At 37.4% G+C, this 144,179-nt stretch overlaps 5 protein-coding genes and 1 pseudogene across 8 annotated transcripts; 1 reads left to right on the forward strand and 5 right to left on the reverse strand.

The window, feature by feature from the left end:
- The first annotated feature begins 6,198 nt into the window (after positions 1–6,198).
- On the forward strand, positions 6,199–14,584 carry LOC306854351 (NLR family CARD domain-containing protein 3-like; annotated as a pseudogene). Its single transcript, XR_013786058.1, has 8 exons — positions 6,199–6,324; positions 6,926–8,678; positions 8,995–9,168; positions 9,528–9,701; positions 10,589–10,762; positions 10,859–11,032; positions 13,174–13,324; positions 13,596–14,584. The product of XR_013786058.1 is annotated as an NLR family CARD domain-containing protein 3-like (transcript).
- A 1,513-nt stretch (positions 14,585–16,097) lies between these two features.
- LOC306854350 (glutamate receptor ionotropic, kainate 1-like) lies at positions 16,098–45,188 on the reverse strand. The gene is made up of 16 exons (XM_079392285.1): positions 44,729–45,188; positions 34,390–34,557; positions 32,607–32,864; positions 30,283–30,464; positions 29,659–29,712; positions 28,772–28,945; positions 27,504–27,647; positions 24,811–24,918; positions 24,675–24,713; positions 23,042–23,155; positions 22,767–22,970; positions 22,461–22,684; positions 21,414–21,532; positions 20,935–21,152; positions 19,421–19,646; positions 16,098–17,713 (listed from the first exon to the last, which is right to left on the reverse strand). Exons 1-16 carry the CDS (start codon positions 44,895–44,897, stop codon positions 17,424–17,426), a joined length of 2,691 nt encoding a protein of 896 aa, XP_079248411.1. The 5' UTR covers positions 44,898–45,188; the 3' UTR covers positions 16,098–17,423.
- Positions 45,189–48,525: 3,337 nt separating this feature from the next.
- cldn8.3 (claudin 8.3) lies at positions 48,526–49,551 on the reverse strand (the record flags this gene model as incomplete). The annotated part of the gene is made up of 1 exon (XM_079392295.1): positions 48,526–49,551. The coding sequence occupies one exon, from the start codon at positions 49,549–49,551 to the stop codon at positions 48,526–48,528; it is 1,026 nt and encodes a 341-aa protein (XP_079248421.1).
- Positions 49,552–53,728: 4,177 nt separating this feature from the next.
- On the reverse strand, positions 53,729–55,364 carry LOC306854362 (claudin-4-like). The gene has a single exon (XM_079392299.1). The coding sequence runs from the start codon at positions 55,347–55,349 to the stop codon at positions 54,537–54,539; it is 813 nt and encodes a 270-aa protein (XP_079248425.1). The 5' UTR covers positions 55,350–55,364; the 3' UTR covers positions 53,729–54,536.
- A 2,468-nt stretch (positions 55,365–57,832) lies between these two features.
- LOC306853764 (uncharacterized protein) lies at positions 57,833–61,933 on the reverse strand (the record flags this gene model as incomplete). The annotated part of the gene is made up of 2 exons (XM_079391411.1): positions 57,833–58,681; positions 61,322–61,933. The coding sequence occupies 2 exons, from the start codon at positions 61,931–61,933 to the stop codon at positions 57,833–57,835; spliced, it is 1,461 nt and encodes a 486-aa protein (XP_079247537.1).
- A 3,459-nt stretch (positions 61,934–65,392) lies between these two features.
- On the reverse strand, positions 65,393–109,545 carry LOC306854347 (rho guanine nucleotide exchange factor TIAM1-like; the record flags this gene model as incomplete). Of its 3 annotated transcripts, none has more annotated exons than XM_079392281.1 (26): positions 65,393–67,801; positions 68,198–68,370; positions 69,239–69,326; positions 69,436–69,541; positions 69,781–69,839; positions 69,957–70,065; positions 70,580–70,698; positions 71,328–71,507; positions 71,834–71,942; positions 72,188–72,313; positions 73,470–73,538; positions 76,773–76,967; positions 90,893–90,993; positions 91,329–91,541; positions 93,143–93,229; positions 94,331–94,412; positions 94,893–94,997; positions 95,376–95,546; positions 96,792–96,866; positions 97,103–97,249; positions 99,760–99,945; positions 101,577–101,801; positions 102,281–102,453; positions 103,565–103,838; positions 104,890–105,099; positions 108,685–109,545. In XM_079392281.1, the coding sequence occupies 26 exons, from the start codon at positions 109,543–109,545 to the stop codon at positions 67,284–67,286; spliced, it is 4,761 nt and encodes a 1,586-aa protein (XP_079248407.1). In that variant the 3' UTR covers positions 65,393–67,283. The 3 variants fall into 3 exon arrangements, with proteins under 3 accessions (XP_079248407.1, XP_079248406.1, XP_079248408.1); XM_079392280.1 differs by having other exon boundaries at positions 103,565–103,856; positions 104,881–105,099; XM_079392282.1 differs by lacking the exons at positions 90,893–90,993; positions 91,329–91,541; positions 93,143–93,229; ... (9 more) ...; positions 104,890–105,099; positions 108,685–109,545 and adding an exon at positions 82,692–82,895.
- Between the last annotated feature and the right edge of the window lie 34,634 nt (positions 109,546–144,179).

The raw sequence follows: 144,179 nt of genomic DNA on the forward strand, positions 1-144,179 counted from the left end.
ATCTATATTCTCTTCATCAGTGAGAGTCAAGATTCACTTGCACAATTCATGGCAAATTTACAAAAAGTCTAATAGAGATGTGTAGAAAATATACTTGACAGTTTATGACAACTAGATCAACCATTTTGCATTTAATGACTTATACGATGAACTAATGACTAGATGTTTTGAGGGTTAAGACAATAGCACAGAGATCTATATAATACATTTTGAGCAACATAACATAAGCCATTGATAATGTAGGAAACAGCAGATATTTGTACAATCATTTACATGGATGTACCAAAGCATTTGCAACTTGTTCAAAGAAATGAGAAACTGCTTTTTTGATGTGCACAAGTGGCACAATGATGTGAAGATTAACAATAAAACACAATAAAAGTTTAATGTGTCTGAATCTTTGTTTCTGTTATTGAATCTGTAGAGGAGATCAGACTAGACTCACCAGTGAGGACAGAATGAGACATATACAACAATTAAAAAATTGAGATTCCCTTCCAGGAACTTCGAGCTGCGTCGAAACGCATATGGGAACGCCTTCAGCGTGACCAGGCTCTGAATATGATGTGTAATCAGTCAAACAAGGGCGAGGCGTCACGGGCGGGGTGACGTCACGACCAGGAAGCATATAAGCACGTGCGGCGGAGCCGGCTTCAGCTTTTTGTCATTCAGCGAAGCGCTCTGTGTGTGTCAGTCTTATTTACTGTTGTTTGTCCTAGTTTTAAGTGGAAAGCATTCAGTATCATGCCAAAGCCAAGGGCAAGCTCAGGGGTGAAGCTTTCAGACCATGTTTTGAGTCGTGTGTGCATCCTTGCCCTCGCTATATCACGAGCGAGGACACACACGATTTGCGCGTGGTCTGCCTGGGTGCGGAGCACGCAAAATCGGTCTCAGCACCCGGAGGGCTCTCTTCGAGAAGGGAGCCTTCGCGAGCTCCCCACGCGGTGCCGGTCCCGCTGCTGCCGAGGCAGAGCGGCGGCTGCACTCGTGGGGCTCGCAGGCTCGCAAGCTGTCTCTTCCCCCGAGACGAGGGCTCAATGCTTCGTCTCTCTTCCTCTGAGGAGGTTGATGTGACAAGCGTTCACGAGGTTTCGCCGCCTCTGTCACCCCAATATGATATAACTACGAAAGCTTTGTAAGCTGCAGTGTTTGCACAAGCATAAAATGAATAAAGCCGGTCCCGCTTCTGCCTTTTTTTCTCTGATTTAAAGGCAGAGCGGCGGCTGCGCTCGCGGGCAGACGGGCATGTCCCTATCTCCTCCCGCGCCTGATCTGGCGCCCCGTCTCTCGGTTCGGAAGCGGTCTCTTCCCCCGAGACGAGGGCTTGACGCTGCGTCCTCCGAGGAGGTTGATGTGACGAGCGTTGACGAGGTTTCGCCGCCTCTCTCGCCCCAGAGAGCTACTTCTACACAGGAGCCTTCCGTTTTCCCCGATCTCCTCACCGAGGTGTCGAGATCGCGGGTGAAATCTTTTCGTCCCGGCCATTCGTTCCCGCGGGAACTGAATGAGCGCGGGTATGCGGCGATGCCGCGGGGTGAACAGACGCTTGCGAGCTATCTGTCTCCCTCTACGGCATCGCCTTTGAAGGCTCCTGCTCTGCTTACAACATCTTTGGTGGGCAGAGGGTATGCGCGCTCTCTAAACTCAGGTGGCTGCTGGGCGGGCGCAGCCTCCCCCGCATACCAGCTCCTCGCGCAAAAGGTCCTGACGGGCGAGCCCCAGGACCGCGGAGGGCGACCCCTACTGGAGTGGAGTGGCTTGCACCGCGGCACTCGGTGACCACTTCACCTCGGTGCCCTCCAGGGACTTGTCTGCTGACCCTGCCGCTGTTCCAGGGCACAGCCGGTCCCAGCGAGTATATTTCTCAGGTTTGTCCGCCCGGCAGCGCGGAGCCGAGAAACTCGCCTCAGCCGCCAGATTACGCGTCTCATTCCGGTGCGCCGCATCGAGACAGCGGTCTGGCCGCTTCTCTGAACCCAGAGGTCAGTCTCGAGAGACTGATTCCCTTAGAAGATCATTGGGCAGCGAGCTGCCGAATGTGTCTCTTTGGGTCCTGCCTTGCAGGGTCTGGTTCGTTCAGAGGTCCTGACGGGTGAGCCCCAGGACTACGGAGGACGACCCCTACTGGGGTGGAGCGGCTTACACCGCGGCACACGGTGACCGTCTCCCCTCGGTGCCCTCCAGGGACTTGTCTGCTGACCCTGCCGCTGTTCCAGGGCACAGCCGGTCCCAGGGAGTATATTTCTCAGGTTTGTCCGCCCGGCAGCGCGGAGCCGAAAAACTCGCCTCAGCCGCCAGATTACGCGTCTCCTGCCGGTGCGCCGCTTCAAGACAGCGGTCTGGCTGCACCAGAGGTCAGTCTCGAGAGACTGATTCCCTTAGTAGAGCATTTGACAGCCTGGCAGCGGCTGCCGAATGTGTCTCCTTGGGTCCTGCAGACCGTAGCGAAAGGCTATCGTATTCAGTTCGGCGGGCCACCCCCGCCGTTCTGCGGGGTTGTTATGACTGCGGTCCGCCCCGGGCAGGCTCTGGTTTTGGAACAGGAAGTTGGTACTCTGCTGAGGAAGGAAGCCATCGAGTTGGTTCCTCCTCACGAGACCCAGTCCGGTTTCTACAGCCGGTACTTCATTGTTCCGAAGAAGGATGGAGGGCTGAGGCCCATACTGGATCTGCGTCTACTGAACCGCTCAGTCAGAAAGCTGAAGTTCAGGATGCTTACTATCAAGCAGGTCGTGACTCAAATCAGGTCCGAGGACTGGTTTGTCACGATAGATCTCAAAGACGCATATTTCCATGTTTCCATCCTTCCTTCTCACAGGAAGTTCCTGAGGTTTGCCTTTGGGGGCAAAGCGTACCAATATCGGGTTCTTCCCTTCGGCCTAGTACTTTCACCCCGCACTTTCACCAAGTGTGTGGATGCGGCACTGGCCCCGTTGCGGCTTCAGGGCATCCGCATACTCAATTATATCGACGATTGGTTGATCCTCGCTCAATCAGAGCGGTTGGCGGTTCGGCATCGAGATGTCGTTCTCGCCCACATGAAAGAACTGGGGTTGAGACTGAACGCCAAGAAAAGTGTGCTTTCTCCGGTTCTGAGAATCACTTATCTAGGCGTGGTGTGGGATTCGACCACGATGCAGGCATGATTGTCCCCTGCTCGGATCGAGTCGATCCTTACTACAGTCAGGAGAGTGCGAGAAGGCCAGTCACTCACTGTCAAGCAGTTTCAGAGACTGCTGGGGCTCATGGCAGCTGCGTCCAGCGTGATACCTTCTGGCCTGCTGTACATGAGACCCCTACAGTGGTGGCTCAAGACCAAGGTGGTCTCCCTGAGGGGAAACTCACTCCGCGCTGTCAAAGTGTCACGCCGTTGTGTCCGTGCCTTCGACATGTGGAGGAATCCTTGGTTCTTGTCCCAGGGCCCGGTGTTGGGAGCTCCTTGTCGCCGCGTCTCGCTAGCGACGGACGCTTCCCTCACCGGTTGGGGTGCGGTCATGAGTGGCCACCCTGCCCGCGGTCTGTGGAGAGGTTGCCACCTGACGTGGCATATCAATCGGCTAGAGATGTTAGCGGTGTTCCGTGCACTCAAGCACTTCCTCCCAGACCTGAGAGATCATCACGTGCTGGTGCGCACCGACAGCACGGCAGTGGTCTCTTACATCAACCACCAAGGAGGTCTGCGGTCGCGCCCCTTGTATAAGCTGGCACACCAGATCCTTGTGTGGTCCCAGGGCAAGCTCCTATCACTGAGAGCTGTGCACATTCCTGGGCATCTTGATGTGGGAGCAGGCGTCCTGTCGAGACAGGGGCCAAGGCCCGGGATATGGATGCTTCACCCTGAGGGGTGAAGCAGATGTGGAAGGTTTTGGCCAGGCACAGGTGGACCTCTTCGCCACTCGAGAGTCAGCGCAATGTCCCCTCTGGTTCCTCCAGCTCCTCCGGGACTGGACGCTATGGTACAGACGTGGCCGAGGCTCCGTCTGTACGCCTTCCCCCCGATCGCTCTGCTCCCTGGAGTTCTGGCGAGAGTGCGCCGGGACGAGGTCAGTCTACTGTTAGTAGCACCGTTCTGGCCCGGGCCGAGTATGGTTCTCGGACCTGATATCTCTCCTCGACGGCACTCCGTGGGAAGTGCCCGTCAGGAGGGACCTCCTCTCACAGGCCGGGGGCACCGAGGTGCACCCTCGCCCCGAGTGATGGAAGCTGTTGGTGTGACCCCTGAGGGGGCACAGCTCATAGCTTCCGGTCTGTCAACCAAGGTTGTCGAGACCATCCTCCAATCCAGAGCTCCCTCTACGAGGAAACTGTACGCCTTGAAGTGGAGGCTCTTCACTTCTTGGTGCGGGGACCACCAGCTCGACCCAGTCAACTGCCCCGTTGGGGCAGTACTGGAGTTCCTGCAGGCCCGTTTCTCCGCAGGGGTAACCCATTACACTGTTAAGGTCTACGTGGCAGCTATTTCGTCATACCACGCCCTTACCGGTGGCCAGTCAGTGGGTAGACACCCCCTGGTTACACGTTTCCTCCGCGGTGCGCTGAGGCTGAGGCCTCCGGTACGATCTCGTCCCTACGTGGGATCTGGCTGTGGTTCTGGAGGCTCTGTGCAATGCACCTTTCGAGCCCATTCAGGAGATAACTGAGAGACTCCTCACTATCAAGACCGTTTTCTTATTGGCTATCACCTCTCTGAGGAGGGTGAGTGACCTTCAGGCCCTGACTACGGCCTCTATTCACTTTGCGCCCGGTTCGGCGAAAGTATTCCTCTACCCCCGCGTGGGGTATGTTCCGAAGGTCCCATCGGTCGTTCCACAGCCGGTCGTACTGCAGGCCTTCTGTCCTCCTCCCTTCGGGGAGCCAGACCAGGAGAAGCACAACCGTATGTGTCCAGTGCGAGCACTAGACGCATACATCCACAGGTCCTCCCTGTGGAGAAAGTCGGACCAGCTGCCCGTGTGCTATGGTCCGCCTAAGAGGGGTCTTCCTGCTACGAAGCCCTCCTCTTAGTAGGTGGATTGTGGGTGCCATGGCTTTGGCATACGAGGCCTCTGAGCTCCCCCCGCCGGTGGGAGTCAGAGCGCACTCAACCCGAGGTGTGGCGGCCTCCAAGGCCTTCTGGGCAGGTATTCCATGCAGGACATTTGCAACGCAGCTGGGTGGTCCACGCCCCTGACTTTCGTTAGGTTCTATGACCTCGACATCCGAGCCACTCCCGGCTCCTCTGTCCTTTCGTCCTGACACCAGGCAGGGACTTGTCAGTCTGGCGGCGTTGGTATCGCGTTCCCATATGCGTTTTGACGCAGCTCGAAGTTCCTGGAAGGGAACGTCTCAGGTTACGTATGTAACCATGGTTTCCTGAAGGGAACGAGACGCTGCGTCGCGTTGCCACACCTCCGGCATCCCTGCCAGCGCTTGCTTCATGACTTGAAGCTGAAGCCGGCTCCGCCGCACGTGCTTATATGCTTCCTGGTCGTGACGTCACCCCGCCCGTGACGCCTCGCCCTTGTTTGACTGATTACACATCATATTCAGAGCCTGGTCACGCTGAAGGCGTTCCCATATGCGTTTCGACGCAGCGTCTCGTTCCCTTCAGGGAACCATGGTTACATACGTAACCTGAGACGTTTTTCTCCATTACTCAGGTACTCTCATTAAAGACAACATGACCAAAACTGACCACTTTTACTTTAATACACTACAAAAACAACTTTTCAGTTGTCACCAAGCCCTTTTGCTTGCTGTATTACAGTTCAGTCCAGCAGGAGAGATTAGATTCAGCAGAGCCCAGCTGTGTGCCTATGAAGAGTGACTGGTCTATAGATCCTCCACCAGAAATGAAAGATGGAGAAAAGCAGAGTGTCAGGTACACAATTGCTTGTGGTATTGACCTCTTGTGGTCTCTCTCAGTTTCTTCATGTTTTGATAACATGGCAGCAACAGTAATACGAAAAAAAACACCAATATTCAAAAAAATTGTGGAATTAAGGAAATCTGCTTAAATATGTTATGTTAGAACAGAGAACTGCACTCTAATTCATAACTGAAAGTATTATAATATTAGCCACAATAAACAAACTTGCAGCGGGTGAGTATAATATGCATAACTTAAAAATGTTCCAATTCTCCAGAGGGTTCACATCACAAAGATTGAATCTACAGTAACTTTGAGAATTAAACATAGCCTCTGTTCTGTTACAGTTTAGCTCAGCAGGAGAGATCAGATTCAGCAGAGCCCAGCTGTGTGTCCATGAAAAGTGACTGGTCTATAGATCCGCCACCAGAAATGAAGGATGGAGACAGAAGTCAAAGTGTACACGATCGCTTACGGTATTTACCTCTCATGGTGCCTGGTTTTAAAAAATGGCAGCAGCAGTAATGTGAAAAGACCCACCGATACTCAATAAATACATACATTCATTAATAATAAAAATTACTATAAAAATTCCATCAAGTAATCTAGTTCATTACCCTCACTGTATAAGCGGTTTATGGCTGCCAAACTACATATCGATTGGGTTCATAGAAAGAATGGCATTTTATCACCATTTAAAACTATCCATTTCACATATATATTCTAATACAATTACTCACAGCAACTAAACTGTTTACAGAGTTATTCAGTTAGTAACACATTTCATCATCAAAGTATTGGATAATTTATTTACTTAATGCTGTTTTAAGGCGAATCCTGTGACCCAGACCAGCTGTAACAGAACCTGTCTGTAAGAAAATGAATGAATCTATGAATCAACCACAAGACTTTAATGAAAGCATGTATCCTATTGACAAGTAAAATACAAGGTTTTGATGCTGCAAAGATTCATCATATAGTTCATAATCAATAACATGATCAATAATTGTAAGGACTCCCTACATTATACTTCTAATGTTTTTATACATGTAATAATGTGGTATTTTAATATTACAGCCATTACGTCCTCAACATGTTTAAATCAAATCTAATGAAGAGGTTTGAGTGTCTGTATGTGGGAGCAGCAAAGCAGGGAAACCCAACTCTCCTGAACGAGATCTACACAGAGCTCTACATCACAGAGAGTGAGAGTGGAGAGATCAGTAATGAGCATGAGGTGAGACAGATTGAGACACAATCCAGGAGAGCAGCAACAGAGGACACACCGATCAAATGCAGTGACATCTTTAGACCTTTACCTGGACAAGACAAACCCATCAGAACTGTGCTGACAAAGGGAGTCGCTGGCATTGGAAAAACAGTCTCTGTGCAGAAGTTCATCCTGGACTGGGCTGAAGGGAAACAGAATCAGGACGTCCAGCTCATATTTCCACTTCCTTTCAGAGAGCTCAATCTGATGAAGGACAAAACACTCAGTCTTTCAGATCTTCTTCATGTCTTTTTCCCAGAAAAAAAAGAAATGGAAATATCCAGTGAAAAATATAAAGTGTAAAGTGGACGAGTTTCGTCTGTCTCTGGATTTTCAGAGTGATGTGAGGTTGTGTGATGTACGTGAATCAGCCTCAGTGGATGTGCTGCTGACGAACCTCATTGTGGGGAATCTGCTTCCCTCTGCTCTCATCTGGATCACCTCCAGACCAGCAGCAGCTGATCTCATCCCCTCTGAGTGTGTCCATCGAGTGACAGAGGTGCGAGGCTTCAGTGATCCACAGAAGGAGGAATACTTCAGGAAGAGAATCAGTGATCAGAGTCTGGCCAATAGAATCATCTCACACCTGAAGTCATCAAGGAGCCTCTACATCATGTGCCACATCCCAGTGTTCTGCTGGATCTCAGCCGCTGTTCTGGAGAAGATGTTGAGTCAAGCAGAGAGTGGAGAGATTCCCAAGACTCTCACTCAAATGTACACACACTTCCTGATCCTTCAGACCAACATCAAACATGAGAAAGACTATAAGAAGACTGTGACAGATGAGAACATGATCCTCAACCTGGGGAAACTGGCTTTTCAGCAGCTTGTGAAAGGCAACCTGATCTTCTATGAGGAAGACCTGAGAGAGTGTGGCATTGATGTGACAGAAGCATCCGTGTACTCAGGATTGTGCACTCAGATCTTCAGAGAGGAGTTTGGCTTGTATCAGGGGAAAGTCTTCTGCTTTGTTCATCTGAGCATTAAGGAACATCTAGCAGCTCTATATGTGCACCTCTCCTGTATAAACAACAATGTTAATGTGTTTGACCAAATCACCAAAAAGATAAATCTGGTAAAGGTTTCGTTATCTGATGTACATCAGAGAGCTGTGAATGAGGCTCTACAAAGTACAACTGGACATCTGGACCTTTTCCTGCGGTTTCTTCTGGGTCTGTCAGTGAAGACTAATCAGAGTCTTCTGCAAGGATTAATAAAACAGACAATAAGCAGCTCTCGCAGCAATGAGAATACATTTGAATACATCAAGAAGAGGATCAGGAACATTTGCTCTCCAGAGAAATCCATCAATCTGTTCCACTGTCTGAATGAACTGGGTGATCATTCACTAGTGGAGGAAATACAACAGTATCTGAAATCTGGAACAATAGCTGAAGCCAAACTCTCCTGTTCTCAGTGGTCAGCTTTACTGTTTGTATTGTTGACATCAGAGCAAGTAATGGATGTGTTTGAGCTGAATAAATTTATTGTAAAAGAAAATACTTCGGATAAAGCACTTCGTAAATTGCTTCCTGTGATTAAAGAATCCAGATCAGCACAGTAAGTGACACAGACATCTCTACACTATTACTAATTTTAACAGCTGGAATTCATGGATGATGAATTTCTGTTAGTACTCATCCTGTTTCCAGTGACTTGAGAGGTGAATAGTGGCATAATCTATACTATTTTCATAGTTTTTATACCATATTTTGATATTTGATAACATAAAGCTGGTTTAACATTTAAAACCAAATAAATGTTTTACTCTTAATATTACTCTTGTTCTGTTATACAGGCATTTTTAAGTTCTTTTTTTTTTAACTGTTACTGTGTTCAATTTATTTTATTTAACAAGTTTTCAATCTCTCTACAGTTTGGATGACTGTAATATCACAGATGAAGGTTGTGCTGCTCTGGCTTCAGCTCTGAGATCAAACCCCTCACACCTGAGAGAACTGGATCTGTCTGGGAATAAAATACAAAATTTGGGCATTAAGCATCTGTCTGAAGGACTTAAGGATTCTCACTGTAAACTGCAGAAACTTAAGTAAGATATTTTCTTAGATGCTTTTCATGCCTGTGTGTGATATGACTTTCACAAACAAAAAACATAACATTTTATTACTTATTATTTGTAAAAGCCTAAAGTGTTTGTTAGTCAGAACTCTTTAGTATTTCTTTCTTTTAATAATAATTTCTAATATTATGTTAAAGACTGTTTTTATTTGCTGTATAAGCACTTGTTTTATTAGACACACAAACATGGCCAAAAAAAAATCAGCATTGCATACACACTGGCACATAACCCAATTATATTTACAGATATATCCATATTATAATTCATTATAATTAAAAAAGATATCACATAAGTAATAACTACTGATTTTTGTTCCCTTCTTCTTTCAGTCTGTACCATTGTGGAATCACTGCTAACGGTTGTGCTGCTCTGGCTTCAGCTCTAAGATCAAACCCTGAACACATGAGAAAACTGAATTTCACTGAAAATAAGATAGGAGATTTGGGACTCAAACACCTTTCTGAAGTACTGAAAGAACCTCTCTGTAAACTGGAGAAACTGAGGTAAAATCATGATCACGAACTCAATCATTTTATTTTCATGTCAATAAAAAAATTAAGACAGCTTGACATCTTGATCGGACATGATGCACTATAAAAATATTCGGCTCACTAGTGATATTTACTATAATATTTCTATGTTTTCTTCACACATCACGTCATGTTTTTTTTCTCAAGCTCTTCACTGTCAGTGCTGTCTCCTTTGTAAACAAAACAAGTATAGTAACTTTTGAAAAAATTTAATTTGGGACAAAACTGTTGGAGTCAGTAATAATTTATTTTTTTCACAATTTCCACAAAAAAATAAATAAAAATTAAGCAGCACAACTGTTTTCAGCATTGACAATAATCAGAAAAGGTTCTTGAGCAGTAAATCATAATGCTAGAATGATTTCTGAAGGATCATGTGACACTGAAGACTGGATGAAAATTCAGCTTTGATCACAGAAATATATGATATTTTACATTATATTCACATAAAAACAGTGAAATAATATTTCACAATATTACTGTGTTTACTGTATTTTTATAGTTTTGCATAAGGCACTCTTTCCAAATTTTTAAAACGTAAACATTTGAATGTATGACAAATGTATGTAAATAATTTTCACACAATACATTTTGAGATGATTTATGTCATAGTTTTGTAATTTTGTAGATTATGTAATACTTCTTTTTATAATATACAGTATAACAAAAAGTAAACATGTCAAAATCTGATTTGTTTCAATAAAAATAAACTGCCAAAGAAACACACAATAATAATAGTAAATAATAATCAACTATTGACTGTAAAAATTTTAATTAATACAGATTCTGTCATAGTATCTTTGTGACAATTCTTTTGACAAAAAGTATGAGAGAGTGAAAATTGCCATTGTTCTCTGTAGGTTGTGTCAGTGTGGAATCACACCTGAAGGTTGTGTTGTTCTGGCTTCAGCTCTGAGATCAAACCTTGAACACCTGAGACATCTAGATCTGTCTCAGAATAAAATAGGAGACTCTGGAGTGACTGCTCTCTCTGCTGGACTGGAGAATCCTCACTGCAAATTAGAGAAACTGTGGTATAATGATTTGGCTGACATAATACACCAACGTTTTTTTCTGTAATGAAGATATTTGCGTGTTTGTTCATTGCAGGTAAATTGTGTTTGTTGTAGGTTGGTGTTTTGTGGTATCACAAATGAAGGTTGTGTTGCTCTGGCTTCAGCTCTGAGATCTAACCCCTCACACTTGAGAGAACTGAATCTATCTTGGAATAAACTAGGAAGTTCTGGTGTGGCGCTTCTCTCTTCTGTACTCAAGAATCCTCAATGTAAACTGGAGAAACTGTGGTAAGATCATATTCGACTCTTGACACATGAAACACAAAGTAAAGTATATTTGAAGCGTTCAGCCTCTTTCTGCTGCTGTGAGTTGAGTTGATTGAGCTGTAAATGACTGAACACATGAACTCCTCTTCACTAACATGATACTGCAGGACTGAAATTCACAATGAAATACACACTCACACAAACAATCTCTTGACTTTAAACAAACTCAAGCTCAACACAGTCACAACTGAGAACATCTCAGTTATGTATGGTAACCCTTGTCCCCTGATGGAGGGAACTGTGTCAAAGTTGCTACATTACGGATCACACTTGGGATTCCAAACGCCTGGAATCATGTGTTTCACCTTGGATATCTGGGAGAGGTCATCTCAGCAAAAAGTATTTTCTTCTGCTTAAAAATACTAATAAAAATTCAGCAGCTGGTGAACCTGGTTGTTGGGAAGTGTTCACTTCCTCAAGTGAGAAAAGAACACTATGGAGACCACATCCTACTCGAAGGGAGTTGACGTGGAGATGCATCCAATAGAATTGATACAAAAATTACTACATAGGGAAGGTTCTGTGGTGGACTCCACCTAAGGGGAGAACAGTCAATCTCAGTACCTAATGACAGAGCAACAGTCTGTCCCAGGGAAACACTGAGTCCCTTAGTCCCTAGAAACTTAGCAGTGGAAGATACACATATGGGACTGCCATAGGGAGTCACAACATATGGAGCACTAACCTAATATGAGAGTTCACTTGAGGGATACTTAATGGGTTCTGCAGTGACTTCCACCACAAAACAAGCTGCATGAGAGCGCTTGACTGATGGAGAGGGTAGTCCAGGGTTTATAAAAAGGACCTGAATCTGGACTCAAATGCACATATTATCACCTTACCAGGCATCTGAATTCAGGTGTTAGTATCCAGAACTCTGGATTAAACTGGTTCCATTCACAGATTATAGAATATGGCTAATGTATTAGGTGTAGCCCCGCCCACAGCTCTAAAAATGTCTGCTAGAGAGGCACCATTTGCCAAAGCTGGCAAAGCAACAACGCCCCTGGTTGAGTGAGTTCTCTCTCCCAAGGGGCATGGTAAGCCTCTGGCCTGATAAACCATGAGAATCGCATCCACAATCCAGTGGGAGATTCTCTGTTAGGAGACAGCCTTCTCCTTCTGCTGTCTTACAAATCAGACAAAGAGCTATTCAGACGATTTAAAACTCTGTGTGTGTTACAGATAGATGTGCTGGGCTTGCTCCGGGCACAACAAAGACAGGTCTGGGTCTCCCTCGTTAGGAGGGATAGCTTGCAGGGTCAGCACTTTGGTCCATAAAGGGAGAAGTGGGAACCTTAAAAACATATATCCTGGTCTGGTTTTAGGACAACGTAAGAGTCTGTTGGCCTAAATTCAAGGCACATTTCATTGACAGAGAGGGCTTACAGATCCCCCATCCCCTTGATAGAAATGTGCACAGTTGGGACGTCCGTCTTCATAGAGAGGTAATAAGGAAGGATAGGACTGATCCAATACCACCTCTGCCATCTCTGCAGGTTCTCCCCCGGGATGAACACCAGTTAACGAAAATGTGCCACTTCAGATCGTATAACCTTGTAGAGGGGGACCAATCCTGTGTAATAGTATTCACCACTGCGGGTGAAAGCCCTCTGAATTCCTCCTCGTCCCATCCAAGGACCAGACATGGAGGTTCTAGAGGTCTGGGTGTACGCGCCAGATTGTGCTCTGCCCCTGAGAAAGAAGGTCCCTCCTCAATAGGAATCTGTCAGGGAGGGGTTGATGCCATCAGTATGAGCTTCGAGAGCCAGGTCTTGTTGGGACAATATTACCCCTTTTCCACCAAGGCAGTCCATTGTTGATAGTTTGTTTAGGCTTGTTCTGGATGGATCGGCACTAGTAATCGACCGATATTGATTTTTATAACCGATACCAATTATTTGCCCATTGTGTTTGGCGCTGCCACGCTGACACTAGGGTTAAGTTTCACATAAGTTTCAAACAGCACCATTGAGCATAAACATGCATAAATCTCATTCTATCAGCAGCAGTATGTGGCAATCTCCTCCCTGCTCTGAGACCAGAGTCAATAACAAACTACAGACATTTCAACTGCAATTCACATGTGTCATTCTCTACAGGTTTAGAGAACGTGGTGTCACAGATGAGGGTTGTGCTGCTCTGGCTTCAGCTCTGAGGTCAAACCCCTCACATCTGAGACATCTTAGTTTGTCTGAGAATAACTAACATGTGTTTAACTGGAGAATGTAATTAAGTTCAACTTTAGTCTCTGTACTTTAAATTGTATTTAATAAGAGTTTAATTCTGTAATGTCTGAAAATGAATATGAATATTTTCGTCTCTTACATTGTGTGTAATTGATAAAGAGAAAGTTGTTGGTCATTTACCGTTATTAATCTATGAGCAGTCTTTCATTAATATCTCTGATAATATGCTGTAATATGAATATCCTAATATACAGGCTGTGTCTTTTTCTGAAATGGATCTGCTGATGTGATGTGACAGCAGTAATGTCTCATACTGTCTGTGTGTTTTATTGTAGGACTCTCAGTATTTAGACATCAGTCCAGTTTCCTCAGGATCAGCTGATGGTGAATAAGGAGCCACTTCAGAGACAGTCACACAATCAACAGAGACTGAACACAGTGAAGAACTGTGATTCTTCTGCCTTACCAGGAGAGGGCGGAAAACACTACAAATTATTTCAGCATTGATCATCACTGTCAAGTGATGATCCCAAAAAAAAAAAAAAACATTATTATTGCCATTACAGTGTATGCATTTAAAGAATTAGCAAAGCTATTCATATTTACTATTATTGACGATTTATGTAAATAGAGACGTTATAGAAGAAAGTTTGATCTCTTTTCTGGGTCAGTTTCAATGACTTTTGACATTTTATAATATTTTACATACTTTACGACTTATATTAGTAAATGAACAATGTACATTGCATTCCTCCCCACTTATGCAAAACCATCTGTTAAGGTATAATATTGTAAGTATGGTGGGTTTTGTTGTCATAGTATTTTAGGAAAACAAATACATTTAAGGGGCCTTATTGTTCCTTATTGTTCATAGAGAACCATTTAAAGCTTTTAAACGTGCAGAGAGAAGACGGGCAGACACACTGATAACATTTAAATTAAACATATACATAAAAAAAAACGTGTATCACACATGCAGAGAAAGATATGAAGAGCCTGATTATTCCAGACATTACAAGTGCTACAATACCAAGAGCTGCTCTGAGGAGGAAACAGCTGTGCTGCAGCACAAGGTCATAGATCCATAATCCTGCGCTGTGCGACGCTAGATTAAAAACTCCCAGTTTTGATTAAGAAAGCAGGGTTAGAGGATTACGGTCCAGTGAACAAAAATGAAAGCAGTTTTAAACTCAATCCCAGAGTTCATCAAAAATACAAACCTCAGACTGTCATCTCAACCGCAGATTAATGCAAAAGCTCCTTTCATGCTTCTGTGCAGCTCATACTTTCATTCAGCAAAAGAGATGCTATGTGACAGTGTCTTCAGAATCAGAATTATGAGATAAAAAGTCATTATGACATGGTCAAATTTCAACAACTTACCTCATAAATACTAATTAATTTCATAATGTCATAATTATGATTTTTTTTGTCACCATGTAGTCAATTATGACAAATTTCAAAATAAAAAAAACTACAATTGTCATAATTTCAAATTATGTCGGTTATGACTTTATCTCAATTATTTTATCATAATTTAGATTTTTAAACTAACAATTACAACAGTATGTCATAATTTAGATTTTATTTAAATTATGAGTTTTGTGTATTATCTAACAATTTTAACTGATTATATAATTATGACTTTTTTATCTCATAATTATGATTTTACAAAGCAATACTATACTATTCCCTTATTCAATAACTAGACAAAAAATGTGTGAAAATGAGCTTATAATGTTTGTGATGAAAAGGTTTCAAACGGTTACTTATAGCAAATAAAAATGTTTGAACAGTTTTGCATTAGATCAAGCATCTGTGTTTGCATGCAATTTTTCCCTCAATGTCTTTCTTCTTCTTCTTTTTTTTTGTCCCTGAGAAAAGAAATACATTTTTAAAATCAGTGTAAAAAGTGTGTACATTTTACCCAGATCTGTGGAGGTTGACATTTGTTTTCACCTTCAGTTTCATCTCATGGACAGATTCAAGGTTTATGAAGGGTGGAAGAAATGAGAGTGCAAGACATTTTCCATTTGGTCTTCTCTGACTTAAAATCCCATTTGATGGGAGGCAGAAATCACACACACTGTACATGAGACATCTGATCTGATCTTCATTTGCATGGAATCATTTCACAGGTCTCTTATGAACTCAGAAATGATTCTTTTGATGGGCCGAGCCCTGAAGCCAGCGCTCATAATCATATGGAAATTGTGAGACATGAGAAGTGAAAAACAGACAAAAACTGGCATATTCATTGCAGATATCGGAGGGTTCAAAGAGGACTTTACCAAACCTGTGGAGAGATGTCAATCCCTCAAAGAAGCTCCATAGTACCTCCACATGGTCACCTGTTCTTCAATTATTCAGAAAAAGCTTGTAAAGGTTTACAAGAATCGTCTCAGGTTACGTATGTAACCCTGGTTCCCTGAAGGGAACGAGACGCTGCGTCGAAAACGCTAGGGGAACATCTTCAGCATGACCGCGCTCTGAACTAGAGTGTAATCTGTCCAATGGAAGGGCGAGACGTCATAGGCAGGTGACGTCACCAACCGGGAAGCATAAAAGCAAGTGCGGCGGAGCCAGTGTTTGCTTCTAGGAATGAAGCAACCGCTCGCAAGGGATGCTGGAAGTATGGCCTCGAGACGCAGCATCTCGTTCCCTTCAGTGAACCAGGGTTACATACGTAACCTGAGACGTTGTAACCCTGGGGTTTAACCGGGGGTTTGTGTGCCAAAAATCATTAAAGCACTTGTCAAACTACAGGAGGCAAATCATTAAAAAGGAAATTAATCAAGAAACCAAGGAAAACAAATATATTGTGCTCATAAAGAAATAATTTCAAAGTGATAAAATATTTATATGCATTCACATAAGTGTCAATACAAAAGCAGAAATGATGAAAAAATGAACTTGCACCTAGACTTAATAAAATGTAACCAGCCTATTAATCTGAGTTTTTGTCCTAACCAGCTTCAACCACAAAAAGAGCCATGACAAACATTTAGTTGTGTTGCGCAAATTCAAAATGCACATCACACTGCATATGAAACATTACGTATGCTCTGCTCAGTTATGATTTTGTCACTTTGCTCAACATTTTCAATTTCAACGAGAACTGGTTCTGCGTGTTAAATCTGCATTGTAGACACGTTTGCTCATTCTTACTATTAAAAAAGGGTTTATATAACACAGTTTTAAGACAAATGTTACCCACAGTCGCTGAATAATATAAGTCATTTCATAAGAGAAAGGCTTAGACAGTCAGAATGAGTCTTTGAAGGTGAAGTATGTAATTCCTACATCAAATGGAAATGCAAAAATGGTTTTCAAACAGGTTTCCCATCTACCATTTCACATTTCATTCATGCTAAAACAGAGTAGCGTTGCATAAAATAACTAATTAATCATCATTACTATGCAATATTGAGAAACTGCTCTAAGCTCCATTTTTAATGCTATACTATCTGTCTCAGTTAATATGCTCTTGATAAAAGTAGCCAGAAGTAAACGTAAATTCATGTGAAGACTTTAGTGTAAAAATGCTTTTACTGAAAAATATAAAACTAACCCATTTTTCCAAATAAATATATACTTTTTTTAAACAGCTCTGACTTGATTTATTGCAATAAATTGTATTGTGAAATTATAATTCATTTCAAATAAAAATGTTATTTGCACTCTTCGGGAAAATCAACCTATGAATTAATGATGTATAATTGACTCATTTTCACATGGAAAATTACACACATCACCTATAATAAAACTCACAGACATGTCTTGTCATAAATTAAGGAGAAATATGTCTGTAAAGAATAAAACGCTCAAGTCTTTAAATCGAAACACAAACTACATGGATGTGAACTACTCTACATTATAGTAACTGGTTTAATGTGACTTACACTCCTGTTTTTATTCATATTTTACTGACAGATACTTTTCATCTTATTGTTTGTCCATCTGAAAATGAAAAATGTAAAAAAAAAAAGAATTGATGTTGAAAATGTTGCTCAGCGTCCAACGTCGCCACCAATTCTCACATGGCTGACATCATATAAGCATTGTTTAGTCAGAGTATATCTGGTTTTGAGAAGGTCGAGCATAAGTAAATTATAAAACTCCCACTGACGTCCTCTGAAGTCCTGTGATGTCCGTCAGCTCCATCAGTATTTATTGTGCCATTCACACTGTCCCACGCTCACCTCCTCGATGTCCAGGTTCTTCCTGGATTTATAGATAAACTCGCCGATGGCCACGAACACGGACAGGACGAGTCCGGCCGCTAGAACGATGAAGATTCCTCCGATGTTCTCCACTCCCAAAGCGCTGGCCTCTTTACTGTCCTCCTCGGGACAGCCGTTTCCTCGCCACCACTTCTCCTTCATCATGTGCAGTTTCCCCTCCTCCTGTAACTGCAGGATGGCGATGGTCACCTTGTCACGATACGGGGAACCTGAGAGAAACCCAGAGTTTTTATCGTTAACTAAAACTATATATATAAAAAAAAAACGCTTTACTTAAAATGAAATAAACGTTAGCTAAAATAAAACAATTTCATTTCAGCTAGTTGCTAAGGCAACATTTCTCATTTTAATTTAGTTTAACTTAATAAATTAACTAAATTTTAATAGGGGTGGTGATGGTGCAGTGGATAAGACACATGCCTTTGGTGTGAGAGACCCGGGTTCGAATCCACTGTGAGACACCAATGTGTCCCTGAGCAAGACACTTAACCCCTAGTTGCTCCAGAGACCTCTGACATATATAGCAATTGTAAGTCGCTTTGGATAAAAGCGTCAGCTAAATGAATAAATGTAAATGTAAATGTAAATTTTACTATACAGACCTAAAAAACAAATGATTAAAAATAGCAAACACAAAGACTAAAACTTAACTAAAATGAAAACAGAATAAATAAAAATAAAAACTGGATGTAAATTATTAATAAAAACTAATAAGTACACTCTTGGTTCTTGACTCGTAATTGTAGGGGAACCACTTTTGGTGCTATATAGCACCATATCTTTAAAGGTGCTGTACAGCACCTTTGTCAAATGGTGCTATGTAGAAGCATAAGAGGTGCCATATATGTATTTCTTCAAAGAAATGGTTCTAAACAGCACCAACAGTGGTTCTTTGGCTCGTAAAGAACCTTTAAAGGGGCTTAACAGGTTCTTTGTAAGGCAGTGGTGCTATATAGCACCTTAATCACCCCAAAGAACCCCTGAAGAACCATACAGGAGCTTAACAGGTTCTGTATAGGGTAGCGGTGCTATATAGCCCCTCAGTCATGCCAAAGAACCCCTGAAGAACCATTACAGGAGCTTAACAGGTTCTGTATAGGGTAGCGGTGCTATATAGCACCTCAGTCATGCCAAAGAACCGCTGAAGAACCACTGAAGCACCAAAAGTGGTTCACCTATGATTACGAGCCAGAGAACCACTTTTAGTGCTATATAGCACCATTTTCTTTTTGTAATGTCTCAAAGATATTAAAATAAAATTGGTTTAATTTAAAGTACTAAAATAATTCAACCTAAAACTGAAATAAAAATGACTTGCTGTATAAATATAAAGGTATTTAATAAACACTAATAACTGATAACAATGAGAAAAAACAGCAAAATTACTGCAACTTTAAATAAAATATCAAATAAAAAAAAAAAAAAAAAAAAAAAGTAAAATCTAGTTAAAAAAATTCATTATAACTATGATACAACGATAACACAGGTTAATGGTACAAAAATAACAAAGCTTCAAGTACATTTTTCTAGAATTTATATATTTCTAAATATTTTTATAATGCCAGTACTTTTATTTTGCATTTTATTTTTACAAAATATCACTGGTCCAAATTATTATTCCTCTAACTAAAAGATAAAAAATGTAACACTAACTAACTAAATAAATAATCTTTTAAACAAATAATACTTATAACAATTTATCGGTTACATTTTAAAATATATTTTCACTTACATTACTTTCAACATTATTTACCTACAGTACATTACTTGAACTAACAATGATAAATACTTTTTAGCATTTAATAGTCTTCGTTAATGTTAATTTAACATTTAATAATAGTTTCACAAACAAAAGCTGTATCTGTTACCATTACTTGAACATTTTTGACAAATGATGACGTTTTATTTGAGAGTACCAATAGGAGTGCCGACTCCGTAGCCCTTTGAGTCGATGAGTCCTCCGATCTGCGTGAGGTTGCAGTTTCTCTGGCTGATGTACTCGATGCTGGTGGACTCCATCAGAAGAGCGTAATCTGTGGTCATAACACGCTGGATTCCCTCTCTGTTATTCTTCACCAGCGCCGTGTTCTTCCGGCTGCTCATGAACGCCCACATCTTCTCATAGGTGGAGATCTTTGATTTCTGTGAAAGATATATGATGGTTATTATAGTAGAGTCCATGGGTTCTATTTACAAGGAATATATATACCTTGAATGCAATGTCGCTTTGGCAGCGTATATATGAAATTAATAAATGAAAATGTTTATATTAATGCAAGGAGCCACTTAAAGGTGTGTGATGGTCTTTACTGAAGTTAAAAATAAAATAAAATAATAAAATAACATACAATATATAAAATAATACAATACAACATTACACAACATTTAATATTTTTTTAAAATTAAAATAAATTAATAAAGTAATACAATATAAGATTAAATAAAATTTAAATTAAACAAATTAAATAATAAAATAACAAAATAATACTAAAAATAAAATTAAACAAAATAAATAATAAAATTATTACTAAATATAAAATAACACAATATAATAAAATAAATTCATTAAAAAAATAAAATTCAGTAATAAAAATCTTAAGTGGTTTATTGTTTTTATAAAATTTCAGTAACACTAATATGATGAAAGACAACAATTACAGTATTAATCATTAAAATAGTATTTATCCGCAAATGAGTCTATTTCATTAACCGTCTCTGTTTTTAATGTGTATTCCTTTTTTTAAGTTTTCAATGCTGATAATCTAATTAAGAAATAAGATAAGGCTGTATTAAATAAATATTTTTATTTATTATTAATCAAATGCATAAAGGTTCATAAGTAGATCTACTGACGACATGTAAACTAAGCGGTTTCTATCATAATCAGAATTAAGAGCCAAAACTATTGTTTTCTGTAAGAGAATATTCACAATATCCACTCCCAAAAACCATATGAAATTATTTACAGCCATAGTGCAAACTTCAATGGTTTTTAGTTGGATGAACAGTGTCTCTTCTGCCAAAATTGATGTTATAGCTGTGAATAAATTTATAGTACACTGATCTAACCACTGGATTTCCTGTGCTTATGTATTATTTCTGCCATGAAATCCTTCTTTGCTGTGCTGGTTTAGATCAGTATTGTGACAGATGTCCTAATAACGCTCTCTTTCTCTATAAGCTTCTTTAATTCGCTCTGTACATGTATTTCCCACTGGCTGAGGTCCGTATCCTGCCAATCTGTGCGTGTAAAATCACAGGTTTTGTGTTTGGAGGTGTAACTGCTGTTTGCCCATCAAACCTCAAACCACCTGTCTCAATTCAGCGCCAAATGAATGTATCACAAACCACCCACATATGCATGACAAGTTAAGCAGGCTGATTTTTTGCTTGTAGAGTCTAATAATAACACAATATCAAAGAGCCTAACCTTAAAGAAAGTCATAGTGGACCCGTCTCTCACGGCGCCGTATTCAATCTTGGTCTGTTTGGCCAGATCATCGGCCGAGTCTATGGGCGAATCCATTCGCTCCACGGTGAGGAAGGCAGCCAGGTTAGCCGTGTAGGACGAGATGATGATGAGGGTGAAGAACCACCAGATACCTCCAACAATCCTGGTGGACAAAGCCTTGGGCATCAACTCCGATCCTGACCATGAGAAATGTTCAACCAGTTAACACATGAATGGTTAAAAATGCTGTAAAATCCAGAATTTTAGTTTTTCCATTCGTTTTACAATATTTAATATAATATGATATAATATAATAAAAATAAAATGCGTGAAGAGAACATAATGGAATTGAAAGCACACATTGACACTATTTTCAGAGTTTAATTGAGACAATTTTGTAGATTTCAACACATTTGGCCACCCTAAAGTAGGAAACCATGTTTTGTTAAATCTCATACCTTGCTGCATAAGAGCTCCAACACCAAACCAAACGCTGTTGATTAAGGTGAAGTTGTTCTCAACAACGTCTGAATCAGGGTTGCAGGGATGAGGGTTGTACCATTCATACGGGGTGAACCTGCAGAACAGCACCAACACACCAACATACTGTACATTCACTGTAAATGGACACAAGTCAGCATTTTAAAAATAAATTCAGGGCATCTGTTAAAACAAGCTAAATAAATACATGGTTGCAAGTTGAAAATTCTAAATTATAAAGTTGAAAATTTTAAAATTCTTATTGATTCATTTAAATCTTTTAAGTTGCCAATATTATTTGATGAGTTCTAACTGACATAATAATGTTGATCTTTACATCAACTTACATTGTGTGCAGTTTAAACTAAATTGTCTGCATTCATTTAATTTTTAAAATAACAATTAAATTGTCCTGATAACCTGAAAATTGGGCATTAGGTTTCTAGTCCTCAGCATGATTTGCATAAGACATAGATGTTATACTGAATGGTCATCTAAATTATTTAACCTAAATATACAAATTTATGCAAACAAATCAGGTAGAAATAACTATTTATATAGCTATACATAATACCTATTTATGTTGGAATGGTAATCAACTAAAACAATTGTGTTCATGCTACAAATTAAGCTTTACTAATTTACTAATTTATAGGTTGAACAAAATTTCACGTTAAAAAGATTGATGTAAATGTTGTTGTTAATATTACTATTTTATTTATTTAAATTTTTTAGACAAAACATGTCTTTAGAGTGTCAGCCAAAAAAGATAACTTCACTAAAAATTATATTTTAACAGCAAATATTCATGAGTATGAGTATGAGTTAAAAAAGTATATAATGAAGACACATTTGCATTTGTATTAAAAATGAGCTTGCCAAGACTGTGTTTCTGAGCTATTACTTCTTGGCAGTAAAACGAGCTAATTAACCACAATCCAACAAGACATAACAAGCATGAAACTGGTCCAATCTGAAGAATTTAATCCTATCTAAAGGTTAAAATGGGTTGATATGGATTTTACCTGGCAATGACGAACAGCACACAGCTGACCCCGAGGCAGGCCAGCAGCACGTACATCCAGATGTCCGGAGAGAGCGGGTTCAGGAAAGAGAAGACGCCTGGATTGGTACCATTGGGTTTGTGGTAGAGGATAGAGATTCCCAGAGTCATGAAGGGCTTGGAAAAATCAATGACTTTCTCTCGCACGTAAGTGATGGTGAGCGGTGCCACGGCCAAATCTGCCACCTGAATCCAGTAAAAATTAATTCATGGAAACTCGCTTGACTCTATACAGATGACCCACAAAACTCTTAATTATTAGACTTACATGATCGATCAGCTCTCTGACCATGCCGTTCCACTCTCCTTTGTCATTCTGAGCTCCGTATTTCCCATCAGACACCAGTTTGACTTCATAGGAAAAGCCCAGGATGTTGGACAACTCCTTCAGGAGATCCAAACAGTAACCTTCAAACCGATCATTCCCATACAGAGGCTTATCTGACTTCTTGTGCATCACGTATGGGTTTTCCTGCAGGGGCAAAAGTACTATTAGTTGCAGATGGATGGTCTTGTTGATGTTCTGCATTGGTTGATTCCTACCAGAATTGTGGTGACGATGAGCGTGCGGTTGGCCATGGAGTCAGTGATGTTGGCGTTTTTGTCTTTGTTGCTGTCTGTCAGGTTAAGGCCCGTGTTTGAGTTCCACACACCGATCTAAACAGATGCAGAACCACATGAGCAAATAGTTGAATTGTTCTGATGCCAAATACTATTTATTCTACAGGACAGATTAAGGGAATAATGCACCCAAAAATTAAAAAAATCTGTCATTTATTCATCCTCTTGTTGTCATGAGTTAAATGGGTGATATGAGAATGAGTAAAAGATGACGCACTATTTCTGTAAATATTTACCAGAGAGAAATGTGTGTACAATTTTAACAGTGTTATTGTTAACTAAAACTAAAATCATTATACACCAGTTCAAATAAAATTGATATAAAAATAGATAAGATGATAGACAGGCAGACAGAGACAAATAGACAGATATATAGACAGATAAATCTTATTTGTTACACTGTTTAAGTTTATATTGTTATGTTTTTATTCTATTATTTTGATATTTTCATTGCTATTATATTTCAAGCTTTGGCAATATTGTATTTTTTACAGTCATGCCAATAAAGCAATATTGAATTGAATTGAATTGAATTGAATTGAATTTATACAGACAGACAGACAGACAGACAGACAGACAGATAGAGAGATAGACAGATAGATAGATAGATAGATAGATAGATAGATAGATAGATAGATAGATAGATAGATAGATAGATAGATAGATAGATAGATAGATAGATAGATAGATAGATAGATAGATAGATAGATAGATAGATAGATAGATAGATAGATAGATAGATAGACACTTCAGCATTTTAGGGCTAATAGGGCCAATAAAAAAGACAATAAAGGGATTAAGGGCAAAATGGGAATAAATGCGTACAGTACACCTGCATTACTTAGTGGAGCAAAGGAAAAGTACTTTATCTAAGAGAAAACCTATCTAGAAAGCCTTAAACCTGCTGAGAACTGACTGCAAGTGCTCTATCACTGCTTTCTTTTACATGAGCAATTAATGTAAATCCACTGAAAGACGACGCAAGCAGTAACTCCTCTGAGATGGTCTGTGTGTTTCTGTGCAGCGCAGTAGCTTCATTCGCTATGCTACGTCACCTCTGTCTGATAGCTGTTGTCACGGGGAGCGTTGTAAAATATGCATTAAGAGAGAGTCCTTAAATTGAGTGCTTAGCGTGCGATTAGTGCTCATAAACAGATGTTTTATAAAATGAGCTCTCTGCATTGTTGACTCTATGAGTGATGCGATATTTCATAAATGGATGTAGAGCTCGTAGCTGCTTTATGTAGCGTTTGGTTTAGAGCCACCCGCTGAGAGTTTGACAGCGTTACAAAAGGAAATAAATTAAGTTTATTTAATGCAATCATAAATAAGTGGTAAAACTAAGTATAATCCATAACTGAGCCGTGAACTTGCCAACCTGAGAGTATATAAGACATCTAGACACCAGCACAAGAGCTATTAGCAGGTTGAGGGTCATAAATGGAAAAAGTACCATGGTAATACTATGTTTTTTAGGAAATAACATAGTACCATGATACGTTTTGTAAGGAGAAAAGGGACTCAAATATCACATTTTGTGACGTTCAATACAAACCTTCTTCCATACTTTGTTAAAACGACCACTTTCCATAAACTGCTTGTGAAAAGAAAACAAAAATTTGACATGTATGAAAGATATTATAGTTCAGACAGATGCTGATCATGCAAACGGGATTATTTTCTGGCTTTACCTTTTCCATCCCGTCCTCTTTCAGACTGATGATGTCGAGGTCGAAGTCTTTCCTCAGGCCGTCCGTCTTGTTTATGATGATCTGTCCGGTCAGTCCGTTCCACTGAGCCTACAAGAAGAGAACAAATCTGATTTAATTCCAGAACAGGCGTTTAGATTAAAAATGAGGGTAATAAAGACAGAAATGATAAAACTCTGATTGCTCATTTGTTTTTATTTTATGTCTCACTTTAGAGGCCAGATGCAGCATTATCATCATCATCATTAGTTGAGAATGTGTTTTTGGCTCATGCTCAGCCCAGTGTTTCCAGCTTTTCCTTGATGCATTAGCTTACACACACATTGTTATGTGTTTTGGCTTTCTGCCATTATTTTAGTAGTGCTGTGAGGTGCAGACAGGAAAGTAAGAATGAGAGGGAATGAGACTGTGACATAAACCAGATCAGACTCAAACCTGGGAACCCATGAACCAACATGGGTTCCCAAATTATACAATTATTATGTTATTACTATTGACTTATACATTTTTTTTTTTTTTTTTCTCTAACAAGCACATTTTAGTGTCAGGACTTAGAGCGTAAGGCTTTTATGTGCAATGTCTAATTGAAATGTAAACTTTCCATCTTGTTGCTTTCCCAAAGACATTATTAGAGGTAAAGTATCTCTAACTTTCAGGTTGAGAATACACACATATTACACACACACACACACACACACATATGCATGTATATATGAAGAGTTCAGATGCAAAAGCCTCTAAGTGCCGTCTGGAATTTTCTTCTAAAATGAGCATTTTTATCAGGCTCCTATATTTATGTTCAGTTATTTCACTTTAATTGCATAGAAAAGGACCTATACATTGCAATTAATGTAAAATGACTGAACCTAAATGACTGAGCCAGATGAAAATGCTAATTTTAGAAGAAAATATACACACTTTATTCACACAGCCCCATTCATCTAGTGACAAATTGCTAAGAGAAATAATAAATAAATAGTCACATGATCAACAGAAGTGCCCAAAGCAATAGATCAACACAGTTCTGCAAGGAGTTGTTAGTAAATGGACTCTATAATCAAGCTCATGGAGTGAATATGTGAGGTCTGAAGCCAAATGGAGCAATGAACTTTCCAACACACGATTCAGTGGATCTTTTATCCAGAACATGTGAATTTATGAGAATGCAGTGCTCATATAGTCACCAGACGTTCAAGCCTTGTGTGCAAATCCAATGGATTATTTCTTTAATTTGCTGATCTTTAAAAATTAAAATGGGGTGGATAGCATTCATAATCTTCACATACAGTAGTGGAGCTCAGACTGATGTCATATACTCACACTGAGGTCAACTGACCTTGTTCTAGTCATTATTCTCTAGTATAAATCTCACTTGATCCTTCCTGTTCTATCACATCCTGCTCAGATCACACGTACAGTGAGCTTCAATTACCAAAAGCACACAAGATTATACACTCCAGAACCAGCAGTGCTTAATGTAGACTGCATTCATGCTCACTAAGATCAAGAAGGTGTCATCATCATCATCATCATCATCATCATCATCACCAGCAAGGGTGTAGGTTTGATTTTGGCATTGGAGGGGACACAACAGCAGACAACAGCCATTTAACTGTTTGATCCAAATTATTGCTAGAGACAATTTAGTTGCTGGATATTGGTAGGGACATGTCATAGTGTCTCTATTAAATCCTACGCCCTTGAAAATCATATCAAGCGATGCCCGACTATGGAAACTATAGTTTTGCTACACTAACCATAGTTTAACCATGGTATTTCTAGTAAAACAGGGGTTAAACGAAAAAAAAAAAAAAAAAAAAACATGGTTAAATTTCTTAAACGATACAGTATGTGTACTTTATTTTTTCTTTGTTTTGTTTTTATTAGTGTACTGCTTTAATAATTTGATGTTTTGTACTGCTTGATAAAAAAAGAAAAAAAAAAGAAATCAGGAAAAAAGATACTCAATGTAAATGAAATGATTCGCGCTCCGCGTTCTAAAGTTCCGATCTAAAATTAAATGATTCACGAACCTGCTCCGTAGTCCCAACCTAAATCAAATGATTCGCGATACGCGATCTGATTGGAGCGCTTCGAAACAGTGAATCAGACCTTTTTCACATTTATGGGTTTCCCAGCAGTGGAAGTTAGGTTAATGTTGTCATGTCGGTCCATTTGGTAACAATTCCGTTCAGCACCACTAGTAGAGCAGAAATGACACGCTTCACCTTTAAATGAACACAGCCCCACTGTAATGAGTTCACCCACACTGCATCACTAATTCAGCTTGAGCCATTACGCTCTCGTCCAACACACATTCATCCTCAGACTGCAATGCCAACATGCTGACTCAACAATACCTCCTCCAACACAGGAAGCCCTGACAAGAACACTTGGAAGTTATCATTGGGAGAGAGAGATTGTCCGCACATAAATCATCTGCAGCTGTTTAGAAGTGGCTCGAAACACTTTCCAGAGAAGTGAGTAATGATGCATTTAGACTAAACAGACTGAACTCTCTATCAGAGTTCAGAAGCATCTGACACAGTTTAAAAGATTATAAATGATAATTCGGTCATCATTTATTCATTCCAAACATACATGATGAGTAAATGATGATCTGTGGGTGAACGGTTCTTTTGGTTTTGGACGAGGGTTTGAACAGGTGCATTTACCTCTTTGAACATGCTGATGAATCGCGAGCCGAAGCGCCAGGGTTTGTGTCGGTGACACTGCAGTGAGCTGACGGTGATCTGAGATGCTCGCTGGGATGCAGCAGTGACCATATACACAGCGTCATACATGAGCGCTGCTTCAGTCTGCGGCACAGACAGAAATGAGCCATTACACATGAAACTAGACCACGTGAATCTGTTCACATAATGAAACGACTCGCTTGATTCTGAATCAAATTGTGGGTTCAAAAGAACTTAACATTCAGTAATATTATCAATTTGACTGTACTGATGATTAGTTAAGAGCAAAACGATAATAAAAATGTTGTCTTCTGTAGAGCTGCCTTTGCAACATTGACACAGTTATTCAACTAAATTGAATCAAAACTGAACTTAGTTGAATTTTATAACTGATGAACTGACATCAGCTGAATAATAACACGTGTCTTCTGTACACCTGCTTTACAGTGGAATTTAACTTGCTTTATAATTGATGAACTTTGGAGTTAATTAACTGAATTGAATCAACACTCAACTGATTCAGCTCTATAATGACACTATTTTTTTCTTTACAGTTGAATTTAGTTTCCTTACTTTGTGACTTTTACACTGTTATTGAACTAAACTGAACTAACACTGAACTAAACTGAGCTTAATGACACTATTGTCTCCTGTACAACTGCTAAAATTGAATTTGTTTCATAATTGATGACCTTTGCAACATTAATGCTGTTTACTGTTTTTTAATCTGTGCTGTATAAAGTACTATTTTAATAAAGTTGATGACTTGATCAATGCACAATAAGACAGAAGATACAGTAGACAATTCAATCACAGACTAGTTTTGTCTTTTGGTCAAGTACTATGGCGAAACTATTTTTTTTTTTTTTAGATATGTACCATGGTAAAATCATGCTATTCAAAATACCTTGGAGTACTATCATATCTTCATATATATGAATCATTCATATATATATCACTCTTAAAAATAAAGGTTCTTTTTTGGCATTAATGGTTCCAAGAACAACCTTTAACATACATAGAACCATTGCATTCCACAAAAGGTTATTTATAATGGAAAAAGGTTCTTTAGATTATAAAAATCTTCTTCACACTAAGAAAAAAATGGTTCTTTTAAGAACTGTTCACTGAAAGGTTCTTTGGAGAATCAAAAATGGTTATTCTATGGCATCACTGTAAAAAACCCTTTGGAATGTTTATTTTTAATACAATACATAGAGAGAGAGAGAGAGAGAGAGTGGACAGACTGTCATCATTCCGTCCAGCAGACCGGTCTCGGGTTTGGGTGGAGCCTGCAGTCGCTCCATGGACCATTTCTCCACCACTGATGCCACATGAGGGTTGTCGATGTTGAGCAGACGGAAACCCGTCATGTTCACGCCACTGTATCGGTACGGCTCCAGGTCCAACGCAAACAGATCCTGAAGTGCGTCATAAGTTACATCAATATATGAAGTTTAACAATAGATTCCTTTTCTTAAAATGCTGCTTGGTTTCTAGCTGTAGAGCACGGTATGGATGACCTATTTTTGTAGGCCTAAACCCAGAAAGGAGCTTTTTAGCAGTTATGCTTTTAACATCCTGAAGTCAATGAGATTCTGGTAAATGCCTGAAATAAGGTCTGTGGTGAACACAAGCTCAAGATATTTTCAAGTTTTATTCTATGACATAAAATACCTCAGCAAATACCACCTTGGGACATGTGAAAGGTAAACTCATCCATTATATAGTCACTTTCATAGCCTCATTATGTTTATAATTGCGCTCTTACAAAATATACTAATTCAAACTTTTAGTGAAACCGTGTGTGACCGTGGTGTAGTTTGTTTATAATCTACATTTAGCTTTTTACTTATGGCAGTTGCATTTAGGCTTCAGAATTCATAATAGTTATGATAAACAACTCATGTAAGACAAATCATGCCAAAATCCCCCCCAAAAAATCATATTGGGTTCTTGTTGAGGGAATTAGTGATGCAAATTTCCAGATTGGCCAACAAAAAAATGTCATTCCTGCAGCACTTTACTGATTAAAAACAAAATGCAAATCAGCAGAACCAACCTTGTTGAAATTACAAATCAAAACAATGACAAAACCACCGAAAAACTCAAAGAATCCATATATGAAACTCACCAGAGTGGTAAAGAAGAAGTGGTAATATTCAGTCATCATGCCCATAGACAACAGCTACAGCAGAAAGAGAGAGAGAGAGAAGTTAAAACTCCATCTGCACCAGCATCCTCCATTCATCTCCATTCATTACATCACTCATATTATGAACAAATAACCCACAGATTTCATTTTCACAGCCTTTCACATCATTTGTGATTATTCTTTTCCTCATTCCCAATGTTAGGTTGAGTAAAGGATCTGCTGTAACAGGAAGCATGCGTTAAATATCTAGAGACCTGAAATCAAAACGATGAAGTAAAGCATATCTGTATCTTTTAGAAAATACATCAAGAAATGTTTTTAAAAACAAAAAGGGACTCAACTGATGGAAATTTAGTTTAGGGATTAGTATTTTTATTGCTGTAACACAGAAAATAGGATTGCATGACATCAGACATCATTGATGTAACTGTATCTCACAATATCAGATTCAACACAGGTCTTTACAAACTTTGCTTTTCCAGTCCAAAATTAGTCATATTCAAATTTGAATTGCAAATCTGCATCCTGTTTGGTACCTCAATTTAAATTCAAAACTAAATAGGAATTTAAAAGGCAATCTCAATTTTGGTTCTGGTGTATTACCTGTTTGAGGACGTCTGCTGCGGTCTGGTATGAGCAGTCAAAGATGACACAAAACTCTTTCCCCTTCTTCATCTCTTTAAGAAGCGGCCGAGCATCTTTACTTCCCATCGGTAACTGTCGGATTTTAATCTTGATGCTGTAGCGTGACGGAGCCTTGATCAACTCCTGAAGACGAATTAGCCCTAAAAATATTATAGACAAAATCAGCAAAGTTAAGACATGTATAATCTTAGAAAGGTCTCAAATAAGTATGGTTCTTTTCAACTTTCCAGTCATCAAATAGTCCTAAAATAAAATGTGTGATGGCTTCCACAAAAATATGAAGCAGCACAACTGTTTTCAACACAATAATGAGTAATAATGCTGAAAATTCAGCTGTGATCACAGGAATAAGCTACATTTTAGAACACATTCAAACAGAAAACAGTGAATAATATTTCACAATATTACTGATTTTACTGCATTTTTAATAAAATAAATGCAGCCTTGCAGCAGAAGAGGCATCTTTTTAAAAATAATAATACGGTAGTGTAGTGTTAAATGAGCTAATCAATTTCTGCTTTCACTCCAATTTAGCACATAACATTTTAAGATGATTTTCAGCTTTAATTCAAAAAGATGCGGACGGCCGAAGTATACTTTGGCCTTAAAGACCATCGACTCTACCGTGCGACTCCACCGGACTGGGACATCGGCAAAGGATAGAAGTATCACTTTTTATTTCTCCTCTTTTCTACTTGTTTCACTTCTGTTTCAGTTCTTACTATGTGTAAGTAAGTTGTTGTTTTTACCATGTGTGTTTGGCAGTGTTATTTCTTAGGATTACTTATAAAGTATACTGTCGTAATTTGTATTTGTTATCTATTTTCATTTTAGTTAAATAATGTCTGAATTTATGATGTCTGTATAAGTCTTTTATTAAGTTATTAATTTGAGTTATTTTAATACTTCAACAAACTAAATGAAAATTAAATGATATATATATATATATATAATATTGAATTTCTATATATGTATGTATGTGTGTGTGGTTGTACATATACATATATATAGTTGTTGTTTTTTGGTGTTTGGCTTAGTGTTAGAATCATTATTATACTCTTATACATTTTGTTCTTTAATATTTTGAATTGTTTTTAGCTTTATTTTTTCATTTAAGTGTTAAGTTTAGAAATTTTGTTGTATGCATTTGTCATTTTATTTAATTTCTTTATTTTTAAAATGTGTATAGGTAGTATTTATAAAGTTTTAGCTTTTAGTTTTCGATCTGTTTTTAGTTGTTTTAATACTACAATTGATTGCTTCTGTTGTCCTCATTTGTAAGTCGTTTGGATAAAAGTGTCTGCTAAATGACTAAATAATAATAATAATAATAAATAAAATATTCATCATCTGAAATAAAACAGGAAAAATCTTCTTTTTCCAAACAGAAATCTTGCTGTTTCGGGGTGTTTTAATATTTTTTCAGCCCTGACAAATTGCACACAGTTAATCAAATCCTAATCTTTCTAATAATGAAGAAATGTCATTTCAGCAAACAAATTATCCCAGATTATGATCTCGAAGTCAATATTTACTGCATCAGTTTTCACAAAAATGTCAAATTCAGAGCAGAAATGTGAATTATGGACATTTTTCATAAAGCATTGAGATCCTAACAACCATCAGACACTCACGGGCCGGTTGATAATTACGGTATATACACAATAATATGATGATGATAAATGCATCTAATTCCTGCACACTTGGAAAAGTTCCATAAAGTATCTTCTGCTGTAGGGATAGTTCACATAAAAATGAAAATTCTTACGCATCATTTACTCATCCTCAAGGAGTTCCAAACCTGTATGAATGTCTTTTTTCTGCTGAACACAAAGGAAGATATTCTGAAGAATGTGGGAAACAGAGCAGTTCTGGGACACCATTGACTTCCATAGTAATTTTTTTTTCCTACTATGGAAGTCAATAGTGCCCCAAAACAGCCTGGTTACAAACTTTCTTCAAAATATCTTCCTTTGTGTTCGGCAGAACAAAGAAATTCACACAGGTTTGGAACTACTTGAGGGTGAAATAATGATGACAGAATTTTCATTTTTCATCGCTTTAAGTCTATTTAATTATATTACTGCTCTATGAGGCCATGTGTGTGTTTCCTGTGCTCCATCTCAAGCAAATAATTGTCTCATTTGTGTCTGTTTATATCACAGATTTATTTTTTTAGAAGAAGCATACGAGTCAAAGTTGATGCTTGAGTCATATCTGAGAACGCCATGTTCCTAAGCAATAAATAAGACATTTCTGAGCAATAAAATCAGCCGTCCCACCTGTTGCATCCTCGTACACCACCGTCACTGCTTTCCATTTGTAGAACTGCACGATGTCGAGCACGGCGCGGCTGATGGAGGCGTAATCTGGGTACAGGTTGATGTAGAAACTGTCCTTGTTGTCCACAGATGGGTGTTTCCAGCGGGTCTGGATGTGAGGAACCTCCAGAGCGTTGCAGATGGACTGGACCGCACTCACTGAAGAACTGTGGGACGGGCCGAACACGGCGGCCACACCGAGAGCCAGCTGATCACAGGCTGCCATTGAGAAAAGAACATCAGTCACTTTATTAACAAACTTAAAGATGACATTTCTAAGATTTTTACGTCAACATACAGTCTCATAGGTATGCTTGTTCATGGGTTTATTTCTCCCAAAAGTGAAAACATTGAGGCTCTCAGGCCCCAATAAAACATTTGTCAATCATTTATCCTTTATTTTTCCAGGAAGGTCCCATTGAGATTTAAAGAAATCTCTTCTGGCCAAGATGACCGTACAAAAGTTTCACATAAATTTAAAAAAGTAACATATAGGCTACAAGACACAAAACAAAATTATATACGACAGTATTCATAAATCAACAGCTTAATTAAAACAGCAACAAGGTTCATTCATTACATGCTGCAATGAATTTTTTAAAATATTCAAAGAATGAATTGCTTCTAATGGACTAATAATTTGAAAATCGTTCCACAATCAAGGAGCTTAGTAAGAGAAAGCTGATTTTCCATGTTCTGAATACACCCTAGGTATTTCTAATTGAATCCCAATTGATGATCTGGGGGAGTAGTTCTTTCTACGAAAGCATAAAAGACTAATAATATACCTTGGAAGCAAATTATAGTTTAGCCTTGCTGCCTTCAATTTTTAAATACAATCAAATTGGTTGTAAAAGTTATTTTAAATCATTTTGAAAATCTTGCCTAGTTGGATTTTGCATAACTTAAAAATGAACTTGAAATTGACAAATGTTGCCACGATTTATTGATCACCACATTTTTTCTTACAGTGTATTCAAATGCAATTTATAAAAGTTTGTTTCTGCCACAGGATTAAAAAAAGGTAATAGCAACCTTTTTATCTCACAATTCAGTCTTTCAGAATTGTGAGATAATCAAAATTTTAATTTTTTATTTTTTATTCCATGGCAAAATACAAAATAACCGAATTGCAAGATGCAAACTCATAATTCAGAGAGCCCCCCCCCCCCCCCCCCCCAAAAAAAAATTTAGATATAAACTTGGAACTGCAAGAAAAAAGTCAGCAAATCTGAGTTTATATCTCACTATTCTGACATTTTCTCACAAAAAGTCTAAATTTTGGCATAAAAATTCACAATTATTTTTATAATTCTGTGGTGAAAACAGGCTCCCATAGCAATTATATAAAAACAAACTAATAGGACACTAAAACAAATTTGCTTTAAAACAGTTTTCACAAAAAATTGCTAGTAAATACTTCAAAAGAGTTATAAAAAAAAATGCAACACATTCAGTTAAACATTACATTTTAAAACATGTGAAAATAGTGTTTCCTTGTAAAACATATTCCAATAATATTTGCTTTATTAACAACTTCTAATTTATTATTTTTTTTTACAGTGTATATAATCATGTAAGTTTTGATATTGAGCTCTTTTTGCTATCATTCCTTCTGCTTAAATGGGAAAGTGTGACACTAGCAACACCAGAGTCATGGGTTGGATTCCCAGGGAATGCATAAACTAATCTGTGCATGTAATGGATAAAAGGGTCAGCCAGTGTGTAAATGTAAAAATCCAACCTCGTCTGGAGGCCTCGAAGCTGTCGAACAGGTTGATTCTCTGGATGTCGTAGGTGAGGGTTGTATTGGGCATTAAAGTCCTGTTTCTGTTAATGTTGGTTACAGCGAATTTGAAGGCAAGTTCTTCCACGCTGATTGGTTCATTCTCAAGTGTTTCGAAAATCCCACCTGCACAGACAGAAAAAGAAAGTTCAAAACAAAACCACAAAGGTCATTTGGTCAAACATAATTTGGCAGTCCCAAGAGTCTGAAGCTGACATGCTGCTCAAAGAGAGCATTATTTGATAGTATCACAGAGTTTACTACAGAAGCAGAAGAATAATAATATAAAATAGCTAATTGCGACTTTTTTCCCTAAAGTTTATATCTCACAATTCAGACATTTTTTACTCAGAAATGTAAATCTCGATCTTAAAGTTAAAAACTCAAAAAATTTTTTTTTTTTTTTTTTAATTGTGTGCTCATCTCTTGCAAGTTACTCATTGAAAAATCTAAACTCAGAAGTGTGTGAAAAAGTCAAAATTGCGAGATATTAACTCACAATTGAGTTTGTCTCGCAATATTTTCACTTTTTTCTTCAGAAATGCATCTCGAAATCACAAATCATCAATTGCAAGATGTAAATTCAGCATTCTGAGGAAAACAAAGTCTGAGTTGAAAGTTTATAAATCAGTGCTGCGAGATAAACTCTTGAGTGTCTTGCAATTCTGACTTTTTTCACACAATTCTGAGTTTACACCTTTTAGCACTGACAAAAATTCACATTTTAGCTTTGGTAATTCATAGGAACAGAATTCTCTTTAGGATCTTAAATTTCTCCTAGATAACAATGACATTAAATGGACTTTTGAGATCTGAACAATGACTCAAATAGCTCTATACTTTCAATGCATGTCAACTGCAGCTCAAAAGACTTTCTCTGAATTTTCAGTCATGCTTTTTTGGAGAAAAGATGTTTCTCCTAAAATGTGCTTTGAAGTTATAAACAAATAAGAAAATGAAAAATACCTCTATTAACATGTCTGACCCTTAAGTGTAAGATGAAGATTAAAATGCTGTAACCCTTATTACCCTGAGACACAGGCCAGTGAATGTTGCTGTTGTTTGCTCAAGCTGCTGCAGCACAAAACAGCTGATGGGTTTTCAGTCATCTCTAATCCTTAAATGACCTTTAATCTTCATGACAACTACAGCCAACATATGACAAAACAAATAAATAATGCAAAATCTGCTTTACTGCAGAGCAGACACGCATATCTGCACATGAACAAAATATATTCAAATTATTAGTCAAAATGGGAGAAAACACATTTAGTGGGATGACAAATGCAAAACACACAAGTACTGTTGATTACAGTACATGTGGTTAAAGACGTTAATAATAATAACGCAAACGTATCTGCATTTTTCACTCTGCATTAAAATGAAAATAAACATGCTCAACATTTCCATTCCTCAAACGGAGTAAAATTAATTAAAGGTTGTATAATTACAGTCTTTAATCTTATGAACTAAAACAAATATTCTGTTAATGTACATCTGCTCACATTATTTAAAATGAAAGAAATAACCTGCTAATAAAGACAAATGCAATAAATGTGCCAATGTAACAATAAATTGTACTGATTTAATATACTGATTTAAATATTCTAAAACCGTTTAGAATATATATATATATATATATATATATATATATATATATATATATATATATATGGCGCATTTGGTGACATATTGGACAAAATGGGATATTCTAGTGGTAGTTTATTGAGTTTTTTGTTTCATGTATCATATGATAAGAAAAAAAAATATTGTTTAATATTTATGATGTTTGATCAAAATACTGTAGTTGTTTTTTGTTCCCCTTTCTTGTTCCCTACAAATTACATCAAATCAGCACATTGTTCTTTCAGCCTCCTGTTTATAAATGCCAACTCTGGAACAATCAGCGATCGGCTGCGAGCACCTGGAAAAACAATTTGAACCGTATTTTTGGAGAGATTGTGATTGATGTTGTAAGAGAGGAGAGGTAAAGAACGAGAGGGCAAGGCCTCCCCTCTGGGCTCTGATTGTGAATGACCTTTTTCTTCCAGTGGCGTTGTGGCACCTTTCATCCTCACACTCCACATGTGCTCAAATCCAGCCCTATAAACACCAGGGTTAATTACGGTTAGCAAACCACACCGCACCGGAGCCTCTCTGTTCCGTGGGAATATTTCATTCTCACAGGACGGATAAAAATACAGACTTTCTCGTCGGTAACTCAAGGTAATGACATTTCACTGCGGCTGCACGAGCAGAACCACTTATGTGAAAAGGGCATGAAAATCAAATATGTACTAAAGCTTCAGATGTTTAAATCATTCCTATGGAACCGCTCAAATTCATTTCATCGGTTTTGACAGCTTCATCGTTCCACTTGTGTCTCTGTTCAGCTGCATCTTTGCTTTAATGATGCTTTCTGTCTTATGATATGCTGCATAAACAAATTGCAGTATATATTTGTTTATACAGCTATTAATGTCTTGTAAAAGCATGCATATTATAACATTAAAAAACAGACATAGCTGAACATCTTTGCATATTAAACAATATTCTTCTGACATTATTATCAATGCTCTTCTGTTCCAAAACCTAGTGAGCTGCCTACCTAGACAACCTTTTTAAGCATCACAGGTTGTTCCAAAAAGTAGACAGCAAAGTGACACTGCCTTATAAGATACCTTATATTGGCAGCATTGGAATGAAATCACTCAATACCAAAAAGTAAATATGGAAAATATGGAAGCCTGTTTCCGTCACTGAATAAAAAAACAATTCTGAGATTACATCTTGCAATTGTGTTTTTTTTCCCTCTGAATTCTGAGTTTAGATCTCACGAATAAAAATAAAATAAAAAATACAAAAGGTAATTGCAACTTTGTATCTTTGTACTTTTTTCTCACATTACAAAATTACATCCTGCAATTCTGAAACAAAAAGTCACCTGTTATCTTGTGGTGGAAACAAGTTTCCGTAGTAAAATTTCCCATAATGAAATATATTTAATAATATATTATATCTTTAAAATATTTTTAGCATAATTTAACATTTTCCAAAATTAAAATTATTTTTAATAATGACAAGAAGAAGAAGAAATCGTTTATTTTATATTATGATTAATAACTAATATTAATATAAAACAAAAATATACTTTTATTATTTCACACCCTTTTTTATTCTTATAAGAGTTGCCTCAATACCTGCCAATCTCTATTGAAATCAATTGAGAGGTGCTGTTTATGACATATAGAGTTTCTCCCTAGAGTTTAGCGTGTTCCAAATAAGTCACATGATGTTCCGTTTCAGTTAGGATGCTAACTTAGAAGTCTGCTGCCTATTTAGACAGCATACAGCAAGTAAGCTCACTGCGTTTTTGAACAAAGCCATACAGTACATGGCAGATTCAGCTCAAGCTGAATATTTAACATTTAAAATATATGATACAAGGTGAGAAATACATAACTATGAGCCTTTATTAGAAGAGAAAATAAATGAAAGCAACCACAACCTCTCCCATTCATTCTTTACCGACCAGATTATATTAAAATATGAATGCAGAGCAGCACCGCAACAATAACATTCCTTTTTTCATTCCTTTAAATGCTATTTCAATTTCCGGCTTAAATCAATGCTGTTCCTCTCTCAGGCAGCGAGGAAGTTAACCATGACGGGGTCCTGACGGGGTTACTGGTTATAGCACCTGGTTTTCACAGATGTGTGTAAAGTTACTGATGTGATCAGAAACAAATGCATCGTCAAGGTTCGCAGGGCTGGAGGGTCAATGCCTCACATGGGCTGACAAACACAAAGAGTTTGAAGAAATAGCTTTTTTGCCTTGCTGAAATAAACAGCATACTGTACATACAATGATATAGTAATTATGCACTACTTAAGTATACTATTATACTTTACAGTACTGGATCCATAGCATTTTGAAACCATGAGGACAGCCTAAAGTTGACATTCGTTTATCTTTTAAATTAAAAGGTAAAATCAAAACTCGGCACCCAAGCACTAAATCGAGCCATTACCGGTTTATTTACTCTGCAGAAGCTCCACAAATTCAAAGTCACCTTGTGCACATGCTAATCCACGTCTGTAAACACACTGCAAGCTCCAGTTTGAGATTAACTAACACTGCTGGTAAAGTAGCTCAAAGTGACCAGTTTCCACAAGCCTCTCCATGTAAAGCTCTCTGTTTGGGTTTACCAGCATGGAGCCGCTGTTGACATGAGCTTCCTGCTGACTCTCCCAAATAATCAAGAAACCCCACCGGTCCAACAAACACCTGTCAATCAACCTGGAATTATTATCAGCAAAACATCATGTGCTAACTCGTTTATAGACTCAAATATTTCAGCCTAAATTTATGAATTATGTATTTGAATTGCATATAAAATGTTGATCCTTTTGGATTACACAGATTTTACTAATAAACTTAATGTGATGCATATTTGTCAGTCATTCATACTCTTAATGAAACAGGTAAGATTTTTGCACTCAAAAATATCATGCCATTGTTTGTTATAAAAAAATAAATAAAATACAATCAGCATAAATCTGTTAATTGTGAAAAGAATGTGGTTAGAATTTTGGGAAGCTGTATTCAAATAGTACGGAGCCCTTTATGGGTCATGGTGGTGGGAAAAATTTGGGTGAGTGAAATTTGGGGTGAGAGGAAAAAATATTTTTCAAATGTTTGTGTTCCCTCGCAAAACTTTTGCATTCTCTCGCAAAACCAGTTGAGTTTGGACAAACTCTTCCTGTTTACTTTACAGCTTGCAGTAGTTCATACAGCTCCGTATGTTCCCAATGGAGCGGTTCATAGAGTTTTATTTTGAACTTGGACTCAAATAAAGAAATACGTCAGTGCTTAGTTCAAGGCACGGTTTTGGGACATTCTACGCTTAATGTGGCTTAATGTTTTAAAACAGTAACATTGGAGGACCAAATTTCATAATAATAATTATGTTATAGTTATGAACCGCTCCATTGTGAACATATGAGCTGTATTAACCTTTCATTAGCCTACCTTAAGTGTTTTCAATGGGGAAGAAAAGGTTTAACGTTCAGGGCATTGTGTTCATATTCTGAACATGTGTTCATATTCTGCTTTATTAATAGTAATATTATTAATAAGGTTATTAATGTTAGCCTAATAATTTTTATCAGGATTTATTATTATCGAATTTAGTCCTCCAATGTCACTGTTTTAAAAACACTAAGCGTTTTAGAATGTCCCAAAACCGTGCCTTGAACTAAGCACTGACTGGATTACTTTATTGAGTCCAAGTTCAGAATAAAACGCTATGAACGGCACCATTGTGAACATACGAGCTGTAATCACTGCAAGCTGTAAAGTAAACAGGAAGAGTTTGTCTGAACTCAACTGGTTTCGCGAGAGAACTCAAATATCTTTACGAGAGAATGGATTTTTTATTTTTTACTCATCTTTCCTTTCTCAAACTCTCCTGTTCATGTGCGGCTCTTGTTTATTTACAAATACTAGACAGAGGTCATCTCAAGGATCTTATTCAAATCATAATCTGACATTTGCGTATAGGACAAATATCACCTCAAAAGCAGCAGTGCATTATGGGAGCAAATTACAGGTCTGATGAAATTAAGGCTGAGCAGCCAAGCAAGAAACATGCCAGATTCCTCCAACATCTTCACCTTCATGTGACTTCCAGCAGAGATGTAGCAGCACAAATGAGGACTATTAGAGAGGTGCTCCACTATTCTGACCTGCTTCGGTGGAAACCGATGTTAAGATTACAGCAGTTTCTGCTGAGTTTTGCTGCTCTCAGGTTCAGAAAGCATTCACATATGAACCTGCGTGTTTATCATTCAAAACACTGAGCTTCATGTAGAGAGAAATTATATGGTGGGCTGACCTGTTGACCTATTATATAATCATCCAACCACAGACCAACATGCAAATTTGAATTTGAGAAACAACTGGGCTCAAGTTCAGAGAAAGAAACACTTGATGAAGCTTAAATACTCAAATCATCATCGTGCATGAAGTTCACAACCGGTTTGCACCTCATCGGCTCTGACATCATAGCAGGGGCTTTTGGGTAATGAGATGCTAATCAAATGAAGGCATCAATCAAAAGCGTGACTTTGACAAATTACACAATTTGCGGTGAAGCGGAATAAATTGGAATTAATTGATTTCAGGCTCTGGGTTTGTAATGTTTGCGTGTCGCACGGAAGACCTTGGTGTGTCTTTGAGACCGAAGCAGTGTTTCACTGACTGACTGAAACTCCATTAAAACAAAAAAATGTAAATAAAACATGCAATGTTTTACTTAAAACTCCATTTTACAAATTAGAAATCTCATATTACAAACCATGTGAATGCATCTACGAATACGGAACAGTCCTGATAGCAATATCAGTCCTTCAAACCCATTAGCGCCTCCTACCGGTCAAACGTTTGGAACGATTAAGATATTTAATGTTTTTGACAGAAGTCTCTAATGCACACCAAGGCCCTATTTATTTAATCAAAAATAAAGTAAACACAGTAATAAAGTGAAATATTACCATTTAAAATAACTGTTTGATTGTCTATTTGAATATAATGTAAAATGTGATTTATTGCTGTGATGCAAAGCTGAATTTTCAGCATCATTACTCCAGTCTTCAATGTCCTTCAGATGATCTTTCATAAATCATTCTAATATGCTGATTTGCTGCTCAAGAAACAATTCTTATTATCACCAATGTTGAAAACAGCGGAGCTGCTTCATATTTTTGTGGAAACTGTGATACACTACAGAGAGAGAGAAAAGAAATTAATACTTTTATTCAGTAAGGATGCTATAAATTGATCAAAAGTGACAATTAAGACAATTATAATGTTACCAACGGTGTCTATTTCAAATAAATGCATCTCTTTGGAAAATTCATCAAAGAATCCTGAAAAATTAAATCAGTTTCCACAAAAATATTAAGCAGCACAACTGTTTTCAACACTGATAATAATAAAAACCATTACTAATAACTGAGCATCGATACTATTTGGCAGTGAGCAGCAAATCAGCATATTCGAATGATTTCTGAAGATCATGTGACACTGAAGACTACAGTAACGATGCTGAAAATTCAGCTTTACATCACATGAATAAATTACATTTTACAATATATTCAAGTAGAAAACAGTTATTTTAAGTTGTAATATTATTTGACAATATTACTGTATTTTTGATCAGTAAATGCAGCCTTGGTGAGTGTAAGAGACTTCTATTAGCCTAAAACATAAAAAACATCTTAATGATGCCAAACGTTTGACCATCAGGGTAGATTTTAACTAATACATTTTGAACAAATTGAAATGAAAAAAGAAGCAAAATTCAGGCAAAATCCTGACTGTCCTCAAATCTGTGTGATATAATCGTGAGACTGTGCCAGTTAAAAGTGATCGAGGGCTGTTGCTGTGAGAGTTGTGGACGTGAGTGTTGTGTCGGAGAAACGGAGCTCACTGCGATGTGAGTGAACCGCTAAAGGATCTGAGGACAAAGATGCAGTTGTTTCCTCCATTCATTCAACATCCCACATTACTGGAATACAGCCAGAGTGTGTGTGTGTGTGTGTGTGTGTGTGTGTGTGTGTGTGCGTGTGTGTGTGTTTGATGAGTATGAGACTGAGATGTCTCTGTCTCTGTTCTGGGTACTTGATCTCTCTAGAACTGACTAATAAAATGCTTTGTTTTTACGCGTATACTCTTCTTCTTAAAATAAAAAAAAAGTATTGAGTGAAATAACAGCATCTGATTCATCTGATTATGAACATCATGGTGATGATTTACATAACTTAGGTGAATCTCACCAAAAAAAAAACATTCTGTCAAGAACATGTCAAGTCTATGTAAATAAGTATTATATTTTGTATAAAGGAAATAGAGCCTATATTTTAAGACCATAAAAAGGTGCATTTTGACATAATTCTCATGACAATTAAGCATACCATAATTAATAATAATTATTTATTATTATAAAACATAATTAAAAAATATAAACCAAATTAACCACCAAAATAGTTATTATAATAATGCAAATAAATTTATATATTATAATATATACCATAAACAAATGTATTATATTGTTATTGATGTATAATACATACTGTAAGTGCATATATAAACTGATATCATATTTATTATAATAAAACAATTTAAAAATAAAATATTTTGAATATACATAAATCAAATCAAATATTTTAATATAAATCAAAACAATTAAATCAATAGCATAATAAATGATTTGATTTTAAGGTGAAATGTGACCTGGGCATCTCTTTTCTAGTTTCCAAAACTAGTCTGTTTAAATAAAATGTAAAACATTCTGAGTCATGAATTCATCTTTTCACACCATAAATTGTAGACAGCATCTCATAACCAAACTGTTAATACTCTGCATCCTTGCAGTGTTTTGAGGGGGTTTTCTGGATGCCGGGCGTCAGTCCTCCCTCTGAGGGTCTCTGAGCAGAAAGCAGATTAGCCCAGCTCGTTTAACATGCTTAACAGGAACGATTTTCCAGTATCACCCAGCTACTGAGTTTTTAACCAAGCAAAAGCTGAGAGGACTAATTGAAACATCAGCCATATGGAGCAGATTAAAGGTTTGCAGAGAAACAAAGATTAGATTCGACCTCAAACCAGGAGAAATTATACAGGCGGATTAAACACACAAAGAACATTATGAAAAGACCTCAAAGATAATTATTAACCACCTCTGATACCAATCACTCTAACTGTTATTTAACTGGTTAAATAACATGACTTCACCATTAACACCCAAACTATGTTGTGAACAATACCACACAATCTTTACATGAGTTATGCATCACCAAACTATCAATCTGCACCAAAAATCTGCAACAGATTATAAAAAAACTGATAACAGAAGTTTGACCTCTGCATTTGAGCATATCGGTCCATGCTTTATCTCTCAACAGACATCAGGATTAGAAGGAACAGACATCAATGTAACCTCATGCAAAACCATTTTCAAAGACATACAAACACAAGACTCAGGTTGAGAATTTATGAATGATATTCTGTTATATGACCAAGTTCAAATTGGGCCAATGTGATCATAAGGCTCAACTTCGATTCCAAGTAGATAAATCTAGTTTACTATCCAACAAGATTTGCACTCACCAGTGTCAACCACATGCTTGACATAACAAAAGATCAATCATTTTCTAATAAGAAAAAACAAATGCAATCCAAAAGTCAACCAAAAAGCACCAAATGTCTGCATGTCATTGCATTTGACAAGAAAATATCAAATTGCATCTGCATAAAATCAACCAAAATCTTCTTCATCAATGTTACTCAATTACTGTCAATCAACCTGTAAGAGAACTGTTGTGTGTGTGTGTGTCATGTGTTCCTGCCTCTTGTGCCCATATTTGGTTTGTTTCCTGTTCTCGTTTCATGTAATTAGTAGTTTATTAGTGTCCAGCCTTGTTCGTTAATTTACTTGTGTATTTATAGTCCTGTCGGTGTAGTGCCAGTTTGTCTGGTCTACTCGTTACTCCCTGGTGTCCCTGTCAGTGTCTGCCTTGCCTTGTCCTGCCCTGATGTCCTAGTAAAGTATGTTTTTGAGTTACATCCTCGTTTCTGTGTTTCCTGTGTCCTCCCTGCTGTGTGCACCGTGACACAACCGGTGCTTTGATTTTAAGTTGATTTATCAAATCAGTTCTTTTCATATTCATATAGCCATTGTTTTATTAAAAATGCTTGGAAATTTCACAAATTATAAACAAAGAAACCACAACAACACATTAAGTTTAATGAAATTTTGAAGCAGAAAGACTGAAATATAATTTTCTTGTAACATACTCCAATAATCTTTGTTTTATTTACAAGACAATTCATTTAACAGTTTACTTCTATTCTGTGAATATTCTGCTTGCAAAATGTGCTAGCCTAGGCTACTTTAAAATAAATGTAACTTTTTTGATATCCACTCAAATAAAATAACATCCAGAATTATTTTTAAGTGACTTACGTGTCCAACTACTATTATATGTAGATAAATAGACCAAAATGATACTTTCATCGCATAAAAGTGAGTATTTCAGGCATGTGACACTTGGCAACAACACCTAAAGAAGTTGATTTGTAGTTTGTTATCTAATGCAGTGACATTCAGACTCATTTTAAGAGTTTAAATACGGTTGAAGACGAATAAGGCAAAATAAACAACAAAAATGCATCTAGAAATGTAAATTCTCAGATAAAAGCACAGCTGTAATTGATAGAGGCTTCCCTACTCACCGATTCTCAAGACCTGCTGCGCGCTGAGACTGACCTCTGCCATCAGACACAGCAGGACGAAGCTCACACCTGTCCCCTTCAGCATGCTGCACCTGCAGGAGGAACATTCAACATCCATGTCCTTCTTCTTTTTGTATCCATGCAGGAATAATTTCCATCCGAGCAGCATCTTTCCACTCACTCGTACTGCTGGGAGTCACCCATCCTCACATCCATAGGTGCTAACTGGGCATCACTTTCCAGAATAAGTCACCGTGAATGAGCATCCCTCCCGCGGTGCTCTCAGGACATGACGGTACCGACGGAGACCGAGAGCGCACGGGCTCAACTGAGCGCAAACATGGGTCGGTTGTGAAGATTAACTTCAAATCTGGCAGCAGTCGACCTCGACAACGTCTTTGCTCTTTGGTACACCGAGGAAATGATTAAATCTTGTGCCGGAGCTCTGATGGAAACGCACATCTGCCAGCGGATTAAATACCCGTTTATCCGTCACTCGCTGTCTGTGATTTCACCAAACTGGCAGACACCTTACTCAACAGCAGTTTGACCTACTTTAACAAAAAAAAAATCTTTCTTATATTTTAAAAAGTCAAAGAAACTGTACAGGTCAGGAGAGAAGTGCGCGGAGGCATCTGTGAGAAGCGATGGTGGAGATTTGATTCATTCCAGTGACTCGAATCTTATAAAGTTCTGTTAACAATGATTCCATCAGATTCGCCAGGTTTTGGAATAGCGCTTTCTATTTCTGCTAAGTAAAAGAAATATGACAGAAATAGTAAGAGTAGTAGCCTATTATGATCAGTGTTGGACGTAACGCATTACAAGTAACGCGAGTTACGTAATATTACTTTTTCAAGTAACTAGTAAAGTAACGCATTACTTTTTAATTTACAAGAAAATATCTGAGTTACTTTTTCCCCATTTATTGACTGATAGTGCACTGTGTGAACATGTTACTGTAGTTCTAGACTAAATGTGAATGTGCATTAATTCATCCCACTCACAAAAAGCAGATTTAGTATTCATCAAAATGAATTAAAACAGTGAAATGCAAACTCAGAATATGACACAAACCTGCAATAATTAAATATGTTAAATAACACAAATGTATCTAATCCCATTTTATTAACCAATGTCTTTGCTGCTGACCTTTGATGATCCAGTTCAACCATACTAATAAGCAAAAATGACTTTAGATAAACTAACAATTGTGCTTCATTGTTTTTTATTGCTGAAGAGTGTTGAACCCTCTTCTCCTGCGTACTTAATTTACTTTTCCTTCAGCCTGAGGTTTATTCATTACACTTTTTGGTGTGAAAGGGCTTTTACATTTGCTATAATTAGAACTTCTTGTATTAAAAACAATCAAGCCCTGCTCATATTTAAAAATTAACGCAAAAGTAACGCAACGCATTACTTTCCATAAAAAGTAGCTAGTAATTAGTTACTTTTTAAGGAGTAACGCAATATTGTAATGCATTACTTTTAAAAGTAACTTTCCCCAACACTGCTTATGATGTTATGAATTCAGCTCTTTACCGTGTTTTGTGAGTCATCGAATCTTCACTTAACCGATTCGTTGGAACGAGTCGATCGCGTAAGAATCGATTCGTATTATTCTTAATTAGCCTATCATCATTTTGTTTTTCCCCACAAATATCAACAAGTCAAATAGCCTAATTATCTATACTCAAATCAAAATGGTTGTGTTTTAACTTTCCACAGACTTTCAAAACTCTGGATCTGGTTTAGAAGGTGATTACTCGTATCCTTTAGGTCATTGTGACAGTGGGTTCATACGGCATTAGAGGGATTACAAGATATCCAAGAAAAGATACAGTTCAGCCCCGGTAAACAAAGCCAGATCATGTATTTCTACAGGATGTTTAACACTACTTTGACAACATACTTGACTATGAATTGCAATAAATTTTTGTTGTCATTTTATATTTCTTTATAGTGTAAAAGAAGGAGATATCTCTATAACATAATTCCAGTGCGATTTACAATTTATAAAATGTCAACAACAAAAAAGATTAAATTCCCATACACTACACTTGTACCTTAACGGAATAGCTCAGTTGCTGGTCCCCATTGACTTCCATATAGAGAAAAAAGAAAAGAAAAAAAACACTATGCAAGTCAATGAGGAGCAACTGAAGGTGAACCATCCCTTTAAGGCCATCATAATAAGTAGAGGAGGTAGGGGCAAGTGCTAACATTGTTTTTGAAAGTCAATAAGAGCCTATTTCAGGAAAATTAAACAAAGAAACAACAACACACAAAAAATCACATTGGAACCATTGAACTTTGGAGTCAAAACTGAAATATCCCTCGTGACAACTAACCGTGATCTTTCTATTGAATACATGTTCTCTCTCAAAGCCACATTTGATAGAAACAGCATATAGACCTGGAAAACTAATTTACATAATTTCAACATAATTTACACATTTGTAAGGGGCAATGCAAAAAAGTAGCATACATAATGTTGCAGTATAATTTTAGTGCCAAAAACAGAGAATGATGGGAGATTCACATGACATCTCTTGAAATATTGTCATGTTCTCAGCTCCAGGACAAACTCACAGCTGTTTATTTGGAGAATAACACACCGCTTCTTAACTGCCAGCAAATATCCTCCACCAGTTTGATGTGCCGTATGCTGATTCAGTGTTTGCTGTCCACATGCCCCAATGTGAAACAGAGGTTGTTTATGGGGGCTGAATGCAGTTGGCATAACAAACAACTGTAGCATTGAATTCACAACTCCGGCTCGGCATCCATTAACAGTTTTACCTGGAGTACGAGTGCTTTACGTTAGTATTGACATTCAATGGCAGCTGCTCATGGCTGCAGGAAAATGACACCATAACAGTCACAAAACCTTCAATAGCTTCTGTTCTCATCTGTGATGTTGAAAACAGCAGACAGGCAAAAATATAAATCCATTTCACACTTTTAAGAGCCCTATGAAAAAAAATAAAGCACTAGCAAAATTTCTTCTTTAATAAAATTAACAATTTGTGATTTATGTTGCTTGCATTGCATACTGTATAATGCTCTAATAAAAGGTTTGTGTAATACACGCTACACAATTAAACTAGACTTCAAAGCAGGACACAAGATATGCTCAAATAAGGCAATCTACAACATTTTAAAAAATCAAGATGTAAGCTTTCATTTTAATCTGCCATTTTTATTTCAGATCCAAGCTTCTCACAGTCTTGGGTATGAAAGAATTCATGGAAAACCTAGATATGATGAAAAAAAAGGGATTTCTAGACCTGGAAAAGTAATGAAAATTAATAAAATCTTTTTAAAAAATTGACATTTTTAAAAATTAATATACATATTTTTGTAGCTAGTTATATCTAGCCCTAAAATATTGTATTGGGTTAGAAGTTGCTGAGGAATTACTATTTGTAAGTAAAAAAAATAATAATATAAAACAATCACAAGTAATTAAAAAGTCATGTAAATTAATTGGTAATAAAAAAAAGTGTCAAATCAGAAGAACATTGAGTTATTGAAACTTCTGGAATTATGGAATATAGCCTATATAAATATTATTTATAATTATTTGATTTAATTATTTTGATATACTCTCTTTGGCTGAAAAAATAAATATATATATATATTTTTTTAAATATTGTCTTTGACAATGGGGGGTTTTGGGATGAAAACGGTTGAGAATCACTGCCTTGAAGAGCTTCATATTCCCACAAAACAGTCAGAACTGTTGGAAGCACAACCTTTTTCTTTTATATAAAAAATGTTGACATCAAAAACACTTATATACGCAACCCAGAGCTACTGTCCGAGCTGTACGACTGCACCCTGGAGCAGTTGTACCCTACAAAGAGCGGATTCTGCGGCACAGGATGAAACGTGGATCCGGTGGCGTATGAAGCGTATGGATCGCTGCCATTGCTTCCTTTAACGTGTGTGGAAAGCTGACGCGGATAATGTGTGTTCCTGCGTACGTACTGCATCACATTTTGGCAATAATAGTCCGGATTCTGACAGTTCTGATTGTACACTAAAGACCCCATGGTCATGGCCTGCATGCTGTAGGGTGAATGCTGGCCACTAGAGGGCGTAATGGCGTAGCTGAACACAGATGGGGAAGGCTGTTGAATGGAAAGACTGTTGCTCTGGACCAAAGGCTGGTGTCTGATAGAGTTAAAGGTCTGGAAGCGGTTTAAAATGGGTTTGTTAGCTGGTGGACGAGCATGAAATGAGCCTGGTTTTGGATCAACGCGACGACAGAGAAATATGATTCCAGATGCCAACAGAAAAGCACTAGTTACCCAACCGATATACAGCGCCTCTCCTAGTTCCCTGCGCTGGGCGTCAATCAGTAGAGGGTTGTAGAAGTCTCTAATGATGGTGTGGGCCGTCCAGGAGACTGGGATGATCACGCAAACGGATGCTAAAATCTGCATCACCCCTGCGGCCATTACAATGAGGCTTTTAGCCCGCGGTTGATCCCTGAGACACGACATGCAACGGAGGCCTACGAGAGACACGAGCAGCCCGACTCCAGACAGCGCCAGAGAGCAGCATGTCAACCCGCGGGCCGCCTGCAGGTCCGGCGGCAGGAACAGCAGAGAGTCGTAGACTTTGCACTGCATGTGGATGTTGGCCTGTCTGAAGCACGTCATCCACAGACCCTCCCAGCGCGTCTCCATCACGATGATGTTCTCACCGATGAACGCTGTCACTTTCCACATGGGAAGGCCCGTGACGGCCACTACGCCGATCAGACCGATGATGCCCAGACACAGAGCAATGAGTTCACACTTGCCCTGAACCATCATTGACCTCAGACTCACGTTTTTGACTATGTCATCAGTTTTCCTAAAAGTAGAGAAACAGAGATAATTGGTTTCGAAATTTACATGAGGGCCCTTTGGCACAGGACGCTTCTTGCATTTAATCGCTCAAGTTTTTAACAGCACCAGACAAATGCTTTTAAATACAAACAGCATTAAGGCAATTTTTCACTTTTAGGAGCCACTGCCGAAATATCTATAATAAATAGCCTATATAAAACTAATTGGGATTTACAGTACTGTGCAATAGTCACAACATTTGCTCTAAGATGCATGGTTATGTATCTTTTGCCTGCTCTATATCTTTTTGATTTAGTGTTCAATTTTAGAAACATTCCATTGCATTGCAAATATTGTAATGAGTTTTTTTGTAAATTAATGTTTTTATTTAGCAAGGATGCATTAAATTGACCAAAAGTAACAGTAAAGACTTTAATAATGTTGCAAAATATTTGTTTTTTAATTAAATGCTGTTTCTTTGAAAATGTTTCATGGTTTCCACACAAATATGAAGCAGCACAACTGTTTTCAACATTGATAATAATCAGAAATGTTTATTGAGCAGCAAATCAGTATATTAGAGTGATTTCTGACGGATCATGTGACACTGAAGACTGGAGTAATGATGCTGAAAATTCAGCTTTGATCACAGGAATAAATTACATTATATAATATATTGATATAGAAAATGTCATTTTTGACTGTAATAATAATGTATCACAATATTACTGTTGTCAATTGTGATAAGTATGGCTACATTTGAATAGATAAAGATGCTTCCAGCGTCATGATGGTGTAGTTATTGAAGAATTAAACCTTGACCTCTTGACCTATTAAACAGAATGTACATTTTCCTTTAACAGACTCACTTTCATTTGCATAAAATTATGTAAATGCTCAATTCGTTTCTTAATCAAATGTTTAATTCAGTTGCACTCTACCTAGGGTTTTTCTTTTATTCTTTTTTCTGAAGAACATGTCCTGAATGAACATCTCGTCAGATGACAGCAAACTACCCTGAACACATGAATGAATCCACTCACCCTGTTCTGAACAAAGATAATCCTGTTGGGCAGCGATTTAATGTCCAAATCCAGAGGTCTCGAGTCTGTTAGCAAAACACAGGTGTGTTGTTAGATGTAGTAAATGTTGTTCCCAGATTAAACAGGACAGTCCATATGACAGTGAAGAGAGAGTGTTGTATTTTACGCTTCGGATGATGACAAACTTACTCTCTTTGTTTTGGGAAAGTGGCATAGCTGTATTCTGATTGGTTGAGGAAGATGAGGGTAAGTGGAGATGCTGATGGTGTGTTTACTGTCCAGTGGTCATATATGCTGTCAACAAGGTCTCTCTCACATAAACAAACACACACTCTCAAATGAACAGATGACCTTGACTAAGAAAGCTATAACATTCTCACACTTCAAAACTAGAGGGAGCAACTGCGCCAATCTGGTTACGGCCGGGTAAGTTAGTTCTGTCAGGGCTGTTTAACTAGCGCTTTGGAAGCTGAAACAAGTGTCCTTTATCCACCTTATTAAGCTATTTTATGTCAAGACTTCCGATTCATTATCCGCTATACTATAGATATCTAGAAGAATAACAAAGTGCAGTAAACGGTAAAACTATATATTAAGCAAACCAGTGTGTTTATGATCACGATGATAAATTAAAATCATATGATAGGAAATACAAGCCGCAAACATGCTGTTTTTGTACAGCTAAAATAAATGGAAGCCAATGACACCGGAAGCCTCCAACAAATTTGGCTGCGCCCTCTCTTACATTAAAAATAAAAAGTGTATAGTTTGTGACTAACTGGGAAGCAATGTTTGGTTGCTGCTAAAAGCATTATCTGTTTTTACTGTCATTTATTATGCATACATTTTATCCAAAGCACAAGCTCTCGTTTAGCTTTTCCAAAGACTTCAGTATTATAGTCTGGGCCACTTTTGCCTGGTGATGACCCACATATTTTGCATTAGCAACCTGAACTGAGGCCACGGTGCATATTACACAATACCTCTGTTTTAAAACCTAGTGAGCTGTCTTTGCTGTTTACTACCCACTCAGGTAGCTAGCTTTTAAAAAAAAGAAGCATCCTCACTGAAATTGAACCACATAAGTGAGTGATTTAGAACACTCAGCAACTTTTTGCTTCACAGAAATATCAATGAAATAGGACACAATTGTTCTATGCTTAGCATACAGCTAAGCTAATAATGCAAGACCCCAATAATCATAAATACTAATAATCATAAAAATACAGCGTGCATATACTCTGCATTTGCTTAAAATTTTTTATTTTTAATTACTCAACTATGTTTTAACATTATTGTTTGGTATTAAATCAAATGCAAATGCATTTATATTTTTTTCTGCAATGAGCTCATCACAGTGCATTCTGGGATTGCATTCTTCATGAAGGATGACAACAAAAGAATCTCATCAGACAAGTTGCTGCCTGTATTTAATTTATATTTAAGCCTATGTTGTTGTTGTTATTATTAACTAAAACAATTAAAATATGAAGAATGCAATCCCAGAATGCACTGTGATGAGCTCATTGCAGAAAAAAATATAAATGCATTTGCATTTGATCTAATATCCTTATTGTGGTGGAGGGGTTTGCGTGTTCATATGATCCCAAGAGCTATGTTGTCCGGGGCTTATGCCCCGGGTAGGGTCACCCATGGCAAACAGGTCCTGGGTGAGGAGCCAGACGAAGAGCGGCTCAAGAGACCCCTAATGAAGAGAAAGATCATGGAGAAATGTTTTCCCTTGCCCGGACGCGGGTCACCGGGGTCCCCCTCTGGAGCCAGGCCTGGGGGTGGGGCTCGATGGCGAGTGCCTGGTGGCCGGGCCTATACCCATGGGGCCCGGCCGAGCAAAGCCCGAAAAGACGACATGGGTCACCCTTCCAATGGGCTCACCACCCATAGGAGGGGCCATGGGGGTCGGGTGCAGTGTGAGTTGGGTGGCAGCCAAAGGCGGGGACCTTGGCGGTCCGATCCTCGGCTGCAGAAGCTAGCTCTACTAGGATGCCTCCTGGACGCCTCCCTGGGGAGGTGTTCCGGGCATGTTCCACCGGGAAGAGACCTCGGGGAAGACCCAGGACACGTCGGAGAGACTATGTCTCTCGGCTGGCCTGGGAACGCCTTGGGATCCCCCTGGAAGAGCTGGACGAAGTGGCCGGAGAGAGGGAAGTCTGGGTTTCCCTGCTTAGACTGTTGCCCCCGCGACCCGATTCCAGATAAGCGGGAGATAATGGATGGATGGATGGATGGATGGATGGAATTAAAATATTTTTTGTTTGGATAATGGACAGAAAATGGATATTAGAAATAACTGAACTAACTGAAATAATATAAGTTTAAGCTGAAGTAACATTGCTAAAACTAAAATAAATGTAAGCTAAATAGAAATATTAAAAAATAAATAAATAAAAATGAAAAAAGCACATAAGATTACTAAAACAATGCTGAAATTAAAAACTGAAAAAAAACAATTAAAGCTTTATAATAGTATAAACAATACTAAAAAAACATTTAGCTACGATTCCTTAAAATGACTCACAGCAAAGTTCACCAAATCTGATAAAAATAAATAAATAAAAACTGATGCACTTGGTCTATTTATAACAGTTCTCAGTAAAACAGGTCTCACACCAACCAGTCTGTCCAAAAGTATGCAGTTAAAACTTTAAAACTGCTTGTTCGGTTTTCATGTGTGGGTGTGTATTTCTCTGTTTTCCCAGCTGAATGGCAGATAGTTGTGATCCGTTTCCTGGTTCTGTTGTAGCTCTACTATACTAACAAGCAGCTCTTGTGTGACTCATTCTCTGGGTGTGTCAGAGACGCTCAAGACAATAGGCGTCTTACGTTTCACTGCGGCTTTATTTATTTGAAGCTGCAGGGCATAAAGATCTTGAATGCACTGAGCTGAACTAAACCACCAAATTCAGCACCTGCCTGTAAACCCCGTGACTTTTTGAGGAAACATGTCCTCTGAAGCATAGAGATGAACAGATTTCTTCTGAGAACTATTACTGTGCAAATACACAGCAGAAACCAGAACATAGCTTTTAAAAATACCTGTAATTGCAAGATATGGAGGAATAGTAAATATCTCATCATTAAGGATATTTTTTACTTGTTTATTGAGTTAAATCATTGTTTTGTGCTTTGATATTTACATAAAAAACATCATATCTGAATATTAAACACTTATTTCCTTGATTCTATTTTAGACAGCTTTCAGATCATACAAAAATACCTCAAGTAACGTACTTTACAACATCCTGAGGTATGATCTGTACTTTACAATGAATCCTTAAACAACAACAAAGAATCTTTAAAACAATTCTTCATCTCAGTCACAGTTCTCAAATTTCTCTTACTTACATATTTAAAAAATGCCATAGAAACTATATTTAAATTCTGTCAAAAACATTTCCAAGAAACAGAAAAATCTTAAATTAGGTTACATTTAAAATCCAATTATTATTATTATTATTTATTTTATTTTTGTAACACCTCTGGTTAGAAGTCCATCCTTTCCATCTCTCGTTTTGCTCCTACTTAAGACATTTAAAAGCCAAAGTAGAAATGGTTTTCAAAGACATTCCTAAGAATGAAACGAGAAAAAATAAATGTAGGCCCAAGTTTGTTACATTTAAAACCATTTAAACCATTTCCAAATAGTATTTTTTTTTAAATGCTTTGGTTAGAAGTCCTTTCCATCTGTCATATTCTCCTGCATAGATATGAGTAGAAATAACATCTAAATGTAGCCAAAAACATTCCCAAGAATGAAAAAAAAAAAAAAAAAATGAAATGTAGGACTAACTTACATAATTTTTTTCCCAAATATTCTTTTTTAAAAACTTTTGGTTAGAAGTTCATCCTTTCCATCTCTCTCTAACACACACAAACACACAAGCCTGTGAAACGTCCAGCTGGATTTCAGAGATAAGCCACGGCGCTGCGGGCAGATGGATGTCGGGACGGTTGTATGAACGACTGCTGTCTGGAAGGCTGAATGAATGACTGCTGTCTGGACGGTTGGTACGACTGCTCAATGAACGACGGTGGCCCGGACGGGTGACTGTACAGCGAGCGTGGCTGAGGGTGGTAGGCCACGGGTTGCGGCTGATAGGCCACATAGGGCGCGTTCCTGGTATACATGTACCTCGGATCCGGGCCCTTGTCCAGGGGACCACTGCAGCAGGTGAATATGCACCCGCCGGCGAATAAGAGGGCGGATGACACCCAACCAATGTATAACGCTTCCCCGAGTTCCCTACGCTGGGCGTCGATGAGCAAGGGGTTGTAGAAGTCCTGGATGATGGCGTGTCCGGTCCAGGAGACGGGGATGATGCAGCAGAGGCAGCCTGCAAGGATCATGCAGCCAGAGATGATCAGAATCATCCGCTTAGCGCGGTCGTTCCCTTGGATGCATGCCGTGCACCTCATCCCAGCGATGGCGATTAGTAAACCCAGCCCGGTCAACGCCACGGAGCAGCACATGAGCCCCCGAGCAGCCTGGAGGTCCGGAGACAGTGCTAACAAAGAGTCATACACCTTACACTGCATCCGAATGTTGGCCTGCCGGAAGCAGTTCATCCACAAGCCCTCATAGCGGGTCTCCATCACAATGATGTTCTCTCCAATGAATGCCGTCACCCGCCACATCGGCATCCCAGTGCTGGCCGCCGCCCCGATGAGGCCGATCAGGCTCACACACATTCCCACGATCTCCAGGGCGCCGTTCGCCATGATTCCAGAAGCCTGAAGAGTGAGGACTGGTTTCGACTGTGAGGTTTTGCATCCCGCTGGAATGGGAGCTGATAGGTGTTCACCTGTTCCCAGCCTCCGCCCTCTCGCTCAGGGGAGGGAGGGAGGGAACGCTGGGGCTGGTTGCTATGAAATCATATCCCCCTGCGAGTGTTTGTTTCTGGTTTGTGGCATTGGGGGAGGAGGAGGAGTAGCTCATAGCCATGTTGATGTTTGCTCAGCAGGAACTGTTTTCTGGCGGAGATCCTGTTAAGTGAGGAAATGCAGCTGAAGGGGTTACTGAACAGCCAGATACAGGCAAACACACAACAGCTCTGGACTGCTGTCAATGTTTAACACCACTGGTGTTGTGGCTCATTAAATTGCTGCCTGAAATGTTCAGAAGAACATTTTTTGAAGTCAGCTGTTGGCTTAATGTTGATGTTTTACCTTCAGTTAAAGGTGAAAAGTGTGTCATTTCTGCACCGCAAATGGTATTTCATTACTTTTAAAATTCAGTTTGATGCTGAGTGGTTTATAGCATGTTGCTACACGGATGCTAGGGTGTTCTGAGGGAACCACAGAAAGCAACCACGTAGCAACATTCTAAGTACCACTCAGAGCATAAGCAACCGCGTAGTAACATTCTAAAAAAACATTTAGAATTCCTTAGCAGCTGCATAGCAAGACCCTAGCAACCTTTATACAGTCGACCATTTTTGTAGTTCCATTTGATGCTGAGTGCTTTTTAGCATGCTACTAAGGTGTTGCTAGGGTGTTACTATGCAGCTGCTAAGGGGTTGTGAGTGCTTTATAGAATGTTACTATACAGTTACTAAAAATGCTGGGTTAAATACAACCCAGCGCTGGGTGAAATATGGACAAACCCAACCTTGTGTTTAACCCAACCTTCTGGGTAGTTTTATTTAACACAACTGTTGTTTAAAGATTACTATTTGGCTGGCTTAAAATGTAACCAATAGGTTGTAAATTAAAAATCAGACGCATAATTACTAGAGGCATCAGCAAAAAAATCAAAAGGTGAACATTTATTAATAAGCCATTTAAAAAAGTTTATTATTTAATTATTATTTATTCAACTTATTAATGCATGTTAATTTATTGAACATATAAATAAATGTTAATTTCCATCCTATTTTGGGTTCATTTTAAGCATGAAATATAGTCATTCTAAAGCAATAGTTGAGTTAAATAAACATTTAACCCAGCCGCAGTGGGTCAAAACAACCCAGTTGCTGGATTTGTCCATATTTCACCCAGTGCTGCATGGGCTGTTTTTAACCCAGCATTTTTTAGAGTGTAGTGTGTTGCGTTGCTATGCTGCTACTGAGGGGTTCTGAGTAGTTTTTAGAATGTTCCTGTGCAGCTGCAAAGAGGTTCTAATTTTTTTTAGAATGTTACTATGAGGTTGCTGAGGTGTTGCTATGCAGCTGCTAAGGGTTTCTGAGCGGTTTTTAGCATGCTGCTATGAGGTTTCTAGTGTCTTAACAGCTACATTGTAACTGCTCAAAATACCTTAGCAGCTGCATCTTAGCAACCTTTGTGTATTTTTGCAATTTCATTTAATGCTGAATGTTGCTATGCAGAACACCCTAGCAATAACATAACAACATGATAAAAATCACTCAGAACATCTAGCAACAACCTAGCTATCTTTGTACTATTAAGCATTTTCTTAAGACAGCATACAAAATCAAGTTTCTGTTCTCTATAAGATGGCTGACAGTAACTGTGATGTTTTATTCATTTTCATCAGCGAGAGCAGATAAGAATTTGGATCATAACATTGTTTTGCTGCGTTGACTTTTTCCAGTTACATCTTAGATCACATACACGTCTCTTTTGGTCACACAAACACACAGTCAGTGTCGCTTGTGTCTGCTGGTGAATTTGCATTAGGGGTGTGATGTTTTGAGCTTATGGAGCAACAGAAGAGAGACATACACTGGAAAACCACCTCAACTGGTTCGACCAGTGTTGCCAACACCGGCCTTAAAAACAACAACAAAATGATGTCATCAAATTCAGGAAGAGAATATTTTAAGTCAACAGACCAGGAACTAGTACATCCACAGTTGTTTTCACACATTTATTTAACACAATTAAAATCAAACCAGTGCTTTAAAAATGGACAAAGTGGAAAACAAACACAATCATATCACAGAGTCAACATTAAGTCATGGATACACAGTTAAATGCAGTGTGGAAACATTCCACATGTTGGTGTTCTTAATTTTAGCACATATTGCATATTATTTCTGTGCAAATTACAAAGTGTTTTAGACAAGAAGGAAATGCATTCAAATCAAGTACGTATAAAACTAATATTCACATATACAGTCATATAGAGGCTCCATCCATCCTGCTTTCTTCTGAATCTTAATGCAGATCGTTCCCAACACAACTTCTTTATTGGAGTCTCTATAGAATATTTTAGTGGTAAAGCACAACACTCACTGTGTGTCTCAGTATCTTGGAGGGTTATAAACTGTCGGGACAGGAGAATAGGCCGGTTGATAGTTATACCCTGGCTGGTATCCGTATGCAGGCTGGTATTCATAGCCGGGCCTATAGGAGTAGTTATACGGAGCCGATCCGGCCCGATACAGAACAGCAGCCATGTCCTGTTTATCCTGGGTCCGTGGTGCATGTCTACAGAGCAGAATCACCCCGGCAGTGAAAAGCAAAGCAGAAGTGACCCATCCAATGTACAACGCCTCCCCGAGCTCTCTACGTTGAGCGTCGATTAACAACGGGTTGTAGAAGTCCTGGATGATCACATGAGCCGTCCAAGACACGGGAATGATGGTGGTCAAGCAGCCAGCCAAAAACAAACACCCTCCGCTCACCAAAACAATGTGCTTGGTTTTGGGACGGGAGTCTACCAGACGGGTGCAGCGCATCCCGACGGCCGACACGATGCAGGCAAAGGTGCTCAAAGCGACGGAGGAGCACATGAGACCCCTGGCAGCCTGGAGGTCGGCCGGGAGAAACAGCAGAGAATCGTAGACTTTGCATTGCATTCGAATGTTGGCTTGCCGGTAGCAGTTCATCCACAATCCCTCCCAACGTGTCTCCATCACAATGATGTTCTCCTGGATGAAGGCTGTGACCTTCCACATCGGGAGGCCCGTGACGGCGGCGACGCCGATCAGTCCGATGAAGCCGATGATCAGCGCGACCAACTCGCAGCACATGGATTCCCGTCTCTTTCTCTTCTCGCGCTTCAGCTGATCATCTTGCGCCTCTTTCGCTGACTTCTCATCCGGATATCCCGTGTACACGCTGCCCCCATAGGTTTTGTCCGCGTAGGACTTATCCGGGTAGGATTTGGCCACGTAAGACCCGGCGTAAGACATGATGGTCGAGTGCCAGGACAAAATGACAAAGGATCAGACACAGATGTAATGCTGTTCTCCTTCACTGTGGTGTTTCTCAACTGAGACCGGAAGATCCAGATGACAAGTATTTACAGACAAGTAAAATGTTAATGATGTTATGTGAACAGACTGGTTCACCTGCTCCTGGAGAATCTGATAAACAGCTCGAAGGAAACTGGTGATAATTGAAATGTTCAAACAAACGTGCCATTTTCAAATGCTACCATTAGGTGGCTTCTGAAGATGAATATTTTCTTCAGAACAAAACGCAAGCACAAAATAGCTTTAGGAATGTTTAATTAGAATGAGTGCTGTCAAACGATTAATCGCGATGAATCGCATACGAAATAAAAGTTTTTGTTTGCATAATATATGTGTGTGTTCTGTGTATATTTATTATGTATATATAAATACGTATATATAAATATGTATATATAATTATGAAAATATTTACATATATTTACATGTCTATATTTATGTTCATATAATTAAAATATGAAAATAAAAATTTTCTGAAATATATACATGCATGTGTGTGCATTTATATATATATATATATATATATATATATATATATATATATATAATGCTACTACTAATAATATACAAAAGAAATATTAAATAAATACTTGCCCAATCAAATGAAAAAGTATTGAACACTGCAAAAGACAGTTTGGAAATTTTATAACATGCATAAACAAAACTCAATTTATAAAAATACATTAATACTACTATTTATATAAAATAATAATTATTATTTAATATAATCAATGTTGTTGCTTTTATTAACCACACACACACACAAATATACTGTATGTTAAATGAATATAGGAGACTCTAATTGAGTTCTGAATAATGTTTCATTTAAGTTTCAGCTTCTTCTCATGTTTTTCCTAAATAAACAAAACAAACAAATCAAACAATAGGTCATATATGAAATGAATGTGTTTCGAAGCTCAGATCATTTATTGTTTCATCTCTTGGAAGATAAAGGAAAGGACATTTAAAGGAAAATGTCTGAGTTCATATTGAGATCTCTGACATAATTGCAAGCTTCAATATCTTGGCAAATCCAAGCACCGTTTGAGATGTTGTAACTTCTGAAACTCTGAGAGATCTTAAAAGAAATCTGAGAAGCAAAAGCAAAAGTCTATTTGCTTTCCACTGGGTTTTACTGCTGACTAATAGAGACAATCAAGATATTAAATGTAGATCATATTTGTGATTTGAAATATGATGATTTTGTTTTTTTTTGTCAAGACGTTCCTGAACTTGAATTCCCCATGAAGTCCCTGATCTCCTGCGGTTTCATTCAGCTGCTGTATGTCAGTGAGAGGTCAGGTGAGTTACAGGTATCACAGTGTTTCCAGGTAAGATACTGAACCAGAACCTGACAAATGATGGAGGTGGAACCTGAGAGGCTTAAGTGTCAAAACACACACAGCCTCCATCTGTAGATATCTCATCCATCTAACAGCAGTCCAGCGTCAGTGTGGTTTACATTTAGTTTCACTTACAGTAAATAAATGCATGTGGGTGTTAAAATAGTTTTGAAGTGTTTTGAGCGTGGCAGATGCAAATCAGCAAATGCAGACAGCATGTCAGTATTTTTGGGCATGTTTTCTCGTCCTGTCTGCTTTGTGTATACAGTCAGGTGGAGTGAATATGACTGATGCAATTGTTTTTCAAATAAAACTTGTAGCATGCTGAAATTAAAGAATTATGTTTCAAACCGATAGGAAAGACAAATCAGTTTTCTTTGAGAAACACACATCTTAGACACCAATGTTAGTGTTTACTGACCCTCAATATCATTTCCTTTTAACTGTAATGTTTAATATTATAATTGCAATATTACAATTACTATAAAATGTAACAGTGCAATGTATTATAAGTATATATAAATATATATAATAGACTATTTGATTATAAAAGGGAAAATAATTTTTTTTGCACAAATAATGCATTTTTATAGATGACCCTGACAGTGTTTTTACTCTCATTCACAATTTCATAATTCAGACATGTATAAAAATAGCTGGGTAAATCTTATGTTTGCTGATGCACAAGTTAATGCTATCATTTTCCTACAAACACAGAACTACAATAAATCCATTCCCATAATATTTAACAGTACAATATTTATTTATAAATATAAGTAATAAAATACACACACAATAAATCAATTACTATAATATATAATAATGATGTATTTCAGTATAAGTAAATAAATAATACAATATTTGATTTAAAAAAAATGACAAACTTTTATATAATGCAAATATTTTAAAGATTACAATGACAGCTTGTTTAGTCTCATTCTTCATTTGACAAAATGTCTGAAAATATAATATACAATCATATCATCAAACACCAATGTGTTTAGTTAGTTAATGAAGAACATTTAATCTAATAACGACCAAGTCAGCCAAGAAAAAAAGCAAAAAAAGCTGTTCAAAATTTGCAAAGAAATAAACAAACTGAAGTGAAGTGAGTCAGTACTGTCTGTCAGACGTATTGACTCTTCCGGTGCGAGTCAGAAGAAGGTGTCCGTCCCAGCATGCTCATTCCCACCTTGTCCACTGTGATGTACGGCTTCTTCTGCTCCTCGTCCTTCCTGTGACGGGGGCCGTAACGGCACAGCAGTATCACCCCCGCGATTAGGAGGAGCATGAACGTGGCGAAGCCCAGATACAGCGCCTGTCCGATTTCCCGCTTCTGCGCCTCCACCACCATTGGGTTGTAGAAGTCTCTGATGATGGAGTGAGTGGACCAGGAGACGGGAAGAAGAGTGGCGAGGCTAGCGACCACGAACAGACACCCGCCCACCAGCAGGATCACGTTCTTACCCCTGGTGTCATCATGGCAGCAGTCTGTGCCCCTCATCCCGCAGACGGACACCAGGACGGCCAGGACGGTGACAGTGATGGAGGTGCACATGAGCCCGCGGGCCGCCTGGATGTCCCCCGGCAGGATGAGCAGAGAGTCGTAGACTTTGCACTGCATGTTGATGTCCGCCTGCCGTATGCAGGCCATCCATAAACCCTCCCACAGCGTCTCCATGACGATGAGGTTGGACCCGATGTAGGCCGTCACCTTCCACATGGGCATGGCGGTCACCGCAATGGTCCCGACCAGACCGATGGTTCCCAGAACCAGAGCCAGGATCTCCAGCTTAGCCCTCATGACGGCAGAAGTGAGGAGAAACGCAGCGCGTTTGATTAAATGTACACGGGTTATCTGACAGGAATCAGATAGGAGGGGTTTGTCCATCAGTGCTATGCCGTAACACTGGTTTCTGGCGGCTGATGACAAATTGACTTAGTTTTGTTTTTAAAGCAAGTCTATAAGTTCAAGCATCTGTTGATTTAGCAGCAACATGACATAACCGTCTCCAAGCCAGTGACACACGACTTGAGCTAAAGCAGTGGCTGCAGTATGACCATAAAATAATTCAAAATAAAATCATTTCAAATTAAAAATGTAAATAAAATAGAAGTTTATAATATTTCAAATCATTTAACGTTTTAAAAATCAAAAAATTAAATAATTAACTATAAAATAATGTACAAAACTTTTAAATAAAAAAATTTAATCATTTAAAATAACATAAATCAAGCTTTAAAACAAGCTAAAACAGATAAATATTAAGATCAATATTTTAATTTGTTCTCTCAACCCTTTTTACTTGGAAATGGTTAAAGGTTTCTTTGAAAATGTGAATATATCTGATTTCTAGACTTGGGAAAGGTCATTGAAATGAATAAAAATCATTGAGGTTTGATACATAATACATTATAACATTTGAATGCATTAATTATTTCTTGTGATGTACCTTGCATTGTATGATCACATGAATAATTGCAACCACATTTATAATACTTATCCAATCATAATTATACCTTTAGAAAGTATATTTCATTAAAACAAACAATCGATTTGAGATGTTTTAGATTATATATATATATACATACACGCACACACATATATTTTTTAAGAAGATTTCATTAAATCACAAAATCCCTTAAATCACACACACACACACACAAATATATTTTTCAAAGAAAATATATTAGATTACACGAAGGGCCGTAGAATTTTGTAGTAAATAATTGGGGGTCAAAAGGTCAAATAGGTTGAGAACCACTGGGTTACAGCCAGGGTTTAGGTTTAGTTTCCAAAACTTTTCTTATTATTTACTCACCCTCATTCTGACCCAGACCTTGCTGTCGAGTAGAAAAGGAGAATTCATCATTAAGAAGCTCTTTTCCACTGAGTGCCCACATCTTGAAAGCTGCAAAATGTGAAAATATATACATAAATATATTATAAGTGCATGTATGACTTTAATCAGTCATTTGAGAAACTATTAATAGTGATATGCTTATTCAAGAGAGTAGAACTACAGCTAATGCAATATTCACCATGCAATATTTGCAAGTGAAAACTAACTGTTGAGAGTAATTAAAACGGTTATCAGTAACATTGCAAGGACAAAACAACATAATACACTGAATCAAACTATACTAATGCTAATCTGAATCTTGTCATTTTTTTTTTCCCTCGAAACTGTTACATCGCGTCAAATAATCCATGCATTAAACCGCCAAAATGAAAATATGAGGAACAAAATGCTTTTGTGACAGGTGCCTTTCATCGGACAGCTGATGTTGTGCCACTATTGTGCATATATTGCATAATCCCATTTCAGATGCAAAAGTGCATTTATATTTCAGTGTGTTAAAGAGGGGAAATTAAATATGTGACATTTAACGGAATTTTATTTGATTTTATTTCATGGAAATATATTTTACTTAGAATTTTTAGTTATGTTTAATTTAGCATCCTTGGCCTGAAGGATTCAGATATAAGCATCAGATCACGTTGAGTATGTAGAAGCGTGTCTCACCTGAGCTAAAATGTCACTAATGTTCATGTAAAACACAGTGAGCTATAAGCTGTTCATTGTAAGTCAACAGAAACTTTCAAACCAGTCTGACGGGTCAGACCGCTGAGACTGAGTTTCATATGTCCAACCTCAGTCTGAGAACAAGAGGGACATTTAACATCACCTGACTCTAGAAATGTGTTCTGCCAACACTACACGTTTCCTACAGGATAGCACTTTACTTCACCTTTTACTTTCCTTTAACCTCACAGTAGAGATGTTCCACTTCTTGTCTATGTAAAATACATCTATGCGGCATTTAAGTAGTTTTTGTAGAAAAAAGATGATTGTTTACATTTGAGGTTTGGCAGATTTACATAAAATTAGAGAAAAAAATGAAATAAATCACAATCATATTTTAAAATCATTTAGCAGAGATTTTTAAAAGACTTCTAAATAAGCTGTTTGAAAATTAGCTACATTTTATTTTTTGTCTATTTTATTTGTTATTATGATGTTATTGTTTTTTATTTTATTAAAATAGTCTCAATTTGTATTTACAAAATGTGTAAATATGAGAAATATGTGAAGGACTTGCTGTTGAATTTTTTGGAAGTTCAATAAAAAAAACACTGTTTGTGCGCCACCTAGCGCATCTGTGCAAAACTGCGCCTTAAACATCAAAACCACAAAATATACTTATTGAAAACACAATTTCAAAAATTACAAACTAAATGCATTTATTTATTTTACATATACCACGTTATGTTACGTTTACGTAAATTATGCTTTTCACGTGGTAAACACATATCCATGGTTAACCATGTTTTTTTTATTATTATTTGTAATAAAACCATGGTTCATTTTCTACAATACTTTTAGAAGCTCTGTAAATTAGGCTAATATTTTGCCTAAATGTTGGTTCATTTAGTACAAATTTACCACAACTTGATAAACCGACCTTGTTTTCTCAACAGAAGTCGACCTCAGAATCCTAAAAACCAAAGATTAAATATGAAAGTATTCATTATTGATCTTCTCAACATCTGTCAAAAAATGTAGCAACCAACAGACAGAAAAAAACACTTTTAACATTGAAATTGAAACGTAAGTGACACAGTAATGAACTTACGGAAACAAAGCGTCTTCTTGAGTCATATTCTGCTGAAATAAAATCTTGCATTTTCTATGCACAATATCATTATGTTTTCAGTAGACATAAGTAGCATATCAAACGTTAATACCATGATAATTAGTCAAAATGATCAAATTAAACATGCACAACAGCAAAAAAAAAATGAGTGACAGTTTGCCCTGACATCTACATCTACTTTCATTATATAGGCTAGTTGATTCTGCATATTTTAAGACCTTTAATAAATTGAAAGAATTATAGTAGCTTATAAATGAATTAATTTCTATAAATGAAGATGCTGATGCGTGTGTGGTCTGACCTGAGGAGAGGAACTCTATCAGCTCGTATATCTCAGATTCATCTGAGCGCTGAGAGACTGATCTTGTATTTCACTCTTGACTCCAGAGTTTCCGCTCAAACATTCAGCCCGGAGCCATCCTGGCACTTCCATCTGTCAGCAATGTTGAGTGCTGCTGTACAACTGAAGTTCCACTTTCACTGACTTTTACACATGAAGGGCAAGATCACACAAGCAGAAGTGCTTCTTATTAACACGGATGTAAATGTGTAAAGACATACAGGAAATGCAGAAGCATCCATGAATCACAGGGAACCAGCTTTTGATATGTACGAAACCAATTTATTTGATATAATATCAATCCACAGCTCTATATACAAAATAAAAATGCAGTCTCTATATTGCTCAATGGGAACATTTTCAATTAGAATTTAATATCATCTAAAATATTTTCCAGTGGCTTCTATTGATTGCATTCGGCAAATTTTGGAATTTAAAAACATGAACCCAAAGTTTAAATGTGAGATACTCAGGTTTAAACATAAATAAGGGCTCGGATCGTCTTCTATAAAGAATCGTGAGTTTAAATCGTCGGTCATTATGTGTCACTGATGTAGAGCTGAACCACAACAAACCATTTAAACAGGAACAGAACAGCCCATCAGCTAAAAATCATATTGCATTTATCAACAAAATTCAAGTAAAACAGGACATAGTGACCTAGAATGAGCTGTAAAAAAATCCTCCGCTCTGAGAAAGGAATCATAAAAATTCATTCCGCATTATTTTGACCCGAGATGCGCACATCTAAATCAATATTCAACACAACTACTCGATGAATATTCAAATTACATGTAGATTTCAGGTCAGAATAGTGCACAGTATGTACATTTCGGATAAATCGCAAAGAAATAAACACTAATATTTACAACTCAATGAAAAAAAAAGGCGCTTTCAGCTTCTCTGTACAAATATGAGACAATGCTGAACAAAAATAAGGAAAAAGTGAGATATTTAACCAGGCTGTCGTTCTTCTTACATCTGAAGGACAAAATAAATAAATCCCAGCCCTTACTTTGGAAATAACGACATCGAGAACGAAACAGAAATGTTTGGCAGACGTTAGCGGTTAAACGTTTGAGGCTGCCAACGGCGAATGTGCAATTCTAATTCTATTGATTGTACCACCACGTTTCCTGCGGTTTCTGATCGGCCACAGCGCACACGTAGAGCTCATCTAATGTGTTTAAAGCGTAATATCTTACAGCTACTTTGAAAGGAATGTCTAACATTCGGAATATTAGCATGGAGAAACTGTTGTCATGCACCGGCAGATGTATTTGACTGGCAAGCTTCAAAGGAATAGTTCACCCAAAAAAGACAATTTGCAGAAAATGTAATCCCTTTCAGGTCATCCGAGATGTAGATGAGGTTGTTTCTTCATCAGATTTGGAGATATGTAGCATTACATCACTTGTTCAGCAATGGATGCTCTGCAGTGAATGGGTGCCGTCAGAATGAGAGTCCAAACAGCTGATAAAAACATCACAATAATCCACACCACTCCAGTCCATCAGTTAATGTCTTGTCCAAAGCTGTGTGTTTGTAAGAAACAAATCCATCATTAAGATGCCTTCCTCTGGCTAAAATACCAGTCCATTATTATAAAAAAACAACAACTTTGTTTTCTCTTTTCTTTAATCTTTCCCTGTCTAGCTTGCACTTATTTGAACAATGCTTGAAACTTGGTATTACGAGCACTTCCTGTGTCTATTTACCTCTTTAGGATTAATCGCTTAGTGTATTTCCCATTGTCACTTTTGACAAAAAGTCACTTTGGATAAAAGCGTCTGATAAATGAATAAATGTAAATGTAATCCATAATAATGCTTTCACTGGAAAAAGCAATATTTGGATTATGGACTCGTATGAGTCCAAAACATCTTAAACATGCATCATTTCGCTTCACAAGACATTAACTGATGGACTGGTGTGGATTATTATGATGTTTTTATCAGCTGTTTGGACTCTCATCCTGACGGCACCCATTCACTGCAGAGGATCCATTGATGAGCAAGAGATGAAATGCTAAATTTCTCCAAATCTCATGAAGAAACAAACTCATCTACATCTTGGAACGCCTGTGGGTGACTTTCAGCCAATTTGAATTTTCGAGGGAATTATTTCTTTAATCGAGTCCGTCTCCTGATGTGTTTCAGCTCTGGGTTTCGTCCTGTCTCTCGTTCTCTGTGCTGCTGTCCCGTCGCACCCAGATGTCCTCACCGGACACCTGCTCATCCACACTGGCCACCGACATGGCGCACTGCTTCCCTAAATGAGACAGCTTGGCATGCTGGGATTTGTAGTCCTTCTTGCTGCCCTCTTCCTCCTCTTCTTCCTCCTCAGCTGTGTCTCCCTCCAGCGAGAGGGTGGAAAGCGGTCCCTCCAGGTCCGGGTCGGTGGACGGGCTCAGAGCAGACAGGCAGAACTCGTCGTCGTCGCTCAGGATGTCCGTTTCCTTCACGTCCTGTTCCTGCTCCTCGTAGCGCTGAAGATCGAACTGTTCCTCCACCCAGCGGTCGGTGTCGCCGGCCGGAACGATGCCCTGCTGCTGAGCATGCTGGGAGTCTGGTGAGTCGCTGTCAGGCTCGGTGTCGAAAACAATGTCCGTGTCGATGGTGAAGCGGTTCCGCACCAGTTTCCTGCGGCCCAGAGTGCGAGTCGGGGCAGAGACTGAGAACATACAAATACATGAGCATCACTAACATTGTTTACACAGAAATCTGACATTATATTTTTCAATATTATTACCATTTAAAATTGTTTTCAATTTTAATATATTTTAAAATGTAGTTTATTCCTGTGATGCACAGCTGAATTTTCAGCATCATTACTCCAGTCTTCAGTGTCACATGATCTTCAGAAATCACTCTAATATACTGATTTTCTGCTCAAGAAACATTTCTGATTATTATCAATGTTGAAAACAGTTGTGCTGCTTCATATTTTTGTGGAAACCATGATAAATAGATTCAAAAGAACAGCATTTATTTGAAATAGAAACATTCACTGTCACTTTTTATCAATTTAATGTATCCTTGTTGACTAAGAGTATTTCTTTGTGTGTACCTGCTCTGTTCATGGCCGGTCGGGCTCCTTTAAGGGCACACAGGCGTTTTCCTCCGAAGGGAACGTACTGCTGACTGAGAGGAAGACTTTCCGTCTTCAACAGCTGACGGCGCTGTTTATCTCTCAAGATGGAGTGAACCATCTTCAAGAAGTCTTTCTTACTCTCAGGAGAGCTGCAGACACCATTTAAGACACAAATTTGCACAGTGATGTCAATTTATTATTCATGTTGACTTTGAACATATGTTCAAAATCCAGCTCTCTAAAAATGGGTCAGATAAATATGGTTTGTATTTGTAGTTCACGTAACAATAACAAATGTGACCCTGACCACAAACCCAGTCTTAAGTGTCAGTTTTTCAAAACTGAGATTTCTACATCATCTGAAAGCTGAATAAATAATCTTTCCATTGATGTATGGTTTGTTAGGATAGGACAATATTTGGCTGAGATACAACTATTTGAAAATCTGGAATCTGAGCGTGCAGAAAAATCTAAATAATGAGAAAATCGCTTTTAAAGTTGTCCAAATTAAGTTCTTAGCAATGCATATTACTAATCAAAAATTAAGTTTTGATATATTTAAGGTAAGAAATTGACTAAATATCTTCATGGAACATGATCTTTACTTAATGTCCTACTGATTTTTGGCATAAAATAAATGGATAATTTTGACCCATACAGTGTATTTTTGGCTTTTGCTACAAATATACCCCAGCGACTTAAGACTGGTTTTGTGCTCCAGGGTCACAAATGTGCATTGAGGCTGTACAAGGTTCCTCCACCAGATGGTGACAGTGTTCTTTTTTTGGTAATTTAGTAAAATATATATGATTTTTATTATACATTTTTATAAATAAATGTTAATACATATTACTTTTTGAAACAATTTCAATATACTTAATTATAATATAATTTTAATTTCAATATAAATAATTATTTTTAATTATATATATACATTTTTTTTGTTCTTAAATTTCTTTAAAATTTTTAAATAAATATAATTTTTTTCCTCATTGTTTTAGTGCCAGAGACACTGACCTGCAGCAGAGCTGAAACACTCTCTCTGGTCTTCCCTCTGATTCAGATTTCACGTGGATGATCTCACACACGGCTGCGCTCTCTCCATCTGAAACCACACACACAATGATCAGCTCCCCATTTACCTCTATAGGGTCTGACATTATCATGCATTGGCATGTTTAGTGCTTGTTGACGGGGGTAACAGGTGAGCTTACCTGTATTGGACAGTGTGCGCACCTGAAGCGCATCAGTGGGGATCATGTGACGGAAATGGAACGGATCTTTCTCTTCACCCGAGACTGATGCTCGGTGAGAACCACCCTGAGAAACAGAGACAGATGTGTGAGAAAAATGTCATTAATTCATCACTTTGATGGGGATCAGGGTGTGAACGCTGTACGATACTGCACCAAACAAGAGCATGAATACAACACCCAGTTAACTGCTGAATACCTCTCTAAGCCCATGAAAAGTGGGAGAGAGAGAGATGGGAGTGTTTGGGTGTGACATCCACAGCCGAAATATTCAACTGCTCTGATAGTGGAGATCAAAACACTCACCATTTTCTTCTTCTGCTTGGAGTAATCCTTACAGATGAACACTACAGCCATTTTGAACACTGAAAGAGAAACATAACATTAAACTTCAGTTCACTTCAGAAACAAAATTACATATCTATCTATCTATCTATCTATCTATCTATCATGAGTTGAGGTCGTGAGGGAACAGAACGTACCGAATGTGGCCAGCTGTGGCTCTTTCTTGCACTTTCCCAGTGAGGAGGACGGGTTGATCCATGTCACGCTGGTGTGGAGGAGTAAATCTCCCATAGACAAGTCAGCAACCTGTAATCATAGCAGACGCCACCGTTAGAGCTCGCACAACACACACACGCACACACACACACACAGAGCTCGCAATCTGCAATCCAGAAGGGATCTCGTCTGTCCCTGGCTGCATCGTTCAGAGATACAGCTACATTATGCAACTAAAGTTTCACTGCATTCACATAATAAGATTTACATGTGCAGACAGATGACAGTAAATCTAGGAATAAATAAGAAAATATGATCTGACAGTTTTAAGTTTTTATCAGCTGCAGAGCATGAAATGTGGTTGAAAATCCGAGACCCAAGTTCTTTATTATCCTAAGCTACACTCACATGCAACCAAAAGTAAAGAGTGAACTGACACCATATTTTACAATATTATTTTGATATTGTTTCATAAAATAGTTGCATAAATATAAGTCAATACTGAGCAACTCACATTTTAGAAAAAATATGATTTAATCTGTGAAATGTTGCTTGTCCAGTGAAATTAGTCGCCTGGATGTAAACTGATGTAAAGTTCACAAACCTCTTTCTTGTCTCCAGTCTGTTCAGAGATGAGGAGGTCAAAGACGGCTCCAAACTCCTCGTGGATCTTCTGCATCTCGTTGATGTGACTGGCAACTGTATTCATAGCTTTCATTGCAACTACAACAGCAGAGAAAAGAAATTATATATCAGTTATACGTGTCAATTATATAGCAGTGAATTCAAAGTGAGTTCAGATTGATGGCTTTAAAACAGATCTCAAGTTATAACATCTTATTTGGACAAAACTACACTTTTTTAAAGAAATCAATTCTTCAAATTAATACAATACAATAGCAAAGACACATTAAACTGATGACAGTAAAAACATTTATAATGTTACAAAAAAATGCTGTAATTTTTACTTTTCTGATCCTCAAATAATCCTGAAAAAAGTAGTTATCATGGTTTCCATAGAAAAAATGAAGCAGCACAACTGCATTCAATATTGATAATAATCAGAAATGTTTCTTAAGCAGAAAATCAGCATATTAGAATGATTTCTGAAGGATCATGTGACAATGAAGACTGGAGTAATGATGCTGAAATTCAGCTTTGCATCGCAGGAAGAAATTACATTTAAAAATATATTACAATATAAAACAGCTATTTTAAATTGTAATAATATTTCACAGTATTACTATTTTTACTGTATTTTTTATCAAATAAATGCAGCCTTGATGAGCATAAAAGCCTTCTATCAAAAACATTAAAAGCAGCCCATGCTCATATGAGCCAGAGTGTCTCACCGTTCAGATGGTAGTGCTCCTCGCTGTCGGGGTCTGTGAGCGAGTGCAGTTCTCTCAGGAGCAGAGGGTATTTCAGCACTCTCTGGATGGGTTTGATCAGGTACGACTCCAGCGTGGACGAATGCTGCTGTTTGGGGTTGCGCTCGTCCAGAAACGCCTTGAAGGCCGCGTCTGATTTTGCTGGAGAGGACACAAACACAGGAAGATGTGATTACGCTGTCACAGCACTGATAGCGATAGAACGATTTGAAGACGGGCGGCATTTGTTATTCTTTTCACAAAACAGCGCAAAATCTTTTCAAGCACATTAAGTTCTTTAACTTACTGTTACACAACCATCACAAATCTGCAGAATCGACGTTAAATAATAAAAATAGCCAGTGAGAAGAGACACCCTCACACCGCGGCAGGATTGTATTACACACCGGAGCCGCTCGCATGAGATTTACAGACCCCCAGGTGCCCCCAGGGGTCATTGTCATGCCTTTGAGCTGAGATTTACGTACCTTTGACCAGCACTTTGGGCACTTTGGTGTGGCTGGCACAGAAAGCGCTGTAGATCTTGAAGCGGTCGGCGTAATACAGGAACGAGCCGCCCAGAGAAAAGAGGATTTTCTGTAAGACGAGAGGGATTTTGAGAGAAATACATCAGGTATCATGCTTTGCGTTGGATAAATCTTGTCATGAATGCCTGTGAGTGATGCAATACAACCGTACTGTCTCAAAAAACATGGTATTATTATAACACACATACAAAAAATCATGGTATATGCCCCAAAAACATGGTATCGTGTTCGCAGACCAGACACTGTGAATTAGACTTGGTTTAATGTGAGGTAAGTGAGATGAGAGCCACAAACCTTGAACTCTTCCACTCGCTCCAGTTTCTCCAGGTCCGGCACCAGTCGGGTTCCGTCTTCCAGAGTCTTCAGAAACTCCACCTGAAACTCCAGCATCTCCAGGAGGTTTCCGAACAGCACGTCCAGCTATCAGATACACATACAGGATTGAATTGAATGTGATCAAATGTAATTGTTAAAAGAAATAATCATTTATATATATATATATATATATATATATATATGTGTGTGTGTGTGTGTGTGTGTGTGTGTGTGTGTGTGTGTGTGTGTGCTATTTTTGCATGGAGATACTATTATAGCTTTTATTAATAGTTTGAATTAGTTTTTATTTTTATATTATCCATAAAATTTTGTTTAAGTTGTAATAATTTTATTGTGTGTTTTTGTTATTTTGAATTTTTTTAATAGGTCTACATAATTTAAATTAATAGTTTTAGGTTGAGTTATTTTAAGTTTATTTAAAGGTTATAACAGATGAAACTAATATATACATATCTAATATTAATTAACTATCAAGTAAAAATTGTGTAAAATAAGTGTTCATTGCCCTAGTTTTATGTACACCTTATTTAATGTTATACATTTTTTTAATGTATGTACATAAAACAATATCTCAGTTTGAAATAATACATAGTTTATATTAGTTTTTATTGTTTTTGTTATTTTTATTAGTTTTTTTTATGTCAATATGTAATATAATGTTAATATAAAGTTTTTCTTAATGTATGTGTGCATATATATATATATATATATATATATATATATACAATGTTGATAGACAGAAGTAATATATACATAATTAATATTACTTCAGTACTAAATGTAAGTTAAATTGTGTACATTTCAGTTTAATGATATGACATAAAATAAGCATTTTTAAATATACGTATAGACAATATATACTGCTCTCCAGCTGTATCTGTATCAAGCCTTTAAGAGACTCCATATTGCTCAAACTACATCTCTTTAGTGTCTGCACTGCTGCATAATGAGCTCAGCTCCCATATGTAGGGCATTAAAGGAGCAGAGACACGGACAGAAGATTGAGAACTTCCTCTCTTCTGTCTGATGTGAGTTTTCCTCATTTTGTGTCTCCCTCCCACTCTCCTCTCTACCTCTTCTTTCTTGTGTGTGTGTGTGTGTGTGTTTGTCTCAGTCTCTGTGTCCTCCTACACACTCCTCTCCATCAGGATGATTATGAAATATAATTCTGTGTTCTGGAGGTGTGTTCCAGCTCTCCAGCTGATAATAACATGAAACCATCAGCAGTGCTTCGACTCACCTCATCCTGAGTGAGGAAAGACTCCTTCTGCAGCGGGGTTAAATATCGCCCGATCAAACAGTTCAGATCCTGAAAGAGAGCAAAAACACATAATAATATTACAGAACAGAATATTAATATATTTGATCAGTTTCATGGCTGTTTAATGACCCTTACATTTAAAAGAACTGGTTCCTGTTTATTTTCATAGCACTGGAATACCTTTATAGTTTTCTTTATTAATAATTTGAATGAGTTTTTATTAGTTTATATTTCTCTTATCATTTTAGTTAAATTATAATTTTTTAATAATTGTAGTTAAAGTTTTTGTAATTTTGTTGTGTTTTTGTCCTTTTTATAATTTGTTCTTTTTTAAATAATATTTTATTTAAGTTATTTTAGTGCATAAAGTTAAACTAAATGAAAATCCGTAATTTTGGAGCTACCTAAAAAAATGTTTTATTCTATTTCAGTTGAAGTTTATTGTATTTCAAGTAACACAGTTTTTTAAATAACTTTATAATAACTCTGATTGGTTCAAATCACCAGTTCAATGAATTATTTGAGTTATCATTTAAAACCACAGAGATCCTGAATCATTTTTCTGTATAAATTTTTTAGTAAAGTTTTAGTAAAAAAACAAAAACATGTAGCACAAGTTTCTGTTTATGAGGATGCATATAAAAACTGATCCATATAAAAAAATAATAAAAAAAAGATTAAATATCAGGCTTCACTATTAGAAAATAAATTATTTTGAACAGAACAATATTTTTATTGTATTTTTACATGCAGTATTTAAAAAGGTAGACGGTGGCTGTTTATTCCATGTTTTCCATATCAGGGCATAATAAAAAAGTCATCTGGTCCTTGGTGTATAATATACAGTGGGGCAAATTACATTCAAATATTAAGTATTTGATACACTGTCGATTTTTCAAGTTTTCCCACTTACAAAGAATGGAGAGATCTGTAATTTTCATCGTAGGTACACCTCAACTGTGAGAGACAGAATATATATAAAAAAATCCAGAAAATCCCATTGTATGATTTTTGAATAATTCATTTCCATTTTATTGCATGAAATAAGTATTTGATACAATAGAGAAATAGAACTTAATATTTGGTACAGAAACCTGTGTTTACAATTACAGAGGTCAGATGTTTCATGTAGTTCTTGAGCAGGTTTGCACACACTGCAGCAGGGATTTTGGCCCACTCCTCCATACAGGTCTTCTCCAGATCTTTCAGGTTTTGGGGCTGTCGCTGGGCAACACGGAGTTACAGCTCCCTCCATAGATTTTCTATTGGGTTCAGGTCTGGAGACTGGCTAGGCCACTCCAGGACCTTGAAATGCTTCTTACGGAGCCACTCCTTAGTTGCCCTTGCTGTGTGTTTGGGGTCATTGTCATGCTGGAAGACCCAGCCACGACCCATCTTCAATGCTCTTACTGTTCTTAAAATCTCGCGATACATAGCCCCATCCATCCTCCCCTCAATACGGTGCAGTCGTCCTGTCCCCTTTGCAGAAAAGCACCCCTAAAGCATGATATTTCCACCCCCATGCTTCACGGTTGGGATGGTGTTCTTGGGATTGTACTCATCCTTCTTCTTCTTCCAAACATGGCGAGTGGAGTTTATACCAAAAAGTTCTATTTTGGTCTCATCTGACCACATGACCTTCTCCCATGCCTCCTCTGGATCATCCAGATGGTCTTTGGCAAACTCCAGATGGGCCTGGACATGTGCTGGCTTGAGCAGGGGGACCTTGCGTGCGCTGCAGGATTTTAATCCATGACGGTGTAGTGTGTTACTAATGGTAACCGTTGAGACTGTGGTCCCAGCTCTCTTCAGGACATTGACCAGGTCCTCCCGTGTAGTTCTAGGCTGATCCCTCACCTTTCTCAGGATCATTGATACTCCACGAGGCGAGATCTTGCATAGAGGCCCAGTCCGAGGCAGACTGACAGTCATCTTGAATTTCTTCCATTTTCTAATAATTGCGCCAACAGTTGTTGCCTTCTCACCAAGCTGTTTGCCTATTGTCCTGTAGCCCATCCCAGCCTTGTGCAGGTCTACAATTTTGTCCCTAGTATCCTTAGACAGCTCTTTGGTCTTGCCCATAGTGGAGAGGTTGGAGTCTGATTGATTGAGTGTGTGAACAGATGTCTTTTATACAGGTAACGAGTTCAAACAGGTGCAATTAATACAGGTAATGAGTGTATTTTTTTTTTAATATTCTGTCTCTCACAGTTGAGGTGTACCTGAAAATGACCGATCTCTCCATTCTTTGTAAGTGGGAAAGCTTGAAAAATCGGCAGTGCATCAAATACTTATTTGCCCCACTGTATATACACACACACACACACACACACACAAAAACATACATAATTTCTTCAGCTATATTGCTCAGCCTCATCACAAACCCATGTCAGGCTTCATTTCTGGAGTGTTTCATTCAGACTGTTGATTTAGTTCTTTGCTCAAACAGGCAGATGAATCCAAACACAGCGCAAATATTCCCAGCACCAGGCAGCATGTCGGTGAAGGTGTAACTGTAATCTCAGCCGTCCTCAGAGAGACAGGAAATACTGTCATTGCTCTGTCGTTAATCTCAACACAGCGAGCAAACATGAGCTACACAGAGAGAATCTAGCAAGATCTGGCAACAGAGTCAAAACGTACCCTGTGATTTCTTGCACTGAACATACAGAAACAAAACTCTGATACGTGTTTAAATAGATCATTAACAACTAGTTTTTCAATTCAGTTTTATATTCACTCCATAGAATTACTGTAAATTCTGTTGTCACTACCTGCATTTTTCAGGAATGTATTCAGCTGTACAATGCCGTTATCACTCCCATAAATTACTGAACTGTGTGTGTGCAGAACAACATTAAGCACTAAAAGGAGAATTGACAACCAAATTTAGCTGCAGTGTGCACATGACTAATATCTTCTTTTGTTTCATAGAAGAAAAAATATGCAGTGACAGAATTGTCATTTTTAGGTGAACTATCCCTTTAAATGCACAATAAAGCACACCGCATAGAATTCTGTGAGGTCATGTGACAAACTGCTGTTTCAAATCACTGCATTCTGTTTTAAATGCTATTTTTAAGGCAGTATGTACTAGGCAGTATGCTAGTATTCCATTTCAAACACTGCCAAAGTGAGTGTGTGCAGAAAAAGGCAAGCCAAGGGCACAATTTCTTTCCCTCCAGGCCTCGACTCGATGAAGGGCACAAACTTATCTAAGTCTAACACACAGAAGAGCATGTCTGACTAAACACACACACACACACACAAACTGGTACTGACTTTGACATAGGTGCGCTCCGTCTCCACCAGTTCGCAGATGACTTTGCGGAGTTTGTCAGCATCGGAGAGCTGGCGTGGAGTGGCGTTACTCGGAGGGAGTGAGGAAGACTCCGGGCCGGACGAGGAAGAGACGACCTCAGATGAGGGATTCATCTCGTGCAGACTGCGGCAGAAAGCTGCGACCTGCTCCGTACTCTACAGAGAGAAAGACAGTGATGAAGAGTGAGACATTCCTGCGCTGTTATTACCACACACACACACACACACACACTCTCGCAGCACCTGCAGCTGGATCCTGCCGCTCAGATGCCTGTCAGAATGAAGAACGCTATAAAAATCATTAGCACTCATTTGCTATTTTCAGCCTCTCCTCTTCTCCATCACTCCATCTTTTTGGTTCTCTCTCTCCATCCCTCCCTCCCTGCTCTTCTGAAATGTCTTAATTTCTTCTGAACAGCAACCAAAACATAAGCACCTGTCCATGGATGCGGTTGCTATGGGAACGGCTGGGATGGCACATGGACATTCTCACAGTAACACTGACAGGCTGAGAGAAAGTACCATCCATCCATCCATCCCGTGTCAACCGGTAGATATTTTGCTACAGTGTTTATACTCTGGTAGGTAAATATGCATGATATAGATAGGCAGGACAGCTTTATGATATTTACACATGAGAAACATGGAGTAATGTGAAAATGAAGAGGTAGCAACTTGCCATGTTCATCTGATATATGAAACATATCTCCCTATTCTGCAGTGCAAATGAGTCATTTTGTAATATTGGTGCTGACTGTTTTGAGCCTTTTGTTTTTAACTCAAGTGCTTCATAATGTGAAGTTGTTTTGCACTGATGCCAGACTCATTCATTCATTGTGAATAATCTGATCTGATCTTTTGCTTTGATTCCTTGAAACTTCAAATAAAAAGAGAAAAATAATCAAATGACATGAAGTGCCTTTCATTTGTAAAGTATTTCATTCACTGCATTATATAACAACAGGCATTACAGCATTATTATTAAATATATACACCGGTATATTTCTACAATTTCCAGAAAAATGTGTGTGTGTGTGTGTATGTATATATATATATATATATATATATATATATATATATATATATATATATTTATATTATTAATTCAGATGCTTTACTGTCTTGACTGTGCAGAGTAGCACAATGTTGCCAAAACAATAAAATTAATAAAAAAAAGACTACCGAATTAAAAATAGTTGAATACAAATTTAAAGAAACATAAAATTAATAAATAAATAAAATAAAAATATTGAACCAGTTATATAAAGCAATACATTAATTAATTAACACATAAATAAAAACAATTAATAAAATAAATCAATAAAAATATTGAACTAATTACAATGAATTAATTCTATCGCTCATCTATCCATCTATCTATCTATCCATCCAACATCTTTGATTCTCTCATTCTCTTTCACTTTTTCTTTCGCGGCTGAAGAGTTTTCTTCTAAATCACCAACCTTTTGCCTCTTTTTAAAATAACTTCTAGGGGCAAGTATATATATATGAACTTGACCAAAACTGAGAAGACAGCTTAATGTTATTTTCATTGCTAAGTGTCTGGAACTAAAATTTCAATGAACTAAACTTTGTAAACTTTATTGAATCATCCCTGAAAGTGCTCATTGAAGCCTGCAACCAAGTTGAGTAGAGTTGAACTACATCCGAATAAGCAGCAACTCAATGCACTGATGGCCAGTTGGATTGCAGACAGTAAATTAAGGCTCACTTCATTGCTGTAAATGTCCTAGAAGTGATTTCTGCTGCTACTAACTTTCACACAACTCAGTTAGATCACATATCTTCACATACATGTTCTCTATCCTAAACTCACACTCTCTGTCAGGTAACCGGGTATCAGTAAACCTCAATGCATGTAAATAAAGCATTTCTGATTGACCATGGGCTGTTTTTGCTTCTCACAAAGCCTACATCAGGTGTGATTTCTCAGGGCAACAATTTTAGTGACATCTGCCAGGTAGTAGGAACATTATGAGAGTTATTAAAGAAGAATTGCTTCAAAATAAATCCCCAGGAGCATCAGGGAATATTGGCTTCACATTGTGTCTCTGTCTGCGAGTAAACACATAAATCCGGTCCTAAATCAGAGACGCAGAATTTCATCTCCGAGGGGCGTCGGGCTTCACCTGTCACTCTAGTCATTAGCAAAAACATCATCAGCTGCCACAACCGCAGTGTACAAGCGGCGAGAGAACTGTCAAGATGTTTGTGATCCCGTTATCACAGAGACACGTTCACACGCTTTCAGATACAGCAGCTGTCAGATTTCCACAGAATTCACCATCATTCTCTGAAACGGCGCAAGTACATTAGGAAACAAGGAGAGCGGGAAACAAGAAGTAGCCCTTTCGTACGCCACACATCCACCAACAGTCACATCGGAGGCTTTTTAAAACAGAGACATAAAAGATTATTTGAAGAGGAAGATCAAGGCTACTGCACACAGAAAACCTCTCGTACAAACCCAGTGATAGAAAAAGAGTCCAAAGGTCAGCTACTAAAACATTTTTTTTTCTGAGGAGAGATATAAACAGTCGCGCTGAAGAAGCAAAGCATGACGACACCGGCGGATCTCCCAGAATGCACTCTTAAAAGTAAATATGCTTTAATTTTTATTATCTCATGTATAGGGTTGGGTACCGTTCACATTTTAACCGGTACGGTACCAATATTGGTACCTGAAACGGCACCTTTTTTCGGTACTTTACTCTGTGTTATAACAAAAAACATTAATTTCTGTGAAAGAATATGTCTAAAACTCTCCATTTCAACATTTTGAACAATAGGGCCACCAATTTTAATTTGTTTTTTTCTTCCAGAAATATTTTTTTCTTTTTCTGATAATCAAATGAAGGCATGAAACATTTATTTATGTTTAATCAAATGAAAATGAAACCCTTTTATTTTTAAAATTATTAAAATGATTACATGGCAGAAAAAGTGTGTGAATATTCCTTTAAAAAAGTTTTAATAATAATTGTATTTTTGTACAATTAAGTGGTTAATGTGGTTGTAATAATATTTTTATAATTTAATTGTTTTAGACATACATTATACTGTACAAAAGTAATATATTTGTTACATGTTAAACCGCACTTTTATTTTGACAAGTTGGTGTGAAGTTTCTGTGTGTATACAGTATGATATGATGCTAGTTTTCTCAAATGAAACGGTAAAATTCTCATGAAGTGACTCTCACAGCCTGTAAGTTCATGTGTTCATGTCATCATGCAGTGAGATGCAGAGGCTGAAAATCACCGCGAGTTCACGTGTGCTTCAGTATTTGTGTAGTAAACAAAACCGCGTCTCTTCATATTTAAATCGGCTTTTTGCGTTTTAATATTGCGATTCGAATTAAGTTACAGACCTTCTTTTATTCATCAGAAAATTGACAAATTCCGTGGCAATCCGCGCTATAGAGTAAATTCCGTTTTTATAAATGAACTCCGCCATCCTGTCCGCGTTTTCACGGAAACCATATGACCCTACAAATGTAAGCACACTTCAGGGCATTTCGGGTTGCCCTGTGTGTTGCGTTTTAAAGAGTTGCAGGGGTGACATCATGTCACAGGTTCTCTCTGCCTCTCTCTCTCTCTCTCGCATGCGCCCAAAAGCGTTCTCAGGTACCGAAATTTGGTGCCGAATGATTTAATGTGAATCGTTACTCGGTAGTACCGACGCAATTCAGTCCGTACCCTTAAAAGTACCGAGTTTGGTACCCAACCCTACTCATGTACCAGTGTTAATTTAGTTAATATTATAGTTTTTATTAATAATTTGAATTACTTTTTATTTTTTAAGTTTTAGTGTTTTTTTATAGTGTTCAGTTTTAGTTTCAGTTATTAGTTGTAGTTATTTTATTACATCAAGTTGGCAATTAGCGGCAATAAAATAAGTTAGCTTTTTTATATTTTATTATTTTATTTTATTTCACTTAACGTTTATTTTTTCAAGTAACATGCGTTTAGTTTTAGTATTTTATTTCAAGTAAAAAAAGTTAACTATAATAATTAAAAATCATGCAAAAGCACAGAATAATTGCAATCCAATTGGTCTTTAAAAGTAATCAAAGAATAGTGAGTAAAACCTTACCAACAGTATTATGGCGGTAAAATCAAATAATTAGATGGTAACACCATGGTACTTTGATATATGACAATATGCATGATATTTACAAGGTACTCTAAGGTATTTCATGGTATCAAGTGTTAACATAGAAAAATGTCCATGTATAAATTACTAACACTACGTAAAAAATAGCAGGTTCTGAGAGCAACAATCCACAAAACACCAACAAAAACCAGCACATAAACCCAAAGCATCAATAAGCCCCAGCTCAGGATAAGAAAAAACAACCGATTCATAAAAATATGTAACCAGTTACTCATTAAAACCATCCTTGTGATTTGCATTTTGCTAAGAGTAAGTGCTAATATTGACTTTCAACTACTTTTATTTACATAGCAAGCTACAGGTGCTTATTTTGGCTGACACTGTTTTTTTTTTTAAACGTGTGAAAGCTGCTTTCCTTGTTCATTAGTGGCGAGAGTCTTAGCGGTCCTCGAATGCCCACGCAAGGACACACGAAGGATGAATTACAGTGTTTCTCCCAGCGTCCTTGAGTCTCAGAACAGCATAACAGCAGAGAGAAAATACGACAACCCGCACAACACAATAAAACACATTAACTGCTGGGAAAATGCCAATGTCACTGCTGTGAAAGGAAAACACGCTTGTTAGTGGTGTTTGCTGAGGTGTAGAGCTCACAACCTCCTGTCTGAACAAAGCCCTAACCCTAAACATGCGTCACATTAGTGAAAATTTGCAGGCAAAAAGTACAATTAAAAATCTATTGTTAATTGTTAAAGACGTCACTTTAAGACCAAGCAGCATTCTGTCAGTCGATGAGGTGAATCTGCATGAACAACTTGAAATAATTATGAAATTTGTGTGGTAAATCTTTCGCCCTTGTGCAAAATTCCCAAATGCATGGATTCCTATTCCTAAAAAAAAAAAAATCACAAAATAAACGTTAACTGCCTTTAGGTAACTGTCATTTTAAGTATGAAATCTTGCAGCATAACTTCACAGATAAGGGTGTTCATATTCCAATATTAGTGTTCACATGCCTGACTTTATATGTACTTAGTGTTACAATGGAATTATGGATGTTTTTATTGATTTTATGAGTATAAAAGGTTGCACACTGTGAAGAAACAAACACATGCGTTGCGCACCTACACAAAGGGATATCCACACTTCCAGTGAACTTTCCTCCATGAAATCCCAACAAGATCACCCCACCCTGCTTAAAATAACAGCCTTTGGTGGTTTGATGGTCTTAACAGATATATGCTGATCTATGAGCAAGAATAAACTGGTTTATAACTGTTCAAAATCCCTCTAAAAACAACAAAAATCTTGCTGGAAGCCAGTGATTTGAACTCTTTTTGCAGTTTGCAAAAGCACAAAATTGCTCACAATCACAATCTGACTTGTCTATAAAAGGCTAAATGGCTAAAGAGTAAAACCTTCCCAAAAAAAAAAAAAACACACATGGTGCATGATATTTACATGGTACTTTATTGGTATTTCAAAGAACACCATGTTACTACCATGCAAAAACAACATGGTATTACCATAGTAAAATTCAATATATTAACAATTATGTCACTCTTGACTAGAAAACCCAAACATCTGACATTCTGACAGCAACAATCCACAAAACACCAACAAAAACCAGCACAGAAACCCAAAGCGTCAATATGCCCCATCTCAGGTTAAGAAAAAAACTATCCAACTGATCAATAAAAGACAGTGATTTAAGAAAAACGCCAGTCATAAAACGCTTCTCACCAGGTGCAGCATGTCATAGATGGAGTCCGATGAGCGTTTGCTGTGTCTGTTGCGTTTGAGCACAGACATGACTGACTCAGGATCAGCAGAAACAGCCTCGGAGAGAAACACGCCGGCCCACTGTCACTGACGCTGGATCAGTTACAGGAAACGCCTCAGAAATCACAGATTCACTGCTGCAGCGCCCAACAACATCCCTCCGCTTATAACAAATAGAACAAATGACAGAGTAGAGAGAGAGAGAGAGAGAGAGAGAGAGAGAGAGCTCTTCTCCTCTCTCTCTCTCTCTCTCGTTCGCCCACCTCCTCTCTTCTCGTTCCAATTCCGTATTCACCCGCCCGTTCTGATGCGACACCACCTCATTTATCTTCTCTCTCTTCCTGGCACGCTGAGCAAACACTGAGCTACATAAGTTAAGATACTCAACTCACACGTAAAAACAATCAAAGGTAAATGGAGAGAGGAAGAGGAAGAGGAAAAGGAAGTGGAAGGAATCTCCCTTCCAAGGTTGTTATTGTTCATGATAGGCTGGGCAAGTTCAAACGCACAAGAATATCAGTGCAGTGAGAATGTGAGAGACCTGTAGTTACAGATATGCAAAACTACTAAAATAAAATGTACTAGTAAAAATTTACTAGTAAAATGTACTGCCTGAATTACACCAGATTGTAAGTTAAATGATAGATTTTGAATACTTTGAAACTTTAGTTATTTTGATTGATGCATTAAAGCTGATATATATATATATATATATATATATATATATATATATATATATATATATATATATAGTATATCGTCATCTTTTATGAAAAAACTATACTTGGTGGAAATATTGATATTTAGGTAATATTAGTAATATAATACGCAGTTTTAGTAAGTTTTACAAATCGTCTGAGCGACGGGGGAAAAAAAACTCAACACAGGACGAAAAAAAATCCTCGCTTTTTCACGCGCCTGGTGTGAATAGCCACGGATTTATTGTTTCGATTCAAAAGAGTCACTGCGCTGAACACATGCGCCGAATTTTGTGAAAAGGCCTTCAGGTTGGTTTAAGCGCTTTTCCCAGCATGCAAAAATAATCACAATCCCATTAGGCTGGTTGCAGGTTCACCTGACCACTGTTAGATACACTTCTAGTATGTTCTAGTGTTCAAAAACACCTTGACGGAGGGGTCTTGAGGTATTTTCAACTATTTTTAACTTGACAAGCAATCTTAAAATGCAATGCTTATGGCAGAGGACTGTGAGTCATGATGCAAAGGCCAAAAATGTCCGTCTGCATGTGTACGTCTATAGCAGCGGCGCTTAAAAGGGGATGAAGGGTTTTAACGAGCAAACTGTCTAGCAGCTGTCAGCATGCTAATTGAAGCATCACCGCTAAAAATATAAAACTAAAGATGATGAACAACTAGTCTACTAGTTGTAAAGTAAAAGATGGAGGCTTTGCTCACAAATAGAAATTGAGTGATTCATTTTGAAGACCATCACAGTATCGGTGCATTCAGATGAGCAAATCAATTGAACAGTAGCTTCATGATTTATAATATAGGACTGGAGCAAGTGTCTGTTTCATAAAGATTGATTATCTGAACTGCCATGTGAAGGGAGAGACAGCCAGCGGGGGAAAATAAACAGAATGAATGCACTAGGACTTAAAAGAGCACGGAGAGAAATGCGCCGTCAGATCCTGTGATTCAGGCTTCACTGCGGTTCGTGAGCACATGCTGCGATGGTGGAGCACAGGAGCACGATCATTAAACACGGCCGATGAGATGCGCCACAGAACAATGATACGACAGAATCAATTCAGCTCTACAGACTCATGATGCCCTATAGTCACATTAGAATGATCGATTTACTTTATTTTTTTGTCATACTATCGCTAACAAACTTCCTCTCTTTGTCACTGTCTGAAAAACTTAAATGGACTATTTCCATTTAAAATGTCAAATTTAAACATCCATTTAATTTTGAATGGAGTATGGCTTCTGTAAGAAATTTTCTTTGAAAGTAGGGCTGTCAAATCAATTAATAAATATTCATATTTATATATGATTTATACTATATTTAAATATAAAATGTAGACACTAGGGGTGTGCATGAATAGTCGAACATTCGGTCTGCAATTATTATTCGAACAATAAAAACACTATTTGAATTTTACTATGTGTTGATTTGCTGGCCGTAAATGCAGGGAATCCATTGTAAATCCGAAGCAGTTATAACTAAATGCATATAGTATTTGATCACAGAATGTCATCATCTGCCTGGCGAAGTTTGGATTTACTTTGAGCTAAATGATCTTACTAAATGTGACCCTGAACCACAAAACTAGTCACAAGGGTCAATTTTTTGAAATTGAGATTTATACATCAACTGCTTTCCACTGAAAATCTGGAAAAAAAATCTAAATACTGAGAAAATCGCCTTTTAAAGTTGTCCAAATGAAGTTCTTAGCAATGCATATTACTAATCAGAAATTAAGTTTTCATATATTTACGGTAGGAAATTTACTAAATATCTTCATGGAACATGATCTTTACTTAATGTCCTAATGATTTTTGGCATAAAAGAAAAATCTATAATGTTGACCCATACAATGTATTTTTGGCTATTGCTACAAATATACCCCAGCGACTTAAGACTGGTTTTGTGGTCCAGGGTCACAAATGATCTGACAAAATGTAATTACTTCTGATTAAATGAATTAGTGAAACTGATTTATCATAATATCACCACCACAATGAGAAGTCACATGAAATCCAAACACAGCTGACTGAGGAAAGACAGCTGTCCATCACTGCATTCACGACTGAAGGTAAGCGCAGCTGTAGAGAGTGCATCTGATATCCAAATGATCCTGAGACATATATAAAGGTCCCTCGAGGGAGAGTGGTTTAACACAAAGCGCTAAGAAACTTAGCACACGTTATCTTTATCAGCGCGCTCTTATTGTTATCAGACTGAGGAACAAACTTTCACCGGCGCATGTGGATATCATTGTCTCTCTCAGAATTAATACGTGAAAATGTAAACACAATAAATATAGGCCGACTCCAGTATATGTAGCCTACGTTCTGTACTGTAATTGGCACAATCTGCTTGATTTTTCCGTTTGCGCTGCGTGATCTTAAATGCTTTTTTATGTATTTGTTTTGTTTACACATGTTTTCAAGCAAAATAAAACCTTGCAATATAACGTAATGTTGTTATAGAACATTGTTGAGTAACGACTAATCATAAGCTCGTTCAGAAACCGTTTAATGAGAAAATAACTTTCTCATTAAACCTCATTTAAATAAACAAATGATCAAATATTCGTTTTTTAGGAGCCCAAATATTCGAATGCAAAATTTTGGGAAAATGCCCATCCTTAAGACAAACTTTTATTTTTCATGTAATTAAATTAATTAATATGCATATTTATATATGATTTATATTATATATACTGTAAATATAAAATGTAGACAAACTTTTATTTTGCATGTGATTTAATCGATTTAACAGGGCTATTTGAAAGAAATCAATATTTTTATTCAGCAAGAATAAATTTAATTGATCTAAAGTTACAGTAAAGACATTTATAATGTTACTAATTAAATGCTGTTCTTTTAGAATTTCTACTAATCAAAGAATAATACAAAAAAAATAAATACATCATGGTTTCCACAAAAATATGAAGCAGCACAATCAAGTTCATTATAGGTGATAATAAGAAATGTTTCTTGAGCAGCAAATCAGCATATTAGAATGATTTCTGAAGGATCATGTGACGCTGAAGACTTGCATCACAGGAATAAATTACATTACATATTTTTGATTAAACAAATGCAGCCTTGGTGAGCAGAAGCAACTTCTTTCAAAAACCGACCCGTCTTTTAATTGGAAATGCACAAAAAACGAGAATTGTCTGTTACAGCAAAAACTATCAGCCACCTGAAAGAGAATGAGAAATGCTTGCAGAAGAAGACCAGCGCTGAAGACTGAACTTGCCAAATCCTCTACTGAACACTTTTAGCATCAAAGACGTCTCCTGATATAACAAATCACACACACCGCAATCCCAACCACCTGTTAAAGTGGAGATCAGCAAGCAGAGAACGACAAATCACACAGAAAAATGTTTCAAATGATCCGTGAGTACAAATCCCTCTCTAGTCCATCTACAGAATAATATCCCAGCAGACCGAGAAGCACTGCTAATGTACCATTATTCACAACTGAGCTCATGAAGTGAAAATGTTGACAGCCGCCTTAAAAATGGATATATTACAGCAAGTTTCCACAATTAAACCGAATCCTTTAGAAGGGAAACAATAAATATCAATGAAGTGAGTCTTGGCGCAGTGGTTAGTGGCTGATACATTAAGCTTTGGTCCTCAACTAGGAAAGTTAAGTTCAAGTCTGGGGTGGTGATGGCGCAGTGGATAAGACACATGCCTTTGGTGTGAGAGACCCGGGTTCGAATCCACTGTGAGACACCAATGTGTCCCTGAGCAAGACACTTAACCCCTAGTTGCTCCAGAGGCGTGCGACCTCTGACATATATAGCAATTGTAAGTCGCTTTGGATAAAAGCGTCAGCTAAATGAATAAATGTAAATGTATGTAAATGTCTCTCCCCAATAGTTTCCCAATAAAAGGCAAAGAACCCTAAAAAAAGAGTTTTCACAATGCCAGGTCATTACATACAAAATGCAGTGGCTCCAAAAAGTACACTTGCAATAGCCACAATTAAAATGCATGCATGACACTGCATAAGAAATCATCAAACTAAGTGGCTTTTGAAAGTAAAGATTTATTCTCATCACAAACCTTTTAAACTTTTCTGAGTCATTTTTGCAATGACTTTTAGCCTCACTAATTTGATTTTCTGAAATGTTTTGCTAGAAGAGTGAGTTTTACCATGTTTTATTTAAAGTAATAAATTCAAATAAATGCAAGTTCTTTGATATTTTGTTGCACTGACATTAATATTAATATATTTTTGCTCAAGTATCTAAATACCTTTTTGGGGAAAAACTGTGATGAACTGCTGTGATGAATATTGCAACTTCAAAACAAATAAACTGAACTTCTTTGATATTTTGTTTCTAATGCATTGATATTAACATTAAGTGTGACTTAAGTGTCCAAATACTTTTTGGGGGGACACATAATGGCAGAGAAGATAAACAAACCAAGCCGAATCGCTGAGGGAGATCATATTTAGTTGTGTCTCGCGGCACCAAATTATTCACATTTTCAGAGCACATTCAGACTAAACCTGAATTACATTACATTCAGCACTATGTGTGTGTGTTTGTATATATATATATATATATATATGAGTGTGATTATAGATTCCTTTGCATTTCCCATCTGCCCTCTATGCTTCTTTCTGATTTTAATAAAGGCCAGAGAGATGGTGCTATGCAAAGAAACAGACACTTGTCTATGCATGCCAAAAGCAATCTTCTCCAAGCTCCCAGCGAGACCCAGAGTCCCGCTGTCTCTCTGCTGACCCAAAGTGCATCTCTCTGCCTGGGCCTGACAGCCAACCAACAGCAACACTCCCTTCAGATCCAGAACCAACTCATTCTGCACTGCAGAGACACTCAAAGACCAGGCTTATAATGTGAGAGATCTAGTTTTATCATGCTGCGGCACTTGCTTGCAGATCAGACGGGGTGTAAAACTTACTTTTATATTGCATTTAATTGGTGGAGCAAGCAGATTAATTCCAAAAATGTTTCGCAAGTTGTATTTCTGCATGAATAATCGAGAAGAGAAACATCAGGATATGTAAATACTGTCATCACCGATTGGTGCAACAGCTTGGAGCATATTCAAACTGTGTGAATTGCACTTAGCAACAAAAAATGTGACAAAATGTGGAAAGCTCGACAGTGAAAACAGACCAAACGGATTGATATCTAAAGCGCTGCATCCAATTATTATGAAAAATAATTGTTACTTATGACTTTACACTACTAATGAATAATAAGTATAAAAGACATTTGCATGTGAAGTAGTTGAGAAGTCATACAGGAAACATTCATAAATATTATGAATGGCATTCATAAATATCACAAATACATTGACTACAATGTTCAGAAAAATTAAAAATATAGCATACATTATAAAAGAGCAACATATTTTAAAAACAATTCATATCAGGTACAATTTCACCTCATTTTCTAAAAGTGGACCCCAAGTAATTTGAGTATCCCTGCAGTACATTCCTCTCATGGATAGAGACACGCATGTAAGACGTTTATGGACTGAGACAGAACCAGTCTAAACCTGCAGTGGAGAAGGCCATCACAGCTGGACTAGGAACAAAAACTGGGATTCAACCATGTAAGGTCTAGAAATTAGGCTGGGGAATGGAAGAACATCAGCAAATATATTTTTTCTGCTTCCACCACTAAGGTCTCAACTCAACAGTGCTCTAGTGACATAAAGATGAACAGGGAATTCTGGAAACAGGTTTCTGAAAATAGTTTGTCTGTTAATATGGAAGGGTCGTGTGGAATCTGATTGGTTCCATCATCTCAACACATCCATCAACACGTCTGTCCAATAAAACAACTGTGACTGTATCCTGCAGCTTGGAGATGTGGAAAAATAACTACACACACTCTCACAACGTCTAAATGCAAAACTGTTATGTCTGTCTGACACATCTTCTGAGACCATCTTCATTGCCGCCTCCAAGATTCAGTTAATTGTGCCTCATAATAAAGCAATTAGGATGCAAAAGAAAACCAAACGACCTCTGTTTTACTGTCACCCATCTTAAGGCAAACTAATTATCTCCAAACACTCAGCAAAAGCTTCCGGCATAAGATACACTGCAGACAGTTCATTATTACAGACAGACAGAGAGAAAGAGAGAAAGACAGAAAAGACAGAACGATAGATGGATAGATAAAACTATAATGGTAGATGATAGACAGACAGACAGACAGACAGACAGACAGACAGACAGACAGACAGACAGACAGACAGACAGACAGACAGACAGACAGACAGACAGACAGACAGACAGACAGACAGACAGACAGACAGATAGACAGATAGATAGATAGATAGATAGATAGATAGATAGATAGATAGATAGATAGATAGATAGATAGATAGATAGATAGATAGATAGATAGATAGACAGACAGACAGACAGACAGACAGACAGACAGACGGACGGACTGGCCCGATTCGCGGCTTGTCGCAAGCGATTTTTTTGTCTAAAAATCCTCTATTGTGTGGTGTCATTGCGATTATTTATCTGCTCCCGATAGAGACGGAGCGTCGCCGAACTCAAATCGTAAATATCAAACATGTTTGATATTTAGGACTCTTGATCGGGCTGCCTCTGACGTAATACTCGCGATAGCCAATGAGAGCGAGCAAGCGTCACTCACTGGATGTTGCATGCTTCTATAGCTGAAACCTGGCAGCCACAAACATGCTGTGAGAGCAGAGAACATCATCCATAATTGTACACTTTGTTTATCACTGTGAAACAGAACGCGCGCCAGGAGAGCCAGCTGACAACATCGATTGTCCTCTTTGTTTTTCTTCTCTAGTCACGTTTGATCTCGCGAGTCTCCGTGAGATCAAGAGCCACTGTGAAACCGTGAAATGCGGCCTCGCGGTCTGCTCGAATCATCTAGTGTGCGCATTCAGAGGATTATAAGGCTAAAAATCAGTTGAACTGTCTTCATGTCTGTGGTCTCACATTGTTTTAAAATCGGCTAAGATTTGAAAATCGTCTAGTGTGCAGCCAGCTTCAGAAAGACAGAAAGGCAGATGGATAGATATGCAGATAGTTATAGAGAGGGATGGATAGATAGACGGATGAATAGATAGACAAATAGATATATTGATAGATACATAGACAGACAGACAGACAGAAAGATAAAACAATTAACAGACAGGGTCAAATTTATCAGTGTGACACGACAAATTACAGAAAGCGACTGAACTGTAAGCATCCCTCCGTTTAAAAACAGCACAGATGACAGATGGTGAAGCATCTCTGCAGTGTGATTCTTCTCGCTCAGAGTTCAGAGTTTCGAAGGCCTGCAGTTCTAGATTTGGTGAGCGTGAACGAAACCCACGCACAGACAGGAAAAGTGTCCCGTCGTTACGGGTGGAGCCACACAAGAGCCAGGCTAATAACTTCAAAGAGAAACTTTGATCAGAGCTTTTTACCTTTCCATAGTCATCAAACTCAGCGAAGAGCTCAGAGTCGTCGTCTAAACTGTCTCCTGAAGTCTCCACAATCAGACCCACTCCATCATCAAGAATCTCCTCTGTGGAAACACAATTCAGTTTTTAGTTTTCAGATAACTGCACTGAACATTGCAGTTTCTGGATGATATATTATATATGCATTTCTTTTCATATTTTGGCTATTTAATAATGTGTTCAGTAGTTAAAAAGAGTGTAAAGAAACATTTTTGAAGTTTTTCTAAAAACTCCCTTAGAAAGACAAAGCATGAACCCCTTGTTTATACTGTAGAAAAGTGTGTGTTGCATTTCAACACACTAGTTAGCAGTTATTTTGAAGCATTATATCATCTCAAGACAAATCGAAACACAAAAACAGTCAAATAAATGGGTCAGCAGATCTCTGGCCTCCCCTCACCCTGACTCTGAGAGAAGATGTCCGTGTAAAGGTTGTCCACAGCGTCCGAGCGTCTCGGTGGCAGGAAGTAGAGCTGCCGGCGGTCAACAGGGGGCAGCGTGTTGACGGTGAGAGAGAGAGAGACCTGAGCGAACGCCACCTTCATGTCAGCAAAGGTCAGAGTGCGGGCGTCCTTCCTATTCAGCTGCAGAATCTCATCTCCCGCATTCAGACCTGCAATCATTTCAATATGGTAATAGCTCATGAATAATTAAGTAGTGGAATATTGCATAGACTTCTTGAGATATGCAAAACGGATGAAATGGTTAAATGCACAGTGAACTTGCGATAGGGCCCTATGAAATCCATTTTATTTTTTCCCAAATTCCATTAAATGTTTTTCTAAATTCAGTTTTTTCCGTTTTAATTTTTCTGGACTCCTTTTTAATGGTCAAATTAAATTTTATTAATCAAAAAGCATGTCTAATGAATTAAAATCATGAAACTTACACAATTTAACATTAATTTATTAAAAGTGTAACAAAAATGACATGTTTAGGGCCGTATGAAATGTTTTATTTTTTTCTCACCTTATGTTTTATTGTTACCAAATTCTGTGTTTTAGCATGTCTAATTATTTGAATGCATACAAACTAATTTGATTTATTCTTACAGTAGCCTTATGAAATGTTGTCCCCGTCAGAAATTCTGTGTTGTGTATTTAAATTTTACTGGTTATCAGATGAAGGCATAAAACATTGATTTAATTTATATTTTAATTAATGAAAATTAAACATTAAAATTTTCGGCAAATAAAGAGGATTTACTATTAAAATTAAAACATTATGTGATTATTTCTTTAAAAAATAAAGTTTTATTATTTTTCAACAGTAGTAGTAGTAGTAGTATTACTTACATTCTACTAAATAATAATATATCTGGAGCCTATTTCTGGCACAATGTCTTTAATAAGTTAAACCAAACTTTTATTGTGACGGGTTGCTGTTAATACCTTTAAAGTTCTGTGTGTGTATGATATGACGCTAGTTTTACTCAAATGAAATGGTAAAATGCTCGTAAAGTGACTCTCAGATCAGTTTTAGAGATGTTCATGTATTTATGTCCTCATTGAGACGGCAGACGCTGAAATCACCGCGAGCGCCACGCGCCCTGTGTATGCAGTAAACAAAACCGCACGTCTGCTCCATTCATACAGAGACGCGCAGAACATGCAGGACTCATATTTACATCGACTTTTGCGGCTTAATATTTACTACTAATATTAATGACCTACTTTTGATTCATTCATCCAAAACGACAATTTCCGTTTTTATGACTGGATTCCGTCTGCGTTTTGTGCATCGCAGAAATCAAAGGGCCCTAAATGGGCCATTTCTGCTACTGTACCTTTAAGGTTTCTGTGTGCAAAATGCCTGTAAATACTTAAAAAAATCTTCAAAAACGAGCAAGAAAAATCCTGATTTGCGTGACACATCCTGTTTAATGCATCACGTTCCTCGAGCAGGTGCGTTACAAGTACTGCACATCAGTGAATCCGACTTTAATCGCCTCTCTGATTCCTTCTATCGTTTGTCATTATTCAAAGGGGTTGAGAATAAATCTGCAATCTTTGGCTCTCAGAAACCCCACAGAGCTGACAACATGTTACATAACACCAGGAGCACAGTGCAGATATCGCAGCAATTACTTATACAGCTTGATTCCTAAGCAGATGCTCAACAGACAAGAGAGAGAGAGAAAGAAAAGAACAAACCAAGAGACAAGGGTGAAAAGAGACAGAGAATGTAATTAGGAGGTGAAACGAGCTAATGAACCTTTAGCGAACGCTAATCCTCCAGCTCTCACGTCAGTGATATAGAGCTGCTGAACGCTGTCCTCCTCCACCACTGAAATGGAAAAACCTGCGAGAGACAGAGAGATGAAATTATAGACGTCATAATCAAGTATAATCATGAAACAAACCTCATAGGGTTTGAACATGCAACCTTTCATTTACAAGGCCAGATTTTTAAAAGGATAGTTCCCCCCAAATTAAATTTTTTTGCCATCATTTACTCTCCATCATGTCATTATAAACACATTTGAATTCTTTGTTCTTCTATGGACTATAAAATAATTTATTGTAGAATAATTTATTTGTTTTTCCCAGCACTGTCCCTTTAACTACTACCACCATATATAGACAAATTAGCATAATCTCTTCAGGATTTCCCACATGCAGTAATAAATAAAACTGAATACAAAAATGCAAAAAAAATAGAAATAAATATTAATAATGCAAAAAATAAATAAATACATAATTGAATAAAAATTAACAAATATAATCTTCTACGATTGCTGGTTTTTTTTTACTAAAAGTATTAAAAATTGTTTTAGTAATTGAAATAAAACTGAAATAAAAATAAATATTACATTTAAAATAAAAAAAACTTAACTTTTTTATTTTGCCTTTTAAAACTGACTGATTTTAGTTGAAGTACTAAAATCACTAAAACTGAAATAAAAATATTGTACATAGAAATCTAAAATATAAAAATGACAAAAGCACATAATTAATAGTAAATTAATAGCACGTAAACTAAAATTAATGTGAAAATTGAAAAATAATTCAAATCATTAATAAATACTAGAATAACATTGCAACGAATTATATTGACATTTTGTGATGTGGTTGTAGAATCACAGTAAAAGCAACTGTTTTAAATAATTAAATGTAATATATTCTGTCAACTCATATTCTAGTCCAAAAACATGCAGTTTACTGAGATAAATCTAGTAGGATTCAGCTGGTCATGTGATCTCATCATGTCGTCCCCCCAAGCAATGACCATAAAGCGTATTCACATTTATGTAAACTTTTTATTGAAAAAATTATGTAAAAGCTACTGGGAACACTTGTCATTTCCATGACTTTTCCAGGTACCGTTGTTAAATTTCCAGTACAAAGAGGTGGATGTAAACCAGACATGATTTGATGAACATAACACATTTTTGGCTCTCACCGTAGCCGATCATGCAGGACTCATCCCGATCAAACTGAATGACCTTCCTGATCTTACAGCAGAGCTCGATTTCCTTATACAGCTGAGAAGAAGAGCACAGGACATCATTCATTAATATTCCACGACTGAACACGACTTTGAAATTCTGCATTCAAACAGCATAAACAACACACATGGGACGGCACGAAAGGGCGAAAGTGACAGAATACAGATCCCATTTCACAGAAGGAGAACTTTATCGATTGTGTCTGACCTGGACACTCAAAACATAATAAATGAAGACGCTGAGCAGAAGTTAAAGGATGATGGATGTAGAGAAGTGAAGCTTCGAAAGAATGAAGCAATTCCATAGCTTAAAATAGACATTTTTTAGGAGAGATGGAGGGATGAGCAAAACATCTCCTTTTGTGTTCCACAGAAAAAATTAAGATTTTGTTATTAAAGCGTGAAGGAGAGAGGAAGAGAAAGGGTGTTTGGATGAAGTGTGATGTCCCAGCAGGATGAAAGTAATGAGAGAGCATCTAAGCAGCGGGTGGGAGAGCGAGTTTAACTCCAAACCTACCAGATCGTAAATATCCTCCTCCGGATTGGGGATATAAAACTGCACTTGGTTCTCAATGAGGAACTTAAGCCGCACGTAGTGTTTAGTGAGGTCCAGTTGGTGAGCCTGGAGAGAGACCAGGAGAGATGAAAGCAGACACACATTTAATGGATGAAGAGCGACGCCAAGACATGTTACTGGGCTGTATCTTCTTCTCAGTGGGCCAGATGGACAGGAATCACACGCTAAAAGGCCCAAATGCTCATATCAGAGAGGATGCAGCACATTTTCATTCGGCGTGTTTTCATTTCAAAGCAAATTAATTTCTTTATATAGGGTGGACACATGCTTGAGACTTTAAAAACCCTCTGAGGAACGCCTTGAGGAACATAGCATCTGAGTTTACGACACCAGTGACCTTCAAACTGACATTCAATCCCACAAAGACTGAAGCGACTCTGAATGTTTCGTGCACTAGAAAGATCTTGAGTTTGTTGGCGTTACCTTGCAGATCGTTTCCAGCATGTCGAGGGCCGACTCTCCGGGTTGGATGATGGCTAACACAGGCTGGTCGTTTGGCAGCAGCACCCATGATGGAGTGAGGTGGTCTCTGGACCAGATGTCATGATCTGTGCTGGGTCTTGGCAGACCTTTCACTGGGGTCTTGGTGTCTTTCTGTAGTGTGATAAATGAAAGCACGGTGAAGGCGCATCTGTGAACGAGGCCTTTAGAGATGCTATTAATCATGTGAAATGATGATTATCCTCATCTCATCATTTATAAGAACTCACCCGAACCGAATCTGAGGTGCACCGTGTGCTAATAACTTCTAGCATAAAATAATATATAATTGAAATATCATCCTAGCATACTACATTACTTCTAATTTTGTGCATAGTATGCACATTTTCTGTATGCATAAAACACATTTTCATACATGTAACAAAATGTACAGTATACAACTATAGCATATTGTTCTGTGTACCACTTGATGTTCAAATTCCATTGTGATCATTGAACTGGAAGTAACATTAGAATTAGATTTTTAAAGCTAAAAGTTACACTTTTACAAAAATTGGATTAGTAAGATTGGGTCAGTAAAATTAGTGTCTTATTTTTTAATAGAAATTAATACTTTTATAAATCAAGGATGCATTCAATTGATCAAAAGTGTCAGTAAAGATATGTTAAAAATTATATTTCAAATAAATGCTGATCTTTTGAACCTTTTCAAAGAATCCTGAAAAAATACATCATGGTTTAAACAAAAATATGAAGCAGCACAACTGTTTTCAACACTGATAATAAATGTTTGTTGAGCAGCAAATCAGCATATAATAATGATTTCTGAAGGATCATGTGACACTGAAGACTGGCGTAACGATGCTGAACATTCACAGCAATAAATGACATTTTACAATATATTCAAATAGAAAACTGTTCTAAATAGAAAATTGTAATAATATTTCACAATATTACTGTACATTTGATAAACAAATGTGGCCTTCATGAGCAGAAGAGATTCTCAGAAACGTTAAATCTTACTGACCCCAAACTTCTAAACATCTGAACACGGATGATAATAATGCACTGTAATCTCAACTACCATTTCACCATCGTTCTTTCTCTGCTTATGATTGAGTGAGTGAATCAGAACATCGACACTTTTATCAGCGCCCCAGGTCAGTGGATTATAGCACAACCATCTCTACCGTTCCTACACCACGAATGCCCACACCTCCGCCAACGCCAGTGATAAATATACGCCCACATCTCTGCCAACCCACTCCAGAGATCCATCCCAGAGCGCATCTCTCTGAACACGGCAGCTTTGATTTGGTGCAGTGGTCTCGTATAGTATTTTGTGTGTTTTTGCCACTTTTATAGATAGTGTAGTATTGAGAGATGCATGTTTCTTACCGTCGTCTCACTAGAAGAACCCTCAAACATGCCTTCTAGAGGACTTTTAACTGGATCATCCCCTTCTGCAAAAACCTGTTCAAAAATAACATCTAACATTCAGCAGTCACCCACCAAAACACGAAAACCAACTGTATGTGTTTTATGTAGTATGCATTTCATCTGCTTGTTGAAAAAAAAATGCAGAATCAGCATGCAAATTAATTTGCATATTATTTTTTAAGCAGAGCCGGTTGATCTTTTCATATGCATATTTATGTGTTCTGGAAGAAAAAAACTAAGTGTGAATTAGGTGTGTGTGTGTAGTTTACCTGGTTAATGCTGGGATGACCTTTACTCTTTCTCTTGGAGTGGGTGTCCAGACCCCATAGTGAGGAGAAGCGACTCTTGCGTTTGCTGGTGGAGCGCGACATCGCCTGTGCCCGACGCCTCACGCCGCTCTCAGTGCGAGCCGCCACCTACAGACACAAAACAGCTGCATGAGGTACAGGGACAACATTCATACTGTGTGTCCCAGCGATCAAACTGACTAGACGGCTCCTAGCAGGAGTCTGAGATATGAACACAGCTGCTCGGTGAAACTCGTTCTCATTGATTCGCTCACACTGATGTTCAGTCGTCAGCTTCATTCACAAGTTGTTCAAGAATCTGGGCATAAATGGGTCATTAGCTGGTCTAAATGGATCATTAGCTGCTGGTCAAAATTGGTCATTAGCTAGTCTAAACTGGTCATTAGCTGCTGGTCTAAATGGGTCATTATCTGGTCTAAATCATTCATTAGCTACTCTAAATTGGTCAGTAGCTAGTATAACAGGTCATTAGCTAGTCTAAACAGGTCACAAGCAGTTCTAAATTGGTCATTAGCTTGTTTAAACTGGTCAAAAGCTGGTCTAAACAGGTCTTTAGCTGGTTTAACATGGCCATGAGCTGGTCTAAATGGTTCACTAGCTAGTCTAAATTGGTCATGATCTGGTCTAAATTGGTCATAAGCTGTTCTAAATGGGATATTAGCTAGTATAAACTCATCATTAGCTGGTCACAACAGGTCATGAGCTGTTTTAAATAGGTCATTAGCTAGTCTAAACTGTCCGTAAGCTTGTCTAAATGGTTCATTAGTTAGTCTAAATTGGTCATTAACTGGTTTAAGCTGGTCTAAACTGGTCTAACTTGTAATTAGCTAGTCCAAACTGGTCATGAGCTGGTCTAACTTGGCCATGAGCTGGTCTAAATGCATCCTTATCTGGCATGATCTAGTCATTAGCGGAACAAACTAGATGTAAGCTAGTCTAAACTGGTCACGAGTTGGTCTACAATGTTCGAAAATACAGCTGCTTTGCCTGATTTTTTGTAGGAAAGTCATTGTCCTGATCAGATCTGCTTGAGATTTTTTCCCTCAGCAAACACAAAGCTCACAAACGCTGATTGTTATTAATGGTGACTGTGTAATCAATGTGTTTTCTGGAGTTCTCCTGCATTTAAATCACTAACAAAATAAGAAAGAAGCAGTATGTGCGTTTGCTGAATACAAACAGCCCTGAAAAGACAAATACCCAACACACCTTTTTCAGTATTTTTCAAAGTTTCTCCATAAACTGCATTCAGTCAGTCTACAATTGTTCTTGCTCTTATATTCTCAAAAAAAATGTCAAAGGACAGATTTCATCCATCACCACTCTTTCATTCTTTTTCAGCAAAAACACACTTTCCCTACCAAAATCGAGTCTGCTGGTGGGACATCACCTTTAGAAATAAATAAACACACATATTCATTCATACAAAAACAACTTGCTTCCTGTGGTCACTCGGGTCCGGATGAATTTTAAAGGTTAGTGAAGTGTTTGGCAAGTTCTTTTCAGTGTCATTCAAAAATTATACACGCTCGCTGTGTTGAACGCGCTGTGGCATTTCTGGGTCTCCTGATGGAGAAAAGCACTCCGGCTGCATCAAAAACCCTCTCCACTGCTCTGAACCAAGCTATTATTCGTCAAGAACAGCACACGGGCCAACAGCACTTCATTTGGACTCAACACTTATCCTCTCTCTCCATCCTCTCAGAATGTGAATGCTGAAGAACATCCCCACACCCTCCACCCCAGAAAATCATCCAAGCTGCATAGACAAAAATAAAATCTCCCTGTATCCCAGTGTCCTCTAGCTCCTGCATAGAACGCCAGAGCTGGAGGCGAATATGAGGATGGATGGTATTGATCAGCCGGAGCCGTGGCCCACATCCAAGAGAAAACTACTGTTTCTTTTTATGCCAAAATCCATTACCCACGTACACCAACACTGACGGGTGGGAAGGAAGCAGGTTAATACATGCATTCTGGGTAAAAATAGAGCGATACTGATGCTCTTGATGTGGTATTCTGAGCCATGCTTCTGTTTGAAATACACTACATACCAAACGTTTAAAAACTTATCAAAGTAAGTTCCCTTTAAGCCACCAGAGAGCTGTTTTCTATGTCTACTTGAAAGATTGAAATCTCTAAAACTGTTATATTATTATATTTCACTAAATTCTGACAACAATGGTAACATAACTTTTGCTCAAATCATGCAAATCATTTTCACTTTCATCATCAATACAATTTCATTTAATACATTGTAGTGTTAAAATTCAAAGTAAAAATTATATATTTATTCATATTATAAAATTATATATTTATTCATCTTTTCTAAATATACTGTGTGTGTATATATATACAAACAAACACAAAATCTAACAATATTTTAATATTAAAAATTATATTTAAAGTTTATTTTTATTAAATAATTATAGGTTTTAATATATATTTTAATATTAAAGTTGAAAAATTATATATATATGAAATATATAAAATTTCATATAAGAAATATATATAACATATACAAACACACACGCATACAAAAGACAAGAAATAAAAGTATTAGCAAAAAATAGGAACAAACTGATGGAATAAATTATGGAAAACTGAGAGATAATTACCAGAGCATGGAAGGAAGAGACTGAAAAAATGCCCAGTCGGCCCATGGCCAGTTTGGTGGGACGGGAGGCGAAAGCCAGCAGGCGTTTGGGGTTGGGAAGCTCGCCGCCCTGCAGGCTGGACAGGTAACAGCGGAAGCGGAACAGATCCATGTGGAACTGCTCTAAATTCTGCTCCCACAGGAAAATCTGAGGAAAATAAAGAGAAAAAGTTTAGAACACGGTTTACAACAGGCCAGCGGCATGTGAGAGTTGTCAAAATGATCATTTTATTCTCTCAAAAACAAGGTCAAAACATTACATTTAGCTGTAAAGGACCATCTCTAGATATCTAGAAGCTTCCGTGCCTTGTGTTTGGTCTGGTTTGATCTAATGAAATGGTGTTTGGAGGGCAGTGGAGTGGGTTTTATACACCACAGCGTCTCCTCCCAGCTACTCTGGGATAGATGTTTTTTTTGGAAGACGCGGCAGAGGGGGCAGCGGTCCAGACAACACACAAAGTAGCAAACAACAGCACCACACATTCCACTGGCAGCGAGGTCTGGGACTCCCTAGGAACTCAACCCTGCTGCCATTCACCAGGGCACAATGCGTAACCCGACGCTGCCAAAATTAAAAACCCACACAAACACACAGGCACCCGCTAACCCTCCTCCTGATGGGCCGCGGGCCATTCTGAGCTCTGCTTCTTGCGTAAACATCCATTGAGTGGAACGTGAACTTTAGCAGCAAGTGTGTGGAGTGAATCAATGTTCTGTCAACATTATGACAGCATCAGAATTACCGTGATGAAAATCTACAGTAATACAGTGGATGCGGAGGATGTTAGTGCCGTTAAAGCTTTACGATATTGATACAATAATTACTGACAGCTGTGCAAAACTAACACTATTTGTCCAAACCAGATGCAACCAACATTTAGTCCCTCACTTGTTTCTCTTTTCATCATGCTCTGCTGGGAAGATGTGCATTGGTCCAAAATGACTGTATAATACAAACACATTGTATAGTTTATATATTGTATAACACAAACATATTATTGTATATTAAAGGTGCACTCATTATGTTTTTGTCTACCCTACACTGTTTAATCGTTTGGGGTCAATTGAAAGAAATTACATATTTTTTTCAGCAAAGATGTATTCAATTGATCAAAAGTGACTGTAAATACACTATATATAGATTTATATTTCAAAATAAATGCTATTATTATATAAGAATAAATACATTTATATGAGTACATATATAAAACTTTCTATTTGTCAAAGAAATCTAAAAAAAAAAAGGTTTCCACATAACTATGAAGAAGCACAAGCATTTTCATCATAGGTAATAATCAGAAATGTTTATTGAGCAGTAAATCAGTATATTAGAATGATTTCTGAAGAATCATGTGACACTGAAGACTGGAGTAACGAAGCTGAAAATTCTGATTTGATCACACATTTCAAAAACACACATTTCATAATCACATAGAAAACAGTTGTTTTAAGTTGTAATAATATCTCACGATTTTGCTGATTTTACTGTATTTTTGATCAAATAAATGCAGCCTTGGTGAGCAGAAGAGACTACTTTCAAAAACATGAAAAAATATTTATTCTTAAAAATCTGCTTTTTTGTCATTATATATTGTATTTTATTTTAATTTTATATTCTAATATATATTTTTTATATTTTATTATATAAAAAAATCACCTCAACATCATGTTGTGACTAGATGTGATTTTGCTGCTTATTGGTTAGTGAATGTTTTGATGCTAAACATGTTGGATTGTGGGTAATTCAGGCCCAAATATGGTAAATAACCAATCACTCGCCTGCTCCAGAATGGTCTTCCTCTTCTTGGCGTCGGTGACAGCGGAGAGCTGCATGTCTCCCATTTTCTTCATCTTCTCATCCATGTCGATCTTCTGCTCCAGCTTTCGGATCTCGGCCCGCAGCAGACGCACAGTGTCTTCGCGGTGGTGTTGTCGAGCGACGGCCGCGGCGCAGGCCGAGTGAATGGCCGTGATCCAGTTCTCAAGCTCAGTTTGGCTGCAGGTCTACAGAAAGAGGTCAAGGGTCAAAGGTTAAATAGCATATTAACAAATTATGTTAATATGCCCTAAAATAAAGTTATAAGTAACTACAGCTGTGAGTTTTGACTTTCTGTTCCGCTTAAAGGTAGCAAAGTAAACATTTTTATTATTAATAAATAAATGTACCACATGATCTGTTGAGCCTTGACAACAAAGTAGCACACTAATGTTTATTGTGACGTAACGCCTACTGCAAAAAATTACATTTATGCATTTATCCAAAGCGGCTTTCAAATGAGGAACAAGGGCAATTTGTCACAGAGCCAGCATTTATCATAATATCCAATGCCAGGTTTATTAGACAACTAGATTAGGAAAACATAGAAGGCTGAAACAGTGTATATGGTATTATTCTGAACATATTAGTGAGTCAAATGTTCTTATATGAAACTCACATATACATTATCTGGTCAGTATTAGCTTTGCATAGGCTGTTCAGTCACCTGAAAAAGGAAGGAGTCTCCGAGCGAGTTACTCAGGCAGAAGACGAAATCTTTTTTGGGGTGTTCTGGGACGGCCTGGACGATGCTGTTCTCGGCCCACACGGCATGTTTAGGGACGCTGTTGTGATCAATGCCTGACCGGCCATCCGTCTCGTAGAAAAACAGAGTGCATCCTGGGAGGACAAATTCTGACATTCACTCAGGCATCAGAAATTCAAAGTTGTTCACGTGAGTTCAATTAACACTACAGATCATCTCTCAGCTGCTGTTTCCAGGGGAACGGGAGCAGGATATCCAATAGATTGGAGTTTTACAGCTTTATTGATTGAACTCTGCTCTCCAGTGGCCAAAATAAGAAATGCAGCACTGCTTACTTGAAGAGAATCCAATATAATGCGCACAAACTTATTGGATTGTTTTTTCAGCTTCGATTTTGTTCTGTTTTCACACTGTTGGCAAAGATAGAGAGCTTTCTAACATGTCAATACTCTAACACTGTGTGTATCCAAATATGAGGAACTTACTATATACTATCGTTTGAGGCAGGTAAGTGTATTTTTTGAAAGAAATTAATACTTTTAATTCAATAAGGACACATTAAGATGACAGTAAAGACTTCTATAATGTTACAAAATATTTCTATCTCAAACAAATACTGTTCATATAAACTTTCTATGCATTAATGTATTCTATAAGATGGTTTCCACAAAAATATAAAGCAGCACAATTGTTTTCAACATTGATAATGATCACTATATTAGCAGCAAATCACTATATTAGAATGATCTCTGCAGGATCATGTGACACTGAAGATGCTGAAAATTCAGCTTTGATCACAGGAATAAATTACATTCTACAATATATTCACATAGAAAACAGTTAGTTTAAATTGCAATAATATTTTGCAATATTACTATTTTTACTGTTATTTTTTTATTTAAAAAAGTGTAGTTTTGGTGAGTGAGGAAAGATACTTTTTTCAAAAACACACACATTTTTTTAGCACTTCTGCACTAATTTTTGCTAAACAATAAGGAAAAATAAATATGGGAAATTTCTTAAGCCAGAATATTTAACAAACAATTGTGTTAGAGGTGAAATAGTGAATGTTGGGCGTTCAATTCTGAAGACTCTTTTCTGGACCTACCCATATAACACAACACAACAAATATAATCCTCCTCTTCTCTCTCAAACGTGTTCACAGGAAGCTGTAAAACCTGTTTACGGTGCCAGGTAACCGCTCACATCTCTGTCAGAAACACCACACACACACACACACACACCTTTGAGGGACACCCAGTAGCTCTTCCACTTGCGGCGAGGGGCGAGCTCCACCTTCTTGTTTTTTTTATGCACCAGGAAGTTTTTGACGGCGAGGCGTCCAGCTTTGCGTACGGTTCCCTGTACAGCGGCCACGTTCAGCAGAGGGTCGGTGTGGTACGCAGAGCTCAGGGTCACGCTGCTCTGCTCATCGCTGAACGCTGAGCTTCTCTCCTCGGGAACCTCAGCTGGACTCACGTTCTGCTCCAGCTCCTGACGGAAGTTCTCATAGACACCCTGACCAGACACACACGACTGTTATCACTGTGCAGATGCTAAACTACATCACAAACTTACAAATAACATACAACACTCTTGTCCACCTCTTGTCTCATGGAAATAAAGTGCATTTGGTGCATTTCCTCTCTGGTATCTTTCTCTACATAATTTACCATTCATCATTTAGAAAAAGAAATATTTAAATATTACAGTGTTTGGTGCCTCTTGCATTTTATGAACAAAGATATGGTAAACTAAACAAGGTAAAATAAACAAACCAAAAACAAACAAACATGGGTAAGGTGTTTCAGAGTTGTTTTTGTTTGTTTTACATTTTCTGCATTTTGAGGTGTGGTGGATATGGTAAAATAAATACGGGAAATGTATTTATCAATCAATCAATCAATAAAAAAGTAATACATTTTTTTTGCATATATTTAATTTGAATGAACATAAATTATTTGATGTAATGTTGGCTATAATGACCATCATGTCACAATATTTAATTAAAATGTAATATAATTTGGCACATTAAAATCAAATCATATAAATACATTTTTAGATACAATATTTTTTTAAATATTGTTTTATTTTTTATACTTTTTATTTTAGATTATTTTATTTATTTCAAGTAACACAAAAAATGAGGGAAAAATTTATCAATTATTAAAAACTTTAATTCACATTAACACTGCAGTTAGTTGTTTTTATAACATCATGCCATTTATTAAAAACCATCAACTCTAAACATTTAGCCTTTATCATTTTTGTTTATTTATTTTTCAGGTACACATAAATATTATGACATAATATCATACTTTATTATTTATTCCATTTATAAATATTAACATTTTTTGTTTGCATATATTTTATTTTAATGAGCATTACTCACTTGACAGGAGGTTTCCCACAGATGTTGTGTGATGTTCACTTGGCAATAATTTTCATACACTGATGCGTCCACTGATGTTGCATCTATCTGATATTACTGTATGTCTACTGATGTCTGAATGGAACATATTATAAACTAGGAACTGAAGAAACAGCAGGAATAAATCACCCTGCCCACCTGTGTGCCATTTGAGGGTCCCGCTCCAGCCCCGCTGCTGCTCCCACTGTCGCTCCCGGTGAAGGCGCCCCCTGCTGACGTGGAGTAAGCGGAGAAAGACACAGACATGGTCTTATAGCGTCGAGCGTGGTGCTGAGACGCTTCGCTGTCCCCCGTCAGCCCATCGATACCGCTGTCCTCATAATCACTGCCGTCTCCTGCCGTGACATCCTGAACATGAAATAAATACATAAAAAATAAACATTTGCCATGATCATTGGTGAAAATGGGATAATCATTTAATTTACATCATTTTGTAGGTATGAATTTAAATGTAAGTTACAGTAATTAATAATTGCAGTAATTTCTAGCCAAAGAAACAGTTTAGAACCAAATGAGCATAAAAAGACAACATTTTCGAACAGAACAACTGAGCATAAAAAGACACTTTTTTATATTGACTACATACATTTTAGAAAAAAAAAGTAAAAAATTAATTATCTATTAAAATGTAATTATTTATTTTAAATTAATATAAAAAAATATTTAAATATTTTTTTTTTTAGGCCTGGAAATATCCCACTTCTGAAATGTCCTTATGTTTTCATGTCTATATATATATATATATATATAAATATAATAAATGACAGCATTAAGTGAATGTACATAAAAATATAAAATATAGGCCCAAATTGAATCTTAGTAAATTAAATCATTTTGGAGCAAAATCTGGCCAAAAAAACATGCAATGTTCTGTGAAAACCAGATTTTATGAAAAGACATGACATGTATCTAAATGATTTTTTAAAATACTGTCTACTTAATTTGACCTAGGACATCGGTTTAACATGGCTTACTTTAACTAAAACTAAGCAACAAAACGAATCATAGTTCCTGGATGTTCTTTCTCAGTAACCAAACATGAGCCTTGCGATTTCGACAGACTGAACGAAAAATAAAGACTCAGTTTTCCACTCTAATAAACGTGGCTCTTCTCCAACACATCTTCATTCCTCCTACCTGCTGGCCGGAGCACGTCGTGTCTTCAGAAGCAGAGGACATGCTGCAGGCTGTGAAGTGAACATTTTACAGACGTTGACACTGAGAGACCACAGCGCTGTCTGAACTCTGCATGTCGAGTTATAGCGCAGTAAAGTTGACTGTACAATCCCACTCTGTACTGCTGCTGGGGAATGATGAGATATTACCCACCAAACCCGGCATCTAGCGGGAGTCACGTGACAGGACTGTGCGGCCCGGCATGCCATTCGTCTTCACCGATGGAGCCTCACAGGGAGGCAGTGTGACACGGTGATTTGATCTTTTTCTTTCTAGCTTTAGCATATAGCCTACCTACGTACAACTGAAACACTCTGATTTCTTTCTTGCACACACATATTTATGCAAGAAATACAGTCAAAAATAAACAGGCATATCTAGAGCTCAACTCTCTCCACCTTTGCTCCTCGATCTCTCTCTCTCAATTACTTTCCTGTCAGTTAGAGCTCATTAGCATGACAAAAGAAGCGAGCTGTTCTCACAGAAGTCTGACTCCAGGATCTGGATCATCTGAGAGAGAGCAGGAAAATACAGCCAGCACCATATGGACAGTGTGACAGACCACTACCCACAGTGCACTAGGATTGTCAACACACGTCACAGAGATTGACAGCTACTGTGGTGGTACCACAGTATGATAATATTAGTACCATGGTACTTTGATATAGCATAGCATTTACAAATTACTTAATAAAATGTCCTTAAATTAAAATTCTAGTACCTTGGTGCATGTCCATCTATCCATGGTAGTATAATAATTTAAAAAATATATTTTATCAATAAAAATACCATTATATTTCTATAATTTTAAAATATTTTATATAGTATATGTACAAAATAGAAATACCATCACATTTTTAAATAAATTATTGGGAATTTTAATGCTATCTATATAAAAATATATAATATTAATACATACCAATACTATAAAAATATATAATATATATACCATATAAATACCGATTGTGTACATTTTTTGTTTATTTTATCTGCTAAAAAAGAAAATATAAATGCCATTCTATTTTTATACTTTATAATGGTTATAATAGAATAGAAGGATTTTTACATATATTTTACAAATAAAAATAAAAACTAAATACAAATATTATATTATTTTATAAAGTTTTGGCATTTTTATATTTTATCCATAAAAAATGTCAAATAGAAATACCATTATACTTCATAGCTATTTGATATTTTGTTCAAATCAATTATAATTATATATTTTTTTAGTTTACACCAACAGCTGACTGGGATGAGTGTCTTGTGAAATCCTAATACTGTCCGATGGGAAACCACAGTGGAGTCTGTGTGAACTCGCACACAAATGAGTCATTCATATGTACAGTCTCTTTACATGAGAAGATTCAGAGGATTCTGGGGGATTAACCGCAGTAAAAATTCATAGCAAGACTAAAATTCCCTGCTGTACACCTACACTAACACAACATTACACTCACATTCTTACTGCACACCTACAGGCGTTTACACTGACACTCAATGACTCCAGTCATTCAAACAAAGCCATTCACTTTCAATGAGAGCGGCTGATCTGAACAGTGAGTAGCCTCAAAGTTCACTACCAACAGTCAACCTCGTGTTTATCAAACAGAAAAGATTACTAGCATTTGTAACCGCTGACAGTATGAACAGAATATTTTACACTAGTTTTATTTTAAAGTAGTTATATTACAAGGACCCTACCATTTCAAAAAGTACTTAGCTACACTACACTTTACTAACATCGGAAACCTTTTCCAGTTTGTGTTTTTGATCATTTTAGCTTAGCTGACTACACTGAATATCCCAGACGACTGCTGGTCTAACAAAAATATAATTCATATATCATATTTTTATAGATAGAATATTTAAATAAAAAACAAATAATTATGAAAATACAATGAAATATATAGATAAGCAAATATTTATGAAAACATAAAAGTATTTATAAATTATATTTTTATGGATAGAATGTTAAAAAACTAACTATTATGAAATATAATGGTAGTTATATTGTTTATTTTTACAGACAGAATATTTAAATCAAAACAAATAATTATAAAATACAATTAATTTTTATAGATAGAATATAGAAAGCAAATAATTATACAAATATAATAGTATTTTTAATTTATTATATTTTTATAGATAGAATATAGAAAAGCAAATAATTATGAAAACATAAAAGTATTTGTAAATTATATTTTCAGATAGAATGTTTAAAAAAAAACAAATAATTAGAAATATAATGGAAGTTATATTTTATATTTTTTAGGTATGGCACTGATGAACCCAGAAACATTTTGCACATTCTTTGAACTTTTGCACTTTTTGTGTGGCCTACACCAGTATTTGTCTAAATGTTTGTGTGCAGATCCTTTTTTCTTGTTCTGCATTTGTTTTGGATCTACACACCTGGACAGTCATTCTACATTTCTGCATTGACTGTGTTTGGTGCTACATTATTCATCACACATTATTCATAATTTTTTTTACATATAAAATATAAAAATGCAAGTAATTATAAAAAATATAATGGTATTTATATTTTTAAAAATAGTATAATAAAAATATAGAAATATAGAAAACGAAGTTTAGAAAATTTATAAAGTTATTTATATTTTTTATATTAAATAAAAAAAAAACGTTAAAAAAAATACAAAAATATAATGGTATTTATAAATGTTGCGAAATACAACACGATTACAGCTAACCAGAATGTATAACTGTGGGCGGGGCTACCCAATCCACACTCACCTGTATGGTTTGTGCCCGCCTCCCTTGCATAACTCCTTTATGATTGGTCTGTCCCTCTGACAGACAGTGAGATCGGCGGCAGGGCAGCGTATATGCGCTGTATGTGGCTGCGTCGTCCTCACAGGGCGAGATCATCTTATCCTCGTCACCTTCTCTGCTTGTGCTGCTGCCCTTGTGCCATTTGGCATAGCATCCGTGTGTGGGCCTGCAGGCGGGGCTCTTCGGTCCGTAGAGTTCATCTAAAGAATTGGCTCGGTTTGAGTCCAGCAGCTCCTGAGCAGACGCCTGTAAATGGGTTTCGCAGTCGTCCGGCGTGTCTCCGATCTCCTCCGTGCTGGTCAGGTGCTCCTGGCTCAGGTCAGATAAGGACACCTCCAGCGAATCCTCCCTCCACATGTCTGCAGACTTAGAGCGCTTCTTTTTAAAGCTGGACGCCTCTTGGGAACTGTCCTGTGTGCGTTGGACGAGTGTTGTGTCCTCCGGCAGCTCGGTGTTGTCCTGCGTGGCCTGTTTGGCGGTGGCGGCAGGCGAATGGGCCGGATGGTTGTGGAAGGACATGGGTTGGAGATTCATGGCCACACGGTCCACCCAAATGGGGCCGCTGAAGTCGGGCAGCATGTCCGAGTCGTTGAAGGGCTCCAGGCCGTGGTCAACCAGCGACTGCGGGATGCTGGGAGTGCTGCTGGAGCGCGTGCTGGTCTCGGAGTTGCGGTGCTCCGGTTTTCCGGACGGCGTTCGGCGGGAACAGTACGTCTGCTTGTTGGACAGACGGAGCGAGCGGGACATGTGCTTACGGGAGAGGTGGCGCTGGCCATCTCCATAGTAACCATGGCCGCCGCTATGACTTTCTGTGTTACCCATGGCTCAGTATCTGCAGCAGACAGAGAAAACACAGAGGTCATGCAACTAAATATAACTGACCCATTAAGATTTTTTGTTATTATTTGTATGACAACTATTTATGCAATTATGTACTTATTATAGGGCTGCAACAACTAATCGATAAAATCGATTATTATCGATTATGAAAATCATCGACAACGATTCTCATTATCGATTAATCGGGTCTGCCCACAGTGCACGTCCAACTTCAGCTGGTTAGTCAAATTACGGCACTGAATAATGCATTTCTATGGACAAAATGCATCTAAAAATAGTGGAGGAAACAGAATGAGATTCTGCCGGAGAAGCACGTGATCCAAGCTGCCCAAAACATGATAATTCTTTATTTTAAGCTTTAAGTTAATGCATAAGAGTAATGGCTTGCCCTGTCAGGCGCTTTGACAGATGCGTGTGCGTCCTCAGCGCAAAAACGTTCAGTTTACGGTCATATCCTTATCTATAAATGCCACAAATTCACGCGAGCATTTCCATTTTTGCATAAAGGTCCGTCCTGACAGTCTGTGTTAAGTTTAAAATACCGAATGAGCGCCGGCGCGGCGGGCGCGCGCACGCGCGTCAGACGGACAGAACACAGTAGAGAGGGAGACAATTAATAGGCTTTTCAGCGCAAACATATCCATTGTGCTGAATTATCTGTTGTTGAAAGTTAATTTAAGGTTTAAAATAAATTAAAATATTTTATGAGAGTAGGAACTTTAAAGGGATAACAGCGTGTAATTGTCTGTCTGAATATAAACATGAGACGCTCCTTAACGGCCTTTTACAGGATAAAGAAATGACGAGGTGACTGTGATCAAAGTAGTTCCTGCAGAACATTACTCTTACCTGTTGGTTAACACTGAGTTTGTGTTTTTATTCGTCTTTATTATTATCTTTATTATTTTAATTTTTAATAGAGGTTTAAACTATATTCAATTTTTACAATGCTTAACAAATTTATGTAAGTTTTTTAACAATGTGTTTATGTAAGGTTTGTGCCACTGCTGCTCTAAAGTAACAGTATTGGTGATAACCAAAATCATTTTTCGGCTTTCTGTACTGGTTAGTACTCCAATATGTGTAAGCTCTTTAGTAACAGTAGTAGGCTATTTTTAATGCTATAATATCATTATTGCTGTTATCTATGAAAGAAAACCAGAGCACTTATTTTTTCTTGTATTTTTTATTTGAGTATTTTTTTTTCGCGATACCCAATTGCAGTCTAAAAGTACATAAACAATACCAGCAAGAATGCAAGCTGTTATGAGGACATTTTTTATTATTATGTCCAATAAATGACAATAACATTTTTAAATTTAAACAAATTTTTGACAAATTTCTAAAATATGTTTTCTCTTTATTATGCTAAGTGGTCTAATAAATTAAGCACTGTATGTTTTCATAGCATTCAGTTGTCACGTTTGTTTGAAGGACATTGGGCAGAATGTGGAATAGTGTTTTTTTTGGTCAATATTTTTTTAATCCGATTAATCGAAAGAATAATCGGCCAACTAATCGATTATCAAAATAATCGTTAGTTGCAGCCCTAACTTATTATTTTTATAACCATGTCATACAATTAAAGATCAAAAACTATATGACAATTAAAGATAAATTAAATTGCACAGTAGAGTCTGATTAAGGAACGAATTACTCATAAGTGGTTCGTTTCAGTGCATTATATGACAGTGTGCAGTTAAAGATAAAGATTGTGAAGTCTGAAAGTATTGTTTTATAAAATAATACTTATAAATATGAAATATGATATATGAATTAAATATGTTAAAAAATATATATATAATTAAGGTCAGTTATTTGACTGCATTTATGCTGCTGAATAATCAATATAAAAAAAGACAAAAACTTTTTAGCATGAACTGTTTACATGTATTATTTATTGAAATTATTATTGAAAGTGTTCTATATTTAGTATAATATATTATATAAAATACATATTATATATACACAAATATATTAAAAGTATTTATATATTAAAAATCTTATTTATAGTAAAAACTAATTACTATTTTATATTAAAAATATGCATTTCACACACAAAATAAATTTTCATACACTATATTGCCAAAAGTATTGGGTCACCCCCTTCTAATGAACAGGTTTGACTACTTTAGTAATTTCAGAAAGCAAAGTCCTAATCTCAGTGTGACTTTGACTTTAAATGCAGACCTTGAGCTGAAAACTCATCACCAAACACCAATGACTTGTACATACACTATATGGACAAAAGTATTGGCACACCCCCTTCTTTAGAACAGAAGAAGGCACTTCCAAAACTGTGGCAACAAAGATGGAAGCATAATTCACGTATTTAAACACTGTATTTCCATCTCTGTTGCAACAGTTTTGAAAGTGTCTAAAATGACTGCACCCATATACAAGTCATTGGTGTTTGGTGATGAGTTTTTGGCTCAAGGTCTGCATTTAAAGTCACACCAGAGGTGTTCAGCTGGGATCAGGACTTGGCTCTCTGCAGACCAGTCAAGTTCTTCCACACTGACTGAATCAATCATTTCTTTTTGAACCTTGCCTTATACACAGAGGCACTGTCATGTTAGATTAGAAAAGGGTTCTGTCCAAACTGTTGCTATAGAATTAAAAGCACACAATTCCCTAGAATATCATTATATGTTTAAACATTAAGATTTGTTCTCATGGAAATTACTAAAGTAGTCAAACCTGTTCATTAGAAGGGGGTGATATTATATATATATATATATATATATATATATATATATATATATAATTGACGATAGGTCTTTGTATTATTTGATACAATGGTGATGTAGCCATGATGAGTATATAATAATACATTTAAAAAATATATGCAAAATGTTTTATATATGTTAAAGGTGCCATAGAATGCATTGATACAGTATTTTAAATTGTTCTCTGATATCTACATAGAAGGTATGTGGCTTAGGTAAGGGCAAAAATTCTCCAGAAACAGTTTTACATGTCCATTTACCACCCTAGGATTTCTCCCTAGAATGAGATGGTCTGTTATTGGCTTATGTGGAAGGGTCATGAATGATAATGTTGAGCTCTGCTCTGATTGGCTGTTTCACAGTGCGGCTCATTTCAGTAGCTCACAGGAAGGAAACACAGGGAAAATATATACTTCAATACTTTCTCGCGCAGTTATATCATTGGGTAATTATACTGTAAATAAAATGCGGGCATCAGGGAGCCTAGGCATTGAAACTGTTTTCAAATGCTTTTTACTTCCAGTTTCGAGATTCGCGATCGCATGTACTCTGTTTATACTATGGAGCAGCAGTACTTACCACACATTTTACAAGATCAGATGCTTGTCAGTGGTGCTCAGGATCTGTAAATCATTCGCCATCATCCTCAGTCATCTCTCCTTACTCTGTTTGTGTGGTAAGTGAAATCTTATGTACTGTAACAGGCTACAGCTAGCAACAAGCTAACCATGTCCCTTTAGTGGCTCGTGTTATTTTCTAGAACACGTTTTTTTGCTTTCCATGCCTTTCTGAATACAGACACCAACCCATCCCAGCACTTCACTTCCCCTGCATAGCCTGGAACATAACTTTTATTTCCATGATCTGCAATTTTCGCTGTTGTCCTCGCTTGTTTCTTCACAATACCTGCAGAACTTCTGATGGTTCGGCTGGCGCCTGGTCTAGGACATGGGTGGGTATATGCAAATGTTGGGGGCGTAACTATTAGTGATCCCGACTGTAACGTAACAGTCGGTGTTATGTTCTGATTCGCCTGTTTTTCAGTGGTCTTTTTTATTCACAAGATTTACATAAGAAGGAGGAAACAATGGTGTTTGAGGCTCACTGTATGTTATTTCCATGTACAGAACTCTTATTATTTAAATATGCCAGGGTAAAGACAGTTTTTCATTCTATGGCACCTTTAAGGTGCCATAGAATGGAAAACTGTATTTACCCTGGCATATTTAAATAATAACAGTTCTGTACATGGAAATGACATACAGTGAGCCTCAAACACCATAGTTTCCTCCTTCATATGTAAATCTCGTGATTAAAAAAAGACCACTGAAAAACAGGCGAATCAGAACATAACACCGACTGTGACGCAACAGTCCGGATCACTACGCCCCCAACATTTGCATAAACCCGCCCTTGTTCTAAGCCGGCCGAACCATCAGAAGCTCTGCAGGTATTGTAAATAAACAAGCGCGGACAACAGCGAAAATAACACAATACATTTTATGTTCCAGGCCGTGCAGGGGGTGTGAAGTGCAGGGATGGGTTGGTGTCTGTATTCAGAAAGGCACAGAAAGCAAATAACGCGAGCCACTAAAGGGACATGGTTAGCTCCTTGCTAGCGGTAGCCTGTTACAGTACATAAGATTTCACTCTCAGTAAGGAGAGATGAGGATGATGGCGAATGACTTACAGATCCTGAGCGCCACTGACAAGCATCTGATCTTGTGAAATGTGTGGTAAGTACTGTTGCTCCATAATGTAAACATAGTTTGTGTGATCGCGTCTCTTGAAAGTGAAACTATAACGCGATCGATGGATCGTTCAAAAGCAGTTTCAATGCCTCGCATATTAATAACGGCTCCCTGGTGCCCGCGTTTTATATACAGTATAATTACCCGACGATATAACTGCGAGAGAAAGTATTTAAATATATATTTTCCTCCCTGTGCTTCCTTCTTGCTGATGAGCCGTACTGTGAAACAGCCAATCAGAGCAGAGCTCATTATTATTCATGACCCTGCCAAATAAGCCAATAACAGACCGTTTCATTCTAGGGAGAAATCCTAGGGTTGTAAATGGACATGTAAAATCGTTTCTGGAGATTTTTTGCCCTTACCTAAGCCACATACCTTCTGTGTAGATATCAGAGAACAATTTAAAATACTGTATCAATGCATTCTATGGCACCTTTAAATAACATATTTTTTAATTCATTCTTGATGAGATCATATTCACTCCAAATGAGTTTCACACATGAATTGGCATGACACCATCAGCTGAGTCTGACAGGTACAGCTTGACTGTTTCTGAAATTACCTGCAGTGTGCCAATGACATCAGAGTCATTATAGATTTCACTCTGCATACAGATCAGCTCCTACCACCATGCCGGGTGACGTCCAAAATCTGAAAAAAGAGAACGCAAGAGAGTTATAAATTACTAGTCAAAAGAATCCAAACACAGCAGTTTCTGAGGCAGTACGAGGGGACGAGCTTTTGTGGGATAAAATTAAACTAACCATGGAGAAATACGACAGAATTAGAACTGAAAGAGGGATTGAAGAGATTCGCCGCTGTGGTTGGAGACCACACATGTTCAGGCGCTCTGGACAGCTTCAACAAATGCAAGATGACAAACTTCTCTCTAAGCCGCCACATGAGAGGCTGTGCGTGTGTGGTCGCAGATATATCAACACGCGGTTACTGCTGCTTCCAATAAACGCATGCATGAATGGAAATATATACACAATGAAATCCAAAAGACCCATTTTTCTTACGATAAGAGAGAGTCGGTTGGCGCATGCTGTAGTAGAGTATACTAATGAATAGCATACTCGCTAGCAAAATGATTCAACTACAAACAAACACCCCAAACATTTACATGCTTAAGATAAACTTGCACTACATTTCCTGGCACATACTGATCCGGTGGCATTAGATTCGCATGGAACACAAAGAACTCCACTGAGATTAGTTTCATGATTATTCTGAAGTTAAAAGCCTGTTCATGCAGGATTTTCCCAATGGACCCCCTCATAGCAAGAGTGAAAATTCACCCTGTGATGACTAAGCATTATTGCACATGTTGATTTGGCAAAAAAACAAAACCCACCAGAAGCAATGTGAACCACCAAAAAAAAAAAGAATAATATCACCAGCTCAAGGTCAATGTGGAATTGCAGTTCCAGTTGCATGATTTAAAAGGAATTGTTCACCTAAAAATGAACATTTGCTGAAACTGTATTCACGCCCAGGCCATCCAAGATGAAAACAAATTTGGAGAAATGTAGCATTACGCCACTTGTTCACCAATGGATGCTCTGCAGTGAATGGGTGCCGTCAGAATGAGAGTCCAAACAGCTGATAAAAACATCACAATAATCCACACCACTCCAGTCCATCTTGTGAAGTGAAAAGCTTAGTGTTTGTATGAAACAAATCCATTATTAAAGCGTTTTGAACTTTAAACCACTGCTTCTGGCTATAATATGAGTCTTCTATACATAATTTGAAAAAGTCATCTCATCTGAATCAGGATAGAAATATGCACAGATCAAGCACTGTTTACAAGCCAAAATAGTCCAAAACAAACATGTTGGTTAATTTTGATTTGAGAGGACAACAGGGGATGGGCATTTTCACTTTAGAAAATATTATTATGGATTGACAATTCACAATTTGGCCAGAAGTGATGTTTTAAAGTTGAAAAGCCTAAATGATGGATTTGTTTCTCACAAACACACACCTTTTAGCTTCACAAGATGTTAACTGATGGACTGGAGTGGTGTGGATTACTTGTGGATTATTGTGATGTTATTATCAGCTGTTTGGACTCTCATTCTGACGGCACCCATTCACTGCAGAGGATCCATTGATGAGCAAGTGATGTAATTCTACATTTCTCCAAATCTGTTCTGATGAAGAAACAAACACCTCTACATCTTGGATGACCTGATGGTGAGTAAATCTTCAGCAAATTTTCATGTTTAGATTATTCAAAATATATCTTATTCTGTATTGCATAGAAGAAAGAAAGCAATTCAGAATTGGATCAACATGAGTGTGCTTCCTATAGACAGCAGGAACCAGAGGGATCATCTTGGAGCTGTTTCAGATTCTTCATTCTCTTGGAGTGGGATCTCTCTATCTGTCCTGAGTAACGCACCGGAGCAGATCTGGGGTCAGTGTATAGAAGAGCTTAGAGACGGTAGTAAAGGCTCATGACAGGGCTGCTAACTCAACCACAAACAGCAGAGAAGCATCAGGACCGGGACGCAGAGTTCTTGTTTGGCACATAAAGAGCAGAGAAGCTGACAGGAGACGCCTGAGCAAAGCGGAAACAAAACAGGATAACAAGTACTTGATTTGCATCTGTGCTTCTGTGTCTCATGTTTCTCATTTCTCTCACTCCTAGCCAGTCTGTAATAAATAACTGAACACTACAAAAAAATGGGTAAATTTATATGAAAACCAACACAAATATACTACACATATTCTCTTAAAACAATCCTTAATATATTGTAAAATAATCATTTTAAGGTAAATTATTCTCATTTTATGGATATTTATATATGACATCATATAGCCTCCTACCTATTTACCATTCTCACAGTCCTTAACGTCTTGTTTGTACACTGACCTTTTGTGTGGCGAGTCATACAACATGTCAGAAAAATTCCATCCCGTTGCACGATGGTGCAAAACTTTAGGAAACGCAACAGAAATTCTCCCATGTCTCCATGGAAACCAGGCTTCACTGACGGAGCGGGGTCTACACATGCTAGCGTAAACCATCAGGATAACACCAAAATAGAAAGTACTTCAGCACTGGGCCAGCAACATCCCCAAGTGCTAGATCAAAGTTCTCACACTACAGAAGCTAAGAGCAAGTGCTCATGGGTAAAAACATGTGAGTTCAGGACATCAGCTCGATGTGCCCACAGGCCTCAGGCTGTTTTAAAGAGCTGCCCACATAATCTGCCCCATACAGTAATAAACAAATGTGAAAAGGTTACAAAATGATCTTCCATTATGAAATCTACTTGGCTTGATGTTGAAAAAGAAAGACTCTGCATGCATAAGATATAGTTAAATATGACTAGAACAATAGAACGATAGATAGATAGACTCAGACTCTTCTCTAAGTGAAGACATAAAGCATCCCATAAGCCTGTTTAGCTGTAACTAATGGTGTGTCGTGTCTTAACCAGCACAAATCAAAACACACAAGCTCCTCCGACAGGGAAAATAACCGCTCTATATCACGAGGCCTTCAGGACATGTCACATTCACCCGCTCTCCAGCGGGAACGGTCCGGCACAGAGGACCTGATGGATGCCGAAGAAGAGAGGACAAAAAAACAGCTCGATATCTGTCATTCTGCCTGATGTTTATCAGCTTCAATTCTCAATCACATTTTTGCTTGTTTAATTTATCAGTAGTATTTGCTAAGACAAGCAATACTATTACTCGTGTGTACACCAACTACAGAGTTAGTGATTTAAACAAAGAAACTTCAAAACAACATGTTAAACACATTCAGAACAACCTGAGCACCCATGCATTGTGTTGGCAACTTTTGCATGAGCAAACAGCACAATAGTTTCATAAAATATAATGTTTTAAACTGGCCTCAGGCTCATTTCTGGCCTTCTCATTTATATGCCACCAAACAAAGGTTAAAGAGAGCAGCAAACTCAAACCAAACCACACTCATTTAAATTCAAAGCATGTTTGTTTTATCAGTTTCTGTGTGTTGAGATGAGCGCCAGTGTGAATATCCTCTCAGTGAACAAAGGCCTGCTTTAGCTGATATGATCCCTGGCAGAGAGCAAAAACAGTGTGGCGTCAGACAGAGCTGTTTAGCAAATCCAGTGATGACGTCCGGCAAATAACTGACAGCCGTAAACATCCTGTCATCCCATATCCCCGTTCATGGAGGTGTGCAAACAAACACACCCAGGGGCTCCATCACGCAATCCAGAAACCCGCTTCACCGCTCTGCATGTTTACCAGCAAATCTCCCAAATATGTGACAGATGCATTTGCAGTCGCACATACCATGACCTGTCGAGACAGGAGAAGAGCGGTCTGAGAGCTGCCCACCGACGGCTGAAAGTCAAGACGATCAGCTTCAGGGATGCGAAGGGGTGAAAACAGCACTTTTTGCCCCAAAGCTCAACCTGACGTGCGTTTCTCAGCGTGGGAGCTTGGGAACGCTCAGAGGCAGCTGGAAACAAAACCTAAAATTCATCAGCAGCTGCAAGGTGGAAAAGAAGGAACGTTTCCTGCCAAGAAAATCAGCGAGGGCCCGTTTGGGATGTTCATGCTGGGTAATTAATTCACAGCATTTTATCGAAGTACAACAATAACTAGCATTCTGGATTATACAAGACAGCAACTCCACAACTAAATTTAAAATGTATAAACCGCATGCAATTAGCCTAAATGTATCACCTCCAGAGATGATCTTGCATGTCTGACTAGTCCAGTGGACTAACTTAGTTAAAGGGATAGTCTAGCTAAAAATGAAAATTGTCATTATTTACTCACTCCCAAGTTGTTCCAAACGTGTAAGCATGTACACACGTGGTCAGAATTGTTGGTAACCTTGGTAAATATGATCAAAGAAGGCTGTGGAAATTAATCTGCATTGTTAATCCCTTTGATCTTTTTTTTTTTTTTTAGAATTTGGGGATTACGTGACGCTTTCATGAGCCAAGTCGCACATTAGCTGAGCTCCGTGTATATTACCGTCTTTTACTTTTGTTCGTCTTCTTTTTTTTACATTTGGGGTAGTTTTTTTGTTTGTCGTTGGTCTGGAGATGTCACAAAGTCAGAAATTTGTTTATCTTTCACCATCATCCTCGCCAATTAAGAAGAAAACAAAACCAACAGCCGCGGCGGGCCGAGCCGACATTGAAGACAATATGGAGATCACTATAAAGCGATTAGAGGACATTTTGAGGGCTGAATTAGCAGCAATGCGCACCGAATTCGCCTCTCACATGACTACAATCCAGAATATATGCTCTAAAGTTGACTTTTTAATCGGGGAACAGAGAGAGCAAAAAAAGTGATCGGCGAACACACTGGCCGTCTGGATGACCTCGAGCAGCAGGTGACTGATATACAAGACCGCAGCAGACGCAGTAATCTCCGCCTGCTGGGACTACCTGAAGGGGCCGAGAAGGATGACCCGATCGGCTTTCTGAAACAGTCACTGCCGATCTGGATCCCATTACTTGCGGGCAGAGATATCGAACACGCGAATTGAGTTTACTCCAGAGCTTCAACTGATCACTCCAAACTGCGAGTGTTTCTCTTCAAACTGTTACGCTACAACGACAGGAATTTGATTCTAAATGAAGCAAGACACCATGGTCTTTATCACTCGTGTGAATTCTCTTATAATAGGGCTAAAGGCAGTGTTCTAAAGAATGGTACTGGCTGTCATGTTACTGTCACTGATTAAGACAGGGGAGGGCAGCAGCCTGGGGTTTTTACCCCAGTCTGTAAAAGTTTCATGGGGTGTTTTTTTTATTTTCTGTTTTTAAACGCAGACTTGAGTTAATTCATTTGCAGTGGTATAACGTTCTCTCATTTGATCAGTTGACTTATTTGTTTGATAGTAATGACTGAAACTAATATAATAAGTTTTAATGTCAATGGTTCAAATGGCCCCCATAAATGTACAACTACTGCAACGAATAAAGGTTGACATTGCTTTGATCCAGAAAGCTAATTTGTGGAAGGATGATATTCATAGATGCAATAATAAATATTACGAGGTGGTCTCTATTGCTGCCACTGACAATAAAACTAAAGGTGTTTTGATAACTGTTTGAAGAAATTTAAATATTTAGACAGAAATGGTGATAATGCTGACAGAATTGCCTGTACATCCCTTGTGAAAAGTAATTCTCCCTGATCCTAACTGATAATTCTGTTGTTCCTGCTTCAGTTATTTACTCTTTTCTCCTCGTACAATCATGCAGACCATTGTTCATAACAACTATCTGCTCTAAGGATATCAGCGGTGACTTATGAACTTTGTTTTCTGATCGGATTTGGGAGACAATCACATCATCGGATGATCCATTTGGGATTGCTGCATGGACTTTGTCTGTCACCTTTGGGGCGCTTCTGTGTGCATGTGTCACCTTTCCCAGGTTGCAGTTTGTGTGTGTCCACGGGGTGCACTCGGTACATGTGTTTTTTTCTTTAGTTTTTTTTAGTCGTTTTGTTTCTTCTTTTTGATGTATGTTGATTTATTTATTATTATTTTATTTTGAGTTTGCCTTTAAATAAAATAAAAAATAATTGTTCACAAAAAAATAAAAAATTAAAATGGGGGGAAACATCATTATAAAGTAAATATTTTTCTCTAATACACATTGGACACAATTTACGGTACCTTTTTATTCAATACTTTTTGAAACCTCCATTTGCCAAAATCGTATAGGAGTTTTCTCCTATAATGCCTGATGAGGTTAGAACACCTGACAAGAGATCAGAGACCATTCCTTCATCCAGAATCTCTCCAGATCCATCAGATTCCCAGCTCCATGTTGGTGCTTCTTCTCTTCAGTTCACCTCACTCATTTTCTACAGTGTTCAGGTCAGAGGACTGGAATGGCCATAGCAGAAGCTTGGTTTTGTGCTCAGTGACCCATTTTTGTCTTGTTTTTGTGACCCATTTTTTTAGGTTTGTTTTTTGACTACTGTCCGGTTGGAGACAGTTCCATGTTTGAAGATCCAAACATGACCCATTATAAGATTTCTAACAGAGTCAGTCAGTTTTCGATTTTTTATCTGCTGGTATTTGATAGAATCCATGATGCCATGTGTCTAAACAAGATGTCCAGGACCTCCAGCAGAAATATAGGCCCACAACATCAAAAATACAGCAGTATATTTCATTGTACACATGGGGTACTTTTTATCCCTGTGTTCACCAAACCCATCTTGAGTGTTTGCTGCTAAAAAGCTCATTTTTTAGTTTCATCTGACCATAGAAGCCAGTCCCGTTTGAAGTTCCAGTCGTGTCTGATAACTGAATATGCTGGAGATTTGTTTTTTTTTGGTGAAAGCATTTTCTTTTCTTGATTTTTTTCTTGAAGCCCTCCCAAACAACATGTGGTGCTGTTTGATCATTTTTTTAAAGGGGTCATCGGATGCAAAATTCCCTTTTCAAGTTGTTTGAGCATAAATGTGTGTTGGAAATGGTCTGTACACAACCATCCTATAATGATAAAAATCCACCCAGTGTCCTGTCAGAATGACGTAGTTCTACGTAGGTTATTAGCCCCGCCTGGCCCTTTTAAAGCACTGGCTTGCACTGGCCCGACAGTGGAAAAGCGGCTATTGACTTCTGCTGCATTTTTGTCCATATAATGGAAGTCAATGGGAAACCCAAACTTTCCTTGTTCTGTGGAACATAAAGGAAGATATGTAGCAAAAATTAATGAGAACCCAAACTTTCTTCTGTGGAATATTTTGAAGAATGTTGGCAAACAAACCTTTTGGGTTCCCATTGATTTCCATTATATTGACAAAAAAAAATCAGTGGAAGTCGATGGGAAACCAAACTTTTTGGTTACCAACATTATTTAAAATATTCCACAGAAGAAAGTTTGGGTTCCCATTGATTTCCATAAAAAAACAAAATGGAAATTAATGTGAACTGTAACTGTTTGGTTACCAACATTCTTCAAAATATATTTTTTTAGCATTCCTCAAAATTGATCTTTTTTGCAGGCAAAACTGCAATTTCACTGATGTGACTGCACATTTAATTCCCTGTAAAAACGTGAAATGGAAACGCCTGTTATTTAAAGGCATGACGTTTTTGTGACATGCTCCAGGGGTGATGATCTTTTACGAGATGTTTTTAAGAGCGTGATATTGGAGATGGTTTGAAAACAAGCCATTCTGGTAATACCCACAATGCATCTGGAGAACAGAATGAGCAATACGAGTGTACATTCAAATGGACATTCACCGTTTGAGCTCTACCAATTATATTTATATTACACTGGACAAACAAGTTTCTATGTCTTCAGCTGCTGGTTATTTTCAAATTTCCTATGACTATTTTGTATCACAAAATATCTTTGGGCATTTCTATAATTTTCTATCTTTCTTATTCAGGATTACCCATCGTGTTTCCATTGCAGTGCTGTTTTGGTATCTGTTTTTCTCATTTAGACTGTAGAAACGTTTAATTGAGAAACGCTGCGAGGGGCATTCAGTGCTAATGAAAACAGCACAAATTTACCATCTGTTTGAAAGAGACACCGAATGCTACATAAAACAGAGTAAAGAATGATTTTAAAGTATGTGCCTTTAGCAAAACTGTGCAGGGAGGTCACTGTGGTGTGATGAATGATTGACAGGTCTTTCAGTTGATACCCTCGAGTGACAGGTCGACTCAATATCGAGTCACACAGAAAACCTGAGAGACAACCAGATGAGCTCTTTCTGTTCTAGCAATTATGGCTGCGTTTCTGCTCAGAACAAACAAACTGCAAAGCAAAAAAAAAAACTATAGAAAGGATTCAACAAAATAGTGTCAAACAGACCTCAAATTAAATATGTTGTTTGTATCCAAAATGCCCTAAACGGCTTGATATCAGTGTTGTTTTAAAAGAACAGGCACATTTCTGTGCCACCAAATTAAATTTCAAATAAGTTCTTCCATTCAGTGTTATTGTTAACTAAAACTCGTAATAAAACTGCTCTGTAAAAAAAAAAAAAAAAAAAAGGAAACTGTACTCTAATTTTCTGCTAGGACATTGGCCATTAATTTTACAGACATTACCGTTAACTCTAAAACACAATGCAATAGGCCTTTTTCAGCCTTCCGGGGGGTTTTTGAATGCAGAAGAACCGTTAGTTGTGTAAAGCGATTTCCGGTCAAAACAACAATGGCTGAAGCAACATCGAGGTGTCACTGTAGTGTCCCTCATTGCTTAAATGATAAGCAGTGACAGCCAAGTTTTCATGCATTGCCCAGCTTTGAATATGACAGCTAGCGCACCTGACTCCATTTCGCCGGAAGTATCTATCCACAACAATCGCTGTACCAGATGTACATTCGAACGTCCATAAAAAAGGCCTATGCAGCCCAAAATTCTACATATACTGTAGGCAAAACCTAAAACACCTGTATAAAAAAAAAAATCTATATGGACAATTACTACATATTAATACAGTACATAATACAGTACAGTACAAAATTTAAAAACTTAAAAATGCTGCATGTTTTTAGTTAAACTTACAAAATTAGAAATGCTGCCTTGGCAAGTTGAAATGCCACAGTTGCTCAAACTAAAAAAAATTAAAATAAAGTAAACTAAATAGACATTTTAAAGAACTAACAAAATTAATAAGCAATTTTAGTAGCAAAATTACTAAAACAAACTCAAATGAAATAAATGCTAGTTAAAAATATTAATAAATGCTATAATACTACATCACAAAGCTTCCATGGGGGGGGGTCACGCCCCAAACGCACACCATTGGCTAAGTAATGGCAAACATTAAAAACATAACTGACATTAACAAAAACAACTTCCCAAACATTAAATGATAAGAAATATATCAAAGTGACCCTTCGAACACTAATTTCACAGGAATCCTCACTGCGTAACCACAGTAACTAGTCCTATACTTCACTATCCTCTAAATCTTTTGATGCTCCCAAAATTGCCCCCATATTTCCTGAGTTCCTCTCGGTCAGAACAAATGCAGCATCCTGCCCTAATCTAGCGGCTTTGAAGCCCGTGAACGACGTGCTGATAGGAGGCGCAGGCATGCCCCAGCACCTCCTCAGGGACATTTGCTGATGATCCCCTGCCCCCGTGCTTCAATGGGTGGAAGGGGTGTACGGACGGGGGATGGGAGGTGGAGTCGTCGTACCTGAGACCCCGACAACACCCACCTGAGCATGAAAGAAAAACTTCAGAAGTACAACACTACTCTCTAGTCTATTATTGATTTGACTTTTTAGGGACAATTAAAAATAATAAAGCAAATCTGAAAAATAATGAAAATAATTTTCAGTAATTGAAATAAAGCTGAAATTAAATAAAATACAAATATAAAAAAAAAAATTAAACTTAAAAAAAAATAGGAATAAAAAAATACAAACAACTAACTCTAAAAGCACTATAACTAAAAAATAATACTTAATACAAATATTGAAAAAAGGGTAGGGTTAAAATACACAGTTACATAACTACATAAAAGCAAATATGAAAAGTGTTGTTTGAAATTAAGTTGAATTAAATCTAAATATTAATTTAAAAATGTTGCCTTGGCAACTAAATAGAAATATTTATTTATAAAACTAATAAAATGACAAAAGCACTAGAAAATGACTTAAGCTGCAGTTAAAATGAAAACTTAAAATATATAAAAATCTAGTTTTCTTTTTAGGGACACTTACATAACCAGCTAAAGCAAATCTGAAAAATATTGAAAAACTATTTTCTGTAACTGAAATAAAGCTCAAATTAAACAAAATAGAGATAATTAGATTAAAAATTAAACATGCTGTAAGTTTTTTACCTTTTTTTCATTTTTAGGGACACAAAAATACTATATAATTAGCTAAAGCAAAGCTTTAATGTTAATGTTGATGTTTTATGATTGCCATCATCAGATGAGAACACATCTTTTATATTTAGTAAAGCACACAAGACTTTGCACATGCCATCTATGTTCCAACACGCTAGAGGGTCAACCAACCAGTCCTCGCTGTTTACTTGTGCCTTTAAGAAGCAAACAAAAGAAGATTCTCAAGCACAGAGGAAGAGTGAGGTCACATGACTTTTGAGACAATCTGCATGTGAAAACATCACTCTGTGTCTATTAGCATTAGCAATAATTACTGTAAGGACTTAACGGCTCTGTGCTATGTGTTTACACATGAAATGGGCCACAGTGTGATGTTTTTGACTTGTCAGAGACTAAAATCAAAGGGGGAGGGCAAGCTACTAGGCTAACAGTACGGCATCACCATGATACTTTGATATTTTCAATATTAAATATTGGTACCAAATCCTTATTATTACTATAGTGGTGAAACTAAACGCTAAAAACAAATAGGGTTTTGAGTTTTGACGTTTCAGTGGACTCGATAATACTGGAGTAATTTTACCTATAAGCAGCTGGATCAACCTACTTTAATTCTCAAACATGTGCATTGTTCCTGGCAAACGTGACGTCATTTACAAATGCAAACTTCACTGCTGTTTGTGTTGGTTCAGATGTTTTCTGCACTTCCACCTGTTGTTTCTGGAGAGCGTGTGAAGCATAAACAGCTCTGGAGAGCCGTCAGATGAGCACGTCTGCATCGGTTCACACCAGACTGAACGTGTCAAGCATAAACAAGGCTTGATTTGCTATGGTTTGAAGTGCTACAAGCTTGCTTAAGGAAACAAGTTGATTTAACAAGTTCATTTAGTGTGATTAACTGTGGAAAAAATAGGACGTTAAAATGATTAACATATTTAATGCAGGTTTTAGTCACAATACGGTATTTTTTCAATTTGGCAAACGAAAATAGTTCCAAAAAAAGTCACAGCGGTGTTTCTTTACTGAATAAATCCACGTTTTTTTGAACAAATCAAGTGAGCCAATTATTCAATGACCCATTCATAAAGACACTTGCTTTGTTTCTGAATGAATCAACTGTTTGAACAAATCAGTTGAATGAATGACTCAATGACTCGCTCATTAAAACAGATTTGCTGCCACCTTCTGGTGGTTTTAGTTTCATATTTTGAGCATCATTTCATTTTTTAATCATCCAATAAAAAATAACAATTAAAACCCATTACTGTCATTGCATTATTTATGCAATTCTAATTGCACTGTAAATGCAATGCCACCTGTGTAAATATAACTAAATACCACTTCATGCGCAGACGCTGAAAACAAAATGGCCACATTGTAAGTTTAAATTGTAAATGTTTGTGTAATAAATTATATGTTGAGTCAAAATAATTATTTCTAAAGCTACTGTTTTGTCATGTTTATTCAATGCTTTTTTCATATAACACAATGACTATAAATTATTTTTGGAGGGGTAATTTCACAAGCCAAATTAATGTGTTATTTAATTTTTTATATAACTAATTAAATGATGTGCCTCTTAATTTAATGAAATTAATCAGTACATCATTTAATTAATTAGATTAATACATTTTAATCACTTGGCAGCCTTAGTTTTTATATTTTAATCTAATTAATGTTTTCATCTCATAAACACTAATAAATTAGCACACGTACACACTAAATCCAAACCAACAAACAGCTCATCGGAGGACAGACCAACAAACTTTTCCGGCTCAGAGAAGTATTTTCCGAAGGACAAGCGACGGCATGTGTTCCTCTGATTACCTGAGCCCCCGTGTGATACGCCGAGAACAGATTAACCAAATCCAGTTTCCAGAAAATCTCTCCTGCACATTATCTGAGTTTTTCCCCTGTGGAAGCTTCCACCGAACCCTGGGGTCTCTCCTCCCACCCATCGTCCCTGTGCCGTGCAGCGGAGCGTAACCAGACGGGATTCAGACACACATGACTACACAAAGCTGCTTTGAAATGAGTTTACTCGCTCCGAGCTCCGATCACAGGCCTTTAATTTCCACCCGGCTCCAGTACAATAACACCCCCTGTTTCCCTCTCAGTGCCACGATGGAGCTGGAAGATCAAGAACAAACTAACCGTGTTCACAGGTCTGTCGACCTAAACCACCTGTCTTGGGGTTTGACATCATAGACAACCACTTTAGAACAGCTGCCCTCAACCCCAGAGATAATAACCCTTCAATTAAATCACTCATCAAAACGCAAGGCGGAACAGATATGAATGGTGTTTTTGATGCATTCTGGGTAAACGGAATTATAGGCCACGTTAAAAGGAAAAGGAACCAAGTGAGCTGCTTACCTAGACAGTATCTCTAAGGCATTTTAAGTTAGTATACACCATCAAAATAAAAGATGTAGCCAGATCATGCATACTTCGTGGAGAAGGCAATCCCATAATGCAGCGCACAAGTAAACAAAATTTTCCAATATAATATCGAAGTAAGAGAAATGTTAACTATAAATATACTTGCTTCATTCAGTACTGCCGAGTATTAATATAAAAGTTATTAAAAAAATTATACATTTATGAAGAAGTATATAAAAAATATTATATAAAAGTATAAGTAATAAAATAAAAAAAACTACTGGAATAAACTGTAGTCAAGTCTCTAGTATAGTCACAAAACAGTAACAAATAAATTAATTTAATATTTATATTTATAATAAAAAATTATACATTTATATAAAAGCATACATAAAAATTATTAAATTGTAAATAATAAAATAAAACACTATCTAGTCATAAAAATAATATAATTATAGTTATAATAAATTACTATCAAATTGCTATTTATAATAATAATGCATTTACAAAAAAATATAAAAATTTGTAAACAATAAAAACACTATTGAACGCGTCTCTAGTGTAGTTATAAAAATAGACTAATGAATTATTTTTAAAACTGCTATTTATAATAATAACAATACGTTTACAAAAATATATTAAAATATTGAATTAAATTCTAAATAATAAAATAATGTAATAAAGTGTAGCTGAGTCTCTAGTATTTAAATAATGAATACATTTCATATAATATATATTTCTATTTATAATAAAAACAATACATTTATAGAAAAGTATATAAAAACAACTAAATAAAATAATAACTAAACTTTTGAAATCAGTCACTTACATTATGAGGTTTCATTTACATGATGATGCCTGTGTAGACCGAAAAGCAGCTATCTGGGTTATGAAAGAGAATTAGACCTGAGCATCTCGACATGAAAGTTGAGAGGCACACAGATAAAAGGGATTAAAAGGGATTTAAACACTACTATCACTCACCATACAATCACAGCTGCTAGTGTGAACTCATCACTCCATCCTGTTGACAGGGAAGTATTCCTGGAAGTATTCGCAAGTCATAAAACTCTGAAGGATCTGTTTGGAAAACAATGCATAAGTGCAGGATGAGATACTATCTCATGCTTACGATGGGATTGATTCCCTCTAACCCCCCAAAACCAATCCAGGAGAGTTAATTAACAACGCTGATACAGGAAACGCAACCCAGCGGCAATGACCACATCAAAGCACAATGAAAGTGATCTGTATTTATGAAAATCATCATTTTTAATTATCAAAGTCAGTGTGTCCCCCAAGTAAAGAAGGAAACTATTTCAATCAATTACTTTCAAGGGAAGAAAAAGCTTGGGTCGGTATTAAACCCATTTAGTTTTTCACTCGTGCAGAACTAAATAACAATTAAAACTTTGTAGGCTTGATTGCTGGTTCCCGTATGGAGATTATGAAAACTGAACTGCACTACGGTTAAAATAAAGTATTAGTTCCTCAAAGCTTTTTTTCAGAAATTAGCCTATTAATGCAAATATTTGCACAAGGAACTGGTATTTAGGGGCATTTTTACCTTCAGAAGGGCATGTTGAATAACAACACATTCATCATTTTTGTAAAACACTTTAACTGAAACAATTAACCCACATAAATCTTAAATTTGAACACATATGGCCTAAATATAATCAAACCAACATGAAAAGTAGCTTATTACATACAACATTTCATGGCAGGTTCCCAGTGTGATGCTATTGGGGCATGTTGTCACAGACACTTGACTGTGAATCTAAACTTCTGATCAATAACAGTGAAGCTGTCTCTCAGAAACAAAATGTTGGGAATAAAACCTATAAACTAGAGTAAAACAGAGTGACTAGCCAAGGTTTTCTCATTTCATATGAAATTGGTCAAAGAGATTCTATTGCGATTCTATAGGGGCATGTTGTCACAAAGGTTCAATGCGTTTTCATTCAATTGTGAATATAAACTCCTGATCCATAATTGTGAAAACCATAATGGATCCATAATGGTCTCTCAGAATCAGATTTTTTAAAATAAACCAAGAAACTAAAGTAAAAAAGTGTGACAACTAGCCCCGGTCTCCTGTATATTAAAAGTTAGACAAGAAGAATTGGCTATTGAGGCATGTTGTCACAAAGAGTCAATGTATTTTCAATGAACTGTGAATCTAAACTCCTGATCAATAATGGTGAAACAGGGTTTTAAAAACAAACCAAGAAACTAATGTAAAAATGAAACAACTAGCCCTGGTCTCCTCTATATGAAATGTTCAAGTTCAAGTTCATTTTATTTGTATAGCACATACACAACAGCCAACAGGCTGACCAAAGTGCTTCACAGATGATACCACATACACAGAAAAACAGATCAGACCAAATTTAATATAACCCGATTAAAAAAAAATGTTAGACAGCAAGAATTTGCAAAAGGGACCTTTTTGACACCCCATTTTAGTCACTTTTGGCCCAAATCTGACCTTGCTTGTGACTCAAACTAGCTTTAAGTTTTTTCACTCTCCATATGTGTTCTCTACTGGCTCTCGTATGATGCAATGCACTTCACAGCTGCGTCCACCAGCTCTGACCGCCTGTCCTGCCAGACTGCGGATGGCTGATTCATTTCCATCTGTATACCAGCAGACGAGAGATTCCTTCTGTCTTTCCGCCTTTCCGTTTCTCAGGCCATTCAGAGCGAATGAATTCAGCCCGTCTAAAGTCCTTCACACCAGGACACGCTCAGAGGGGATTCTCCTTGACTCTGACTGACTTGCACATTTGCAATTCATCATCTTCCTCACACGGCTACACAATAGCAGCAGCACAGGAGCTTTGTCATTCTAACGAAACACGCATGGACTGCTTATGGCGTCTGACACCCGCTGAAAGCCTGTGTTTGCGTGTTGATGTTCTGTCATTAACTACCAGTTCAATTAGCATATAAGACCACGGGTGGAAGACAATAACAATGTTTTAAATGAGCTTTGTTCGTTCAGGATGTATATAATATGCAACAGGCAATTGGAAAAGCAGCATGATTAAGACATGCAACTTTGCTAAAAGCAAAATAAAACTTATTTTGCACACCACAATCCAAATGTCACACATGCAAACTTCATTGGAATTTCTGCCATCAATTGGATCCTATAGGAATTCCAACGCAGAATTCCAGCAACCAACAAGTAGATCTTAAGAACAGATAGTTCACAAAAGGACTATTAGGTTCCCAATGGGATCAAATATCTATGTAGAACATCACAAGGACTTAAAAGCAAATCTTTCAGAGTTTTAAAACTCCTACATCTTTCTTTAAACTCAAGTAGAAAGACATTATTAAAATAATATACCAGCAAATTTCTGATAAAGACTACACAACATGCAATATGACTCAACGGGTCTTAACAGACTTTTCTGGTTATTCCCAAAAACTGGATAAGGAATTAAAAATATATTTAAAGAAATATTTTGCTCTCAAAAAGAGCTATTTCTTTGCACTGAAATATTTTGTGATTTATTTAACACACTAAAGTAATTTGGAATAATGAACTAAAAATAAAAAAAGAATGAAAATTTTTAAATACATGAACAAGTTAACAAAAATAAACAAAAATTGTTTAAAAATATAATCGATAAAAAAAAAAAAAACACTGCGGGGGACCCTGACTCAAAAAGAATTTAACAATAATAAGAAAGCATTTTACCCAAACACAATCTTATGCAATTCTTATGTGATTCCATTAGGATTTATTTGAAACGATGACTCAAAATCCATCAGGAATATTATCACTACGGATATACCAGCTATACATGAAACCTCAGTTACAACAAACCTAAAGTAGAGATGTATAAACTTATGAAACCACTGAAAGTGACCAACAAGCTTTGCACATCTACAAAAAAGACTTTAAGATCTGTGTTCAGTATATAATAACCAAAAATAAACATGTAATGTTATTAATGTTTTGCCGATGCAAACCCTTGTTTACCATGTCAATAAGCTTCTTTGAATGTTCAGACAGAGCAAGTCAAAGAGAGACAAAGTCAGACGAACAGACAGCGCAGTTCAGATGTGGGAAATCCTTTTTATCTGCTTTCTGCCTCTCGACAGATATCCAGTCTTTGAAGCCGTGAAACTGCAGTGTGTCTTCTACCGAAAAGCATCAACACAAACCCAAAGCCTGCCGCCACACCTCAACAACCCCACAAATGTCTTACCTTCCCAGGGGGCGATCCTGTGACCCAATGACATGCGTCCTTTCTAAAATCTCATGTTTCCTGCAGCGCCGTCCACATTCCGTCTCCAACTCCAAAACATACTGACTCCCACGTGAGTGCACGGGAACTGAAACAGCTTGGGATGGGGGCTGTGTCCGTTCAGCAATCTCCCCCTTTCTTCTCCTCCCCTCTACCTCCTTCCCCTTCCCCCTTTCCTTCTGTCTCGGAATGACTGAGATTGGGAGCAGGAATGTGTGTGATTCTACTCCTTTTGGTCTGTCTGAACGGTCTGGTATGCCCCTGCGGAGAGCACCAAATTTACACAAGAATTCAACCCCGCCTCTCACAAACACAGACTCCGCCCACTTATCACACCTTTCCCACAGAGCTCCGCCCACCTCAGGGCAAATTCTCTTGCTGAGCTAAATTCTGCTGCAAAATAAAGAGCACAACCCACAAAAACATGTCTAGGGCACATTTAACCACAAAATCAAAAGAAAAATGATTAATTATGGCCTATACTTTTATGAGCTTATTTTTACCATTTTTACAAATTTTACCTTGCTGCATAAATATTTTGAATAATATATAATTTTTTCTTTCATAAAAGCAATGAAAATGACCTTTTTATTGCATTGCGGCAAAGAGGATATGAGGGGAAATATGTGCTTAATTGTTATTAAAATAATGTCACAATGCAGTACATCTATAAATAGGCTCCATTTCATCATTCAAAATATAATTTAGTGTTTTTTCTTTTGATTTTGAGATAAAAATATGACCTTAATGTGCTTAATTTTCACTATAATAATGCCGCAATGCAATAAATCTATAAATGGGCTCCATTTAGTCAATATTTAGTGCTTTTATCTTTTTATTTTAGGGTAAAACTATGTCCCAGGCATATTCAGTGACTTAAATCTTAAATATTTGGAAAGAACAGCATGCATATGTGTCAGTGGAGATAGAGGTGTGATTGGTGGGAAGGCAGCAGCGTTGTTGTCATAGCACCAGAGCTGTAGGAGGAGAGAGACACAGACGTCAATGATGACGACCCGAGCTGAATTCATTTTCAACACACACACACCTTGTGTAGGTATTCTGGGACGTCAGGCAGTGGCCACAGTGTTTGGTAGCAGGAAGCTGTTCCATCACTCTGATCATGTGATCTGTGAGCTGCTTTGCATACATAGCAGCGCAGACTCCCGGGGCCAGATTGAGAGCGGTGTTGGCTGGCTGATATAACCCAGTGACGGCACGCTGCGGAGGGGGCGACACTCTCAGACAGATGAACTGGACTGTACGCAGCTCAGAAGCGCAACCTCATGTCTAGACGATTGTGATTAAACTGTCTAAAATAAGAACCTCCACACTGCGGTTAGTCTGATGGCGTTTAAAAGTGACTAACTTTGCCAGCCAAGGTTATGACCCCTAATCTGTACAAACTCCACAGCTGGATACTTTCCCTCAAATAAAACACAGAGCGAGACAGAGAGAGAGAAACAGTAAGACAAACAGAGAGTGAGAAAGAAGGAAGATAGAAAGAAATGCCTTTTGAATCCTTATACTGTAACATTTAAAAACAATATGAAATCATATTTGATTTATATAATTAATATAAAAAATAAGAATCAGTGTTTTCCACAGGATTTTGTGACACTTGTGGCAGCAGGTGATGTCACATATTAATTTGCATATTTATGATGTCATTGTGTCAAATTTGCGTTCAGACAAGTTTTGGCACGTTAGATTTTCTACTCTATGAACTGTCACATACTGTAATACAACTGAATGCCCAATAAAGCGGTTAACATTTACATATTTTCTGTTGTCATACATGAAACAGGTATAAATAGTGACTAAACACAACCCATAAATACTACGTTAACAAGGAATCACTCTCACTAAACTCATTTAATCTTGATTTATAATAGCTACATCGTCTGATAAAATCAACATACATCTACACTAAAAAGCGACGTTATGCGGTGGTTTTGGCTATATTACCGTTTTGTCTTATTCAGCGCACTGCCTGCGTCTGAGTAACAAACTATGAGCATTTTAACAGACAAACTGTGTACAAATTTAAAAGTCCAAACAGTCAGTAAGTGACAGGTGCTTGGAAACGCTGTTTTGTACTCATTTATTGACGAGTCTGCTGCGGTACGGTCAGCTGAAAGCGCTGCTTCTCTGCCGCTCACTGCTCAGACGCCGAGAGAGGCGACACTGCGCCGTGAAAGTCGCACCTCGCGCTCGCGGGGCAGCACTGGCGACATCTTCCAGCTGAACGATAGCTAAGGTTTTTTCAAAAAAAGTCGCTAGGTTTGTCAGTATGTACTGTTTATGGAAAAAAAAAGCCGCTAAATATTGTGCTAAAGTCACACTCGTGTGTGTGAGACACGGGAGCTGATGGCAAGGGGCGGTGATTATTTGTGGCGGTCGATGTGGATATTGTGGCGGGCCGCCACAAATAAATCAACGTGTGGGAAACACTGAGAACACATGCTAATAATCCCATGATTATTATTAAAAAATGAGAATAAAAATCTTAATAATTCCATATTATTGTCAAAAACAATTAAATAAATAAATCTCAACAATCTCATGTTTAATTCACTAATTAATATTCAATAAAAAATTTATAATAACAATATACACAAACAATTTCCGAATAACTGTTAAAAATAAATATATTAATAATAGCATAAAATAAAAGTAAATGTAAAAACCTTGATAATTCAATAATATTAATAAAGAAAAAAAATATTTTTAAATCTTAATAATGGTATAAGTAATATTTAAATAATTCCAAGAATGAAAATACATGTTAATATATAAATTTTAATATGACATTTAAAAAAAATAAATACATAATTTTTTCTTTTGCCTAATGTTCACTAATAACTTTTACCATTCAAACAATTTGCAACTTAGACCATATGGAGAGAAACAAAATGAACCCATTATATTCATAGCACTCTTTTCACGATCCAATCAAGTCCTGATGGATAAAATCAAGTCCTGCCCTACATTATTTCCACTTATGCAGTTTCATATGACGCATTATGAAAGTTAACGATGATGTGTGCAGAAATGACACACATCGGCTTTAACGAGACGAGTCGGTGTTGTTTTTGTGAGGAGAGAGACAGACGTGACATGACAGCCTCTCAGCGCTGTGAGGAGGAACAGGGTAAACGCAGGTCCGTCTGAGCCCACAGGAATGCCAGACCGACCACCACGTCTACTCCGCATGATAAACTATCAGCTGTTTGCTTCCTAAGAACCATCGTGGAAACCTCATATTCTCATCGAATGATTCATTATGGGATGGACTGATCTATTATAAAGCAGTTTAGTATTCATGATGCTTCAGCTCCTCAGGCCATTTTAACATGGTAATGTTGGGATATATGTGAAATAATAATTATATAGTATCAGAATTGGAAATGACCTCTGTGACCCCAATTCCAGACAGAAAGTCCTATAGCTGAAGGAGATATTCTTCTTAATTCAGTCACACCAAACTGAAGTGATTGGCATGCAGCAACCATAAATATAATATTTGACACAATATAATGAATACTTTTATACATGAAAAATGTATCAAAATATTTCTACACAAATACAAATTCTTGAGCAGCAAATCAGCATATTAAAATGATCTCTGAAGGATCATGGGACGCTGAAGACAGAAGTAATGATGCTGAAAATTCAGCTTTGATCACAGAAATAAATTACATTTTAAAATATATTCACATAGAAAACAGTTATTCGAAATTGTAATAATAATTAAAAATATTCCTGTTTTTACCGTATTTTTGATCAAATAAATGCAGGCTTGGTGAGCATTAGACACTTCTTACAAAAGCATTAAAAAATCTTTTGAACAGTAGTGTATATTCAAGTTTTGTCTTTGCACAGTCCTTACAAGTGAACTAATAAACTAATTTGCTAAACTGAACATGTCCATATATTAATTTCTTTGTTAAATAGCTGTGTAATAATTGGGATAGTGTTTAGTTAGACGACCATTATTGCAAAATAAAGGCTCAACAACAAACCACCGTAAAAAGGAGGCTGAATTCAATGTTCTTGAATTTCTTCTCATATTCATCTCATATTTGGGTTTATTTAGCAATAATGACTCGCTTACTGCACATAATTCCTAATGTATTTAACTAAACTATTTCACTACAAAAAAAAGCATAAAAAATTAATACACTAAAAATGAAACAAGGGTCGAAAAACTTCTCCATGAGCAAACTGGATTTCAAACATCACACATTCTAAAATGTGTTTGCAATTAATAACGCAACAAATGTTGCATTCTCAGCACTGCTAAGGATTCTATAGCTAATTGGTAGAGAGAAGGTTCACTAAACTTTCTGTCAATATGTTTATATAACACACCTGGTTTAATGAAAAAAAAAGCACCTGCAAAGTATCTCTATCGCCCCCTACAGTACAGAAACACAACAGGCCTCATACATGAAAAGCAGCACACATTTCTGCATGAATTATTTCAAAAACAGTAAATTGATTGCTTGACTGTTCAAATTCAATATAACACATTATTAAACTGCATTTGTGAACAATTTACACTGAAAATTGCATAGTAATAATATGTGACCGTTGTGTGTGAAACTGAGCTAAACTTCATCATTATGCCTTAAAACAAACCAAACAGCCCTAAAACCAGTTTCCTCAATCGGCTAATGTAGAGAATCACCCCTAAGACCAGCAAACGATGATAATAAAGGACAATCAAACGCAACATCCTTCTTCAAACTGAGGCGACACGTGTCACTTTCAGTTACGGTCAGGGACTTTACCTTCGGTGTCGGCCGTGTTTGCATTAGCCTTTCTGATGTCAGTCACTGAGGAATTCAATAACGCATCCCCGACTGAGACAAAACACATCAGTGTTCCCACAGAGAAGCTGTATACTGTTCCTGAATTCACAATATTTCAATGACCCGGGAGAGAGGCTTACACCGAACTCTAAAGCTAGCAGCCTAACTGGGATTTTCATTTAAAATCATCGATGCGCCAGCTGCACGGAAATGCACTCCAAATTTGCTCACAGCTATTTGGAATCACGTTCAGAGACGATACATCTTCATAACACTGGAAACAATGCCCTGGCTTAGCAAAAAGATGCACAGAAACATGCTGTGACTTGGCAATCACATTCTTGTCTGATTGTAAAACATGACAGGGATGAGAAACAGTGCACCTCTCATGTGACCGCAAGCATTTGTTTGCTTTGCATGATTTATATGTTTTGTCTTATCAAGATAATCCTGTAATAATTTCATGGCGCCGTTCTGTGAAGAACCTTTTTCCACCAAATTGTTTTTATTAAGCAGCAGATGAAAACTGCTAAGAAAAGCTCAGTTTGCTGTTGTCATTAATGCCTGCTGCATAAATGGTGCAGAAAGAGACTAAATTCAATATTTTACGTAATCCTAAATTATCAACAACAGCAATAGTTAATGGTCAGATTTAGTGGTGCAGTAGTTAACTATATAGCATGAGGCACAGGTTTGAGTCCAGCTTGTGATTTTGCCAATAATTGTGATTGTGAGCTTGTGATTTTCTTATCCCTTTCTACTATATCTATCAAATAAAAAAAGTTGTAAAGATGAAAAAAATAAACATTAAATGTACCTGTAATCAATAGTCAACCATAATACAGCCGAGTCCAGGTAGGTACTGCAGGGGATCTGTGATAAAACAATTCTTAAATATTGTCTAATTTAAGATCTAGTTTAAGCTCTGATTAAATATAAAAGTATTTCAAAATGCATTTCTAAATGTTTTATAGCTTTATGTTTTATACACTCACTGGCCACTTTATTAGGTACACCTTGCTAGTACCGGGTTGGACCCCCTTTTACCTTCAGAACTGCCTTAATTCTTCGTGGCATAGATTCAACAACGTGTTGGAAACATTCCTCAGAGATTTTGGTCCATATTGACAGGATAGCATCAAGCATCACGCAGTTGCTGCAGATTTGTCGGCTGCACATCCATGATGCGAATCTCCCATTCCACCACATCCCAAAGGTGCTCTATTGGATTGAGATCTGGTGACTGTGGAGGCCATTTGAGTAAAGTGAACTCATTGTCATGTTCAAGAAACCAGTCTGAGATGATTTGAGCTTTGTGACATGGTGCATTATCCTGCTGGAAGTAGCCATCAGAAGATTGGTACACTGTAGTCATAAAGGGATGGACGTGGTCAGCAACAATACTCAGGTAGGCTGTGGCATTTAAACGATGCTCAATTGGTACTAAGGGCCCCAAAGTGTGCCAAGAAAATATCCCCCACACCATTACACCACCACCACCAGCCTGAACCGTTCAGACAAGGCAGGATGGATCCATGCTTTCAGGTTCTTTACAACAAATTCTGACCCTAACATCTGAATGTCGCAGCAGAAATCGAGACTCATCAGACCAGGCAACGTTTTTCCAATCTACTACTGTCCAATTTTGGTGAGCCTGTGCGAATTGTAGCCTGCATTTCCTGTTCTTAGCTGACAGGAGCGGCACCCGGTGTGGTCTTCTGCTGCTGTAGCCCATCTGCTTCAGGGTTTGATGTGTTGTGCGTTCAGAGATGGTATTCTGCATACCTTGGTTGTAACGAGTGTTTATTTGAGTTACTGTTGCCTTTCTATCATCTCTAACCAGTCTGCCCATTCTCCTCTGACCTCTGACATCAACAAGGCATTTTCGTCACACAACTGCTGCTTACTGGATATTTTCTCTTTTTCGGACCATTCTCTGTAAACCCTAGAGATGGTTGTGCGTGAAAATCCCAGTAGATCAGCAGTTTTTGAAATACTCAGACCAGCCCGTCTGGCACCAACAACCATTCCACGTTCAAAGTCACTTAAATCCCCTTTCTTCCCCAATCTGATGCTCGGTTTGAACTTCAGCAAGTCGTCTTCACCACATCTAGATGCCTAAATGCATTGAGTTGCTGCCATGTGATTGGCTGATTAGCAATTTGTGTTACCAAGCAATTGAAGTGGCTGGTGAGTGTATAATGGACCATTCAAAAGTTTGTGGTCAATTTTTAATGAATTAAAACTAATTGTTTTATTCAGAAAGGATGCATTAAATTGATCAAAAGTGACAGTAAAGATATTTTTTTGAAACAAATAGAAATAAATTTATATTTCAAATACATGTTGTTCAACTTCTCATTCATCAAAGCAGCATGAAAAGACAGCTGTTTTCAACATTGATAAGAATTAAATGTTTCTTGAGCAGCAAATCAGCATATTAGAATGATTTCTGAAGGATCATGTGACACCGAAGACTGGAGTAATGATGCTGAAAATTCAGCTTTGTCCATAAATTACATTTTAAACATATTACAATAGAAAAAAAAAAATTTCATTTAAAATTTTAATAATATTTCACAATATAAATCTTTCTCTGTATTTTTTTGATCATATGAATGCAGCGTTGGTGAGCAGAAGAGCAACACAAAAACACTAAAACAAATCCCAAACATTTGCACAGTAATGAATATACAATTACTTAAATATAATATTTTTTACCCATCCATTTAGAATAATAATGTTTGTTAACATTAGACACTATATATATGAAGAAAAACAAGAATTTTTATATTTTTGTTTATATTCTGAGTCTGAAAGGGTTGAGAAGATAACTCAGATGTTCCAGAAACCCTGGATTGAAATTGTGAGATTCTTGTTAGGAAGCAACAGCTGCCGAATATGTACAGGAACCTTCAATATCAAATCCGTAATAAATACCAGGCATGTTGGCTTACTAAGATCTGATCTTCAGTCTTTTCCTCTCTGGTAGAAACAACATGTCAAATAAGCATGGAGTAGAGGATGCTTACTGGCCATACCTCACTTCAATTAGGGCTTAAGAAGAAAAATAAATATTTATTACAGTCCTGCAAGGCTCGACTGAAACAACAAAGAGTCAGCCTGAGTATTAGGGACCAGATGAAAGGGATTGGCTGGAGCATACTGCAGATAATTAGTGAAGATCCCCAGCAGACTCTATCTCATCTCCTCCTTCTCCTTCTCTCCAATATACATCAAAGCAGTCTGTCGCTATGAATGCAAACCAGCCAGAACACGTCATGTAAACGCTCAGGCAACCGATGATATGTTGGCATGAGGTGGGCTGATCTTCTTCCACAATCATGATTGCACACAGAGCACCAGGGGAAGGGGTGTTTCTGCAGAGTCACGTGGCTTTAGGCTGCATGACTGCACGCTGATTACTGCACAGTGTGGCAGGACAAAGGTGAAGTTGTTCTGGTGAGCAATTTTGAGGTCAGAAATTTTTGTGTCTTAAAGGAAACGTTCACCCAAAAATGAAAATTGGCAAAAAAAAAAAAAATTATCCTCAGTTCATCTAAGAAGCAGATGAGTTTACTTCTTCACAGGAATAGATTTGGAGAAATGTAGCATTATATCACTTGCTCACCAATAGTGGTCGACCGATATATCGCCAAGGCCTATATATCGGCCTATATCTGCCATTTTTCAAATCGCGATCGACAAACTTTAAACTCAAGATTTCAAATTATGCTGCACTTTATGCATTTGCCCACTGTCATATTCATGTCATTTTCACTGTGCTGTATGTAAAAATGAGTGTTACCTTGGCTTTATTTGAAAAAATATGATTCCCAATGCACACAAACTTCCCAGATGTTTACTTCCTTTTTAATTATATTTTTATTAAATATTTATTTATTTGTGAAAAATACTTTATCATCTAAAGTATATGTTTATTTTACACATTAATTTTTTTTATCCATTTTAACAACTTATTACATTTTCTTCCTGAAACAGCAGTAACAAACAAAAAACAACTGTGCAAATTCAGAACCCACAATAAAATAATTTTCACATGGATTCCAGAAAAGATGACAACATCAAACGCTGAATGACACAAACTTAGTTTCCATACTAGATCCATGCACACGAGAAGTTGAGAGTTCCATCGAGACAATGTCCAACAAACACACAGTCCAGGTTCATCTGTCCATTGTGTGAGGAGGATTCCAACGGTTGACTAGCTATTTTTTGCTGCTGTGAGAGCAGCTAACAGTACAGTTTGTTGAACGGACAAGGTGAAGTCCCAAAAGTCGTTCATGAAAAAATGGCGCGGAGTCAAACATATCTCAGCACCCAACAAATATAACAGGTCCCGTGAGAGCCAAAATGATGAGAGAAGGGCACTCCCACAAAAAAACTATGCGAAAACGTGCCTAAAGATCCTTGCGAACATAGATTACACTTAGATGACAGATTCATATTCAGAAAAAAAATATAAAAATACTTTGAGAGTGTGATTCCTTTGGTCCAGATCTATCTAGGATATGCGACATTACAGAATTTGTATCTGCACCCAATACAATTTCAAAATCTGAAAACTTAAACTGAGAGAAATACAATATTCCTATTCTCAACTATTGTTTTTATATGTGTTACTCTACCATTTGTATCACAACCTTTCTCTGAAATAGTAATATTTAAAGTCTTCCGCATCAATATCAGGACACCGTTGGTTTTAGTCTCCGAAGATGAGTGAGGTACCACTTCATAAAACTTATTATTACACCTGCATATATCCTCCTCTTTCAAATGGGATTCTTGAACTAACACTATATCAGTCTTTCTTCTTCGCAAAAAATCCAGAAAACCTGTACGTTTGTGAGGGCCATTTAACCCATTAATATTACAACTCAGAATATTAAGGTCAGTCATAGGAAAAAAAATAAATGAATAAATAAAATAAATAAATATATAAATAAAAGAGAGAGAGAGAGAGAGAGAGAGAGAGAGAGAGAGAGAGAGAGAGAGAGAGAGAGAAGGAATACAACTAGAAACATAAATAAAATAACATCATAATCACTAAGCGATACTGTATGCACAATGAACAATGACCAAACCAAATCTCCAGGTACTCGTATGAGAACCAGGCTGAAAAACTTATGTGCACCCCTGATAATATTGCTTTTAAGTCTTGTCTGAATCAGGAGAGATATTTGTACAGATCAAGCACTGTTTACAAGCCAAAAAAGTTCTAAACAAATATGTGGGTGGATTTTGATGTGAGAGGAGAACAGAAGATGGACTTTTCCACGGGAGGAAGCGTTATTATGGACTCCTATTTTTGATCAGAAGTGACGGTTTAAAGTTAAAAAAACCTTAGTGATGGATTTGTTTCTTACAAACACACAGCTTACGGCACCCATTCACTTCAGAGGATCTATTGGTGAGCAAGTGATGTAATGCTACATTTCTCCAAATTTGATGAATAATCTACATCTACATCTTGGATGACCTGAGGGTGAAAAAAAATCTGCATATATTGATTTTTGGGTGAACCGTTTCAAAAATGAAAACTGTCATATCAAACCTGTATACATTTTTTAAGATTTTTGAAAGACGGACATTATAAACTGTCCTTATATAAAAAAAGAGCTTCTGAAGAGTCCTTCAAAATTAGTCATTTTGCACAGAAAGTTAACAGGAAACAGTTTTGAACGACATGAGGGTGAGAAAAAAAAAAGACAGAATTTTCATTTTTTGGGGAATTATTCCTTCAACATAGTGTCATAAAATAAATAAGTGTCCTTGTTTTGCAAAAACAGGGCAAATCAAACTGTCCCACAAAAGCAAAGCACTGATGCGTTTCCATATTTGTGCCAAATGCCATCACAATCCCACTGACAATCTGCGGCCTTAATAAAAATAAATCGTGAACACAGCCAGAGTTGAACTGAGGGACAGTCAATGTCCTTCCGTTCACACCATCCAGAAAACCACCCAACCACATGCAAAACAATACCTGATTTAGCAGAATCACTCATTCCCTCAAAAGAAAAATACACAATGTGCTGATTTCGGAGGAAAAATCTGTGCAATGGATAAAAATGATAAAACTATGTGAAAGAATCACATTCACAGGAAACTGCCTTTTGTGTGCCTCGTGTGTCCCTTGTGACTTACCTCTGATATTCTAATATTACACATATTGCACAGATTTAACTGTTTATTTTTAAAGCAAATTTTCATGCATAAAAAAACAAATCTTGTTAATGTTCTATTAATTTTACAGTTTAATATGATATTTAAAAAAGTATTTTTCACTTTCTGTGAAGGTTTTTTTAATGGTTTATGCTTTTTTAGGTGAAATTAATAAAATAATTTGATAAATGCTAAAAGTTTGGCGTCATACGATTTTTCAATGTTTCTGAAAGAAGTCTCTTCTGCTCAGCAAGGCTGCATTTATTTGATCAAATATACAGTAAAAACTTTAATATTGTGAAATATTATTACAATTTTAAATAGTTGTTTTCTATTTGAACTCTTTTTAAAATGTAATTTATGGCAGTGAAATTTCAGTCACAGGATCCTTCAGAAATGCTTCTAATATGCTGAAACATTTCTTATTATTATTATTAATGTAAAAAAAAAAAAAAAACATTTGTACTGCTTTATATTTTTGTGAAAACCATGATACATGTTTTGATGTATAGAAAATTAGCATTTATTTGAATTATTTTGTAACATTATACTTTATATGGAGACTTTACTCTCAATTTTGAGCGATCTAATGCCTCCTTGAATAAAAGTATTAATTTCTTTAAAAAATACTAATTGTAAATGTCATATTTAAGTGAGTGAAATCATAAAAATTTTTTGATCCAATGGTTCAAACAGAGATAAATTTATTTTTACCAATAATTAATGTAACTGTTGGTACATTATTACACATTTAACATTGTACCTCTATGGTGGTCCTCAATGTTTATGGCACTTCAGGTCTAAGGTGGGAAAATGATTTCCTGAAAGCTCAGCAGCACAACATCCTGGCACTTTTCCATTGCAATGACCAAATTAGTGTTAAACAGACTCCTGCGGGGTGGGAGAAGTTCCAGTTATATATCATTCCAGCTACAACAACAATGAAATAGGAGTTTCATTTCATTGGGAGCATCTGTCTGCTTTCATAAACAGGGCTCTGAAACACAATCACATCAGGCTGACAATAACATGCGCTGGTGTATTTACTCCTGTATCAGATCTCAGATAAGGCTGGATATGCTAAATACAGAATAGCTACACCGTGACATTTCTCCTCAGCATCTGTCCTCCGTCATGCTAAAGTTACGAGGATCATTTATCTCCTGCATAATTAACAGCATTGATGGATGGCCCTGGTTTATACGGGCTAACAGACCCACTTTCAGTTTCCCCACAATCCTCTGCAGGTTCATCAGCCGGAGTGGTGTTATAATGGAGGCAGAGGATGCTGAGTCATTCCCGGTGTCAGAGCCATGAGCTGGAGTTGCCCCTCCAGACAATTCATCCTTCATATTTATCAGGATTAGAGATTATCCATATGAATCCGAGACCCTGCATGTGCAGGCGTGCGTGTCTTTTATCTGCCACGCTGGCTCAGCAACTGCCCTCTCCTTCCCAGCATCCATTACTGGCAAAAATAAAGATGCATGGGCAATTATGCAAAGGCAACTTCACATCTGTACTCTCCCGGACAAGAGTGAGAGGAGATGGATGATTTAAAATATAAATCAAACCAATTACAGATTTAAAACAGATCAGAACCAATCAGGCGTGCATGTGAAGAGAAACCAGCCAATCAGGCAAAGTTTCACATGC

This window comes from Barbus barbus (genome assembly GCF_936440315.1).
Source record: "Barbus barbus genome assembly, chromosome: 34".
NCBI classification, from domain to species: domain Eukaryota; kingdom Metazoa; phylum Chordata; class Actinopteri; order Cypriniformes; family Cyprinidae; genus Barbus; species Barbus barbus.

Excerpts from the sequence above, each read along its gene's own strand:
- LOC306854362 (XM_079392299.1), bottom strand. The coding sequence starts at position 55,349 with ATGGCGAACGGCGCCCTGGAGATCGTGGGAATGTGTGTGAGCCTGATC.
- LOC306854350 (XM_079392285.1), bottom strand. The coding sequence starts at position 44,897 with ATGCTGCTCGGATGGAAATTATTCCTGCATGGATACAAAAAGAAGAAG. Across the intron at positions 24,919-27,503 it reads TCATCAGCATGTTCAAAGAG|GCTCAGTGGAACGGACTGAC; the intron begins GTAAATGCACCT and ends CTCTTCTTGTAG. Across the intron at positions 22,685-22,766 it reads TCAGAGAGCTGATCGATCAT|GTGGCAGATTTGGCCGTGGC; the intron begins GTAAGTCTAATA and ends TACTGGATTCAG.